Source organism: Henckelia pumila, chromosome 3 (genome assembly GCF_033568475.1).
Source record: "Henckelia pumila isolate YLH828 chromosome 3, ASM3356847v2, whole genome shotgun sequence".
Classification (NCBI taxonomy): Eukaryota; Viridiplantae; Streptophyta; class Magnoliopsida; order Lamiales; family Gesneriaceae; genus Henckelia; species Henckelia pumila.
This window is the reverse complement of record NC_133122.1, coordinates 24,417,083-24,542,847: the sequence shown is the minus strand read 5'-3', so window position 1 is coordinate 24,542,847 and position 125,765 is coordinate 24,417,083. Positions and strand designations below refer to the sequence as shown.

The window sequence follows — 125,765 nt, the reverse complement described above, 5'->3', positions numbered from 1 at the left end:
AATTTACGGACTCGAACAATTCGATCCGAAATCTCGTGAACCAATCAAAAACAATTTTACCGGACCAAAAATAAAATTTTAAATATTAAAATTAATAAAAAATTAAAATTAATTTTTCCCGCGGGCCACCCGGGACACTCCCGGGTTGGCCCGCACCCGGGGCGCGGGCCGGGGCAGCCCGGCTGCCCCCTTAGGGCAGCGCCTGGCGCCGCCCTGGGCGGCGCCGTGCGCTGCCCTGGGCGGCGCCGAGCGCCGCCCTGCGCAGCGCCCAGCGCTGCGCTGGCGCGCCGAGCGCCGCCCCTGGGCAGCGCCGAGCGCCGCCCTGCGCAGCGCCCAGCGCTGCGCTGGGCAGCGCACAGCGCTGCCCTGGGCGGCGACGGTCGCCGCCTTGGGCGGCGCTGTGCGCCCCCTTTGGGCGGCGCCGTGCGCCGCCCGGGGCAGCAACAATTGCTGCCCCACCGGGCAGCGATCCAATCGCTGCCCGGGTTTTGCCCCGAAAAAAAAAATTTTTTTTTTATTAAAAATATTTATTTTGTTTCATAAACCGAGACTCAAAAATTTTTGTACAATTGATTAATTCAATCGATTGATCTGAGCAACCTGGCTCTGATACCACTGTTGGAAAACTGGCGAGTTCCCAGACCAATTACGATTGATACCCGGTGCAGCGGAAGTTTAAAAATTTTTCATGGAACGTTTCCATGGTATGGGTATCAACCGTTCATCGATTGAATTACGTGTGTGTAAAATTTAAATAACAATTAAATAAATTTTACCTCAAATCTCGCAACGAGATTAATGGACACCAACAGAACAATTCTGCTCTTGTTGTCTCTCCCTGGAACCGATGAACGCCTTCAATCAGGTCACGAACAGAGGTTTAATCCCTCGATAGATTGCACTAGAAAATCTATCAGAAGTTTTCTGCGAAGAGAATACACGAATTTGATTCGTTATTCCTTACTGCGATTCAAAATCACAGACCGGAAAATCTCGGGCAGAGGTAGGGAGGGTTCGGCCGAATTGTGAGAGAATAGGGGCTAGGGTTTTTCGAATTTTGTCTCTCAAAATAATGACCTGTTGTCTGTAATTTCTGTACTGAAATAACTTATTTATAATGCAGGCCAATAACACCTTAGGGCCCATTAGTCATAAGCTGGGGCCCGACAAGCAAAGCCCGCTCGTTCAGAAATTAATATAAAATTCATCGTGACTCCGATTGATGAAACGATTTCACCAATGTGCACAGAAACCATTTCTGCACGTTTTAAAGTCAAAATAAATTTTTCCTGAATCCGAATTCAGTGGTTTCCAAAAATGTCCATCCCTATGTCATTTTAGGAAATCCTACTCCCTTACTCTTATTTTAAGAAGTCCAACTCCTTAGTTCATTAAATTTAACTCTTTAAATTTAACTATCTCAACGGGATTAAAACTCCATTACACTGTGTGACCCTCAATGGTTCAGGGATACAGCTAGCCGTGGGCTCACAACTCCTTGTGACTCGGAACAACACTTTCCGACTTGCCCAACGAATCATGGTAAGCGCCTAGCAACATCGCCCCATGATTCCCTAGGTATCACTGATAGTGCCTACAAGAACCAGTAGATTTTGGTTAGCGTACAGTACGGTCCCTTCATCCATATATCCCGATCGAATCAACAACCATTGGTATATCGAGAGTCGCTCAAGATTCGATAACTATACAATACATCTTGAAGATCAATTAGTGACATCGCATGTGCTACTAAGAAACCATTTCTTAAATCACATCAAGTACTCTGGCCAGAGATTTGTCACACTAATATCTCCTCAGATCGCATAGGATATCCACACTCGCAAGTATGTGGTGAATCCTTGACAACAATGCATTGACTCCTATATGTGTCGTAACTGTACCCAATCTCGACACCTGATGACCCCCTCAGAGTCGGTAAACGAGTCAAAGCACAGTACTAGCATATAGAGTCTCCATGATGTTTCAAGTCGTAAGGACTAATGGTGTACAACCAAAACCGCGGACTTTATCCACTCGATAAGTGATAACCACTTGGAAAGTCCGGATAGGGTAGTTCGACTATTCATCCTATGAATATCCATTTGCATGCTTCGAACATCTCCATGTTCCCTACCAATGAAACGTGGTACTCCGCATCGCAAATGCTAGTCTCAAACTCGAGCGATCCTTATCCTTATTATCGGACGGCTCAATCGACTAGGAACGGTTTTAGAATATACAGTGACTATAAGATGTATTTCATGATAGACATCTCCATGTTCTACCACATCTTACATACACTATAGTATATTCAAGGTCTTTATCAAAACAACAATAGTATATCACAATATAACAATATGAAGTAATATAAAGTCATTGCCATAAAAGTGTAAATAATATTAAACAAAAGATTGTTTATACAAAGAGTCAACAAAGCCCATAGCCACACAGTTGGCTCACTGGGCACCCACTCTTACACTTGATCAATCAAAGCTTTGCTTCAGGGGTGGCTCCTAAACTCTTTCAGCTCCATAATTTTTCACTTCACAATTCAAAATCATTAGTAATGTCTAGTTTCCTCATGATAAAAATAAAAACAAAAACAACTAAAAGAAAATTAAAAAAAAACGCATAAAAACTAGCTTGGGTTGCCTCCCAAGAAGCGCTTAGTTTATAGTCCATAGCCCGACTGTATTCCAATTCTAGCCCGGTTCCGCTTTGTTGAGGGTCTTCCCTTTCGCTTTCACCCTCCAAATATATTCAACAACCTTTTTAAACTTTGATTTCTTCCTCGTTTTCTTCTTCTTCTTTGGCACCTTCAGATCATTCTTCATTGAATCTACCTCATGAACAAGTTTGGGATTGCCATCTAGCTTCACAACTCGCTCAATCATGCATAATTTCTCGATGTGTGGATTACTTGATTTATTGAATATGTTAAAAATAACTCTTTTTCCGTCCACACCCATCGACAACTCACCATTCTTCACCTCATTCTTGGCATCAGCAGTGGCCAAGAAAGGTCTCCCCAATATCAGTGACATATTTGCATCCTCTTCCATATCTAGCACAATAAAATCCGTCGGAAAAATAAATTTATCTATTTTTACCAAAACATCTTCAATGATTCCAAGCGGATATGTGATAGATCTATCAGCTAGCTGCAATGCGATCATTGTGGGCTTCACCTCGCCAAGTTCTAAGCTCCTGAAAAGAGACAAAGACATCAGATTAATGCTAGCTCCTAGATCGCAAAATACATTATTAAAATAAGAAGAACCAATAGTGCAAGAAATAGTAAAACTCCCTGGATCCTTCAGCTTTTGTGGCATCTTTTTTTGGAGCACAGCACTACATTCTTCAGTTAAGCTCACCACCTCATTCTCTTGCTGCCTCTTTTTCTTGGACATCACCTCTTTAATAAACTTCGCATAATTTTGAATTTGTGCCAAAGCATCAGCAAAAGGGATGTTGATATGTATCTTCTTGAAAATCTCCAAGAATTTTGAGAACTTCTCGTCCACTGCCTTCTTCTTGAACCTTTGGGGGTATGAAAGAGGAGGTATGTACATCGGTTTCTGCTCAGGTTCGGACTCTTTCTCCTTGACCTTATTCTCGTCAACTGCAAATTTTTCAGACGTCTTGCTCTCAGATTTGCCCTCTTCATTATCCACCTGCTTCCCACTCCTCAACGTGATAGCATTACACTGCTCCTTGGGATTCACCTCAGTATTACTTGGAAATTGGCCTCTGTTATTATCTTTCACTGCGTTCGTCAACTGCCCAATGCTAGTCTCCATGGATTGCAATACAATATCCATGTTGACCACATGCGTCTCTAAGTTGTCAAGGCGAGTCTCAGTCCTCGCCATCCTCTTGCTCGATTCCTGCACAAAAGCATTAACTACATCCTCCAAAGGAGGCTTACTCTCACCCTTATTTGTATTGTATCCCGGAGGAGGATTCAACATATTATTATTATTTGCATATGAAAAATTCTCATGATTACGCAAACTAGGATGATATTGATTGGGTACAGGATTACCTCGATAGTTGTTGTAATTTTTGTTGTTCACATATTGAGCTTGCTCCACACTCTCAAATCCATCAGCAGAATTTACGGCAGTCGCCAGCGATGTTGTCTTAATAGAAACTTGATTGCCTTTGGTCAGTGCAGCCAACTGTGTAGAAATAGTAGTCATCTGAGTAATCAAAGCAATGAATGCATCAACCTCATGAATTCCAGCAGGTTTCCTTATTACAGATCTCTCACTCGTCCACTGATAACTATTAACAGTCATTTTCTCAAGCATCTCATAAGCCTGTTCAGGAAATTTAGAAAATATTGAACCTCCAGCTGCAGCATCCACATAAATCCTCGTTGGGCCATTCAAACCATTGTAGAATAACTCAATCTGTTCCCAATCCGGAAAGTTATGGTTTGGACACTTCCTAAGCAACTCCTTGTACCGCTCCCAAGCTTCATAAAGCTGCTCAAAATCTTGCTGTTTGAAAGTAGTGATCTCAACTTTCAGCTGGGCAGACTTGGCAGGCGGAAAATACTTAGCCAGAAATTTGGAAGCCATATCATCCCATGTAGTGATACTCCCAAGAGGTAGTGACTGCAATCAACTACGAGCATTGTCCCTAAGAGAGAAAGGAAACAATCGTAGTTTGATGGTATCCTCAGTAACACCATGAATCTTTACTGTGTCAGCAATTTCCAGAAAAGTGCGCAAATGAAAATTTGGATCTTCAGTAGCTGCACCCCTGAACTGATTCTGTTGTACCATATTAATCAAAGCTGGCTTCAACTCAAAATTATTTGCTGTGATATTCTGCCGAGCTATCCCATAGTAATGATTATTGATCACCGGTCGAAAGTGATCTCTGATCGGCATCGGAGCATTATTGACAGCTCTTTCCCTTTCTTCAGCCATTTGTTGCAACTCTTCTCTTCTAGATTTTCTCAAAGCTTTAACAGTTTTCTCGATTTCCGGATCAAAGAGCAGTGAGTCGTAACTTTGGCTTTTTCGCATAAACTGCATAGACAGAAAAAAATTTTAAATTAGAACCAACAAAATAAAATAAAATGCTCTAAATCAAAATTAAAACTAATTAGCACAATTTAATATAAATAAAATAAAATTCAGTCCCCGGCAACGGCGCCAAAAACTTGTTGCGTAATTTTGTGCCCGCAAATGCACGGTGTCAAATTTTAATATAGAAAATGAATCCAAGTCGATCCCACAGAGAATGAATAAAATGATATTATATTAAATATTTGCAACTAATCAAATCTTAATCCTATGTAGAGCTACGAGAATGATTTGAGTTATATAAAACTAAAATTTGCAATAAATAAAATTAATTAACGACGAGTTCGCAAGACAAAAATTCAATGAGAGACAAATTCTAGAGGTTCGACATCACTTAACCATCCACCAAGTTAATTCATAAAGAAATCTATATCATAAATTCTTCTAGTTTATTAGCCAATAATTCCTATTATTTTCTACTACCTCTCTCGAGTGTCAAGCATAAATTCGTATTCAATAGCAAACTCAATATCTCTATCAAAGTTCAATTATTAAATCCGGTAAATAGCACAAGAATTCTTCTATGACTTCTATGGAGTTATATGCCTCTCGAACAATATAAACACCAAATATATATTTTTTTATGTCGTATTCAAAATCTCCTCTCTCAAGTGATAAATTCTAAATAAAATATCATTCAATCTATAGACAGTAAATTGAACGCAATCAATTCAGGAAAACACAAATAAACCGAATGAATAATTCTAATATATCAATCAAAATATCAAAAACATGGTTTCAAGTCAAGCTACGTCGTCCCTCTAGACAAAGAAATTAGTTCATAATGAAAATAAAAATCAAACAAAGCATGTTCTTGAACATCATTCAAAAATTAGGAGAAAGAATGAAAAAAAAACGAAGGTAGATGATGCTTCTCCGTCTCCGATAGTCGCTTCGTCCGTCTTCGTTCTAAGAATGCTTCTTCTCCCTTTTCCTTGGTCTCTAGCAGTCTCTAGCCTTCAAAAACTGATGAAAACCCTCGATTCTCCTCTGATATATGCCAAAGAGTCCTTTTAAAGTTTGAGACTAAAAGTTTCCGAAAATAAGATACGTCAGGCGCGGGTGCGCTACCCTCGGGCGCAGGTGCACCGCGTTTTTGGGTTCCAGGGTGCGGGTGCACTGTCATAGGGTTCAGGGGCGCTGATCGCCGATAATTTTCTCAAAATAAAAGCTACAGGGCGCAGGTGTGCCGGTTCCGGGCGCGGGTGCGCTACAGTGCATCCAACTCGCGCAGCATTCTTGCAAAATCATAACTTGAGTTCTAGCAGTCGGATTGAGCTGAAATTTTGACTGCAGCTTTAAAACATCGCAAAATTCATTGTGAACGGTATAGAGCAGATTTGGATGTCTCTAAAAGTCCCAGTAATTTTCTGAAGTTTGCTGTCCCGTAATTCGGCTTTCCGCTTCTTCTCTCTACTTTTGCGTCATTCCTTGCATCTCACAAAAACAACTACTAACACGCATAAAATCCACTCCATACATAACAAAAGCCAAGTCAAATCATATATAAATTAAGTACATAAAATGCACTTATCACTATGATTTCAAACACCCCGAAGTTACTATTTTTGTTCCAGACCACACGGACCCCTGCACGGAGGTTGGCACGGGGTCCGTGCCTTCTTTATTATAGAACATATTCTAAAACAGTAGGGTACACGGACCCTTTCACAGGGCATGCACGGGGTCCGTGCCCGGCTATAAAAATTAAAATTTTGAACATTTCAAATCTAAAACATGATACAACTCATTGTATAAACTTCTCAACATGATTTTACATAATTTACATGCATTTAAACTTCAATCTAAACATCTGAAATACATGAAATCTCAAGTATAAGCCAATACTCGACAACAACATATACAAAGGTTCTTGTTTCTCTAACATGTTTAACAAGTCATATAATACATTTCATCCGCTTAAACCCGAGTCACCACGTCTAATCTTCATCTCGATCTATCCTGGTCGTCTCTGACTCGATCCTGACCCACTTATTGCTATTCACACATACAAAACACAACAATAGCCGAATAACTCCGGTGAGAATATAATTCCCAGTATAAATAACATAACATGCAATATAATAAACATGAATGCAATGTATGTTTGAAAAGTTGGCTATCAAGTCTGATATCGATAGAATCTTGGTTTTTGGGATCCCGGGGAATAAAATCTCAAACCAACTACCGACTCTCCCAATCGAAGTAGCATCAAGGATTTCAATCCCCTGAATTTGGTGCAACTATAGTGAGTCATCTAGGTCTGGGAGTAAATCTAAATTCTGTGCCACTCAACTATAGCCCTTCAAACGTCATTTCACAATCTCGGTCATTCTCCCTCTATGATTTTCAGGTTAGAGTTCAAGATGAATGCTACACAATCTTGATGCATTAAATCATACAAATACTGTAAAACATTTTGAACATGTAATCACATAATCAATCAAAGCAACAATAAACATCTAGTTCAAATAAAAACACATAGCAATCAAGTATGTGATTTCATAAGGGAAAACTAGAGAATCATATCTATCTCGAGCATTCTATCCCATCTGGATTGCTGTCATTTTATACCCTTCAATCTCGATTCTGAAAGTGCTTCAAATCTTGCTTCAAAATTTTCTCGGTTCGAAGGTTAACTTATTGAGCTCGACCAACTTCAATAAAAATCTGAAATGAAGTGTTTATATGCTAAATATATCAGCAATCAACTCATATCTTATTCAACTCAAAAAATCTAAACTCAAACTTGATCAAAATCTTGAACCAACATAACGGTACAAAATCGGTAACCAAAACGATATCGAATTCAACCCAACAATCATATACAACACAAATCCTCATCTTATCAACATGTACACGGTCAAAACCCACAAAATCAGAAATGGAATGTTCTGAAAATAGCTTCAATAATTCATATCAAATTCGAACGTCGTTCTTTTTTCGATCCGTCTTCGAATATATAATCAGTACTAGCTCAAGCACATATATAACCAATAATAATAAAATTCCATATTCAACTTGAAAATCAAGTATGATAGAGCTTAAGAAAATTTATACCAGAACATAGATCTCGGAACGGTGATCGCGAATATATATTCAACTCTGAATTCTGACGGACGGATCGCGAGAAACTCGAGCTTTAAAGAAACAAAAATGGCGTGAGGGTCTTGTTCTGATTTCTTCTGCATTGCGTCATGAATGGTGATGAAAGAATGAGTGAAAGAGATATATATTAGCAAATCGCAATTTAGTCCCTGAACTTTGGCATAATTGCAAATTAGTTTCCGGACATGCGATTTAATTTAATTTCAATCTTAAATAATTTAAGAATATTAGAATTTAAATTTAAACTCTAAATATTCTCAAATTAAATATTTTCGAATTAAAATTAAATAATCACGGGCCTTACATTTCTCCCCCTCTAAGACATGATTTTTCCCTCGAAATCGCATGCAATCTGTACACATAAGATAATGAAACAATAGAAAACAGAATAAGACTCACATCAATGAAACAACTCTATAAATCTCTGTCTCATGTTTTTTTCAGTCTCTCATGTAGCTTTTTCAATGTCATGTCGATTCCACTAAACTTTGACCAACTGAATAGTCTTGTTTCTGAGCTGCTTTTCTTTACGATCAAGAATTTGTATAGGTTGCTCAAAATAGCTAAGAGTCTCATCAAGTTCAGCTTCATCAGATTGAAGAATATAGGAAGGATCAGGCTGATACTTTCGAAGCATAGAAACATGAAACACGTCATGTATACCAGACAAAGATGGAGGAAGAGCGAGTCAATAAGCAAGATCGCCTATGATCTTTTCGATGATATCGTATGGACCAATAAAACGTGGAGATAACTTTCTTCTCTTGCCAAATCTAACTGTACCTCTAAACATTTGTCTACACTTATTCTCAGTTGTGGTTGTATTCCACCGGTGGTTTTAGTTGTATCATTCGAGTTTCCACGAATTTTTATTAATTATTGTGCTGAAGAAATTTATTGCATGTTTAAGTTGATTAGTTGGTGATTTCGAAATGAGTCACTACATATTCAGTAAGCGAGAAAAAATATTTTAATTTTATAATAAATTTCCTTAAAATTATGTTTGGACGAAAAAATAGTTGCTAGAGTGAGAAAAGAAAAAAAGAAGTTATTGATTGGTTAAATAATGCAAATATGATTCAAGGATAAAGATAGTGCTGAAGACGACCTAGTTCATTTGATTGTTTGTTAATTGTTAATTTGCTAAAGTAAATTTTAATTTTTAGATGAGGGTTTAATATTTCAAATTCCATATGCATTTATGAGAAAACTTTTTGCATTAATAAAGTTGTGGTACAATTACAAAACACGAAAGGGGAATGGGGTATTGTAGAGTTGATTACACTTCTTTACTTTGTCCAATATTTGGCTCAGATTCTTTCAACAATTAGTTTCATGCATTATCATCCTATCTAAGTATATTGATTTATTATCTTTGTATTATTCAATAATGATTATCCTATCCATGAACCAAATGTAATTATATATATACGGGATGAATTATCAATAATTAAACACTTTAACAATTGAAGTCGTCGATAGAAACTTACAAGAAATTGGAATTCAAAAATCATTTTGGTTAAAAAGTGATTGTACTTGGAGATCACTTCGTGTAAGTTTTACAGATTTTTCCAAAAGTAACCATTCATAAAATAATTAGTATGAGTTTATTGAAATCATATTTGTACTATTAGATGCATCATTTGATTTTTATATGAAAACATGATATTCAAATATGAATCAAGGTGAATATTAGAACAAACATTTATCAAATTACTTTTGTATTAGAAGATCATTAGCATATAACTGTAATTTTTGTTTGATTTTATCATTAGAAAATTCGCAGTGTAACCTAATTCAATAGCTCGAAACCAAATACAAAAAATAATAGTATACAAAAAGATTATGATAAAAAATTGAATACTTAGTTATATCATGTTAGTAGGTTGTATTCTGAATTCTGAAAACTTCAATGTCGGAAGCAATCAACAGCAACGAAAATGATCAACACAGTCGAGGCGAGAGAAACTCTCTATCCGCAAGACGAAATTGCCCGTTTCAAGTGCTAAACGTTAGCGGCAATCGTCTCCATTTTGGTACCGCGCTCGCGCGGTAATTTTTAACCGCGCGGGCGCACGTCGCTTTGAACTCACTGTCTTGCATGTGCGGTGCTGCGCCCGCGCGGTAATATTTTACCGCTCGGGCCTACTCCATAAAATAATAAAATATTATTTTAAATAAATTTTATTCAAAAAGAATAATCGGATCAGAAGACCACACCACACCGAGCTGGCCGGCCGCGTGCGTGTGTGTTTGTTGCATTGACTAGCGTCTTGCCCCTTTACAAAATATCCGGTGCCCTAAGGGCCCAATCCCATAGTCCAATGTTGGACTAATTAAGGTGGACAACAAATTGGAGTTGTTCCAATGTGGGACTACCATTTCTCAATTTCCCTCCAATTTATTTCACCAAAATTTTGAATTTTGTAATACTTTGGAAAAGGCTTTTACAAACAATTTGGGTTAATCAATTCAAACCCTTTCAAGCCCATTTCAATTGTAATTCATTCAATAATACAATTTCCAACAATCCCCCACATGAATGAATTTCACGTATAGTAACATTCTCACTAGAAAATCATTTTGAGTTATTGTTACATCAGGATAGGTAGCTTGTGGCTTTGAACCTACCGTAGTAAAATACTATCGGATTTACTAGTTGCATAGTAACGCGATGTTTTGAACTAGTCAACCGTTTGTGTAAACCAAGACAATAGTACTTACATAACAATACTCTTACATATTTTGTTCTCACGTTGTGTCCATTTCGGCCCTGGACCATATCTTAGATTCATAAGTGTTGCAATCAAAGCGGCCAATACTTTGCACTTATATAGGTGATCTCCTATCAAGAGTATCCTGCATTACTCCACCTTATAGGTATAGGAATCATTAAAAGAAAAACTTAACCTCACCACATTTTGCAGGTTATGTCAACTTGGATGTTCCAGGAATGAGTAAGTAATTTTTCCAAGTACTCAAACTAATATTTATAACTTAGTTGTCCCATTGAACTAAGGTTTTGGGATCTCCAATTCTCAAGGTTGTGTTACCGCTATAAATATTTTATTTTGTGGATTTTAAACCCATTCCTCCAAGTAGTTTGTACATTTGATCTCTATTTATAATTTTTGTAAGCGAATCCGCAAGGTTTTCCTTTGACTTCACATAGTCAACCGAAATAACCCCATTCGAGATCCATTGTCTTATGCTATTATGTCTCCGACGAATATGTCGAGATTTACCATTGTACATAATACTTTGTGTTCTTCCTATTGCTGACTGACTGTCACAATGAATCGTAATGGAAGACACCGGTTTATTCCAACATGGAATATCTTCGAAAAAGTTTCGAAGCCACTCGGCTTCTTCTCCAGCTTTATCTAGAGCAATAAACTCGGACTCCATAGTCGACCGAGCTATACAAGTTTGTTTAGAGGATCTCCATGACACCGCTCCTCCACCAATAGTGAACACATATCCACTCGCAGACTTGGAGTCTTTTGTGTCAGAAATCCAATTTGCATCACAATATCCTTCTAGGACCGCAGGATATTTTGTATACACGAGTCCATAACTCAAAGTGTATTTCAAATATCCAAGCACTCTCATTAGTACTTTCCAATGATCCTTACTTGGATTACTTGTGAATCGACTTAGCTTATTTACGGTATATGCAAGATCAGGACGGGTACAGTTAGTTAAATACATCAAACTTCCTATCACCCTTGCATATTCCACTTGTGAAACAGGTTCTCCTCTATTTTTGGCTAAATGTGTACCCAATTCCATAGGTGTTCTAGCCGTAGGATGATTTGTGGCATTAAATCGTTCAAGAACCTTTTCTACATAATGAGTTTGGGATAACATAATTTCAGCAGGAAGTCTAGAAACTTTAATCCCTAGAATTATATCACACAATCCCAAATCCTTCATATCAAAATGTTGTCTCAACATTTTCTTGGTTTTCACAATCAATTCATGGTTGCTACCCATGATTAACATGTCATCTACATAAAGAAAAACAATTACATATGCATTTGTAGTACCTTTAATGTAGACACATTTATCACATTCATTTATTGTGAAACCATTTGACAACATTGCAGTGTCAAACTTTTGATGCCACTGTTTAGGTGCTTGTTTAAGTCCATACAATGACTTGACAAGTTTACACACCTTTTGTTCTTTCCCGGGTACAACAAACCCTTCTGGTTGTTTTATATATATTTCTTCATCCAATTCTCCGTTCAAAAACGCAGTTTTAACATCCATTTGATGAATCTCAAGATCATGCAATGATTCCATAGCTATGAGAACACGAATGGATGTTATTCTAGAAACCGGAGAGTAGGTATCGAAGAAATCATATCCCTCTTTTTGTCTAAAACCTTGAACCACGAGTCGAGCTTTATATTTATCTATAGATCCATCTTCTTTGTATTTTCTTTTAAGAATCCACTTGGATCCTAAAGGTTTACATCCCGGAGGGAGATCAACCAACTCCCATGTATGATTATGCATTATGGAATCTATTTCATTTTGTATGGCTTCCTTCCATAAAGGAGCCTCAGGATTTGATAAAGCCTATTGAAGAGTTCTTGGTTCATTATCTAACATGTATGTTAGAAAATCAGGACCAAACAATTTTTCAACTCTTGCACGCTTGCTGCGTCGTGGTTCCACGTTGTTTTGTGGAGTTTCAATTGTGTTTTCATGAGTTCGCTTGTTCGAACTTATTTCTTTCTTGTCTTTACATGGAAAGATATTTTCAAAGAATACAGCATTCCTTGACTCCATAATTGTGCCTTCATATATATCAGGATTCGTTGACTTATGCACTAAGAATCGGTATGCACTACTATTGTATGCATAACCAATAAATATGCAGTCAACCGTTTTAGACCCAATTTTTATTTGTTTTGGCTTAGGTACTTCTACTTTCGCCAAACACCCCCACACTTTGAGGTATTGGTAAGAAGGTTTACGACCTTTCCACTGTTCATATGGTGTTTCGTCTTTTCCTTTGATTGGAATCCGGTTTAGAATGTGTGTTGCTGAGAGAATCGCTTCACCCCACATATTTTGAGGTAAGCCAGAATTTATTAGCAACGCGTTCATCATTTCCTTTAATGTTCAATTTTTGCGTTCTGCAACGCCATTGGATTGAGGTGAGTAAGGGGCCGTCGTTTGATTAATGATGCCCGAAGTTGAGCAAAATTCTTCAAAAGGAGCCATATACTCTCCACCTCGATCACTTCGAATCATTTTAATTTTTGAACTTCGTTGATTTTCAATCTCAGTTTTATATTTCTTGAAAGCGTCGATCGCTTCATCTTTGCTTTTTAATAAATATACATAACAAAATCTGGTGCAATCATCAATGAATATTATTAAGTACTTATTTCCACCTCGTGTTTGTACCATTTTTAAATCACATACATCAGTATGTATTAATTCAAGTGGCGTAGTACTTCTCGTGACATTATGAAATGGAGCTTTAACCATTAACCATTTTCGCTTCAACACATATCTCACACTTGTTTTGTGGATTTCTTTTAAACATAGGTATTACATTTAAATTTACAAGTCTTTGCAACATGTTGAAGTTAACATGTCCTAATCGTTCATGCCATACATCATTACTTTCAGTCAAGTAAGCAGAACCAATAACTTTATTCTTCGCCTCAAGGCGGGAAACATTCATTACATTTAACTTAAAGAGACCACTATCTTGGTACCCTTTCCCAACAAATACACCAGATTTAGTTAACACAAATTTATCAGATTCAAATACCATTCTAAATCCAGCCTTGCTCAAGAGTGAATCAGAAACTAAGTTCTTCCAAATGTCTGGCACATGCAGCACATTTTTTAGCGTCACCTCTTTACCAGAGGTCATCTTCAACACCACATTTCCCACTCCCACAACTTCAGACATTGCGGAGTTTCCCATGAACAACTTTCGATCCCCAACGGTGGCATAGGTGGAATACATGTCTTTCTCGGCACACACGTGACTCGTAGAGCCGGTATCGATCCACCATCCCCTTGGATCATCCACCATATTGGTCTCACATATAACAGCACTAAGATCAATGTCAGAAAGTGCTAAAGGTACATACCTTTCTTGAACCATGTTCACTTGCTTTGGTTTCTGATTTTTGTTATTTTTCTTTGGAAGTCGGCAGTCCCTTGCCATATGATTCGGTTTGCCACAGTTGTAGCAACTTCCTTGGAATTTCTTCGCTTTCCCCTTTTGCTTTTCATCATGGGGGCGCTTTTTCTTTTGACTCGTACTAGACTTCGCTAGATTTGCTTTGGCCTCGGTTTTCATCAGTTTTTTATGTGACTTGGCCTCGGTATTTCTGTTGTCCTCCTCGATGCGAAGCCTCACAATAAGATCTTCAAGTTTCAACTCCTTACATTTGTGCTTAAGGTAGTTTTTGAAGTCTTTCCATAGTGGAGGCAATTTCTCAATGATAGACGCGACTTGGAATGGTTCATTGATTTCCATTCCTTCGGCCAATAAGTCATGAAAGATGATTTGTATCTCTTGCACTTGACTCATTACAGTTTTTGAGTCTACCATCTTGAAGTCCAGAAATTTGCCAACTACAAACTTCTTTATGCCGGCATCTTCAGTTTTGTACTTCTTTTTTAAAGAATCCCATAATTCCTTGGCAGTCTTCACAGAGGAGTAGACGCTATAGAGAGTGTCGTCGAGGCCATTCAGAATATAATTCCTGCAGAGAAAATCGATGTGGTTCCATGCATCTATTGCTGTCCTTCTTTGTGTGTCAGAATTGCCTTCAACGACGACGGGGGGATCCTCCTTGAGAAATCTAGACAGATTAAGGGTGGTCAGATAGAACAGCATCTTCTGCTGCCAACGTTTGAAGTCGACACCAGAAAACTTTGGCGGCTTTTCTCCATGAGCGGGGGCGGAAGCGAGCGGAGTGAATGAAACGGTAGACATCTTCAGAATCCGGGAAATACAAAGAACTTCGTCTTGCGATTGTTAGTAGGTTGTATTCTGAATTCTGAAAACTTCAATGTCGGAAGCAATCAACAGCAACGAAAATGATCAACACAGTCGAGGCGAGAGAAACTCTCTATCCGCAAGACGAAATTGCCCGTTCCAAGTGCTAAACGTTAGCGGCAATCGTCTCTAAGATACAACGACTTTCGATCATGATATATCAGCACAGCAAATATCACGAACTTCAATGAACGAAAATATGCTTTAACTTTTCTTTGAGAAAGTGAGGGAGAGATTTTGAGAAATCAGAAATTTGAAATGTATGTTATCAGATATTTCTATGTCTGTTTTCTGTGTTATAACCACCATATATATAGTCTTATACACGAAACAACACGTCTGAAGGCGTAAGGATGCAACCCATGACAGAAAAATGCCAGAAACAGTCGTGACTGTTCATTCTGCAGAAGGTGCGCTCGGGCGGTAATTTTCTACCTAAAATAATAAAATATTATTTTAAATAAATTTTATTCAAAAAGAATAATCGGATCAGAAGACCACACCACACCACACCGAGCCGAGCCGGCAGGCCGCTCGCATGTGTGTTTGTTGCATCGACTAGCGTCTTGCCCCTTTACAAAACATCTGGTGCCCTAAGGGCCCAATCCCATAGTCCAATATTGGACTAATTAAGGTGGACAACAAATTGGAGTTGTTCCAATGTGGGACTACCATTTCCCCATTTCCCTCCAATTTATTTCACCAAAATTTTGAATTTTGTAATACTTTGGACAAGGCTTTTACAAACAATTTGGGTTAATCAATTCAAACCCTTTCAAGCCCATTTCAATTGTAATTCATTCAATAATACAATTTCCAACATATCAGTACTTAAATTGGTTCAATTTCTTACAATTTTGTTTTAGATGAAAAACAAGACATCGTCATAAGGATTTTTCTTACCATGGCAGTGCTCATTTCTTTTTCTTTTATTTTTTTTAAATTTTAAATTATTAAATAAATAGATAAAATTTAGTCAACATATTAAATTAACAAATCAATGATTTTGAAGTCTGTTAAAATAATTACCATAAAATGAAATTCATACCATTTAATTAATTGTTCTTATGTTTCATAAATTAATTTAAGAACTAAATTTATAAAATAATTAGATTTAGTTTTATTAATTACACAATTAATATAAATATTAAGTAATGTATTATCATTGCTATATGAGTATATAAAGTAAAAAAAAATTACTGTTAGTCTTATTAATATTATTATGGTTTTTATTTGATAATATTTTTGAATTAAAAATATTAAAAATTTTAACTTTAATTTTTCATAAAATATAATAATTAATTTAATTTCCGGATATTTTCTCCAAAAAATAGAGAAATTACTACACAAAGAACTAATGAAAATTTTAAATTTTTTTGTCAGTTTTCGGATAGAATAAGAAAACGAAAGAAAAACTCCTTAATCGAAATAATATGTATATAAAAGGTATTATAATAAAAGAAAATAAATATTTTGTGTATTAATAAAAATAATATTTAAATGTTAATATTAATAGTTATTTTAACAAATCGGTCTCTAAATTAGTGACCGACGTTACAATTGTAGTCTCTAAAACAGAGACCGATATTTTTGATGTGGACTCTAATTTAAAGACCGAATAATAATGGGTCCCTAAATTAGAGACCGATTTTATAAAATCAGTCTCTAATGAAGAGACTGATATCATAAAATCAGTCTCTAAATTAGAGTCGGATAGCACATATTCGGTCTCTTTTTTAGAGACGGATATCACACATACGGTCTCTAATGTAGAGACAGATATCATACATTCGGTCTCTAAAATAGAAACAAAATCACCATCACATGATCTGTTCACACAGCAATCCGTGATCATTTGAGCAACATTCACAACAATCTATAATCATCAAAACAATAAACACCAAAATCACAACAAAATAGTTATAAACGAAAACAACTATTCATAGCAACTATTCAAGTACGTCAAAACATCCCCAAAACACAACTATTCAAGTATCACAACACTTCAAATACAAAATGATCAACCACCTCTAAACATCTCCAAGTCAATCCAGGAGAAACTCAAGGTTGAGTTTCATCAGAATCAAAGGGTGACGAAAAGTCTAGAAAAGCAGAAGGATTTTCTAGAGTTTGAGAAAACATCATACGAGCCATAAATTCACGCATCTTTTCCTCCAATTCAGTCAATCGAGCTTTCAAATCTGCGTTCTCTCCCCTTAACTCTTGTATCTCGATAGATGAGCTATTCGGACGACCCTTACCCGTAGAAGTAGACATCGCATGAGGAAAGACAACTTTTGCTTGGGAGCCAAGTCCATAAATGCAATTTTTCTTCATCCCTCCAACCACCTTATAATATATGTCGTTTACGGTATCATGTGATGAATTGTGTGGCTCCTCCCCCTCTGTAGCAGCTTGAGACACCTCGGCAATTTTGGCAGTCATATTATCCTATGTAAAAAACATGTAAATAAGATTATGATAAATGTAATTCCCTGCGAAACTTAGAATTTATAGTAGCCTTATGAAAAACTTAGATCTAACAAACTAAAAACATACCAAAATGTCACCACATGAATACATGTCACCATACTTGGCTTTTTTTCTAAATACATGATCTAGGTAGCAAATAATGTCCAGCAAGAAAATCAGTGATATAGGGGCATGCAATGCTTAGGACAAATATTGGTCAGCAAGAAAATGAGTCGATCACAAATAGATTAAACTAATTCAGAATCGAAGCCATATTATTTACCAATAACTTTTTATGACTTACATCTATAGCCTAAGATCGAGCATCGACAAAAGTACCATCCTTATGACGATGTGTTTTACGAAACACCTCCCAACAATCAGATTTTCGCTTTAAATCAGCTTCCTGCACAAACAAACTCAAATATGATAGGTTGGTAATATCAAAAAATGAAATATATCATTTTAAACTCACCAATTTCAAAGTATGCTCAATTATAGAGAGTGATCCAGCTGTGTGCTTAGTAACTCCAGTGCCTGGGCCAACAACCTCACTATTTCTATTTTTTTTAGCAATCTTAGATTTTTTTTTTCCCAATATTCCCTGCTCCAAACAATCTGCCATGCAGTCCATACATCAATAGGAACTTGTCCTGGCGGATGAATGAATTTTTTTTCTCCATTTGTGCAACAGTTTTTTGTATAGTTCTTGACAATACAAATTCCATGTTGCCTCAAATTGTTTCTCTTTCCCAGGTTGCCATGTATATATCTTCTACAATGTTTAAACCAACAGAAACGAAAAAATAATTACTGTTTCTATTATTATTATTATTATTATTATTATTATTATTATTATTATTTAAATTCTTACCAAAAACTCTTTGTAGTAAAAATCTTTTCCATCCTTGTCTAAATGTCCCCATGTATGCCCAGATGCATCCTGTCGCAATTTGAACTTAGAAGTGATATATGCAGAAACCCTATGTCCATGTGGAATAAAACTGCAATGCAAAAAATTCATCAACATTTATAAAAGAAAACAATAAAAATGGATTTAATATTACACCATCTAAAGATAATAAAAAACTTACTGGTTAGCTACTACTTCAAGCTCAATAAGATCTCCAACTTGTGCATGTGCAATGTCAGCCATGATACTGTCTACAAAATAAAATTGTAACAAAACAAGTTTGAAATATTACTCAATGTCATAGAAATCTTCTGGACATTTAATGTGAAAGTTGTTGGACATAAAATATATTAAAATTAAAACAATCATAGTTCTCAATCATACAACTCAGTAGTCATCACAATCTGCATCATAATCATCAATAGTTTCCAAGTTATCATGGTCTGACTCTATTGCTACAACAATCTCATCATCTGTAGACATTTCTTGGTCATCTAATTCTTCATAAGTAACGTTTACATCTACAAGTAACTGTGATGTAGTTTGAACTTGTGAATCAACTGAATGTCCCCCCACTTCATCATTCTGAAAGGCATCATGGTACTCGAGCGCGAGGGAGGTTGGGATTTCTATGGTTGATCGAGCCTTCATTCTACAAACTGCTAACCATTCACTAGGTCCTCTTCTAATCGTTGGATATTTAACGTAGAATACTTGACCCGCTTGTACAGCAAAAATGAAAGGTTCAAATTTATTGAATCTTCTATTTGCATTGACTTCAACTAACTTGTAGATCGAATGCACTCTCGTGCCAATCCTTGGCGTTGGATCATACCATGAGCATTTGAATAATACTATCCTCTTTATAGGTAAAGCGGGATATTCCACCTCGATGATTTCATCAAGCCTGCCATAGTAATCAAGTTCAGCACTTATGTTGCTAGATCCTTTCACACAAACACCTGAATTATTAGTCAAGGTGGTTGAATCACGACGTGACACATGGAATTTGAAACCATTAACATAGTAACCCGAGTACACTCTTGTGTTACGAAGAGGTCCGCTCGCAAGATCCTTCATCATTTGATCTTGTACGTTTGATCTTGGTTCCTTCACCTAAAAAGTAAGATCTCACATTATCTAAAAAAGTTTAACATAAACAAAATAAATAGTATTACGTCAAAACTTACATGGCGTTCAAACCATGATGCAAAATGTGTTTCCAAATTTTTGTCCACTTCATCGGGTAGAATTGCTGGATTTTGTTGTTGCAATTCTTGTTCGTACATACTACCGAAGGAAAAATTTAATAAATAGTGATACTTACAATTAAACTTAGGAAACTAAGTATTTTATAGCACCTAACTTACTTTATGAAAGGTTTCACCTCATCATAGTTGAGTAGAATGTATGTCCTTGCTGCATGGTATTCTTTGTCATCTAACCATATAGAAACATATGCACCAATCGGTCTACCAAAGAACTTGAAAATAGAAAACATATTTGAGACTATCGGTCGAGCATCATCAGAATTCCGAGGACACTTACAATGCCTTGTCTTCACACTATCAGCAAAATAATATGCGCAGAAAGAAGATGCTTCTTCAATCAAATAAGCATTACATATCGACCCTTCAACCTTTGCTTTATTACGAACATTATTTTTCAGCCTCCTCAAAAAACGTTCAAATGGGTACATCCATCTGTACTGAACAGGACCAGCTAGTCGTGCCTCGTAAGCTAAATGAATCGGGAGATGCTCCATTGAATCAAAAAAGCTTGGTGAAAATATGCGCTTAAGCTTACAAAGTGTAAGAGGAATGATTTTCTCTAAACGAACCATGTCAGCTGTCGTAATGACCCTCGACGTCAAATCTTTGTAGAACATGCTTAATTCAGTAAGTGCCTGCCAAACATTATTGGGAAGTAGGTCATGGAAAGCTATTGGAATAAGTCTTTGCATGAAGACATGACAATCATGACTCTTCATTCCAAACATTTTCAATTTGTTCATATCCACACATCGAGCCATATTTGAGGCATATCCATCAGGGAATTTGATGTTTTTCAACCAACTACACAATTACTGCTTACTTTCTTTGTCCAATGTGTAACAAGCCTTTGGAAATTTTTTGGTGGTTTCATTCTGGTGCAACTCTGGTATGTAACACAATTCTTTCAATTCCTCACGGGACTTTGAGGTGTCTTTGGTTCTTCCCGAAACATTCATCACGGTATTGAAACTATTATCAAAAAAGTTCTTTTCAACATGCATCACGTCCAAATTATGTTTAATAAGCAGATCTTTCCAATAGGGCAACTCCCAGAATATGCTTCTTTTCCTCAACCACATCTGCACGCCTTGACAATCTCTTTATTTAATTTTTCAGAACCTATTTCAGTTACAGATACCAACCCATAGCTGTCTATTTCCTCAATGATTTCTTCTCCTGACTTAATTTGTGGTGGATGTTTTGTCACCTCCCGATTCTTTGTGAAAGCTTTCTTATTTCTCCTCAAAGGATGGTCATAAGACAAAAACTTACGATGATTATCAAACCAGGACGTCCTCCCACTACGAGGTAAAAATGCATCAGACTCGTCCCTGCAATGTGGACATGCTAACTTACCAGCCGTGCTCCATCCCGACAGCAGGTGTTGGTATCTCATCAACATCTGAATGATGAAACGCATTCATCGCATCATGAACCATTGACTGCATTGCATTGTCGTTGGGTGGATCTTCTCGAGCAATGGGAGCTGAAGATGGGCGAATGGAATGCCCGATCGGATCGGTAATATAAGGCTCTCCATGAACATACCGATTGTAATAATTCGGAACAAAACCATACTTTCCTAAATGTACTTTAACAGTATCCTCATCGCGAAAAGTAGTATTTCTGCATTTATGTTGAGTACAAGGACAACGTAACTTGTCACCGCTCATACATTCAGGATGACTCTTAGCAAAGTTGACAAATTCCTCAACTCCATTCATATATTCTTCCGTTATAAATCCATTATTTAACCTAGCATACATCCAAACTTTATTTATATTCATTCTTGAAACAACCACTGTAACATAACAAAAAAAGTAGAATTCAATTAATAAATTTATTCGAAAATATGAATGAATAACTCCTCACATGCTAAAGAAGAACAAACTTAAAATAAACCCATGGACATTAAAACCAAATTAAATTTTTTTTGTAGAAGTTCAAATATACAAAAATATGTATATTAAGAGTGAAACCCGAGCAAGTGATCATGATTGTCAAGGAAAACCCCAAGAAAGCAGATCCTTCCCACCCCAAAAAACCCAAGAGTTTGAATTGAAACATGACTGTAGGTCTTCAAGTTGATTCTGTGCTTAAAACCAAAACATGGAACTTGAAGGAGTAATACAAAAGTTATTGAAAAAAAATAGCTTAATAATTATAGTACAAAATTTAAGCTTTTGAAAACAGAATAAATTTACCCAACAGATGCTTTAACAGATTTTTGTTTGGGTCTTACCTCATGTTAAGAGGTATAATTTCCCAAAAAAAAATATATAAAATCAATCCAAAGAACACATTATGGTACTTGTACCTCCCTTGTTTTATCCTCGATCGTTTGGCTTGATGGCGAAAACCAATCTATCGCACGACACAAGAAATATTAAAAAAAGTAGAAAAGCACAATCTAAGCAACAAATGACATTCAAAACAAAGCAGCTGATATGAAAATCAAATCATCCACACGACCTAATTAATACAAGCAATAAAAGACCCTGACATAGTGTTTTATGGGGTTGCATTGCATTTGCATATATATTATATATCAAACTAAATACCGGATTGACTCGAAATCAAATTAATCATAATAACATATGATTGTAATCCTTGAAAGAGGTGGTTTCACTATTGTTATTCATAGTATATTTCAAACCCACGGATAAGTTCTACCTACTTATCATTTCGACACATTTATTACAAAAATTTGAAAGTAAGAGATATCAACCCACAAATTTAAAACCCCATACAGTAATATAATTAACATTAAAATCAAAATTTGGATGAGCTTCACCAGCACGATCTTCTCTAAAGTGAATATAATGAAATGTTGTGCAGTATAAATAATTCATTATTAGCATCATATCTCAGAAAGAAAAAAAAAGTAAAAGAGCAGCCAAAAAAAAAACAATTTATCATTATAAGCATCATATCTCGAACTCCATACCTGAATAACAGAGTAGAAAAGCAAGGGAATTGTCAACAAGCTTCACAATGCCAATAAGCTCTGGGCACAAAAAAAAAAAAAAGAGGAAAAATGAGGAAAATAAAAAGATAAAGAAAAAGGGATAGATGAGCAATTATTTAGACGTCCAAGGCCTCTGCTCGAAAGTCGAAATCCCAATATTCTTGCTAATCTACAATTCATATTCATTGTACGATAGTTACGAAAAAGTAAATGTTAGATCAAATCACAATATATTATTTAGAACAACCGGCAGAGTCACGCTATTGTCTAAATAATATATATGACTTTATTATAAATTGATACATATATTTATAGTATATAATTATTGTAGTATTTATTGTATCATATTAGACAACAAATCAAGGTAACCACATTCAAGGTACCAAGTATTTGATGTAAATAAATAACAATAAATCATCCAAATTATACCTACAAATAAAGATCAATTATTAAAACAAAATAAAAAATAGAAAAAGAAAGAATATACAAAATATAAACAATCTTACTTGACCAACAATGAAACCTTTTCACCTTGACATAAAAAGATTTAGCTTGTCATGAACATAAGACTCAAGAGTAAGGATAAAAAAAATTTCATACTTAAACTTGGAGAAATATGCACACTCAAACTCTTATTATTACACACACAATATTTATTTTACAAGTAAGGAATTTCTCTACACTTTTGCACACTACAAAGCTTATACAACACATCTATTTATAGGCCAAATGAGAGTAAGAGTCCAAGGCTCATTAAATGTGGAATAGTAAAGTTGGTGGGTGCTTGTCTCCTTGAATGTCAATACCATGAACCAACTTTTATTGATATGTTTGATGCCTTAGACCACCGATTCAGCCTTTCCATTCAACATAGAACACGTAGGATATTTTGTGTAGATGTGTTTGGACATATAATTGACCTCTTTTGGATAAAAGGTGAAATAGTTATGATATTTTTACTACAAGCTGGTCATAGTAAAATAAATCTGTCTTCATTTTGATGTTTGATTATTTTGATCATCTTAACGAGGTTTTTGGAATTTCTTGTCTTCTATAAAGTTGAAGATGCCTCTTTTGTGATTCTACAGGATTTGAGATTACTCCAATATGACCTTTGTAGCTTGAGTAATTTTATTTTTACCAAACCCGCGCAAAACATAAAATACAACATTTTTAGTAAAATATTTAAATATAAACACATAACACTAAAATAATAAAACTTCATAATTTTAATGAAACTTTAATTTTAAAACACAATTTTTAACATATAAATAATTACAAATTTTAAGTTTCATCAGTATGCTCTGAATCGATATGATTTATTATGTATTTTCTAATAAGTGAGATATGTTAATCAAATGAAATAAAATATTTATTTTGTAATGTTCTAATTTATATATTAATTACTATTTTCTCTATGAAAAAATCAATATTCTTATCATATTTATTATTTGCAATTTCTATGATGGGTCTGGCCAAACACGAAGACCCACGCGGACCTGTTTGTAAACATGTTTGGGCGAGTCTAAACTTGTCTTTCTTTCGCACGTTTAATACAGGGAAAAGTTTAGAACCGGTCCATTATCATCCCTTTGTTGAAGTGTTGTCGTTCTTTAAATAAAATATATTTTATAATAATTGGTAATATATATACTATTTGAAACAAAAACTACATGTTTAGTTATGAAATCAATATAATCTTTAACACTGCAACTAATAAAAAAATTTACAATATTTTTCGAACAATGTAACCCCCGAGTTTCAATATTTTTTTTCATTTATGATCATCATTATTTTATATCTACATTAACAGTTTAGAATAAGACTTTATTAATAACTCATGTAAGATTATAAATATAGTATTTCATGTAGTTTTACCTTATCACAATATTGATATTGAAACCTATGCAATCATTAAAGCTAGTGTTTTCTATTTTTTTTTATTCTTGTGCAATTATGATCTGTTTCTTATCATGAATTCGTCTTATTTTCTCACTCATGTATGTATGTTTTCAAGCAATATTATTTAATATGTATTTGTTAATAAGTGAGATAAGTTAATTAAATTAAATATTTATTTTGTAATTTCTTATCTTATGTGTTGATTATTTATTTTGTGACTATTGATTTATGGAAAACAAATGTAATATAGATAATGCATTCTAAATCTTAATTTAAATTATTGCGCAATTATTTTTTCCTTTTATATTTTGAAATTTTCTCTCTCACTTTTTTTTTCATTTACCATCCGTTTTTTATTTCTTTATGAAAGAATAAATATACACATTATCTTAATAGAATTTTTGTGATGATGTCTTTTTCTATCGATCATTTACATTTTAATATCGTTATTATTTTATTTTTTCGTTGGACATACTTTTTTTATTACTAAAAATTTTTAGTTATAAGAATAACAATAATTTCATCGTTCCCAACTACATTTTTGTATGTATATCAATATCGTTAATGATTGATGTAATTGTTGGACATCCTCTTTTATTTTTAATTTATTGTTTTTCAAAATCTAATTATCTCCTTTTGCTTATAATGTTTTCGTTGCCGAAATTTTTGAATGAATTTTCAATGTCATTAGTTAAAAACGTTTACATTTCATCTTTTATTTCAATTTTTTTTATATTTTGAGAGTAAATGCATATTCTTATTTATTTTGGTGTATTTAATATTCCTTCATTAATTGTAAGACTATCTCATAATGTTTTTAATGGTTTTAGCTTTTATGAGGAGGAAAATTAGTTAACTTTTTTTAATTTCAACTTTTGTATATATGATATGTATGTGTTGGTGTATTTTTTTTTATTTATTATTTTAGATTAAAACTTGACTCTACTTGAATTGATTTATTTCAACAAGAGTGTGTAATTTAATTAATATATGTATATATATATATTAATAAATTTAAATATCTAATATTTTTTATATTTAAATATAAACTCATGAGATAATTATTTATCTCAATAGGTCCTTACACAAATTAAAATATATAAGATTTTTAAAAAAAATACGTTTATCCAGTCTACAAACAAATAAAAATAAAATATCTAGTGTTTCAATCTCTTAGTATTTAATTAAGATTTTTGTTGAATTTTTTTAAAAATATTTGTATAAAAATATATTCACTTTATCTACAAGAAAATAGAAAATAAAGTATTTTTGTATTTCAATTTTTTTGGAAACTGAATCCTTATTATCTAATATATACACACTTTGTCAATTTTAATCTTTTAAATAAAGTATTTTTGTATTTCAATTTTTTTGGAAATTGAATCCTTATTATCTAATATGTACAAACTTTGTCAATTTTGATCTTATCATTTATCTACAAGAAAATAGAAAATAAAGTATTTTGGTGTTTCAATTTTTTTGGAAATTAAATCCTTATCTAATATGCACACACTTTGTCAATTTTAACCTTATCATAATAATCAATCGTACATATAATATAAATATTGGTTTACGTTTATCAATTTTACATATAATATAAATATTGATTTACGTTTATGTCCTAACTAAAATGTTGTTTTTACTTTCATAACCCTATATATTTTTATATGGTTTTGCTTATAGTGTAAATAAAAGGAGAAAGTTGTTATTTCACAATTGTAAAACTTTGACATTTTATTCACACTTTTAAATAGGTATAAATATAAATATAGATATAGATAGATAGATATAGATAAAAATAAAATTAATGTATATACACATAATTTGCAAGACATACGGACCATAATAACTTGAAATTTTCAAGAAATCATAAATAACTTGTAATATCGAGGTCACATATTTGGGACGATGTCATATATTCAAACCTGATCAATCGCAACAAATTATCTCCCCAAACTTAATTAAAAAGAAAAAAATCGTTCTAGATTTCAATACCAAATTTTGGAAAACGCCCACACAAAACAACACACACATATATACTCACATATGTATCTTTATGTATCCATATACGTACATAAAGATATATAGATATATACTCTCATATTATATCTATATATTTTTAATTTGTGTGCATGATGATGCACCAAACATTTGATGTAAATGATAGCCATACGAAAGAAAAAAAGATTTTAATCACGAAAGAAAAATGATATCATAAAAATGGAACTCACCCGAAAAAACATGATGCAACTACTCACATTGACACACAAGATCATGTGGCTGAGTTCCATTTTTATGATAGCAGCGTATATAGCGGCCGTCTGGACGACCACGCCCGAAGGAAAGGGGCCGCAATGGGTATTGGTGGAACTTATTTTATTTGGAGGAGGATCAACGGTTGCGCTGTTTGTTGGGCTTTGTTGCCTGCTGGCACGACATTGGCATAACAAGTACAAATGGAGGAAATTTAAGCAGAAAAAAGTGAAAGACGAAAGCCCGAAGAGTAGTATAAGTCAGGTTGAAGAACTGAGAACGATGAAAAATGGAAGGTATAGCAGTAGTAATTCAGATGTCGACAGCTCTGATCAAGGCTACCATTTATACTAGAGAATAACATTCGAAACAGAATAATTTTAACTCGGAGAATCGGCCTAGAATTACTAGTATTTAAGGTTCTATGAGTCAGGTTGTCCACATGAAGCACCTGAATCTGAGTTGTTTTGAACTTATATCCATGACTCAAACATTCAGATTTCCTCGAGTTTTCAGATAAAAGTTGAAGAGTGATATCACATCCAATTTCCATCAAGTATTTGCATCATCTAGTATCCGGGAGGCGAAATACTATGATTTACAATAGATAGAATTTAACATACAGATATATTCTATCAGATGATTTCGGTCATCATGGTGCGTATAAAGGAACAAAAGCTCCATGAAATCCATAAGGAACTCTTTTTGGAAGAGAAATCTTTGCAACCGGTTCTTCTGAAAATTTCGTTGCATCAACTATATACACCTTAAAAAAATCAATTGAATATGATGTCACATGCCTGACTAAACTTAAAAGTTTAGAAATTTATGGATAACATTCTTACTTGTGACTTATCAGTACTCTCATCGTGCACGAATGTGATTATCCAGCCATCATCCTCTGCATGACCACCAGATTTGGGCACAAAAGCAGCTCCTGAGCAAAAGGTGTTCTCTGGAAACTTATGATATTCAACTTCTATCAATCCGTCATGCTTATTCGAGATTTCAAGTTTCCTACCCTCAAAATAAAGCTTGGCTAGCCCTCCATATTTTGTCATGCCTGAGAACAAACATGACAAACAAATGCATCTTGTCATTACTCGAAAAGGAGAAATTTATAAAGAGAACTATGTTATGGTTACCGGACGTGGAGCTGGCATTCAAGTCGGCCACCTGTGCGTATCCAAACTTATTTTCAATACCAATGAATTTTTCATTTATAATTGGAAGCTCCATAGAGTATTCCATTCCAGTGAGATTCCTTTCTGTCACTTCACCTGTTTTCATATTGAGCCTCCATTCATAAACGCGAGAGAAGAAAGATTCATCTTCTGATTGTTCTATCTTCTTAAACCTTTTGGAAAACCACTCAAATTTGTTCATGCCAAAATCCGGCCCAGGTATGATCGAAGTGGAAGATGTAATGGCCAAAGCAACCACCTATATTCCAAATTCCAAATATATGAAAAATATAGACCATCTTATTTTATCCAAAAAATGAATGAAAATGAAACAAAAGAAAAGTTGGACTGTGTAATTAGCAGCGGCTGCTTACTTCATCTCCATGCTCATAACAATTAATAATGTGAAACATGCAGCTTGGTTCAACTCTGAACCACTTCACAGACTCTGAATCTCCATAGCGCGGCATTACTCCAATCTGTGCATATCCTTCTTTGTTGTATTTCATCAACCTAAATATCCCAAGAAAAAAAGATATAGCCCCCCGGACATGCTGTATTTGAACTGTGAATTATATGAAAAAAAAGTTTTTGGAGATCAAAGTGAAGAAAACACTTACGGTCCCCCAGTCATTAGGCGGTTTACGTCTATGGTCAGAGGAAAATCCATGATCACATTATACCTGAAGAAATTAATTATGGGAAGCAATTCAATTCTTATTGATCATGAAGAATTTCGAGCAACAAATACTACCTTTTCGTTACACCTATTTCATGGCAAAGGAAACACCTTTTTAGCTGCAGATCCACCTTGTGAATTAGTCTATTTCCATCAGCTAAAGTAGAAAATAATTTTCAGTAAATTTCAATAACTAGACAAGAATAGTACTAGGATTCAGACCTCTGATATTTATACCTGACACTACTCCAAGTTCAAAGTAAGGTTTTCTAGGATGGATTCCAATTACAACAAGCTCTCCTGTATCTGGAGCTTTCTGTGTCAATAAAAGTTGATTCAGGCATGCAAAAAAAAGAAGGCGTAAAAGATTTCTTAATGCTCGGTAATTGGTTAGGAAACTACCTTAGGGTGACTAGTGAATGGCCTTTTCCAACATCCATTGATGTCCCAATTTCCTTTAGTTTCCAATGTAAAAGGATTGATCTCTTGAGGTATATGATTCTCAGCAATCGAGTACACCTTCCCCGAATGCTCAAATACATTCGTGTTGCTATGATATTTATCAACCAACCCAAACCTCAACTAGAGAGGATGATCAAACAATAACAGCAAGTTCACTAAGTTGGGGAAAACATAAAAGAAATCTTGCTATAATTTACATGATTTGCTTACCCAATTCAACAGATGAGCTGATAATACTGCTGCAGAATCCCCTTCTATAGCAGGAAGAAATGCTGGTTTTTTCCTTTTCTTTTCCAGCTTGAATGTGTCCGTATCAACATGCCTGTTAATATAAGATATCTTCCATCTGCCACTGATGCTGTCTCTAAAGACGTGCAAGGCGTGGAGCATTCCCTCTCCTTCTAACCACGAGTGGCTCGATTTTCCGAATATAGAAGTAGTCGATTTTAAACCTCCGAATAAAGGGTTTGGTCCTGAAATAAACTTAAAAACATCATTATATCAAAAGGACAAGGATAAAAACCAGAAAAGTGGACCATGTTTTCAAGAACTTGACAGGCTGATGTAAACTAGTCTCCTGCTTTGTGCGCTTCGGCAGCTGATCTTTTAATAAGTTTATTCAATAGAAAACATGAATGTATTCCTATAGTTTTGTCTGATGTTGAAAGGGTCATTGATTTCCCCCAAGATCATCCAAATTTGTGCTGATTGTTACATAACTAGTTCTTGGCATCATCAAAGAAAACAGGTGATGCATACGAAAAACAGCTGCAAGAATCCAATCTAACGTTTTCGTGTCAAACAAAACTTGGTTAAGATTACCGTTTCTGATGTAAACACTCTCCGTAAAATCATCCGGTATGGTCCCTGTAACTGCATCAGTCACCAGTACTGCGGCTCCTATCTCTTCAACAGGAGCAAAATTAGTCTGTAAAGAGAAGAAAATATTTCAAGTCTTTTCCCCTCAACCCAAAAAGGGATATTTTTTATGCTTGATTTCTTGGAATTTGCATGATATACATATGAAGTACCTGACAAGGCAATAATGGCTGATCAACAATCTCAAACGCTAAATCAACAAAGGCATCCAACAACCTCAATGAAGCTTCCTTCCCAGTTCTCTCAACATTATGGAAAACGGGATTTTGATGGAACACTTTCAAGAATATTGTCTATTCAAATTAAAGTCACAAATTTATGTATCATGTCATGCAAAAATCATAAAAAAAATATATAATAGAAGATTTTAAATGTCGTGATTCTATTTCAAGAAAATAAGGAATGTCAACGGGCATGTTTTTTTTTAAAAAACAAACAAAACCTTCAAACGGAGAGAAGATGAGAGTGAAGCTCTGGAGTGGGCATCCTCTTTTGGAGAAACAGAAGGCCTTTGCAGAGAGCAATTCACTTGAAATGCGTGGCTTGAAGCAACCATCTTTTTTTCCAAATTTTGTTTTTGAGAGAATCTTTTTTTTTTTTCCAATTTTGACGCAAAAACAAGGCTGTTTTTCAATGGATTATATATATTATACAGTTTCAGTTTATGATTTTATTTATGCAATAACATATAAGTTGATAAACACGCGAACCTCGCAGTGGACTGGCATAGACTGGCATTGTTTATAAGATTTTATAAAATAATAATAAAAAAACGTCAATTGATGCTTATGTTCTGAATTCAAGTAAAATATGTGAGGTTCACGAGAAATAAAACAAGAGGCTTACCTCATAAATAATATTTTACATCATTTTTCAAAATAACTTATTCAGCTATCAATATTATTTATCTAAAGTGTTGGTTTTTTGTGAGATGACCATGATCTGCCTATATTTATGATAAAAAGAAATATATTTTTATCATAAAAAATAATATTATTTTATTAATATCCAAATAAGATATCTGTCTCACAAAATTGATCTAGTCTTTTTTTTTTCTCTTTTGAGAGAATATTTTTTCCCAATTTTGATCTGAGGTGAAGGCTGTTTTTCATTGGATTATATATTTAATATTATAAAGGGTTAGTTTATGGGGTAATTATTTTAAAATACCTAAACCTAAACATAAATTTCTTCTAACTCCCTACATTCAAATTTTTTAGTTTGCACTCCCTAGTGGTCCCCAATTTTGATTAAACAAGTATTTAACTAATCTTTTGTACTTTGGCGTTGTTTTACCTATCGAACCAGTTCATGTCGTGAAGAACTATTGGTTGCGCAAGGTTTCCAGCCTATATACTTTAGATTATGGTCCAACATGCTTCCGTAAAGTGAATCAAATTTAAATACCTCTTTGACCATAATGTCGTCGGGTCATACCTGCCGAGTTTTACGAAGTGCTCCTCACACTCCAACCACGCAGTCGCAACAGATGGTTTCTACACAAGCTCCTTCAACGACACCCAGCACAGCCTTAATTCGTTTTCTACCTTAAGGCGTATGGTATATAAATTTAATTATAAAATATGAACATGAAAGAACAAGAGACTTTAGAAAAATTATTCAGACATAATATTATTACATAAATCAACTCCTTTGAAGAGGAGAAGACAACTTGTTTAGCTACTCATAGTAGCCTCGTTCTTGAAATACATAAACGAAAACTTATTACAATAGAAAGAGAAATATTACAACAATTTTATTCGTAAGAAAACTGAAGGGAATGATCGATGTCTTCAGCTTCCTCAAATGCTTGTATTTATAGCTGTAGTTTCACTCGTTTCACCGAGAAACTTCAGGAAATCTTACAGCTGTCTTGTATTTCTTTATGTCATTATTGATGGCATCTTTTACTAGTGGAGGAGGCAGCTGTCTTGAATTTTTTATGCCATTATTGATGGCATCTTTTACTAGTGGAGGAATCACATGCCTGCCACTTTCTTTTGGTTTTATTCTCCTCACATGCCTGCTTTATTGTTGTCGGGGCATCTTTTGCTTTTGAAGTAAACCCCTATGAAAACGCATCTTTGGTGGTCCTTGTCCACCTTTGCTTGTCTCGGAAAAATCCTTTCGATCCGTTCGGGGTCTAAAGGTTTTTCCAAATTCTGGCTCCTTCTGATTTGGGCATTCTGGGCAGATATTCTCTGACCATCGTCCAATATGAGCCATGTTACAAAATTTTCGGCGAGTTTCTTTACTCCCCGGCAGCTTGTTATTCCACAAAAGATTTCTCTTCTTTTCGAAGAGTTCTTCCGCAAATGCTGTAGTTTTTCCTGTCATTGTGTTCAACAGGAACGATCCGTTCACAGAATTCTGATAAAATTTGAATGGAAACTTGACTTTGTCCATCTCAGTAAGACAGACCCAAATACCCCATGCCTTTTTGGTTGAGATCTTATTTTTCCCGAAAGTGGACACCAAAGATATTTCTTCAGTTTTAGGATCCTTGATAAATTTATGACTGTTTATATCAGGTCTCCTCAGCTTGATAAAATGAAAGGGTTCGTGTGATCCTTTCACTGTTGGTTCTGGAGCTGCACTGAAAAAATATAACTCAAGCACATCTCCTCTGGACAAATGATCATTATTTGCCCATGTTTCTTGGACTGCTTCCTGAATCCATTTTGGTAACTGTGATATCTCCAGAAAGCTTGGTGACGTTGTATAAACTGAGGCCAAAGCCCCAAATTCATACCAGAGTTTTACATCTTTAGGATTGACATTGTTTTTTAGCCAAACCCTTGGATATATTCCTGCAACATCAACCATGCAAGTGTTCGGGTTGATTTCATTCCTTGTATTCAATTTCTCCCACTTCTGTTGATAAACCTGGAATGGAGAAATAATAGATGGATTAGTATCAATCTTAGATTTGCCCTTGTCAGTGTTGGGCCTAAGATTGATCTCTTCCTATTTTACCCCAGAGGCGGAGGGTTGACTTGATGAGTTATCCTCATCAATTGTTGCTTCATCCAGATCATCAAAGGCTGATGATAGATTTTCTCTTGTTTCTTGAGTTTTAGATTCCTCAACATCTTGTTTCACAACTGGTGGTTGTATTTCTTGTTCTTGTAAAACCAATGGTTTTAGTATATCTTGTTTATGAGAAACCAATGGTTTCTCTATAGCCTTCACAATTGGCCCTTGAATAGCAGCCCATAGTTGTGTTTGAGCTTGCATACATCCTGTAATTCGATTAGATACTTTGATCCGATCAGCTTGTTGTAACCTGCCGGCCATTTCAGCATTAATGGCTAACTGGTTGAACTCGTTTTGAAGCAACCCAAGGTGTTCCCTGAGATGCCTCTGCATTTTTAGGATGGAATCCACGTCACTGCCTTCCATCTCTTGTTAAAAAATCTGCAAGAATATTTTCATGAGATTTAATAATAACAATATCAAAAATATAATTTTGACATAATGCTTGCCATCTTAATAACCTAGCTTTCTCAGGTTTAGATTCAATCTTATTCTTTAGGAAAGCTTTTGCCTGGGTGTTATCAACCTTCAGAGTGAATTTTTTAGCAAGTAAAAATAATGGCCATTTTTCAAAAGCCCTTTTAATCGCATAAAATTCCTTTTCGTTGATATGTCATCTAATGGTCTCAGATTCTGAAAAAAGACCGCTACAGTATCTGCATGGTATTTCCCCATCTGGAGTGATTTTGGTAAGGACTGCCGCCCACCAATCGTCGCTGGCATCCGTAAATAATACCAGATCATCTTCATCTACGGGTATAGCCATTTTTGGGAGGTTCTTACATATCTCCTTTAGTTGGTTTACCCCTTTAGTATGGTCATCGGTCCATATAAACCTACCATCCTTTTTTAACAAAGGACTGAACACCTTTTTGTATATTGCTAGATTGTTAATGAACATCCCTGCAAAATTAACTACTCCAAGAAAACTCTGGAGTTGTTTTACATCTTTGAGTTTATCTGGAAAATTCTTTACCTTTTCCACAATATGGGGTTGTAGAATTATTCCAGTTTCATCAATCTCAATACCGAGGAATTCAATTTTTCTTGTTGCTATGACTGCTTTCTTTTCAGATAACACCAGTCCTTCTTGTTTACAAATTTTAGAGAAAATCTCTAAGTGTTTAACGTGTTCGTCTATATTTTTTGATGCTATAAGAATATCATCAATATAAACAAACATAAAGTTGAAATAATCTTTAAAAAGGTTATCCATCTTTTTTTGAAATATCTGGGGTGCATTAGCCAATCCCATAGGCATAACTTCCCAAATATAGTGTCCTTGTAGAGTAGAGAAGGCTGTGAATTTCTTACTGCCTTCTTCCATTCTTATCTGGTAGAATCCAGACTTACAATCAAATTTTGAGAACACTCTAGCATTTCGTACACAGCTAATTAGATGTTCTCTACTAGGTATGAAGTACCCGTCAAACTCCAGGGTTTTATTAATACCTTGGTAATTAATAACTAACCTGAGTTTCCCTCTTTTTATTTCACCATGATTTCTGACCAAAAAACCTGGGCTACTATATGGTGAAACTCCTTCTTTGATTAGACCAAGGTCCAAATGTTCCTTGATAATCATTCTCATATCCCTTTGATCTGTTATGTTCATCGGGATAGGCTTATATCTGACGAATTCATACTCTTTGCCTTCCTTTAGAGTAAGACTGGCTTTGAGTTGATTTCTATCCCACCATGCCAAGGGATGCTCATTATAACTTTCTTTGAGCCTCTTTTTGACATCTTCAAGGGATACCTTATTTTCTAACTCTATATCTCTATGATTTAGAGTTACCTTGAGAAGCTCCATATCCTCTGTTTGGAGTGCTTGTTCTGTTGTTATTTTCAACATGGTTTCTCCAAACCTTCTTGGATCTTTCATTTTTGGGTGAAAAAGTTGTCCCTTATCACCACGCTGGCTGCGAAATATTATCGGCAATTGTCAATAAAAAGCAACTTTGAGTCTTTGAACGATAATTTTATGATCACAAATTGTAGTGAACATAAGTCTTCTTGACTCATTGTTTAGTGTGTACTTCTTAAATATTTGTAAGAAGTTATTTCCTAACAGGATATCAGCTCATGTATCATGGAAATAGATTGGTGGTGTCTTTACCTTGTACCAAGGTGTCTGACCTGCTCCTCCTATAAAGATCTCTGCTTGTTTTATTCCTTTGCAAAGAATTAAAATTCTTCGAGAGAAATCTCGTCCAGCAATTTTTGGCAAATCTTCTTCACATTTTTCAGGGAAGACTCATCTTTTTGCTGTACAAATTCCTGCTCCCGAATCAATATAAGCTGCAAAGTATTCAGCCTTATATTGTTCATACAACATCCCTATCGGAATGTATATGGAGAAAGGACTTGTTGTCATTTTTAAAAGGGATTACTAAATGGCCCTGCCATTTTTAACAGACTGTGTTGTAACTCAGTAATCCGATTAAGACTATTCACCTTTAGTCTTCCTAAGGCTTCAGAAGGTAGAGTATGGTTACTCCTTTCTATCTCTTCAATGCGATCTAGTAAATCATGTTCATGACTTACTAATTTCAACAGCTGCTTCTTCCTCTGTTTGTAAACAGAGTTCTCGAATCTGATTAAGGGATTGTCCCTTATCCAATTCTCTTGGTTTTCCATCTCGTAGAATTCTTATTGAATCCTCCAAGTCTTTTCTTCTGCCATGAACTCTATTCCTTTTTCAAGGCGTTTTCATGGTTTATGGTCTTCCAGAAACTCTAGGCCAAGAATGAGCTGATCCACTTCTTTTCCTGGAATTCCACATATTTGAACTTCCAATTCTCCAATATTTATCAATCCTTGGTAAGTTCCTTTTTCATGTTGTTCCAAATAGTAAATCGAGTTACAAGGGAACTGGTTCCGATGACTTGTAATATCGAATACTATTTTCACTTCTTTTCATCCTTCTGGAGATCTAAGTTTTCCTATTATAGAAAACTCTTTTTCTTCTGGTGGAATTTCTTGAATAGGAGATTTGTCTCATCTCCTACTTGTCATTCGGTTTCCTTGAAAAGATAACCTTCGAGGTTCTATTTTAAGGTCTCTGTATAGAACCGGTCTGTCTTGAATTTGAATGTCTGTTTTCTGAATTAAAGGAAACTCGATTCTTTCTGGGTATATTGCATGAGCAACTTTTCCAAAGATCTCTGGAATTTCAATGAACTCATTTCTAATAAATAATTCAGAATGATGAGTATTAGAAAGAGCATATGAAATTTGATATGTAATAGAATATGGTATATTACCTTCCTTCATTAGTCTCTTTTCCTTGAAGTTTTGATGCAACGTCAAGGCTCGACTAAAGTCCCTGTCAGCTAAATTGTAGGCTATTCTTGGATAGATAACTCCTACAATTTTTTCTGCACAAAGATTTCCTGAGATAGTACCCAGGACAGCATCTTGAATATTCCCCCTTCTTTTATCGCATACTACGATATCTATGGGTGAATCTATTCCTTCTTTAAAAGTCGCCTTGATCATTATTTGGATTGCTCCAATATGAATCCAAGACATCGTCCTTGCTACCTCACCTTTCAACTTTTGCAATTCCTCTCTTATTTCTTCAAAAGGAATTAACTGCATCTCTATTTGATTACTTGTTAACTCCATGGGGATTGCCATTTCCCTTCTGGATACTTTGTAAATCAAATTATGTCTTCTTTGTCTAAGCCCTAGGTTGCCTAAGACTCTTTCTACTTGTCCTGCCGAAAATCCCTGGTACTTTTGTAACGTTGGATTTTTTCTCATAATCTTTTTGGACCATATTATGAGATATCGTGGTTTGGCTAAAGAATCCAGCCAAACTTTCATATGTTTCATGCCGAAACACTTCTTCTTTATTCTGATTCTGATTCTGATGCATCCTCAGAATCTTCTTGACTAAACAATATCTCTTCTTCGTATATGCTTTCATCTGAGGGGATATCCTCAAATTGATATACTTGGACTATATCTTGAAAGAAGACCGCATCATCCATATCTGGTGTTGCTTCAAAGAGTTTAACTCCTTTTTTCTCGTTTTCTGGACAATTTGTAGATATATGTCCTCTTGCTCCACATGTCCAGCAGTTGCAATCCTTGAAACTTTCACTTGCTCTTGTATGAGTTCTTCTGAAAGTTCTTCTTGATGGTGTTCTTCCCCTGCTTTGTGATGAGCTTGTTACTGGGGATGTTCTTGTAGGTCCACTTCTTCTTCCTGACCTATAAGATCTGGCCTTTTGTTTGGACCAAAATGTTTTTGGTTTCCAAGAACTTCTCATTCTTTTATTGTAGGGATTACTTCTGAATTTCTTTCTTTTAAATCCCTGTGATCTATTTCCAATGATCGTTGGAAGATCATTATCTTTACAACATAAAGGTGTACGTTTATTTATACCCCTTATTTTCTTGTAGTTCTTCTGTAATGCTGCCATATGGCACCATTCTGCCAATTTTCCTTTCAAAAAGGACGTGCGTCTTGCCAAGTGTCAAGATGACCTGAAACGTATTCTTTAATCAGCATTTCTCTCCAGGGACTTGACATTTTTGCGAAAAATAGCTGAATAGCTACATTTTCCTCGACTCCTGAATTCCATCTGTATTTAGTGAATAACATAATGTATTCATCAACTAAACAGATATCATGTAACTCGAGGCTATACAGAGCTTGAGTATATCTTCTCTTTTTCTCTGTATCTTGATTGTTGAAATAGTCTACCCCTATGAATTGTGCTTTAAATAGGGTGGCCATTCTTTCTCCAATTTCGCTGAGGGATTCTCCTGCTAAGATTGATTCCTTCGTATCTGGCATAGTCATCTCCCAAGCAATCTTGACAGATCCCATTAGACTCATTTCTAGAAGTTTAATAAATCATTCTTTATTGAGATCTAATGTCCCGGCTGCAATTCTCATAGCTGACGTCCAATCATCTATAAGATCTTCTCTGTTTTTGAAGTCCAAAACATCAAGGTTTAACATAACCCCGTAAGGATGTATTGGATCTAAAACAGTTTTTCCGTAAGGAGTTTGATGGAGTGGGATTTTACTCCTTCTTGATCTGGTTCCTGCTGGATGTGAATTTTCTCCAACATGAAACTCACTATGTGGTTCTTTTGTTTTAACCGCATATCTTGGGAGATTCCCTATGGGTTGTTCACCCTCAGGAGAGTTCATTTTTAGATCTACTACTTTGAGATTCGCAAAAGAATCCGCGAGATCTTGTAGATCCTCGAGATTTAATCTCTCTAAAGTAGTCATCAGATAGTGTTTTTCTCTGATACTGCTTTTATAAGATTAATCATCCTTTCATCATCAGTTAAGTTTTTGAACCATTTTGGTTTTACCTTTCTGATGTAACAACGGTTCGGTACCAAACGAGAGTGGTAACCTTCCTCCTGTATTTCCTTTTCTAGAACCTGAAGTTTGTTCTATATTTGTGATTTTAGTTTGAAGATCCTTTAGGGTTACAAGAATTTCTTCTTGTTTCTTAAGGATTCCTTCAATCTGCCGAGGTATTTCATACAGCTGATTGCTGTAATATTGTACCGTCTTTTGAATTTCTCTAAGATCTCCGGAGAGTTTAGAGGAATCTGGGGTAATTTCTAAAAATTGAGAGTTAGAAATCATCTTTCTGTCGTAAGTAATCTATTGTGAACAGATTAACTTGTTTATAGGATTTCATATAAATAAAATCCTCTTGATTCAAACCTTCGTTTGAAGTCATCTTTTGTAAAAAATCTTCTCCTCAACAAAGAAAAGTATGAGTTAACGAATAATATTAAGTCTGAATATTTAACCTAAAGCTCTGATACCATTTTTGCACATAATTCTTTGTTTCAAAATAAGCATAAAAACATGAGATATAAGCACATAGATCTTTAGATATAAGTATAAAACCTTCAGATCTAAGCACAAAACAACCCATATTGAGTACAAGAATTAAATATTAAAATAATCAAGTTTTGTAGTCCTTAGGGAGTGCAAAGAAAGAATCTTTAAGGGAGGGAGTTGGGAGAAAGAAAGGTTTGGGTTTGGGGATTTATTCATAATTGACTCTTAGTTTATACAATAACATAAAGTTAATAAACACGTGAACTTCACAGTGCCATAGACTGGCATTGTTTATATGATTTTATTAAAAAAAAAACGAATAGAAGTTTTCATTTTTAATATTCATTTGTAAATTTTATGAATTTACAGTAATACGACAATAAATACGAATTGAAGTTTTCATTTTTTTTTTCCAATTCTTATAATGTAGTTCGATCCAACATCGAATAAATTGATCAAAATTAACAATTAAAATTTTCATTATTAATCAAGAATTCCAATTTTTAATCCCCCAATCATGAAAAAGTTTCACTTTTTAATACATTCCTATATATAACACAACGATTGTAATATTTAAAAATTAATTTGAAACATAAATGATTTTGTGTGTACTCGTACTTAAGAGTTGAGAGGTCGAAGTTATGAAGCTGAATTCTAATGATTTTTTTTTTTTTTGAGAAACAATATATATGCAAAGACCATAATTTTATAACAATAGGAAGATAGGTCCCATCATGACTAAGAAGTCATATTTAAATAATAAAAGAAATTAGGTTGAGCTATATATATAGCCCCAAGGAATAAATGTCCCGCCCTTACTTACAAGATAAGTAATATCACGACTAAGCTAAGAATTGTAGAGATTCTTAGGTTTGGAGAGAAAGCGCGCGATTCTTAGGTTTGGAGAGAACTGGAGCGAAAGTGTAGAGCGAAATTAAAAATATTTGGGCTTTGTTAGAGACGAAATAATATTTCAAAACGACCGAAAAAATAAACTTGTCTCCAATTAGAGACCAAAATAAAAGCGCGGTCTCCCATTTGAGACCAATATAATAATGCGGTCTCTAATTTAGAGACCGAATCATACTCTCCATGTTTAAATAAAAAATGGTATAAATTTTAAGACGGATATTCTTACGATGGTCTCTAAATTGAGACCACAATATAAATTCGGTCTCTATTTAGAGACAGAATTTTTTATTATGGTCGCAAAAAGTAAATAAATAATAAATAATTATTTTAACAACTTGAATGGTTGGAGACCGAAATTTCTAATGTCGGTCGAAAACTAGATACCGAATTAGAGACCGATATTTAATTCGATCTCTAGTTCGGTTAAAAATCAAAGTTCTTTTTGTAGTGATATTTGTTCAGTTTATTTTTCAATGGTTAAAAGGTAATATGTCATAATTAATTATTTCATTAATTGTATATTTCTTAACACTAATACATTTAATTTTTGTACAATTTTATTTGTAATATTCATAATTTTATTTAAAAAACCGTAATTTACTTTCCATTATAGCTCTTGTGTAGTAATTTCTCTATTTTTTGAGAAAATATTTGTAAATTAAATTAATTATTAGATCTTAAATGAATAAATTGTCCATATTTTTTTCTAACATCCTTACATTTGTTTATCTATATATATTTTTTTTTCAAATTTAATCATTTATCAATCCTTAATAAATTATCTACATAATTTTTTTACATATTCTATCTACTTTATATCAAAACTCTCATATTCTTTCACTATGATAATTTTTTAAATTTTTTTAAATATAATTAAATTATTAAACATGTGAAAATCACATACGACAGTTGTTAATTTATATTAATAGTGTAATTAATAAAACTAACTCTAATTATTTATAATCAAAAATTAATTTATGAAACATAATAATAATTAATTAAATGTTATGAATTTCATTTTATGATAATTATTTCAATAGACTTTAAAATCCTTGATTTGCTAATTAAATACATTGATTAGATTTTATATATTTATTACTAATTTGAAATTAAAAAAAATAAAAGAATATTGAATTCCAAGACACTTTGTCCCGGATTTGGCAGGAACTCACTTTTAGAAAGTTTTATAAAATGATATATTTTTATAATTTGTTTTTATTTTTATATTAATTATTTAAAAAAGCCTCATAAGCATACAACCATAGTATGTCACATTTGTGTTGTGTTTTTCTATTTTTATTATATTAAATTAATTTTTTTTTTTGTTGAAAGCAATGTGACGTATTACGGTATTACGTTATTTTTTCATGTATTAAAAATATGTAGTTAGTTTGATAAAAGATTTTATGGGATTTTAAAAAAAAATATTTTATGTAAATCTAAAATTATATTATAGGTAGGACGTCTTGTAATATATATATATATATATATATATATATATAAGTCTTTTATTTTTTTGAAGTCATATGTATGTCATTTTAAAAAATAGAATATTTACAAATTTTGGGCCGTCGAAATCTTTCAATAAATAGCATCTTCATCGGAACCCAGTCACCGGAACAGTCGTAATACAGAGTGTGGCATTAGCTTCCGCGAATCACTTGCAAATTCCGAAATCAACCGGGGCTAGGGTTTTTCCAGTTGTATCGGGCTGCTTTTTTGGGGGAATCATAGTTGTGAATTGGTTAATTTATTGGTTAATTCATGGCGTGTGTATATATACCTGTTCAGAATTCCGAGGAGGAGGTGAGGGTGGCCCTTGATCAACTCCCTCGCGACGCCACAGATATTCTTGACATTCTCAAAGCCGAACAAGCTCCTCTCGATCTCTGGCTTATAATCGCGGTGTGTTTATGTACATTCCCTCCGTGTGCATCTGTGTGTGGTTTTTGTGTTTTGTTTAATTTGATTTGTTTTTATTTTCTTTTTTTTTTTGTGGGTTTTGTGTCGTTTTTTTTTTGGTTGAAACCTGTGTTTGTGTATAAACATGCATGGCAAGAACCGAATGTTTCTTGTTGAATTTCATTCAAATAACCACGTGTGGATGAAAAGCTAGGTGTTTTGCGTTTAATTTTGCGTTTACTGGGTGGGGTTGTGATTTCTGTACGGATTTGTGCTCGTGATTTGGAATGCAAGTTTGAATTTTGGATGAACTTGGAAAGATTTTAATGGGCGGTTGTGCTTATGATGTTTTACACTTCAATATTTTTTTGCCAGTTAACCTACGGCAGCCAACTTTGTAGCTGTGGGCAAAATGAGTTCAGCTCATCATGTGAATGCATAATTGTTTTTTGGGGTTGAATTTTGTGTTAGCACAGTTGGGTTTTTACCTGTGTGTTTATGTTTGAAAATTGCAGTGTGTTTTGTGCATTAAATTTTTTGTTTGTGTAACCTAGAAATTGTGAAATACCCGTGGAATTTTTCATGTCTATGTAGGCATGTTATTTTGTATTTTTGTATGTATCCATGATGCTAGCTCACTGAGAATCTTCCAAACTACTTGAGGGATAAATATCCTCTATGCATGTACTATCGCTATACATCTAGTTTAACATATGGCATTAACCCTTTGTAACTACTTGGATCAAAAGATGATGTCCTTGGATTCGGTTTTAGCGAGTAGGATGTGCCACCATTTTACAGAGGCGAACTGTCTTTTGGGATATCAGCACTTCACCTCATTTGTTATCTGATGCAACATTTTACAGTTGAATTATTCATATCTGATTATATTTATTTCTCCACTAGTGGAATATTTAGTGCAAGTTCACATCTACACGGCATCATATTTGGATTTCACATAAAGGAAAATAAAGTTAGTTTTGAATTGGACTCACAATTTTGATGTTTTTATGTTCTAAAATGAGCATAGCCGATGGATTGACATTTGTGTTTCACTTCGGTTTTGTAGGACCTAGATTTTCATTTTTTGTAAAGAAAGGAAGAAAGAAAGAGTTGCATTCATGTGATTGATTCTAATATCCTTTTTTTGGCTAGTGGTTTGTGCGATGTCCAACTGATGTATTAAAAATTGTTTGCTACGCTCGTTCAGCATCTGTATGAGAGACTTCAACATCTTTGTGCGTGACGGCTGCAAATAACAAAAAACTATATTTTTTTGAGGGTGTAGGTTTATTATTCGCTATGATATGAACACTGTACAGATTCTTTTTGATGCCAGTACATGTTGAATTTGAATTTATTGTTTCCAAAATTTTGAAACATTTTACTTGTTTGAGTGCAGAGAGAGTACTTCAAACAAGGCAAAATCGAACAATTTCGGCAAATATTAGAAGAAGGGTCTAGTCCTGGTATGCATTCTGGATCGATTACTTTGGCATTTGTTTGATTTTGATGACTGTATCTTGTTGCGTAGCTCATAGTTCTTTTAGATATTTCAGTAACGGTAAAGTGCCATTATTTTGCAGAAATTGATGAATATTATGCAGATGTGAGATACGAGAGGATAGCCATTTTAAATGCTTTGGGGGCTTATTATAGCTACCTTGGGAAAATTGAGACTCTGCAAAGAGAAAAGGAGGACCATTTTATACAGGCCACACAATATTATAATAAAGCATCAAGAATTGATATGCATGAGCCTTCAACTTGGATTGGGAAAGGTATTTACCATTTTTCTGTTGCATGTACTGACACACTTGATGCTTTTCTCTGTCTTCGTGATCGTCAACTGTTACTTGGATGGAGAACAAATCATTGTTAATTGTTATTGCTAGTTGTATCTTCTAAATCTCTTGATCAAATTATTTTGTCATTCATATCAAAATGCAAGCATGCAAAAATGATTGGTCCTCGTGGTCTTAGCACACATTGACGAGAAAAGCAATCGTCTTTGGACAAAATTTCTGCAGAATGACCCAGTTCTTGGCATCTTCCCGAGGTTTCAGATTTTACTTTTCTTCCTCAAATAAGTAAACCTACTTTGAGAAAGGGAAGTAGCTTAATATGGAAGTTTCAATATAGTTATACAATTTTCGCCTTAGGAAATTATATTGTTTCAGCAGCAATATAAATTTTCTATTTTATCTTCTAAATTGTGATAAGCTATTGTAATCAATCAATATAATTCAGTCTGCGATGTCCTTCCACATTGGTTGAAAATTAAAGTTTAAAATGGTTCACGAGTGGTTAATAATTTGGGTTAACCTTTTTCGTAATGGGCGCAGAGTGTGACAGAATGATATCAGAGACAATCACTAGTTAGAACACTGGGAGATAAGTGCTAAGTGCTCTGGAGAGCAGAGTGCCACCCTTTGAGTCTTTGGGGGCATCCAAGGGAATCACTTCTTGGACTTGTATGGGGCCACCTCTAGATTCCCAACACTGGTGGACCGAGGGATTAGGCCCTTATGAGGACGTTACATTATGAAAGAGGGGTCATTGTGATGCTTTTTCCCACCTTGGTTGAAAATTAAAGTTTAAAATTGTTTATAAGTGGTTCTAATTGACTCCTATAACAACTTTGGTCATATATTTTCTTAAAACAATGACTAATGCGGGATAGTTGTTTAAAGACACCATTTTGCAATCGCACTTGCACGGACTTGGGCTCAAGGCAGGACATAGCTGATCATGAATATTCCCTTTCTTCAGAAATAAATGGAATTAAAAGTTAACAGATGCCTTTTAAAGTGAAGAAGCTTACATTTTGTCACATATTCTGTTTAAATAGGGACTACACTTCCTCCGCTTAACACCATTATTATGGTTAGGTGGAAAACTTGTCGAGCCATAGCGTGCAATTGCCTGGCAGAAATTGCCCAGGCCCAGCCAATTTCGCATTCCATTTATGCAATAGTAGATGCCTAATAAAAAATAAAAAACCTAATTCAAATTGCGATATTGTGACATAAGCGTAACATAGTTGTTACTGTCGCAATTCGCAAGATCAAATTTTGATTAAGTTTAGGCGTTCCGCAGTCCACTGAAGAAACAAAAAATATATATGTGTAAAGTTTACGAAAATGGATTTTGAGCTTTAGGAGGAGTATCATTGCATCAATATGGTATGATTATTTTGATTATTCTTATGATTTATTGAAGTTTGTTAGTTTGGGTATAACCGTATAAATGAAAATTTTGTGTTTTTCTTTTATATTAAAGTAAAAATTTATTGCTCGAGAAGATTGGTATTTTTTAGTTATGTGATGATTACTATAAGAGGGTTTTTTTTAAAAAAATCTTTTTTAAGGATTAAACTCAATTATAAATTTGTGTATTTAGAGATTTGTGATTTGAAACCACATGTGTGTATTGGCATGAACAAGTGGATATTGTAGATAAGAGTTTATCTACTTAGTTCGCATGGTATAGGCCTTTTGTGAAATTTTCAAATGCACTATTATTCTTGAGTTTTTTTTCAGTTTAAATGTTTTTGGGTGTCAGACCTGTATAGGGATTGGAGTATTATTTTGAATTAGCTTTTTGAGTTGTTAGCTTTTGGTAGTGGGTTGACCGCTGGTCCACAATTGTAATTATCTACCATATTATTATTAATAATATTCGAGTTCCCTATAAAAAAATGCCCGTTTTAGTGTTCATAGATACTTTTTAGAGTTTTGGGATTATGATGCTGGTATGGGTTTTAATTTGTGGTATATTGCCCTTTTCTGTCTGATTTTTGAGCTTGGACATGAATCTTTCAGTGTACTTCACAACATATACCAATGTAAATTTAATTAAGGATAGCCCGAGAATGTTGAGCCCAAACTAACCTGCAATTGGAGAAAGAAACAATGACGTGAGGGAATTTCTGGATGAGATAATAAATACTTGATGCCTTCTTTCTATCTATTATTAGTAAATTTTTGGTAATTTTGCTGCTGCCTCTAGAATTTCTGATCAGTGGTTTATATTTTCCTCTTGCTTATGGTTTGCTCTTCATGACTGTTGGCAGGTCAGCTTTTACTGGCCAAGGGCGATGTTGAACAGGCTTTTAATGCATTCAAGATTGTATTAGATGGAGATCACGATAATGTGCCTGCTCTTCTTGGTCAGGTATTTGAGCTCTTTGCGTGCCATCATATATGCTGATGCTTGTTTGGAAACGTAGCCAGTTGTCTGTTGCATCTTCCATAGATATTAACTTCCTAACTTTTGACTATGAGTTCTGAAAGTAGATTGCTATTTATCAGTTCAAGATGAATATAGCTGAACTCCCTTTTGAATTCAACGATTACTTTTAGTTTTAGTACTCCTTTCTAGCGCAGCAAGTTTTCTTTCTGACAATATTGTTGCCCTTTTTTTCCTTCTGCAATCCACTTTCCATGCTTAGTTTTGTAAATTTTTAACTTGTGTTGGAATTTTAGTTTCGGGTAAATCTATATGCCGCTGAATGTTTTAAAAGATGAATTGTGATGGAATTGTTCCTCCTCCCTGCTAAAATCCACCAATTGTATTCTATGAAACAAGAGTTGGAAATCTTTTTAGCTTTGTTCGGACTAAATGTTCCATGCTTCATTTGCCACACATCCCAGCAGTTGCTAGGAAAAATGTTTGAGTGCTTATGTTACGGATTCCATGGACTCAATATTCGTAGCATAAAATCGGCCCTGCCATCATAACAATTGTCTGATGTTAGATATCCAATTATATGCAGGCATGTGTGCACTTTAGCCGAGGTCGCCATTCAGATTCACTTGAGTTATATAAGGTTTGTTCATTGTTCTTTGTACTTGAAAAATGCTTCAGCATCTCGGTCTGGGGATAAGGGGGTGGTGGAGAACTCCCGCCTGTCCAGTGAACTTTATGCTCTATGACTTATACAGAATTTTCATTTCACTTGCAATTATATGCTTTTTGTTAGAGAGCACTGCAAGTGTATCCTTGGGCTCCTGCTGTAAGACTTGGAATAGCTTTCTGCCATTACAAATTGGGTCATCTCGAAAAGGCAAAGCAAGCATTTCGTCGTGCTTTACAGGCAAGTCAATACTAACTGTGGAGTTTGCATTTGCATCTACTAAGTTGATAGTAACTTTAGATTGGCTTGATGTTTTAAGCTTATGCTTTTGACCTACATTCAGTTAGATCCCGACAATGTTGAAGCTCTTGTGGCACTTGGAATTTCAGACCTCCAAACAAACGAAGGTTGGTTAAGCTTCAGTGTGTGCCGATATTGACCAGGACAAGATCTACAGTTGGATATGATTTTACCATTTCTCATGCCATGCTGACTGTTGATTAATGCACAATTACATCTGGTTCATCCATTGAATCTATGGTCATGTCACCAATGACGAGTCAATCTGATTTATTTAATTTCAGCTTTATATTCTTCCACTTTATGCAATGGATATTGTTCCAAGCATATTGGAGGATCATGTGAAGCATCACTCCAAGAGTTAGATAAATATATATATCTGGTCCTGGCAGTTTAGCCAATTCTTCATTGCTTCTTACATTGTGAAAAACATGTTTGCAGCTGCTGGTATTAGGAATGGAATGTTGAAGATGAAGAGAGCTTTTGACATATATCCATTCTCTGCAATGGCACTGAATTATCTGGCTAATCATTTCTTCTTCACGGGACAACATTTCCTTGTTGAGCAGCTTACTGAAACTGCACTTGCTGTCACTCTTCATGGCCCAACAAAGGCACATTCTTATTATAATTTGGCTCGGTCTTACCACAGCAAGGTTAGAGAAATCACTATTGTGCCTATATCTGATCAGTTCCTGTTTTCCAATTTTGGTTGCTCAAAAATATTTGAGAATGTCCATGCTCCTCTCTCTCGTTCATCTCCTTTAACCTTTTAACTTTTAGCATCGTGGTACCTGATGGACCTAGTCAACGTTTAAAATTTTATCATGTTTATAATTACTTTCTTGGTTACACTCCTATGATTTGATCATATGGTTGATAGCGTACTTTTCCAGGGTGACTATGAGAAAGCAGGGATGTACTACATGGCATCTGTAAAGGAAAGCAATAATCCTCGTGACTTTGTGTTGCCTTACTATGGTATGCTAATTGTCCTTATTTGTATTATACTTTACTCAGGATCAGTTGAGTATTCAGGCTTTCCATTATCGCGGGGAATAAAATGGATTATGATGTTGTGTCGGTTTTAACTTTGAAACATAAAAAACTCATTGGATTACAGATGATGTGCTATTAATTTCCCATGGTGTAAGAATGCTGTTCATTTCAATTAAAACGAGAACGTTTTCAAGACACATCTTGGTTTTTCTAAATCCAGTGAATCATTTAATCGTTGAATAAAGATAACTAAGCTTTGATGCAAATGCAAGTGATGTGTACGATTTTCACTGCATGAATTCTAAATCATCCACTAGAAGAACTGAATGCGGATACTCTTGTGACTCCAGCTTGATATGTACTTTGTTTCTCTTCTGAGAATGATATCCTGCATACTAATTTTTTGAGAACTTTTCCATGTAAGGTGATTGAATAGTTTCAATTGTTGTAAATAGGTTTGGGGCAGGTTCAACTGAAATTAGGAGACCTGCGAAGTGCCTTGACCAATTTTGAAAAGGTTTTGGAGGTTCAGCCAGAAAATTGTGAGACCCTAAAAGTGAGACAATTATTATGTTGACAAATCCATTTTTTAAAGTTTTTAATCTTCCACTCTATGTGGTTTGTTTTTTGAAAAAAAAAACTAAAATCATATGTTTTGATCAGGCTCTTGGACACATTTATGCCCAGCTTGATCAGATTGAGAAGGCCCAAGATCTATTTAGGAAAGCCACGAAAATTGATCCCCGAGATCCTCAGGTGACTATGTTGCCTTCTCTTTTTTCTCAGTAAGTTTTCCAGTTTGATGGTTTTTTACTACTTGCATTGCGGCAAAAAGAATCATGAGTGTCAAGAAAATGTGTCATCTGCCGCTATCTTCTCAATCCTCTTTGAAACATGAATAAGAGTAGGTTTGTAAACAGGAAATAATTCTCTAATATTAGAGCTAGATTCTGAATGTTTACTTTGCAAATTAGATTATAAGTTCATGCAATAAAAGTTTCTGGAATTGATTAAAGAAACTTGGACAATGTAAATATTCTACTGTAAAGACATATAATGCAAGGGAAGAATCACATGGAAATGGGAATTTTGCATGTGTTCACAGTGTTTTTGGTTCTAATTGAGATGAATTATCATACTTCTGATAGCTTCTGAATAGAATTCTAATAGATTCATTTTGATCAGAGGGGCAATTTGTTTTTTATTTCCTGTCCTTGATACAGCATGCGGTAGTTTGAGTTTAATTGATGTCAACTTAAGTATAGCGATTTTGTAAGACGATCTTCACATAATCTCAAACAGTGACTTGAGATCTAATGAGTTCAATTTACATGCTTCTCTCATGGACATTTACAGGCTTTCCTGGATCTTGGTGAACTGTTGATGTCAACAGACATTAGTGCTGCATTGGACGCCTTTAAAACCGTAAGAAACTTCTACTTTAGTGTATCGGCTTATTTGCAGAACTTGATGTCTGCACGGGCAGATCCATAATTCAGGAAAGAGAGGGCGAGAGCTAGTGATGCAGCACAATATGTTTTTTTTTCTTTTTTTTTTCTTTTTCTTTTTTTTTTTGCGGTGGGGAGGTGAAGCTTAAATTATAGGAAGCGTTATGTAGAAAATTTCACAAAAACTTCAAAAATAAAACCTTAACCTAGTTTTCAAGTTACCAAATAAGCATGCATTATTTTTATCTTTTACCACCATCATTGAAGTTCTTTTGTTGTTTTCTGTTTGGTGTACCAATAAACTGTGTGCTGGACATTCTTTTCCAATCTGCGATACAATAGAGCCATTCTTCTTTCTAATGGTTATAAGGCCTGCAAGTCCCTAACCTTTTGTGGTAAAGGTAAATGGTTTTCACGGTCTTCTTTGACCAAACAGGGGAAGCGTTTTGAGAACTGCCTATTCAGGACCGTAACACAACTAGTGCTGAGTATTTCCTGCTAAAGAAATGCAGGGAGTGCACACAACATCACACAACAACATTTTTTAGAAAGGGAAGACAAACATGGAAGTTCTTCGCCTTGAGGCTTTCTTAGGCGTTTGCTGCAATAATATAGTGTATAAAATCATAAAATGCTGATATTGTTGTTTTTCAAGTATTAATATAGTGCATAAAATCATCAAATGCCAATAGTGTTGTTTTTAGAGGCCAACCTAACTGGATATGGTGTGAAACACTTTTGACACTATTCAGATTATATATCTTTTTCTTAATACTTGTTTCTTGGCAATTTCAAATGAGAAATATTTGCACCTTGTCTAACTGAAGTTAAAAAGATATATATTTTCGTATCTCAGCAAGTATATATTGTCTTCTGATTGCCATTTATTGGTGGGATGGATTATAGGATACTGGGTAACATTTCCATAATGCATATTTCAACGTTTCTTCTTCTGCACATCTATGCTATTTTTCGCTGTCAATGTGTGTGTTTTGTATTTTAATGCTCTTGTTCACTTGTTTTTCCATTTTTTGGAGTATTTTGATGTATTGATTCCCATGGATAATAAGGATAAGAGGAAACTTAAAATGGTGAGATCCATTGTTTCCAACATTATCTTCAGCCATCATGTGGCATGTGATTCTCTAAGGCGTCTGAAACACACCACTAGATTGACTTATATATCTTTTTGTATTGCTGAAGTCTGGTTCTCTGCAGGCTCGTAACCTGCTGAAGAGGGGGAATGAGGAAGTACCTCTAGAGCTACTTAACAATATTGGGGCCCTCCAATTTGAAAGGGGAGAGTTTGAGGTTTGCTTGTATTATTTACTCCTTGAGTTTTGTAGACTTAAGATTCTGGTCAGTTAGAATTGAATCATTTCTGAGCTGGCTTGATGTTTTCTTACTCCAGCTTGCTGATGAGACATTTAATGAAGCACTAGGAGAAGGCGTATGGCGCAGCTTTTATGATGATGTGGGGGAATCTATTTTAAATTTGGCGCAATCAGAGGCTAATGGAGATGCTCCACATCATGAAGATAAGCCAAGGCCCAGTCATAGAAGACAATCCAGTTTAATTAATAACATGCAATATCCTGTTGATGCTAGCTCAACTATCCATCATTATAAGGACTTACAATTGTTTCATCGACTTGAGGAACAGGGTATAGTGGTGAATCTCCCTTGGAATAAAGTTTCGACATTATTTAATTTTGCTAGAGTACTGGAACAGATGCATGACACTGAATCGGCCAACATCCTATACCGCCTGATATTATTTAAGGTATTAGTGACTTTCTTGCCCAGCAGTTATTTTTGAAGGAGCTGACTCGATTAGTTTGTAATTTTTTTTAGTGTGTGTACGGTACCATAGAATAATTGACTAATATATGTTGGTTGTGCTTCTTCCTGAATTGTGTATTATACTTCCATTCAAATACTTAATTTAGTTAGTATACTAATAATTATTGCAATTAGGCTATGTAATCCATATCCATCTATATAAAACATGCAGAGTTTGTTTCAAATTCTCATTTAGTTATAACCTATTTGTCAGTTGATTAGCTTTATTCCTTGGATACAATGTGTCAATAGATGAAAAGCTAGTAAATTATGTTAAGCCATTTTTGTCACTTTTTTAGTTAGGAATTTTTTCTTGATTATCAACAGTGACGTCTCCTTTCTGATTCAATGCCCTGTATTTTGGCATTCTTTTATGAGTTTAAATAAACCATAATATGTCCATCTTGGGTGCCTCTCTTTGGATTAATGTGATGTTTGGGCATACTCTATCAACAGACCATACAAATGCTTCTCAATTGATATTTCTCTTAGTATAGGCATCAGTAGTTTTATGATGAGGTTGGGATCATTTTAGCACACACTCCTGATGATTCCTGTGAACTTGTTTGGCTTGCTTCTTGTAAATACAGTTGTTTCTTATCTTGTTTATTATTAATTTCAGTATCCAGATTACACAGATGCGCATTTGAGGCTTGCTGCCATTGCAAAAGCTCGAAACAATGTTCAACTTTGTCTTGAACTGGTAGCTATAGCTCTCTCTGTATATCCTTCATTATTTCTATTTCAGTATGTATTCTTATTCTTTGTTATCAATTTAATCCTCTAAAAAAAATCGATTTTTTGTCTTAGATTGGTGATGCGCTTAAGGTAGATGAGAAGGGCCCAGATGCTTTGTTAATGCTTGGTGACTTGGAGCTTAAGAATGATGACTGGGTGAAGGCCAAAGAAACCTTCCGCACGGCTAAGGATGTAACCGATGCAAAGGATTCCTATGCTGCAGTTTGTTTGGTATAAACTCTACAATGAATGCTTTCACAGTTAGATTCTTTTGATTTATATGATTTTAGACTTTATGTTGTCATCTGCATTTGTTTTATTTGTTTCAGCCTTTTGAATGATAAAGTTTACATGTATAAGAACTTGCAACATCGGTTGAAATATCAATTTTTGTTTATTATGCACTTTCTTTGTTATCTACTAGGGAAATTGGAACTACTATGCAGCAAATCGCAGTGAGAGAAAATCTCCTAAGTTGGAGGCTACTCATCATGAGAAAGCCAAAGAACTCTACACAAAGGTATGCAAGTAATTTCTTTATCTAGAAACTGCCAAACCTTTCCCCCCCCTCATCATTCAATCAAGCTTTTAGTTCTGGAATTACATGTGATGATGGTGGCTTGTAGAAAGTAGAAACATAAGTTCTCTTTATGATTTATTCTCAACGAAGGTGTCATTGTCAGTTTTTGCTTTCTTTCTTCCTTTCTTTTTTTTTTTCGTCACATCTAGACTTTTCGTGGAAAATTTTGTGATATGCGACTATATATTTCATTTTATCAGGTTCTGCTTCAGCATCCTGCTAACCTCTATGCAGCTAATGGTGCTGGTATGGTGTTTGCGGAAAAAGGTCAATTTGATATAGCCAAGGAACTTTTTACACAGGTCAGGTGAACTTGATATTGAATTGTTACAATGTGAAGCAGGGTATTCACTTTTTATGTTTCTTGTCGCAGGTCCAAGAAGCGGCGAGTGGAAGTTTCAATGTCCAAATGCCAGATGTTTGGATTAACCTTGCTCATGTTCACTTCGCTCAAGGCAATTTTGCATTAGCTGTGAAAATGGTTGTTCAGCAATGCCATCATTTTTCTGATTAAGATTATATAAACCTGTTTTAAATGTGTACAACTTTTAAAATTTACTCATTTTTGCAGTATCAAAATTGTTTGCGCAAGTTTTATTATAATACGGACAGTCAAGTGCTTCTCTACTTAGCGCGTACACACTATGAAGCTGAACAGTGGCAAGATTGTAAGAAAACCTTGCTAAGAGCTATTCACATGGCTCCTTCAAATTATACATTAAGATTTGATGTAGGAGTTGCTCTACAAAAGTTCTCAGCGTCGACACTTCAAAAATCAAAAAGAACTGTGGATGAGGTTATCTTCCTTGATCTTATTCTGTTTTGATTTATATTGGTGGGAACTCTGGTATCATTATCTTTGCAAGTTTGCTTTTTGCTGATATGCAACCACCAGATGAGCACTTCTAGTCGTGAGATTGTTTGGTGTTGAGTGACTGAAATTGCAGGAACTATACTGGTTTTCAAGATATTTGATGTCTTAAAATATCATATAGCCTAGTTATCAGGGCCAGGACTTGAAGTAATATGGATCAAACAAAAAAAATAGGAATTGTTCCTTCTTGTTTATCCATGGTGGTTCTTTTAATGAGCAACTTAATAGTTTACTGCACTAGGATCAGATAAACTGTTGATTTCTGATTTTTATTAGTTGGGAAAACTTGATCCACCCAAAACGTTTCTGTGATCTGATTATGGAGGGAGTGTCTCTGTTGCTCTTAGTCGTCATCCACTGAATAGATTATTTTGCATGTCAATGCTGAATGTTTTCTTGGTTTTGTATTTCAGTAGAAACATTTTGACTTTTTCAGAATGGAAATTCCCTCCTTGGAATATCTTTCATGTTCTAAAATTCAGAGTATTTCCATCTTGTTGCTTTTGTTTCTCTGTGCCATTTTTTCTCTTGTAACTTAAACTGTCGGGTGGTTTTTATTCTGCTGTTGAAATCTCTCTATCCGTTTCTCTCCCTAATGTATGTTATATATATGACATAGATACGAGCTACAGTAGCAGAGCTCAGGAATGTTGTGCGTTTGTTCAGCTTGCTGTCTGCATCTTCAAACCTTCAATTTCACGGGTTCGATGAAAAGAAAATTGAAACTCATGTGGCATATTGCAAGCACTTGCTTGAAGTAGCTAATGTTCATTGTGATGCTGCTGAGCGGGAAGAGAAACAGAATATGCAAAGACTGGAAGTTATGCGCCAGATGGAGCTGGCTGAAGAATCCCGCAGAAAGGCGGAAGAACAAAGAAAAATTCAGGTAACTAACTGTTTATTTGTTGAGGTCGTCTTACAGACTGTAATTTCTCCCGCTAGTTTATTTAATGACAATGTTTTAACAGCTAGATAAAAGAAAACAGGAGGATGAACTGAAGCAAGTTATGCAGCAGGAGAAGCATCTGGAGCGTATCAAGGTAAGGGTTGTTCATCATCATCTCCTTTGCATATATCTGCATTTTTCATAAACTTTCTTCACTGCCATTTTTTGTTTTTTTCGTTTCTGCTTATCACACTTTGTATATCACAAGTCCTCGAAAAGTTGATGCAAGGTGAAATGAAAAGGTGCAATATTCATAGAATCATCTTTGACTGATGATTTTTTCCCTCAAAATTGTGCTTGCGTTTGGTCTGTTATTTGGCAATGTACTTCTTGAAACTTCCACTAAAGGCCCTGAAGTGGAAATGCTATCTGCAAAGTTGTCCTCGAGGTTATTGCTTTTATTAAAAGACTATTATCTGGATTATGGGATATAAAAATCAATTTCCACTCACTCTTTAGGAATCACCGGGTCTCAAAAGTATTTGCTGCCTTTTGTTTAATGCTCATTGTTCCAGTGGGAGCTATCTTGTTGGAGAAAATGTTTGGGACTAGTTACTGCTTTTGACATGGTTACAATTGGTTTAAGTTCTTGTTACTTCATAAACAAACTCTGTAATGGTCCTCTTTAATGTGGAAAATCTGCTGGGAGAATTATTTTTCTCCTATAATTGATTTTACCACACATGTTTCCCGTTAAATGGATAATCACTACGAGTTTCCAAACCTGCAACAATCTCTGTATTGCAATAATTTTTTTTATATACTGCAGGAACAATGGAAGAGTACTAATCCTGCTCCAAAACGAAAAGATAGATCCCAGGCTGACGATGAGGAGGGTGCCCAAGGTGAAAAAAAGAGGAGGAAAGGTGGAAAGCGGAAGAAAAAAGATAAGAAATCACGCTACGAATCAGAAGAAATGGAAGCTGGGGTGGAAGATAGAGAAGACATGGGTTATGAAGATGCATACGCAGACACCAATACGAGCTATGGAGAGCAGTATAATGAAACGAATGATATGGAAGATGAACAAGAAGACATTCCTCAGGATCTCCTTGCTGCAGCTGGGCTCGAAGATTCAGATGCTGAGGATGTTGATGTAACTCTCTCCTCGTCCTCCCCCCACCCCCTCTTCTACACACACACGCATGTTAGTAGTACATGCATATACTTTATCATATATATGCTGGACCAAACTCATGCTGATGGAAACAATATAACTCTAATCTTTAAAGTTCAAACCTTAAAAGTATTTTAGTCATTTCGATTATTCTGTTATATACACTATCACACAGGATAACGTGCACGCATATAAATCCCAACCACATGTTCGTACATGTGTGTGTTATGGATGCATTCATAGATACTCATGCATGTGCATGTTCGCTTTAGGCTTTTCCTTGTGTTCTTTGCTTTTGTTTCATCTTACACCTGAATTGGTCCAGGCTGCATCTTTGAACATGAGTCGACGAAGAAGGGCTTTGTCAGAATCCGATGACGACGAACCAGTGCAGGGACAACCAGAGGCAGACGAGATGGAGAGCGACGGAGAAGTTGGAGTTGATCCAGGCGGTACGATTGATGATGATTAAGTAGAAGCCTTTAGAATGAGCCCATCTGGCATTGTTGTTGTAATTGCATGTTGTTTGACGTTTCTCAGTCTTTCAAACTCCAAGATACTTTGAAACCGAGTAGGGAGAAATATGGTTATTTATTTATTTATTTTTCGAAAAAAAGAAAGTGTATAAATTGTTTGAATAACTTAATTGAAACTTGTAGCTAATTATAAACTTCAATTTATGAGTAGTTGATTTCTGAGTATTGCTATTTTTCATGTTTGCCTGTGGAAGCTCAATCTAGCATTTATGAATATATGCACAATCTATTTTGCATCAAGATGATTTACCTAATTACCTTTATCTTTGTTAGAACAGTACATTTTAGATTGTCTCGAGTTTTTAACTAAGAGTCTATATACTATATTTAGTGAGAGGCTTATAGTAACATTTTTGGTGGTGGTGTGATTTTTCAAAAATAACAAATTTATCTCTCAAATAATGAAATTGTTACATTTTTATTCAATAAAAAATATCATTAAATTTATTTTCGTAATTTGAAGTTCTCTTATAATCAGTTTCATCCATCATATGATTAATACAAGACACGCAGTTCTGTGTTTTCATTCGATATTATTACATGTAGTGTTTTCAAAAGTTTGATTAAGCATTGTTTAATTTCGTTTAAGTTTGAAATTTTTCAAAAATGTTTCGCTTCGATAAAAAAGGTCAATCATAGGTTGATTATATTAGGTGTCATTAAATACATTTAAATGTAACATTTCTAAAAACCAAAATTAATTAATAAGACGAAGAAGATACAAATTAGCGATTTTATTAGTCAGTGATGCTAGCAATGTTGAAAATATACAATCTTGGATAGTTAAGTGTAGCCCGTGTAAGGATGAGTATGTAGTACATATTGAAAGATATTAATGCTAATGTTTTAACACCAGTTAATTGAGTTTGCATTTAATGACACGGTGGATAAAATGAATGATAAAATAGATTTAATTAGAATTTTACAAAAAATTAATGCATCCACTTAAATTTATTAAATTTATGTATTATTTACACCACTAATTTGTTTGAGATAATTAAAATTATAGTTTAAATTAAAAACGTTTTTTTTTTCTTACGATTAAGCTCGTATTTTTCCTGTAAGTGTAAAAAACTTGAAGCTTGCCTCCCAAACTTCGACGCATTTGACGTTTTTTTAAAACTTGATTACATGTTCATATCCATTGGATTAGCCGAAGTAAATGGATATTTGACTATTTGAGCACATTACATGTGAAGGCTGGAGAGCGTTATCTGATAAAATGGAAACGAAATGGTATGTATGATCTTTGACATAATAAAGTCGTGCGTTTTTGGAATAAATTTTTAAATATTTTAGTATATACTCCCACCGTAGATTATATAGGTTTTTTTTTTTTTGGGGTTATCTCATATATATAATCCAATTTTAAAATTTAGTAGAATGTTTTCTTGTTTGTTTGTTTTTTTATTATTGATGATATATCCATATTAATTCAGTTTTGGAAATATATGATCTTTTCAGATGATATAAACAAAATTAAGATATGAAGTTTGTTTTAAAAGGTAATAGGGCTAAAATCCTTCTACCCTTTATTTTATTAAGTTTCAGTACACATGAGAATTTTGTTGTTACGCACTCTCCCTTAAAAACCCTTTATATTTGTTTGAACTTAGCATGGTTAAACTTAAAGTCACTCTAATACCCTTTAATACTTTTTAAAAATCTCTAAATTACCTACACCTCGTTTTATTATTGTTTTCTTCCTCCATTCAACTAAATATAAATCGATGCAGAAGAATTGTTAAAAATATATATATATTTTTTAAAAATAATTGACCGAGGTTAGACGATAATAAAATATTTTAAGAAAAAAAATTTGTCAACGACAAGTAAAATATTCGATAAATATTTTGCAAAATCGCGTATTTATGATGTAATTGTAACTTGATATCAATTATCCGTAAATAATTAGAAGTTATGATGTTCTTTATTCCAATTAAATTTTAAGGACTATGATTGCATAATTACTCGATCCAAATACAATGTAGGTAATATTATTAGACAATAACTGTTCGAAATTTATGCTGGCGAATATGATACTATGTTTAGTACGGACGAAATATTTATTTACATAACATAAAACATTGGAGGAACCTATTGGAGAAAGTAATCTTAAATGCTTGGCCAGTAGTGTTAATTGTTTGAATGAACATGGTTAAATATAGGGTAGGTCATTAAGTGCAAGTAATACGGTAAATTGGAGCATCTTTTCTTTTATTTGATAGTATCATTTGACAGGGTTCATTTTAACCTACCTTTACATGCACTAACCCATGATAAATTTAAGGGTCTTCATTTAACAATACATGTGGGATCCCACAACAATAAATTTTCATCAAGGAATCCGGGATTTTAATACAATTACAATAAAATTTCTTCTATTTTATAATTTGGAACTTAATTTTTTTTGTAAAAAATATATTTCATAGTCTAGCTAGTATCGACTTTTGGGATCCTGTTTTTCGATTAGCATATATAATTTGTGTTATGGGCGATCGATGAAGCTGCATTCGATGGCCGGCAAAGCACGAGACATAAATTTCTTATCTTTTACCTAAAACATCCACGTAGCCTGCACTCGATGATCAAGAGTTAAGAAAAGTTGTAATTTTTAGTCCCGTGAGTTGGTATAATTTTTCAAAGTTTAGTCTTAGGTTACTGGATTTTTTTTTTTTTGGGTTTTGGTTTTTTTTTTTCCTCTTTTTTTTCTTAATCCGAAGTCACTAAATCAATCAAATAATATTTATTTAACGTCGATGTTCTACTATAAAACTCGTGTGATTAAAATTAAGCTTATATTATACATATTAAAATATACCTAATCAAACTAAAACAAAACAAGTTTTTCCCCTGATTTGTGACTATTGAGTATCATATTTTTTTCTCTTTATTTTTCCGTAATTGTATTTTAATTTGTGTAACATATGATTAATTCTTATCAAATGAGTCTTATAGGAGAATATCGACACCAAATAATTAATTTTCGATTGATTTAATGACTTTCGATTAAAAAAAACTAAAACCCCCCAAAAAAATCAAGTTATTAGACTAAGATATCAAATGTCATAGAGTCGACTAGAACAAAAAACCAAGCTAACTTATATGACTAAATATGCGATTTCGCCTCAAGTTTTTTGAACGAATCTTTACCATAAGACTTGCTCAATGCAATTTAATGAACTAACCTGATTTACAGGTAATAACATTAGTCAAAGAGTTATCGAGTGAGGAAGACAAAAAACAAAAAAAGTATTAATGATATTTTCTTCTCTCATTTATTTATTTATTATTATTTCTTTTCTTTTTTTTTTTTCCTACGAAAATTTGATACCCTATTTCTTATACCCAAGCATTAAAAATTAGCCGAGAATCAAAAGGACAGAAAAAAAATACAATTCTGAAATTGATATTCAGCTCGGGCCAAGAACAAGAAAATTACAGTAGAGGCCCACAAAACTTACTGTTAAGAAAAGTTAGTGTTTTGAAAGTGAAGACACAGAAGACAGTCAAGGCTGTATCTATCTACCGATATTATATCTGTGCATGTATCTATTCCCCTCTGATGCAAAAATGAAAGAAAAAAGTACACAGCATGTTAGCAAAAATGGCAGATACCTTTCAAACAAAAATAAATACCACTACCAGTGATAGCAAACAAATACAAATATCGTCTGAAAAAGCAAAATCCCGAAGTGATTTCCCAGTTACCTTACATGGATTCCTCTGACCCCTTCCTCTACTTACAGACACACCACATTTTTTTTTTAAAAAAAATAAAATTATATATAGAAGTTAAGAAACTGTGTTCCCACATGTCTACTGATGGCTTAAGCAGAAAGAAGATCTGTCCTATCAGAATTTAAATTACTCTGCTGCCCCTTTTGATGCCAAGAACCATACTCCGTGGATCTCTGCAAGAACAGTGAAAGTTTTAGTTGAATTTGCGGTTTAATTGTCTGTGTTATGGTTTGAGAAATTTCTCTCATACTTACTATTTTTGTGTCATGAAGAAGTCATGCATAGACTTCGGTACAGAATTTGAAAGGTGAGTCTTGTTGTGGATTGACATTTTATCATCAGAATTCAGCCAAGAATCTTTGTTGTCCTTGTTTGGGCTTTCGTCAAGAAAATGATGCATGATTTTCTTGGGGTGATGGGAATCAGGAATGTCCAAGTTGTAATCTTTCAGGCTCTGTAAATGTTGGCCAGTCTGGAAATCACAAGCATAAGGCTTGTGTTTCATGTGGGACAGAGAAGAACCTATGGTGAGTGGCGCCAGTTGCCAAGTGGAATCATCGTTAGAGATTGGATTCGCCTCTGCGAAAAACGTGTGTTCGTTGATTTCCCTTTTCAGACCATGTCCATTGCTGCTTCTGCAAAACCAAGAATCATCTCAATAATATAGCCAAGAATATGCAATGGTCGATAAATGATGTTTTAATTTACCATCAACTACACACGAACCTGTAATCTTTGCCATGTAGAGGGGAACAAGCGGCGGAATCCATGAAAAAGCTGGTGGGATTTTCTTGCAAGCCGCCGATGGATGAACGTCTTGAAGACAGATTCGGTGAAGTGAAAGAGTGTGCTTTTCGGGGTGTTGGTGAGTTGATGATTGGAATAGCATTTGGGGGTGTTATTGCTGATTTTGGTGGCGTCGACAGTATTTCCACAGGCTTTCTTGAACGGTTTCTGCCTCTGTGCATGTGTCTTTCACAGTACTTGGAATCAGGATATGCTTCTTTGGAACACCTCCATTTCTTCCCATCTGTTCTTCGGCATCTCCCCGGTTCTGGATCTATTTTCCTCCCAAACCCCACTTGGAATCCATTCCATCCAACTGCGGAAAAATTAAAGCAAATCATCAGTTCTGAATGAAAAGCAAACACAAGATAAAATCCAACATACAAGAAATGAAAACATAGAGTACTACTAGTGTGTTGGGGTTGTTGCAGGAGAAAACTCGAGGAAAACGAGGAATCCAAGCTTCTTCTGATGGAGAAGAGGAGATCCGGCGGAACAGGGATTCCAGAAGCCATGTACTTGAAAACAAGAGCTTGGTGTTCAAGCTCTTGCCACTGGATTGCAGTGAAAGGGTACCTACAGCTTCCACCACCACTCATCATCAAGAAACCAGAGATATCACGCTTTTCAAGCCCCAGATCAAGAATCGGAGTACAGATACTGAGAAAACAGTGAGAAGGGTTCTTGCAAAAAAATAATAATAATTCTTTTTGTGGATTTTATTTTTGTATGTGTGTTGGTGTTGAATATAAATGATGCTAAAGAGTTAGAGCCGGTGGAGTGAATGCATTTTGCAGACTGGAAGATGTATTTATTTGAGGGACCATTTTCAATATTTTTTGTTGCAGAATCTTCTTCTGTACATGGATAAAAACTAATGGTTCTGGATCACATTTCCCCTCTGCCAAATTTCCCCTCTTTTTTTTTCTCTCGATCCTCTCACACACACTAGAGCACGCACGAAAACACACACTCATGACAGTGTTCTGAGCACAAATTATGACTAGTGCTGCAGCGACAGGTTTGCAGGCATCTGCTGCAACTATGCTGTCTTTATGGCAGCTCCTGTCTCTGACAATTATACGGAAATCCATAAACTATACCCTTTATTTTTAAATAAAAAAAACTCAGTAAACTACTCTTATTCTGATCTTAATTTATTGATCTTGTCGTTAATATTTTTTATATATATGGGATAAATTTTTGAACTAACACAATAACAGAAAAATCACGTTAGAAGCTAAATTGCATTCAGAAATTTTTGTGGTTGAATCGTTTAAAAATGTATTGATAGAAAAAATCGAACTGGTTTATCAAAAATTTGAGTTTGAATTTTTTTTGAGCAGCGGTGGATCATGAAAAGATAGTACGGTTTAAATAGCTTTTACTGACAAATGGGGGAGTGGCTGTATCCACTAAAACTTTAACTTTTAATCTAGGCTCTGTTACTTTTACCAGTGGAAGCTGTTACCCTCCACTTACTTACTTGCATTGTTTGTTTTAACTTTCTTGATTTGGGGATACTCTCACTTTATTTGTAATCTTGAAAGTTTCGATTTCTTTCTCTCCTTTTTTCTGTTTTGAAATTGAAATATAAAATTGGTAAGTCTGATTTTCTGTTTTGGAAAATTTTGAATATTTATTTTCAAAAATCGAATCATTTTTTTTAAAAAAAAATTTAAGTTTTTCGAAAAATAAAATTTATTATGGTGATACAATAGTTACAATTTTTTATCATATAATAATCGATATTTTGATAATGTTAAAATAATAAATAAAAATTTGGATTAAATAATACATTATTAATCACCACCACTGAATACCTGATACGATGGTGAAAAATGCATAATATAAAAATAATAAATCAATGTATTTAGACGAAAAAATGGTGCATGACACAAATACTTTATAAAATTTGAGTCAAACATTAGATAAAACAAGAATGCATAATCAATTTGTTTGTATATGTATTTATAAAATATATTTTTTAAAAAATTTTATAAAATGTTTAAAAGTTGCTTTAAAAATAAATATATGTTTGAAAAACTATTCTTCAAAAACATCATTCATTTTTTAGAAATTATATTTGAAAAACATTTTTTAATAATATTTTACAAAAATCTTGTCCAAGCATATATTTAGTTATTTTCACTTATAACGCTAAAAATATTTTTAAAGTATGTGTTCAAACGAAACCTCAATGTTTTATCTTGTGCACCAAGCGAAAATGTAGGAAAATAATTAATTTTTTTTAAAAGAGGGAAACAATCACATTTAATTGATGCTTGCTGCTTGGGGTCAAAATTTACTCGGGTCTTTGTTATAATTTGACTAATAATAGCATCAAACTTTCGATAGGATTCACACAGTCAAGTTATTGATACTATATTTTATTATTAATTTCACAATTTCATGCTGCAACATTTTAAAATCATAATATTGAATAATATTATTCCAATGAACTCAATTGTTCAACTTTATATTTAAAAATATGTATTGGCAAGTAGATAAAAAAGAAAGAAACCAGATGGATGAAGTAGCACAAGACGACTCTTCAGCTTGAAAATAAAATTAAACAAGTCTTATTATTGTGTTTTGGGTACCATCAAATCAGAAAAATGTCCAAAAAGATACTGTACAACATGACATTGAAGAAAAAGAATGACCAAGTGTAGAATGACAACGGATTTCTGCATTCAATGTCTCCTATATTCAATATACTCACGAATACGTGGGTGGGTCAAGATAAAAACCAGATAAATGAGCTAAACTCGAGTTCGAGTTCATGAACCATATAAACGAAATTTGCACGAATGGTAAGAAAGTTGAGCTCGAGATCGAGCTCATGCTCGTGACTTTGTAAACGAATATGTTCGCGAGCTTACTAACATCCTTAAGCTTAAGTTCGGCACAAGTTGAATCCGAGATCGAGATCAAGCTCATAACTCAGTAAACAAACATGTTCACGAACTTACGAATGTCCTTAAGCTCAAGATCAACTCGATCAAATTGTGGAACTCAAAATCGAGCTCGACTCGATAAAATTAACGAACAATCTCAAACGAACTTTTTATCGACCCAAGCTCCAATAGCTAGCGAACGGCCTAATTCGTTTACATCCCTACTTCTTTAAATTTTATCATTTTCACATTTGTTAAAACAGAGAATGTCAAATGCATTAAATACAATGTGATGATGCACAAATCCCATGCGGAAACTATTGTTTGGCTATCATATTTGCATTGGTACCACTTATATGTTAAAGGCAGTATTTGGGAGAGTTTGTTTGGAAACATTTATCAATTTTTCAATTTTTTCTTAACAAGTGCTTCCTAGAAGCACTCTCAAACACTACCTATATGGTGTGGCTTATTGTACAAACTCAAATGCAGTCAAACTTTTACTCAAATGAAAGGAATAATATGCAAATATGTGAATTTAAACAGAGTAGGATTGCTTTGGTCAAGAATCTAGACTTTGTGGTGACTGATATGATGACCTGCAGATTTTGGAGCTAGGACAGCTTACTTTTGAAGTGATAAAGAAGATTTCTTGGTGTCCAAAAACACCAGCAAGAGGCAGAATACATTCACATCTACATGATATATATTTACCTCCCTATATATCAAAATATATAATCATTGCATCAAATTCTTGTCCCATACAAGCATAAAAGTGGCATGCCAATATTCTTCCACAAGCCAAGAGCAAAAAGGAACCATTCAGCCTTATCAAATAAATCATAGTAACATTGGCATGAATAAAAGATACAACACACCATGTGATACAAGATTTGGATAAAAATAGTTCATTGAATAAAACCACAAGCCACAATCCAAGAGATGATTAGTTCACAATAAACTACAATCGAAGTTCATATGCATGTTTCCACTATGATAAATAGTATGTTCATCCGTGAATTCATCAATGGCTGTGGGTAAATATATCTATGTAGTATATGTGGTCTGTAAACGGCTTCAATATCACTTCCAAGAACTTAACCAATGGAGTGTGTCTAAATCCATTGAAGCTATATACTGATCCACGAATAATGAGTATATTTTTACCTATTTGCAGCTACACAATCTGTGCAATCAAAGATATTTACCCAAAAATGTGAGTTACACCTTTCTTGGTATGCTAGCCTGATTTGTGGCCGGCGAACTTCTCTGGAGAAACGATTCCGGTGTTCTGGCAAAATCAGTAGGGTATTCTTGATTGTCGATGGATGATTTGGCAGCACATTCTTGTCTTCTCTCTGATTTGAAGCCTTGATCTTGAAACAATGGGGTAAAGCATGACTAGTTCGAGCTCATATATTCAGGGGTTCTCTCACAAATACAACCAGGAAGGGGGTTTGCATAAAAACTCTCTTCCAACTTCGGAAACTCGCCAACCTCCCTCATATATGGGCCTCCCAGACGATCCTTGTGAAACTTTTTTACTTTAGACCGAAATTTCTTCCAAGAAATCTTTCCCTCGTCAAACTCATCAACAAGTTTTACAAAATTCATCCTGCATGAAGGAAAACAGAAACAAATGACTTAAATAATGCCACACTGGGTTTAGCTGTTATATCCCGAAAAATATTTTCTTGAACTGAAAGCAGGTGCTCCACACAAAAACAATTAACATTTATTCGTAAGAGCTTTAAAATTGCAAGTTTCGCTTATCAAATTCCACTAAAATCTCCAGAATTTGACTCCATCTTAATCATCTCGGTGCCGCCGATTGATAGCATGAAAAATTAATGGAAGTTTGTAGGCTAACCTATCTGGGTTAATGGTTTTCTTGAAACCTTCAAAACGTCTATGACCTTGTACTGCCTTGGCCATGTTACCATCATATGTGTAAACAAATACGTCACTTTGAAGGGCAACAACGTAGTCCAAACCAGCAAGCATGTTTTGATGATTTACGAATGGACTTAGCTCTTCCACTGTTGTTAGAGATGAGTGGGAAAATAGATATGGATAACTATCCGTAAGATACTGCATGCTGCCGTTTCCATACGCTTCACCAGCCACCAAGTAAATTTTAGTCTTGGATGGGAAATCAAGGGCTTTAAGCAAGAGTGCAGTTTCCCTAGGGGTCATAGGGCAGCCACCAAGCTTTCTTTTTTCTACCCCATCGATTTCTTTCTCCTTCCAATGACTGACCTCATAACGCATTTGCCGAAGTTCATTATCTTCTTCAGCAGTCAAACTATGGCTGCATCCCGTAAACGCAAGCATGTCCTTCTCGTATCTGCAAGGAAATTTATCAATGAATGAGCCAACCAATAGATGTCCCAATATACACTCGAATGTGAAACGGTTACTTCGGAAAAGACAGGAAGTCATGCTTAAGAATTGCTGTATTAAGACAAATGCTAAATTCTTGTTTATCCAAGATGCAACCTTATAAAACCTAGGGAAAATTGATGATTGGACCAAAAGATAATTGATAATTTCATGTGAACGAGGCTATTCTACTGTCCAAAAGTCCTGTCAAATACAATAGAAAAAACCACAAGATGGTACTCCACAAGGTTAAGTTTCATAATGGAGATCTTAATGCTATTAGCATGAACTGGATAAGGTTAAAGCAAGAAAAGATCAAAGAACACCACACAGCAAAAGAATTAATCCTAGTGCTACAACATGGAAAGGACATGACCACACCAAAAGGAGAAAAATAATAAAATTAAGAACTCCATAGCAGGGTTCTGAATCTCAGTCGCTAGCAAAACTGTCTGAATTTTGACCAATCCGAACTTGAAACAAAGCAACTAGACCGCTCATTTTATCCCTCAAAAGGTTAAAAATCCACCATATATGATGGAACCAGTACAGAGATGGTCATTCAGCGAGAGGACTGCAGAAAGGTAATTGGATGAACCCAGGCTGCACCATGGTTCAGTTTGACTCTTGTTTTGAACCAAATAAAAATATAGAAAAGACTGTTCCTTTTCAAACTGGAATTCTGTCAGGACCAGATTGACCAGTCATTTTTATCAAAGAAATGTTACCTTTATGAAGTAAAAAATGACAGGAAGTAGATAGATAACAAAAATAAATTGAACACGGATGGATTCTGTCTAAAAACTCTCTGCTGAATCTTCCCAAGCTGACTTATTTTTTTCAATGCAACAACGATAAAATTGAGACCTAGTGTAAAATTAAAGAGATCTTTTACAAGATCAATTTGTCCCCTTTAGTTTGTTTATTGATATTTTAGAGTAAGATTTACATATTTTGAAAAGGGGTGAGCATCAGTTAAATTCTTTTTCAAGTACTGATTTACACCATGAATGTCACACTTCTCAGTGGTAACTACCCAGTCACAAGATGAATCAAGGAGTTATGTTTCAACAACATTCTTAGAGATGAATGAAATAGCAAGAGATATTATTGATCATATTTTTTCATATCCTTTTTGCAATATTTTCATTACGTAAACAGGTGCACAGAGTCATAGGTCCATGCCACAATGGCAGAATGGAGATATGTTTCAAATTCGTAAACAAAATTTTTGAGAAACTCTCATATCATCCCACAGGGTTTATTTTAAGGAACTCCAAGTTAAAAGAAAACAAGGACAACTATTTCAAAATTAAGTAGGAACCAGAGCAAACCTCAAATGCAGAGCAAGGTAAGGTCCATCTGATTGTCGCATTCTTGACACCAGAAGTCTCCCTAGATCTTCGACTGGGGCAGAATATTTCAATGCTCTATAGTTTACACGGCATCTTAGCTTTTGTATAGTATCGGGAAGGCCATTGTTGGCAATTCGAGAATCGGTATGAGTAAAGTACATCACTTTATGCTGCTTCAATAGGGGAAGCACCTCGGATTTATAGTAACTAACCTGAATCAGAGAATTCACATAATTAAGCTATGCAGGAGCTACGAGCACACCCAATTAACAAGGAGGATCACAAATAGTACAATACTATTTGCAAGCGCAGATAAGATATATCTTATATTTACCTATCATCTAATATATACGTACAACACTATTTGAAAACGCAGAAAAGCTGATCCAGGAATAATTGGATAACAGGCAAATCTAATATATGTTTTCCCTAATTGAGTGGTATCTGCATAGTTCTAGTCTAGGATTCACAGAACTTTCTAAATTTTTACTGGCTTCAATATTCTAATATTTCAAGCAGAATCCACCACAATTATGGCCACCAAGTAGTTATGACTTATGACTTGTATATGTATACAGTAAATAAATTCCACATTTGCAAAGCCCAGCTGGAGACATAATTTGGTTCAAACGTGAAAGTAAGTTTGTAGAGAGTAAAACAATTTCTTTCAATCTTGCTTAACCAAAAATTCGATTGATCTGATTATGCATGTAATTAACCAAAAAGCCAACACTTCATCCAATGAATTTACTTCCAAGTATTTATTTAAAGCGAATGGCTAAACTATGACTGTTGCTCATAATGAATGTGATGTGATTCTCACCATGATCCATGAAAAATTTCATAGAGGAAAATTCAAGGTATTTCATGCTCAACAATATGACATACTTGAGGTCAATGAAGATCACTTCCAGGCAATTCCAAGTATTGCAAATATGGAAAGACCGTGGTTGAAAATTCCAAACAGATGACCAAAAAAAGTCCAACATTGATATAATTAGCTATTGTCTTGATCCACTTAATTTTAATCAATTAGAGAGGCTTATCTATGTAAGGATATGATTTTAAATTCTGAATTGATCATGATTTGTTCTTATCTTGTTCAACCCAAACTTCTCATATTTGGATCTATCAAAAAGTGGCATCCAATAAATTAAAAACCTTCATGAAACTCTGTTCACAATTGTCACATAATCATTCGGTCAATTTTCCACGGGAATTTAATTATTCTAACCATTTCAAAACAAACTGTATGTTTAACATTTCAACTTAATATCATTTGGTCCACTTTCCAAGAGAATTTAATTATTCTTACCCATTTCAAAACTGTATTTTTAACATTAATAATTTCAAATAATAAATATCAATTACCACCTTTGATCTTAGATTAACAATTCACTAATTTTAGATGCTCAAAACATAAGTTTGAGTATTACCAGATATCATAGTTATAGTATAAAATTTTATCAATTAATACAAATTATAATTTTTCTAATTATGTTTGTGTTTCAACTTTCATGCATAATAATCTTTTTAAAAATAAGTAAGGCAAAAGGTTAATAAACATATTTGGAATATAACATAATTAAAAGGTTAATTTGATAAGTTCACTTAATTTAAGACCAAATTCATTATAATATTTTATAGGAAGCCTTTTAAGAGAATCCCTCATTTTCCAAATCATCCCAATATCTATAGCTTTCCGAATCTAGGTTGTTATCATGGAGTTAGGATTCGACTGAAGTCGTCATAAGAAAATCGGTATATTGGTAAAAGATCCCTTTAGCATATTCTCGGAGGCTCGGGGCCCCATCACAGCTCATGAGTATTCTTTTCTTTTTAGTATTGGGGGAAGTATTGGGGGAGAGAAAGTCTCGAACTTGGGACGCTCTCAAATTGGAGAATAACATGCCACTGAGCCAAATGGCTGGTGGCAACTCCATGAGTCATAACTATTCTTACTGGTCATATACATGTTTTTAATGTGTAACAAATGTTCAAAATTGCAAGACAGTAAGTGCCTACACCTCTTTTTGGCTGTAAAGGTGAAACAGAAGCATATATACTTGCTTAAATTTGACCTTACATGCTCGCAGAAGTGATATTATCATTAAGTTAATCTAACAAATTTTCATATGAATCATTTATCAAGCCAACGGTAGATGAAAGTCTCAATCTTGTTTCGCAAAAACAACAGCTGATTATTCACATAATGCCACGGGAAACATACGTCAAGATAACCATAACAAAACACAGTCGCTAGATGATAAAAGTAGTTGGCATATTCCAATCGTCATGCTGCTGAAGTTAAAAATCAGTATACTTCAATATAACTTGAAAAAAAAATTACTGGAATGATAATTAACGAGGTTTCTTACCTTAGACCAAGATATTGGAGTCTTTGCAAAGGGTTCAATTCCAGCATATTCGGGTGGTAATCCGTCAATTATGTGAACATCATCTTTTAGCGATTCGATGAAGTGTTGCCAGTCAAACAGATCTTTAAAACCACTGGATATGTCATAAATGAAAGATGTTCAGAGTTAGACATTAGCGGAATCATAAAGATGCAATAAAGCATTTAAAAATGAGCATTTTGCAGTTGGTAGCAGTAACCATTTAAATAATAAGAATAGCATGAAAAGAACTTAAAGTAACTATGTGCTAGCAAATCTTTCAAATGGGTTAATATCTCATAAGCAAGATAACATTGCACAAAGAGAAGCGGAAAAACATAGGTGGCATTTGGCTGGGCTGAAAATTGACATGACACGTAGAAAGAGATGTACAGTGGTGATTATGTGAAAATGGTAAAGTTGTCAATTTGATTTTAAAAAGTAGACAGAAAAATGAAAGACGGTTGAAGATGTCACGATTTCTTATCCACATGAAGGTTGGGATCTAGAGTTGAACTCCAGAGACCAACCAAACAAAGACAAAAATTGCAAACTTCAAATCAACAAAGAAAGTTAAAGAGCACCTCTCATCGGCCCAATATGAAGTGTGATCAAGGGATGGAAGGACAAGTGTGGCCTTCATAATTTTAGCAACAGCAACCATATCACAGATCTGCACTCTAAAACTATCCATTCATCAGACTAAATTGTTCGAAACTATACAGACATTGTAACTCATCAAACTGAAGACAAACATACCCCAAATCTCATTTGGTTTAATCCACCATTTGCATTTGTTAGAAGAAAACCATTTGTTTTCAAGTCCAGCTCTGATAAGAAGATGAGCAAAACAAGTAAGAAAAGATACATATAATCGCGTAAAATCCACGAAATTCACTCAAACACCCTTACTTTTATGATTTTTTGGATGATCAATGCACTGAGTAAAGTTCTCGCTGTCAGGCTTGGACCAAATTCCTGAATACTGAAAAAAACTCATTCAGAAAAAACAGAAAAGTGCATTCTTGAACTTCAAACTCTGAAGTATTAGATAAAATAAAAATTTACAACTCACATCAGCCATGGTAGTATGGGCATCAACGACGCCTGAGGCTACCATTGTTAAAGTTTGTTCCACCTCACTTCCCATGCTCAGAGCATCACTCCCTTCCCTATATCCATAGTCGTGAGAGATTTGATCCTGTAAAATGAACAAGGAACCAAGCCAATATTAAAAGACTGAGGAGAGCTTATTTTAATGAAGTGCGTCAGAAAACGGAAGGTAGTAAACCGTAACACAATGCACGGCCTGAAATATAGCTCTAAATATCAATATTTTTGCTTGGTAAAATGCCAAAATTATGCATCCAAGGTTGATTTCTATGCCAAAGCTTTTACTCATCAAAATCTGAAACCCGAAGCCTCCTACGTTAAGCTAAACACGAACCTATAAACATGACTTTGTTATATGTAGAAACTAGAAATGTTATGCATTCACACAATAACACGAAAACTCAATGCTGTAAGAGCCAAGAGGGCATTTTTTACTATTTATTTCTATTTGGCAATACAGACAGTACTATTAGCAACCATGTATCTAAGTCAAATTTCTTGTTGCAAGACATATTTTATATTAAAAAATTTAAAACCTCTTCATTGTAGCACGTTAATGTTTACCTGGATATCATATTGGTTAAACGAGCGTCTTGAAATCAAATGATGACTTGTTTGCAATTTAACAGTGCATAAAGAAAATGATTAGTTCCAGCCACATAATTGAACCTTCACAGTGAAAAAAAGGTGCCATTTTAGCCACTACATAAGCTCTGTTTCAAGCCACGTTTCAGTTTCCAGACATTTTTGAAAATGACTGTGATGTTCATAATTTCCTCAATTTTCTATATTTTTCTAAAACTTAACATTTTTGAAAACATGGATTTGTAGAATGGCTTTATACCCACTAAAGTCTAAACATTTCCTTTTGCAACCATATACATTCGAAAAAATTACTACTTCGGTTAGCCGGGGCAATCATTATTCTGTCTTCCTTTTTTCCATGCGAATTTTAATTAATTAACCTTTTTTCTATATCCTTGCATATCATATTTGGTAAAATTTGACAATTTAAATTAAGTGCTATACACATGTGCATTCTTTGATGCGTCCTTACTAAGTAATATAAGATAACTATATGAATTGGACAGTCGTGGACTCATGTAATAAAAATTATGTACTATGTTATATAAAGAATTATTTTTTCAATCATTTTGACCATCTAAAAATTATTTCAGTTAGGGTTTCTATTTTTGTATGCTTATAGTCTAAAACCTTTTTGGCATCCAAACATAAATCCTTTTATTTACTTCTCCATGAAAAAACAATAACCCAAAAAATTTTGTTCACTAATTGATTTAGCACTTATGGTTGTATGTTGATATGTATAATTAATATAATAATATCATTGTACAAGGTATCATCTGTTTTTTAAGAGTATCGATCATATTATCGAGATATATATTTGCGGAATTGCAACGTTTTACTTAAATTCATGTGGACATGACTTATTGAAAATCCATACTGATGGTGTATTTTGTGTTTGTTTTACACTACATTGTACCATATGCCAGTTCTCTTCATTCAAGGAGAAAAATCTTCACAAACAAAATTACAACTTTTGATTATTAATTATTAATTAAAGTTTAAATTTGTAAGTCTTTGGCCAACTTCATTTGATGAATCTAAATCGTTGATGGCGGACCTGAGATAGATCTCACACTGCTTCAACCACAAACTAAGATTTTATGGTGAAAATTGATTGGATCTGCAGCCTCGATTCTGTTCAATTTAGATTGAGTGACGATATAAAAATTCATCTACTATTAAGGAAGTATGATAATTAATGGAATTAATCGAGAGATAAGTGATAAGGAAGTCCTAATCAATGTGAAGGTAGAAAGGAGAATTTCTAATCTTTCATCACCGTTTGTTTGAGAATTCATTCCATTGACTGTTAAACAACAAGAGCCCCCGACTATAAAAAGTTATCTCCATTATTTTGTACTGCTCTAATGGGTATTTTGCTATTGATCATTTTTTCAGTCACATTCAGACGGTAGAATATGAATGTCAAGGAAATATAACCACATTAGTCGATAGGAATTACCTCTGAAAGTATATCCATTTCAAGAAAATGATAAAGCAAGTAACTACCAGCATTATTTTAACTAACTTATCGCTGTATTCCAGTCAGCAACTAAAAAAGAACACTTCCCAGTTCACATAAACATCAATAATTCCTTATAAAAAAGGATAGCTATTAAAAAAGTAATTAAAGAAAGACAACAAATAGCTATATAATAGGTAGATTCTGAGCCTAAGAACGTGAATTACCTGATTGTTTGAAAGCCTATCGACGGTAGATCCAAACCAGCCAGTAGCACAAATCTTGAAAACACCCATAAACAAGCACGCCCCACAGAACATCAAAAACATCCACTGCCCCAGCTTCTTCTTCCCTTTCAACTCCAGCCCCAATTCCCCAAAATCCACACTCAAAGATTGAATCTTTCTCCTCAGATGAACCCTCTGCGCCACGCTGCTGGCATGGGCCGCCCTAAAAGACTCGGTCCCGTCACCGGATACCGGGCTTTCAGATCTAGGAGAACTGAGCTGCTGAAGATCAATGACGTTCTCATGATGATGGTGACCACTGCTGTTTTGAGTGTTCTGCGAAGAATTATTGTTACTACTGTTGCGCTTGAATGAGTGCGCTCTTCGGGTCATTGGACCAGAGAATCTGGGGCTGTTGACGCGCTGTGAAACGCCGCCGTCATCGGTGGCGGTCGCGTGGTGGTGGTGGTGGTGGCTGTTATGCTGGTGGCCCATTTCTTGGAACGCACATCACAATGTACGCAGCAGCCAAAACTTGTGTGTGTCAGTGTGTGTTTCTGCTAACAATTATTTATATCAGTAAAATGGAATTAGAGCGGTGATACTCAAGAATACATAATAATAATATAATAATAATGCTCCCAATGGCTGATCTAGTTAATTGAGCAGGTGAGTATTTGACACAAATAAGGAGTTCAATTTTTTTTTTCCGACATCTTTTTGGATTAGTTTGTTATCTGATTAGCCTAGTTTGCAGAATATTACGTTAATTCAAAAGTTTACTTACATTGTGTTTGGAATCACGGATTTACATGGAATTTGGTGAAATTTGGAATTGAAAATACCGTTTTAGTGTTTGGCAAAACGAGATTGATATTTGATAGGATTTCATGAGATTTCATTTAACTAAGTAAAATCTTTATAAAACTGGTCGAATTTCATGGGATTTGAGTTTATAAAAATAATTAAATTATTTTTAATAATAAATGTTTATACATTAGTTATAAATTTTAAGTTTTCCTCAAATTTTTTTTACGAAATATCATTTATATAAAATTTATACTATCAAATTCTAAAATATATTTTAAATTTCTGCCAAACATCAAAATGGAATTCCAATTCCATGTATTTAAAATCTAATTTCAAATCAAATTCCAAATTTTAGGCATCCAAACACACTGTTAGTGCACATCGAAAAAATAACGATTGCGAATTATCATGTTATAAAAATATATATAATAATATTATTATTATTATATGAGTAGATCTTTTATTTACGGATCTACGAAGCTCACGGATCACTTAACATAAATCACTATAATTTTTTCATAATCGAATTAGATTAGAGATTCGTTTTATTTTGAACGATAAAACAGTTTGATACGAACTTTTGTATTATTCTAATCGATTCATCAAGTATCCAAGATGAAGGGTGATTAACCGAAATTTTTAAAAAGTTCTAAATTTAAAATATAATTTTAATTATTTTAACTAAAAATAGATAAAATGATACTTAAGACAAAAAAATTTTAAATTCTAGAAAACGTTAAGTGATTAACTGTTTTCTGTGAATTTACCGAATTCTAATGTGATAAAACGGAGTCCCTAACACTAAAAATTATTTCAAATTTTTTTTAAAAAACACACTAAAAATGGTATTGGTAGGTAACAATATTTGCAGTAAATAGTAAGTTGCCAAGGCTCAAATTATTTTCTTTTCTTTTTCTTTTGTTTTTGGAAAATGGTTAAAAGTCATTTTTAACGTATTTACTAAGCGCTTTCTCTTTGAAATTTAGCCTAAATTGCACAAGGTCAGGACACCGCATTTGATCCAATGCTTTTAGCCTTATTGGACCTTAAAAAAAAAAATTGTAAATTTAATGTTTTTTAAATACCAATTTTTCCTATATAATCGAACTTTCACATCAAATTTTGAGCGTGGAAGTAGTAGCACCCGTCCACCACAAACAAATTATGTTTCTCGAGGTATTCTACTACATCTTTATATATAATTGATGCAGTATATACACGTAATATTTTTTTGCATTATTCATGATCTGGTCCAGTTTAACCGATTTATTCCCAAATTATAAATTTTATTTCAAAACATACTTTCTTTGCAAGTACGTAAAATACAAAATATAATTTTAAATTATTTGTATTACCTTTCAAAACAACCCGGTCACCAATCGTTGTCTTCATTCAATAAACTGATTTAATACCACTTCAACAGTTCAACAGTTTGTCTTCAAAAAATAATATTATTTTATCTTATTTTTATTTATTTTTGGTATATAAATATAAACATATTAATAAAAAATTTTATATTTAAAAAAATATATGTCTTTATATTAGGTTTTAAATTTAAAATTTGTTAAATATATTTTTTAAATAAACAAATTTGCTGAACCATTTTAAATTTTTCACCGTTACGCTTATAAAAACATAAGTTAAAAATTTAAACAAAATTATAGTACTGTTGATATACGTTTCATACCTGTCATATTTAAAGAACAAAAAACAACAGTTTTATTTTTAATTAAAATTCTAATCACAATCTTATTGTATCACACTGAAAAGATATTCACTACTTTTGCAATATACACTTTTTCTGCCACCTGCCATAATATCCACTCTATATCATAACTCATTAGTTTAATAATTACAATACAAAGTATGTCTTCACAATCCAAGTCTTATCAAGTGCATTGAATTAAGCTCTTGAATAATGTTTTTATTAATGGATCTGCCATCAATATTCTCTCTCAAATTCTTTATTCACTATTTTATAATTTCATAAAAATCAACTTTAATATCTCAAATTCTATTGAATAATATTTTTATTAATGGATCTGCAATCAATTTAATATCTCAAATTCTCTTTTTTACTTTTTAGTAATTTCATAAAAGTCTATCTGCCAGGTGAATAGATTTTTCTTCATCTTCTCTAAATTTTATGCTCAATTATAATATATTTGTATTACTTCAAAACATTTGAAATAGTTTAACTTTTATATGTAAAATACAAAACATGGTTGTAAATAGTTCATATTAACCTTCAAAACAACTAATATAGAACTTTTCTGTTGAAAAAAAACAACCTATTGCTAAAATATAGGATAAAAATATATATATTTAGAAAATACATAATGTAAAATATAAATTATAAAAATTATGCAAATATGCTACCTTAAATGTACATATGGTTTTTAAAAAATATGTAATAATAATTTGTCTCCATATTTTTATCGGTTCACTGTTCTATATGTATATTTCAATTAATTTTTATTTTTTCAAATTCAATCTTGCAGAAATCAACTTCAATGAAAATAATGTAACTACTAACGTACAACGAGGCCCACGTACACGTCCACTTCTACGTCCACGTAGATATCATAACCTAGCAAGAAATTTCAGCGAATTTGAGAATAATTATCAGTGGCAGTTGCCTCACCCATCACTTTGTGTACACTGTCAAGCTCTATTATTTCATGGTGAAACATCACAATTTTGTTGTCGAAATGGAAATACAAAGTTAGATCCTATTCCATCTCCAGTTGAATTTCAAGAGCTTTATTCTATGAACAATGAAGAGGGCAAACATTTTCGGCAATACATAAGGGCATACAACCATGTTTTCTCTTTTACATCTATGGGAGTCAACGTGGATGAGTCTTTAGCAACACGTACAAATGGAGTTTACTCATTTCGTGTGCATGGATCAATATATCACTCCATTGGAAGTCTTCTACCAAATGAGAACTGTAGGCCACGGTACATGCAGATGTGGATTGTAGACACAGATCATGATATAAACAATAGATTTCAAGAAAATCCAGAACTAAGGCGAGAACTCTTGATCAAGATACAAAAAATTCTTGATGAACACAATCCATTTGTACACGTGTTTCGACAAATTGGCCAGCGTGAAGACATACCTAACTGTAGGCTCATCATTAGGCAACAACAACCTAATGAACATCAATACAATCTACCAACAGCATCTCAAGTTGCAGCCGTTATTGTCGACAATGAATGTGAAGAAAATTTGAATGCTCGAGATATTATTATACAAGGAATAGGTGAAAATCTAATCAGCATTCAAGATATAGTTGGCTACTATGATCCTCTGCAGTATCCACTCCTTCTGCCACATGGAACATATGGTTGGGACATAAATAGTCGAAATATCGATGGTACTCGGCTAACATGCTTAAATTACTATGCGTATATTCTACAGGTTAGCAAAAAAAACCTATCATACTCTATCATTATCCTTTTTAATTAATTTTTTTTTAACATATACATCTAAACTCATATATTCTAATTCTCAATTCACCCAGATAAGAGAACATTCACCATCACTGTTGCTGCGAGGAGGGCGTCTATTTCAACAATATGTAGTTGACAATTATGTAAAGATTGAATCTCAAAGGCTACGATGGATACGTTCAAATCAAAGTGAAATACGTTCAGAACTTTATCAAGGACTACAAGATTGCTTACATGGAGGTGAAAATAATGCAGGTACAATAACATAATAATTATAATATTATTATGCTTTAAACCATATATTACAACACACACACATCTCATGCAATGTTCTAAAAATAAATTCACCAGGAAATGTTGGTACCAGAATCGTACTACCATCATCGTTTGGTGGAAGTCCACGTGATATGTACCAGCGATATCAAGATGCCATGACTTTGGTACAAACATATGAAAAACCCGATATAATGCTTACAATGACTTGCAATCCAAATTGGAGTGAGATAAAGTATCAACTACTCCCTGGGCAATCACCTCAAGACCGTCCTGACTTGATTACAAGGATATTTAGGTCAAAATTTGAAGACTTTAAGAAAGATATTGTAGATCGAGGAGTTTTAGGAAAGGTTCTCTCTTATTCGTATGTCATTGAGTATCAGAAAAGAGGTCTTCCTCATGTCCGTATGTTGATCATATTTCAAAATAATGACAAATTGTGCAGTCCAGATCAATTTGACTCAATTGTGTGTGCTGAAATACCTTCAAAGACAGAAGAACCCAATTTACACAGATCTGTTCTCGCCCATATGGTACATGGCCCATGTGGATTAGTCAATCCTAATTCTCCATGCATGATAAATGAAAAATGTAAGAAGAACTTTCCAAAGCCATTTGCCGAGTATACATCTCGAGGAAATGATTCATATCCTTTGTATCAAAGACATGAAGGTGCACAAGTATCAGTTCCAAACAATCATGAATTTTTCATTGATAATGGTTGGGTTGTCCCATATAATCCGTACCTATTATTGAAATATGATTGTCATATTAATGTTGAAGTGTGTGGAGGAATCAAATGTGTCAAGTACATATACAAGTACATCCATAAAGGTCCTGATCGGGTTGCATTAGAGATACGAAATGGACAAAACTGTGATGAAATCCAACAATACGTGGATGGAAGGTGGATTTGTGCACCTGAAGCATTGTGGAGAATTTTCTATTTTGACTTCAGTAGGATGTATCCTTCAAGTAATTAGGCTTCAATTACATACACCTAACCAACATTTGATTTATTTTCATCCCGAACAACACGTAAGTGACCTAATTGCAGATGATGGTAACTCTAAGACAATGCTTACTGAGTTTTTCAAAATGAATTGTGATTCTCAGTTGACTGGAAAATATTTATATCAAGAATTTCCACAATATTACACATGGATAAAAGCGGGAAAAAAGTGGATTCGTCGAAGAAGCAACAATAAAGTGGTCGGAAGAGTATATGTCGTGTCTCCATCTGAAGGTGAGAGGTTTTATCTTCGTGTCCTTCTAAATCATGTGAGAGGACCAAGATCCTTTGAGGAACTGATGACTGTAAATGAGGTTCGATATTCAACATTTAAAGAGGCTGCTAAAAATAGAGGACTTTTGCAACAAGATGATTATGTCCACCAATGTATGCGAGAAGCATGCTCTGTTAGAATGCCATCTTCCCTAAGAAGATTATTTGTATCCATATTGGTGTTCTGTGAACCAGGCAGAGTTCGAGAACTATGGGATGAGTACCATCCTTATATGTGTGAAGATTATGGTAGAGCAATTTCATCAAGTAACTTCATTATAAACATATTATTGCTTGAGCTACGAAGGTTGTTGCATCAGTACAACAAAAAACTTGATGATTTTGATTTGCCATTATTAAGTGCTGAGTTTCTTGAAGACACACCACTACCTAGAATAATTGAAGATGAACTTTCTATCCATATTTATGATGATGATTTGAGATCAATTGAACGTTTAAATCCTAAACAAAGAATTGCATTTGACACCATCATGGAAAGTATTATTCAAAACCAATCAAAACTTTTTTTCATTGATGTTCCTGGAGGTACTGGTAAGACGTTTTTGTACTGCTCAATGTTGGCACAATTAAGAAAAACCGGTAAAATAATCATTGCGGTAGCAACATCTGGAATTGCTGATACATTGTTGCCAGGTGGAAGAACTGCACATTCACGTTTTCAAATTCCACTTACACCAACCGCATCAACACTTTGCAGAATAAAAAAACAGACAGATCTTGCAGAACTCATAAGGCGTGCATCAGCTGTGGTTTGGGACGAGGCTCCAATGGCAAATCGCTATGCTTTTGAGAGTGTTAATAAGAGTTTCCAAGATATTATGGAAAACTAATTTCCATTTGGAGGGAAGACAATTATTTTTGGTGGTGATTTTCGGCAAGTACTACCGGTTGTTAAACGAGGATCAAAAGCAGCACAGATTGCTGCAAGCATTTCAAGGTCAACATTCTGGCATTGCGTTCAGATAATACGCCTTCAAGAAAATATGAGATCTGCTCAAGATATGGAGTTTTTACAATTCCTCTTGCGTGTAGGTGATGGATTGCAACATACTGTGAATGAGGATTTTATAAAATTACAAGATTCGATTATCATACCATGGGAAGGTGAACAATCTATTCATCAATTGATTGACTCTGTTTTCCTTAATATGATAGATCATGTGAATGATGCAAACTATATGGTTGGAAGATCCATCATCACTCCAAAAAATGTTGATGTTGACATTATTAATGAATTGCTCATTCACACGTTTCCGAGAGAGGAAAGAGAGTATATATCTTGGGATAGTGTAGCAGACGACAATCACAACCTTTTTCAAGAAGAATTCTTGAATTCCCTTAGTCCCAGTGGTTTGCCTCCACATAGAATCATATTGAAAGTAGGAAGCCCTATCATTCTCTTGAGAAATGTTGCACCAGAACTAGGTCTATGCAATGGAATAAGATTAATTTGTCGCAATCTTGGTAGAAATTTTATAGATGCTGAGATCATAACAGGTCCTTATAAGGGTACGAGATATTTTCTACATCGAATGCCTTTGAAAAGTGAAGAAACATCTGGATTACCATTTGAGTTGACACGTCGACAGTTTCCTATTAGACTTAGTTTTGCTTTGACAATAAACAAAGCACAAGGTCAAACGATCCCAAATATTGGCATATTTTTGCGCAACCATGTGTTCAGCCACGGTCAGCTCTATGTTGCACTTTCAAGAGGAGTCTCACAAAATTCTACAAAAATCTTGGTCAAAGATGGAAAATTAGAGCGTCGATCCGGTGTTTACACAAGAAACGTGATTTTCAGAGACGTATTGCTACCTAATGGAGGATGATCAAATTGTAAGTAAGCCAACTTGCTTAGTTAAAAATAACATTCTACACAAATATTAAAATAACTCTATCTTTTTCATTTGTTGTACAGGTGTGCACTAAATTACAAATTTTTTCCAAGACGTTGCCATATACAAATGGACAATACAAATAGTGTGTTACACAAATTTTCCTCTGACAACATCGTCAACCATAATTGATTTGCTTCAGTTAGTTCAAGTAAGAAACTCCATAACAATGATTTTTTTCCCCAAATTTAACCCCATACTAAAATTGTTGTTTACTAATCATAAAATCCGATGCACACATGTTATTGAGCCACAGGCTTATACGTAAACAAAAAACACAAACCAAAGCAAAACACATGATCCTAGGACCCAATTCACGTAAGTAACTCTTTAACCTTGCTATCTTTTGTTCTTCAATGTAGGTTGTTCACAAGTATTATTATTTGTTATTTCTCATAAAATAAATCATAAAATAAGGCTGATTATTTGGTGTTTTTTTTGATAATATATTCGAATTATAAGTTTATAAAAATTTTCATACGAACATTGCATATTATATGATTATAATATTGTTTGTTACATTTTCAAAATATACTTTACTTTACATTGTCAAATTTTTTTTACAATTCCAACAATGACAAGTGTTTTAATGTATGTTATATGTTTTTTTTGTTTATTTGTGTATTTGAATTCCTGTTATTTTTTTCAATATTGTCCAGTTTGTGATTTTAATATTATATTTATGGATACAATTATGTGCCATTTTAATTTTTATTAGTATTTTGCATTGTATGTCTCAGCATTTCCTTTTATCTCAAGATTTTTTAACTTCTTTTCCAATATTTCTTATTAACATTAGCATGACATTAAATTTATCATATTAATTTCCTCATATTTTTTAATTCTATTTCATGGTTTAGTAAATAAATTCTATATTTCTCATTGTCAATTTATGTTTGAGTGTTATTTATGTCGGATTTGATAGTTTATTAGATAGATTTTAATTGAAATAATTCTTTTATTTCCAATCGTTTTTTTCTTCATCTATTTCTTACACTAAAGTTGGATGCAGGTAAAAACCTTAGGATATCAAAGGTCATTTCACTACATTTCAGCAGTTTATTTTCTACTCTATGTCTGGGTAGATATTGTCGGATACATTTTTCCATCAAACTTCAAGATATTGAAGGTGATTTTGCTCCATCTATGGATAATAAATTTTTTTCAGTATTCACTAATACTCAATTCAAAATTTCAGAGCAGTCATGCAAAGAAATGGTCGCGGCTATCAAAACCTAATGCTTGGAGTATAAGTATCACTCTTAAAAGGAAATCTATGTTGTGTGAAATTGTGATGTAGTTACTTTGTACAACTATATATTCGATGATGGTGAATTGATCTACTTGGATCAAGTGGATGTAGGATCACATTGATCCGAACCACTATACGTCTTTTTGTAGTCTTTATATTTGCACATCACATGCTCCAGAAAACACCAAAACTCAATCAAAAATTAAATATTTAATACACTAATTATATTGCACTACAACTAAAATATTCAAAATTTTAAAACACACACAACTCAATAAACTACTTTTATAATAAAAAGTTCATATACAAATATGTACACCCAAAGTTTATATATTTCGTTATACACATGCAACGCATGTGCCTCGGTTGCTAGTAATAATAATGCTCCCAATGGCTGATCTAGTTAATTGAGCAGGTGAGTATTTGACAGAAATAAGGAGTTCAATTTTTTTTTCCGACATCTTTTTGGATTAGTCTGTTACCTGGTTAGCCTAGTTTGCAGAATATTACGTTAATTCGAAAGTTTACTTACATTGTGTTTGGAATCACGGATTTACATGGAATTTGGTGAAATTTGGAATTGAAAATACCGTTTTAGTGTTTGGCAAAACGAGACTTCAAAACGGGATTGATATTTGATAGGATTTCATGAGATTTCATTTAACTAAGTGAAATCTTTATAAAACTGGTCGAATTTCATGGGATTTGGGTTTATAAAAATAATTAAATTATTTTTAATAATAAATGTTTATACGTTAGTTATAAATTTTAAGTTTTCCTCAAATTTTTTTTACGAAATATCATTTATATAAAATTTATACTATCAAATTCTAAAATATATTTTAAATTTCTGCCAAACATCAAAATGGAATTCCAATTCCATGTATTTAAAATCCAATTTCAAATCCAATTTCAAATTTTAATTTTTTTAGGCATCCAAACACACTGTTAGTGCACATCGAAAAAATAACGATTGCGAATTATCATGTTATAAAAATATATATAATAATATTATTATTATTATATGAGTAGATCTTTTATTTACGGATCTACGAAGCTCACGGATCACTTAACATAAATCACTATAATTTTTTCATAATCGAATTAGATTAGAGATTCGTTTTATTTTGAACGATAAAACAGTCTGATACGAACTTTTGTATTATTCTATCGATTCATCAAGTATCCAAGATGAAGAGTGATTAACCGAAATTTTTAAAAAGTTCTAAATTTAAAATATAATTTTGATTATTTTAACTAAAAATAGATAAAATGATAATTAAGACAAAAAAATTTTAAATTCTAGAAAACGTTAAGTGATTAACTGTTTTCTTTGAATTTACCGAATTCTAATGTGATAAAACGGAGTCCCTAACACTAAAAATTATTTCAAAAGTTTTTTAAAAAACACACTAAAAATGGTATAGGTAGGTAACAATATTTGCAGTAAATAGTAAGTTGCCAAGGCTCAAATTATTTTCTTTTCTTTTTCTTTTGTTTTTTGGAAAATGGTTAAAAGTCATTTTTAACGTATTTACTAAGCGCTTTCTCTTTGAAATTTAGCCTAAATTGCACAAGGTCAGGCCACCGCATTTGATCCAATGCTTTTAGCCTTATTGGACCTTCAAAAAAAAAAATTGTAAATTTAATGTTTTTTAAATACCAATCTTCCCTATATAATTGAAGGAAAAAACATGTGATGCCGTAAGTTTGTTTTATTGTAATTTTAGATTTTTTTTTTTGGTCGAGTCTTAATTTACTAGTTTTATTTGTTTGTAATTTCAGTGTATTTTTTTTTTGAAGTATGATGTCACATTATCACTTTGACGAAATAACGACTAAAATTAGGATAAAAATGCAAATCAATGAATTAAAACTAGAAATTGATAGTTAAAAATTTTAAATCACAGTAAGGGAGGACAATTTCACAATTTTTCCTGTAACGACGTCCAGGTTGGGAAAGAAAGTTGCTCACACTTAAATTACAAAATTAGAGATTTTATATTAAAATTTCCAAATATCAATTATTAAAAATTAATTTTAAAAAAAAATACAAAAAACTATGCAAGTATTTGTATTAAAATTTTAAATTTTTTCTCTCTTTTTGATGCGGCCAATAAATTGACTACTTGAATCAAGTGGAATTCGGGTAGTCCACTAAAACAAGAGGTTTAAACTCGATCGATCTACTGCTCCAATGGATAACTTAAAATTTTTGAAATCTACTACTTTATCTCATAAGAATTGTCAACTGCTTCACGAACATACGTTAAAATCTCTTGAAATAATCAAGAGTAGAAAGCTTTTTGAATCAAAAATTACCCCTCAAATTGAGAGAATGTCATATATTTATACGAGATTTTAATGGTCACAAAAGGCACATTAAACCCTTTTAGGGCTAGATATTACCAATTGAGTCTATTAGGTTAAGAGTGTACAGGTCAAAGTAGTATAAGATGGGTGATCTCCTGAGAAGCTCTAGTACATCAAGATGTTGATGTTGTTGCACTGTTTGATCTGATTGGTTAGGTGAGCTGAAAAAAAAAACCAGATCTAACGAGTAATACTATCTCTGTCCCTCTGCTGGAGACAGGGCCGACAGTAGGAGAATGAAAAAATGGATCTCGAGAGGATATGAGACATCACCAGCAATAAGAAACACCCCTCTCTAGACTGTCGGGTTGTTAGGAAAATTAAATGATAAGACTGATCTCAAAGAGAAATAAGACAACACCAACAGTAAGACACACCCTTCCTAGACTCATGAGATTAACAACTCGATCCATCTCTGCTGTCACAAGTATAATGAAATAAAGTTGCGCCTTGATTAACATCTATAACTTTTGACCTAACAGTAAGCGTTTGATCCCCTAACAGAGTCCTTCAAAGACCAAACACTCCTAATTAGGTCCTTGATTTATCAAATCACTTTAATGAAAAAAACAACCATGTTATCAATTAACAATTAATTATTTTAATTAAATATGATACCCATCACTTTTGTTATTTATCTAGCGTAAAAATCAGTTAGGGGAGGGGGAGGTGGTGGGGGTGGATAAAGAAAAGATGACTCAATATATTATTTTTAGGGTAAATTGCTTATAAATCCCTAAACATATAATCAACTTATTTATAAATTCCTACCTAATTAAAACTTAGTTTTCATTTCCTGAAGAGAAAAACTTTTTTCACAAATCCTCAATATACTCTTATTTTTTTTAAATATATATATATATATATATAATAAAAAAAATGGATAATAAAAACAAAACTAATCCAAATAGTATATATATAAAAATTCAAATTAAAATCAAAGAACATAAACCATATCATATACATGCTTATGTTGATACATGAGCAAGTATGTGTTTAGGAAGCAAACATATACTTCCAAATCATTATTGGAAGAAATATGATAAAAGATTAAAAGTTCGAATAGGAGATGGATCAATAATCATGCTTGATACAGTAGCAGAACAATTAAAAATAGAAATTGAGAAAACAAAATTTGTAATACCCATTATATACCAAATAGAATCAGAAATGAACATTATAATAGAAAATAACTTTTTAAGAGAATATCTTCCTTTTACACAATTTGAAAATCACATAACTTTAAACAAAGGATCATCAATGATTTACATTCCTAAAATACGAACATCATTTTGTGTAGAAAATGAAAGATTTACAAAGAATTTTCATAAACGAAATACAAATCCAATAGAACTAAAAATAGAAAATATTTTAACGATTAATCCTGAAAAAGAAATAATGAAGAAATTTCATGATATTTGTTCTGAAAATCCTCAGGACAAAATTAAGAAAAAAAAACAATTCATTGCTTCAATAAAACTCAAAGACCCTAATATTACAATTCGTGAAGCACCAAGAAGATGTAACATGGATGATGTAAAAATATTTGAAAAGGAGGTTCAAGAATTATTAAAACTTAAGATAATTATCCCTATTAAGAGTCCACACTCTTCACCAGCCTTTTATGTCAGTAAAAAAGATACTAATAAGAAAAGAATGGTAATTGATTATCGAAAAATGAATAAAGCAACAATTATGGACGAATATTATATCCCAAATAAGAATGATTTACTATCTTATATAGGAGAAATGAAATATTTTTCCAGTCTAGATTGTAAATCAGGATTCTGAAAAATTCAGCTAGAACCACAAACACAATTACTTACAATATTCAATTGTCCAAAAGGACAGTATCAATGGACTGTATTACCTTTCGGACTCAAACAAGTACCAGGTATCTTTCAAAGATATATGGATTAATCTTTTAAATCATATGTAGATTTTTGTTGTGTTTACATAGATGACATATTAATTTACTCAAAAACACTAGATCAACATTATAAAGACCTCATGATTGTATTAGATATTTGTCATAAAGATGGAATTATACTTTCTGAAAAGAAAGCACAATTGTTTAAAACAAAAATAAATTATATATTTAGGACTACAAATAGAAGACGGAAAACATTGTTTACAACAACATATACTTAAGAAAATTCACGATTTTCCTAGTAAAATCAAGGATAAAGATCAATTAAGAAGATTCTTAGGATCCAACCTAAAGATTTGGATTGACATTTAATTCAAACTCGCACACTTTTTTTTTTTCATTTCTATTAAAATAGTCTCTATACTAACACTAGTCTCATACATAGTAGTTATATTAAAAATAATGTATATACAAACATATTTTTTTATTTAAAAAATAAATTTAAATTTTTTTTATCATTTATAATTTTTTGAATTTTAATTACAAAACCTCACGAGATTTAAAATCATATTTATTAAAAAATTTAAATAAATATTATAATACATGACAAAAAAATATATTATTTTATTGATCATAAATTGAAAATAACAATAATTATTTTTTATGATTAATTCATTATTTATTTTATAAAATTTGATGTTTTAATAATTTTTATATATTTTTTAATCTGTAGCTTAATTTTTATTATAACTCAAAATTTTCGATAGTGATTTTATTCACTTTAATATACATATTTATATACAATAATAATAATAATAATAATAATAATAATAATAATAATAATAATAATATATTATTATTATTATGATTGATATATATTGACTTGATATATTGACGTAGTTTTAAAAATTTATTATCACGAATGTGTGTGTGTATATATATATATATTATAAATAAGGATACTATATAAAATTAAATATATTCAAATTTTATAGAGTTATATTAATTTTTTAATTACAATAAATTTAATACTACTTTTCGATTTTTGTAAACCAAATTGATAAATAAAAATTACTTACATTGATAGAATTTTTTTTTTTAAAAATAGAATTATTTTATAGAAATATAAATAGAAGTTATTGACACTCGATTAATAATTCTAAAAAATAAATAAAAATCAAAATCATGAATTACAAAATTCATAAGGTTCTAGAAAAAGTTTACAAATGTCAATAAAAGTCATAAAAAACAAATCTGCAAGATCTGTGAAAATCTTTAAAAGTCTGGGAGATTCTATAAAAGTCTGTAGAAATCCATCAACTCCACAAAAGTTTATCATTTAAAAAAATTCAGTAAATCTCTGCAACGAATACACAATGTATTATTGATAATTGATATAATTCAACACAACCTGTGAAAATTTTTAAAAGCCTGTGAGATTCTATAAAAGTCTGTAGAAATCCATCAACTCCATAAAAGTCTATCATTTAAAAAAATTCAGTAAATCTCTGCAACGAATACACAATTTATTATTGATAATTGATATAATTCAACACAACATCTAACACATTGTCAAAATCTTTATTGCAAGTCGTTATATCCCTGTTAAAATGTTTGGATGAACTTATAAAATATATAGGAATAATATGGAGAAGTAAAATATAAAAATAATATTTTTTTTTAAAAAAAATAGAGGTGACCTTACTTTTTTAAAAATAACTTATAAGCTGTTTGACAAAAAAATTGCCAAACAAATTCAAAGAGCTTATAAGCTCTGAAACAACTTATAAGCTGTTTTCAAGAGCTTATAAGCTGTCCCAAACACCCTCTTAATTCAAACTGCAAAAACAAATTCCATTGAAAAATACATGCACAAACACAGAACTTCTACTATTAAACTGAAGTAGAAAGGCATATTGCTCCCATTGTTAGTTGTTTCGTCTTACTTTTAATACAACACTCCAATAGTACTCTTCTTGCCGAACATACTTGCTCCATATGTGGAATACATCACAGTTGTAAGTAAAGGGAATTTGAACAACACGAATGATGTCACTGGCAAGCAAGACAATGCACCAACTGGTACAAGAAACAAATTAGATCTGTCCCTTATTGTAATATATATAGTTGCGCCAAAGGAGACATCATGAATGTAATGGAAGCAAGTAGGCCGAGGCATAATCTCTTGGGCAAAACGCACATAAAATCTTCTTCTGCATAACCGGAATTCAGGATCGAAATGAATATGATCAGGGAAGCAGTGGATGTGAACATGGAAATAGAGTTTGAGATTATTCCAAAAAAGTCATCATGAACACCTCCTGGTACTGTGAAGGCAGCAATGAACATGAGTATAGCAATAAATATAGCAGCAAGCCAGCAATGGCACACGAGGTGGCAGTCTTTTTCATCCATTTTTTCCTTGATATTTCAAATCTTGGTGCTTCTCGGTAAACAATATCTGAGGAGATTTTCCTGCATGCTTTGTTTCGCTGACTCCTATGGGAAGGACTAACAAATGTTTCCATTTCCTGTATGATAGTGTGCATGCTCAAGGAAACAACTATATACTACAGAAAAAGATCCACCAAATGACCAAATGGTGGATATGCATATATATATATAACTCACCTACAAGCACTTGAACTCGTCAAATGCTTGTGTAAGGCACTGGAATTTTTGCTCCCGATGATGCTGCAACAATCTACCGACATGCCATAATTATGGGGACGAACGGAGGCATACATGAAGTCATAGAGCTGATAATAGAGATGTTTCCCAATGCATTATATGCAGTAGAATAAAAAAGTACTGGATGTACCATTTTTCATTTGGCAACAAAACTACGTTTTGAAAATGTATTTAATCTCCTTTATCGCATGAATGACCAAAAAGAAAAATTGAGGAACTTAAATGACAATTTCGGAAACAATGTTATGCACATGTACGTGCGGAACTAGCCCCTCTTCATAAACTCAATCTTGTTCCTGGTGCAGCTTTACAAATGCAACGTGAATTACAATGGTTTAAGGTACGTACTAGATCTTATTTTATATATACACTATAAGAAAAAAGCTCATACACAATACTTAAAAGACAACGATTTTTTGTAAAAAGCGTTGTTTTTTTTAAACAATGCTTTCTGTGAAAAGCGTTGTCTATATATTTTTTTTATTTATAAAAGACAGTGCTTTCTCGAGAAAGCATTGTTTATAAGTGTTTTTTTGGGTTAAAGATGTATGAGCGTTTTTTTTTACTATCTACAACAACGGTTTTTAAAAAACGTTGTGAATGAACTTTGTATACACTTACACGCGAAGCCCAATTAACCCATAACCCCTACCCATCGCGCCTTTCTTCCTTTCCTTACCCAGCTGGTGTGTCGTCTCTCCAGATCGGAAGAAAACCCCAACCCGCCGCCCCTCTCTTCCTCTCCTTACCCAGTCGCTGTGTCGCTGCTCCAGCTACCAGGAACATAACAGCGAATCTAGTAACCTTGTTCCCTAACCTTGCGCCTTCTTCCCTGCTCCAGATCGAAAGAAAACAACAGAGTTTTCTTTTTGCTTGAATATGTGTTCTTATACCGCGGACCTTCTGGTCGGGGTGGTTGTTAATGTTGCTCTAGTTGGTATGGTGGCACCGTATGCTCGAATTGGACAACCATCTGTATCTCAAGGATATCTCGGCCGTATGAAGAGAGCTTATGGGGCTCTTCCTAGCAGGTTTCCACCCTTCTTATTAAATAGAGAATATTAATTTATGAAATTGGAGCATTTGTCTTTAGATTACTCAGGGGGATGCTATCGGGCAAATTATTCAAAGTTTATTTGTGTTTAGCTTACTTCCTCGCAGATGAATGTGAAAAGAAACTGAAAGTGGGGTTTTTGTTTTGCCAAGAAACTGGGTACTCATATATTTCCGAGAATATGCAATATTATCAGATAGATTCGATCCAAGAAGCAAGATAGGTTGGAACTAATATGCATGTCTAGTATGTAGAAATTTTGTTTTTATATACACTTAACATGAATCCAAAGTTTGTGGATTATTCATAGGTGTTATTTATAAGGGTTTAATTAAGCAATTCATGGTGTAAAAATAAATACAACAGGTTTAATTAAGCAATTCGTGCTAAAAAGTTGTATTTTAAAAAAGAGAACACTTTTTTATCCATTAAAAAAACGTTGTCTTTGCTAACAAATACAACGCTTTTAAAGCGTTGCTTTTATGTGTTGTAAAAGCGTTGTCTTTGCAAAAACAACAACATTTTTAAGGCGCTGCAAAGGCGTTGTCTATACTATAAAAAACAAAGCTTTCTAAGCGTTGCAAAGCGTTGTATTTGCTAAAAAAGACAACGTTTTTTTTGCGTTGTCTTTGAGCGAACTTTTTACAACAGCACTATTAACAACGCTTTTTCAGCCACATAGACAACACATAAAAAACGTTGTCTATGACCTTTTTCTTGTAGTGTTGCTTGATATTTTTTGAATGACTGTTGTCTAAATTCCAACCCGATATTTTGATAAGCATGTTTCTCAATCTCTTTTCTTGAAGGATCGTTTATGAATTGCAGCTTGATATTTTGGAGAACCTGGATCTCTGTTCAGGGAAGGACTATATATTTTTTTTCATAACATATCTTTTTTAATATGAAATATGTCTTGGCTTGCAAGACATAATTTATCTCTTAAATTATTTTCCTTCTTGATAGGATTTTATATAATAGTTTTTCCTTTCTAGATTATCAACTCTATTAAACTCAAGATATAATCTCTTATATTCAAAAGATTTTATTTCCTTATGAAAATATTCTTTCCTTGTTTTGCAGGTATCTATTCAAGAAATACTATCTATGTCAAAACAAGCCTATATATATTGAAGAATAGATGTTGCATACACACACACACACAAAGAGAGAGAGAGAGAGAGCTTGAATATTATTATGAAAAATTCATGTAGTCGAGTATAAGCATTTTGCGGTGCAACCTTGAAGTGTTGAAGACGCTCGTAGAACACTTGTGTAAAGTGTTGTCTGAAGAGTTGCTCGTAGATATTAATTTCGGCTTTAACATAATTTGCATCTTTGGTTTTAATTTGTTATTTTTTATTCAAAATGTAGGATGTAATTTGTCCCCTTAACGTGTTAAGGGAGTTGGGTTTTGAGTATTCACTATTATTATTTTTATGTGTAAATTGACATATTTGGCTAGTTAATCTTTTTCCCCGAGGCATCACATGCACAAGTATGTATACTTCTGCATAATTTTTTTTGTCTTAATTTATTCCTTAAAATATATGTTATATTATTTATTATGTTGCATGTTATCTTAGGTGTGTACACTTGACGTTACTCTCTAAGATTTTGGTTATTTGTGTTTAACATGATAAGTACTATGGACGTGCCACTTGTCAATACTAGATTGCGACCACCAGATCAAGATGGAACCATCTACGTTCTTAGGAAAGTTAAAATGAGAGTTTACATCAAATTCTTAGATGAAAGAGCATGGAAAAGTGTTGTCGATGGTTGTAATCCACCAAAAAATGGTTGATAAAGATGGTGACAGTTTGATTAAACCAGAAAGTGAATGGAAGACCGATGAAGTCCAGATTTTGAACTACAACTCAAAGGCATGGAATGCTATTTTTACCTCGGTTGATATAAACATGTTCAATCTGATCTCAAATTGTGTCTATGCTAAGGATGCATGAGAAATCCTTCAAAAATACCGTGAAGGATCTGAGAGTGTGCGTAGAATCAAGTTAAGAATGGTAACCACCAAATTTGAAAACATGAGAATGAAAGAAACTGAAACAATTACTTCATATGATCGTCGTTTGCGTATGAAACTTACAACCTTGGTAATCTGATCTCAAATAAGAAATTGTTGAGAAAAAAGTTTTAAAATCACTCCCTACGCATTCGACATCTAGATATGTGTAATTTATGAAGCACGAGACGATGACAAGCTTGGATTAGATGAATTGATGAGCTCCCTTCGAACGTTTGAGATAAACTTGGATATAAAAAATGACAAAGGTAAGACTATTGCTTTTCAAGTATCTAATGACTCTTACAATGATTGAAACAACCCTAACCTCTAATTTAATTAAATAAATGAGAAGGAGGAATTTTGAAGTATTATTATTATTATTATTATTATTATTATTATTATTATTATTATTATTATTATTATTATTATTATTATATATATTATTATTATTATTATTATTATTATTATTATTATTATTATTATTATATATATATATATATATATATATATATTTAAAAAAAATTCGACATGACCTATCTGTTTATAATCAAACCTACCTGTCTCAACTCAACATTTCAAAATAAAATAAAGACTCTCAAAAGATAAGAAACATAACATGGTAAGCATAAGAAACTGTTTGGTTACAGTCCCAACTACAAAGAAGTGAGAAAAGAATAACACGTTTACATGTCTAGAACCAAATGCAGTGAATCACATCCTGCTAACAAACTGGAAGATAAACAAATGTAAATCATTCTTTATTACAGGCAACTCAATACAGAAAAGTAACGGGAAGCCACGGTCATGGATGTGCTCTGCCAGATGCTATTAAACCTGGAGGTCCTGCCCCTCAGTCCCCTGGGAAATCATCCTCACCTGCACCAAGCAGATGTAGTGAGCCTAAATACTCAACAAGAATATGTGATGAAATAACGAGTAATAAATATTCATGCACACACAATTAAAAATAACATATACTGAAAATACATTATTTTTCCCTAACTGAATCTCTAACAAAAGGGAGTACTTGAAAATATCGCATGCAAGACTGAATCTAACTGAAACTGAACTTAAACTGCAAGTGCATAGCAAGGCTGAACATGTGGACTGAAAAGACTGAACTGAGAATTAATAAACTGGACTGTAAACTGATAAACTAAACTGTAAACTGATAAACTGAACTGTGAACTGATAAACTGAACTGTAAACTGAAAAACTGTAAACTGATAAACTGAACTGACTGTGAACTTAGATCATTGATTGTGGCCCTTTTCTTTAGTTTTGATCAATCAATTGCTGCAGTATACTATGCCGACAAGGAAATCAGGATTTCTCCCAACCCGTCTTGCCCCGTGTTGATATGGGAAGCCAAGATTTCTCCCAGCCCACCCAAACCCATGAGGTGGTAAGGAAAGCTAGGATTTCTCCCAACCCGTCCATAACATGAGTTGGTAAGGAAAGCCAGGATTTCTCCCAACCCGTCCATACCCTGATAAGCACAATCAACTCTCCTTAATCAAAAATACTTTCTTCCTTGACTTGACTCGAAGATTTGGACTGAACTCAAGAAATGACCTTCTTTGCAAACTTTTACTCGATACTCAGATAAATGAATTAAGATGGTTGACATGGATGTTGATTTAGATGGCAAACCATAGCTTAGAATCTAGCCTGTACTCTTTGGCACTTAGGACGTATCCCAAGCAATCCACTTGGAATACTTATAACTTATAAAATTCTTAGTCAAAACGAATTTCGCTTGAAAGCATGGTTCCCAAGCACTCTATGCTCAACTAGAAAGTCATCCTCGAGGTACAAATCCTATCCAATAATCTCTGAAAATAATGTTTCCGGGCAGCAACACTTAACATTTAAAATCCCGCACCTTAACATAAATAGCTTAGAACATCACCAAAACTTAACCGAACTAGTTCCCGCTTGAAACGACATTTCTCTAGCATCCTAGACTATTTCTAAGCCCTAGCCCTCAACCAAAACATGAGTGTAACCCTGCCTTAAATGATCATTTCCGGACAGCCCTATGCTTGATCAATTTCCGCTCACCCATGTCTTAGTTCATCTCCCTTTCTAGGCTCCTAAACATTGAATTCACAGGTTCCAAACCTATAGCCTAAGACCAAGGCCAATTCTCAGCCCCATTCAAACCCCTAACACCGACCCCTTACAAGCTAACACCCAAGCTCGGATGTCAACCCTGCCTAAGAACTGACCCCAGTCCTAGAGTAAATTCCCATCTCGAGGCAGCCCCTACCTTAGACAAATCCCTGCTCAAGACAACCCTGTCCTAAGTCAATACCTAGCTCGAATCATCCCTTCCCCAGCCTCAGAATCACCCGATTTCCTTGACATCAAATCCACAGCCCCTCACCTCAACGTTTGCCAGCCAACTCTCACACCCTAGGTGCTACCATGTGAGCTACATCTCAATCATGGTAGCCCCTAAAACACCATCCAACCATCAAACAAGCTCACGAAAAACATGCCCCAGCATACGGAAAAATAGAGAATCTCGGAACAAGGGAATTGCAACAAATAACCAAACTTCTACTCACACTTAGCCAACACAGGATTAATAACATGAAATGACACAAGCAAGTGCGGGATGTCAAAAGAGGAATCAAAATTTCGAATCGGCAGAAACCCAAAAAGAACCGAGCTTGAACGAGAGCCATCAAGAAATCTGTGAAGAGTCGTGCAACTACCTAAATCCAGACAAAGAACGAGTTGCAAGCAAGAAAACAAACATTCAATGTAATAATCTACTTGGTGGCCAAAAAGCCCATATTCTTGCCTCGGCTCAAAAATCAGAAATGGAGGGCAGGGAACTCGGTTGAGCTGTGATCGCTGGAAAAAGGGAAGATGGAGCTCAATTAGTCTGCCTGGAGAGGTGCTTCGCCAGGAAGGATGACTGCTAGCGGCAGCCGGAAGCTGGAATGGAAGAGGGAACCTGAGAATGACCGCGTGAGGGAATGGAGAGGAGAAAATGAGAGGCCCTCGTCTGATGTTTGGAGAAGAGAAAAAAAAACATACAGGGCCGGTTGTTTTGGGCTAAGGGGATTTCTTTAATGGGCCGTTATCATTTGGGTGAGTGCAAGTACCTATTGGGCCGGGTCAACACATATGATTAAGCGGGTAGGAAGCATAATACATAGAATATAATATGTAGTATTGTAGTAGCCCGTAACCAAAATCAGTAATTAAGGAATTAATCATAATTACTTGAATAGAGTTCGGAAGCTCCGAAGGTAGGTTCAGAAGTTCCAAACAGGATCGGAAGCTCCGATCATATTACGTCAGGCATGACGATTGGCTAAATCGGAAGCTCCGATCAGGATCGGAAGCTCCGATCACCCCTATCCGAAGTCAAAAAGTGATATTTTGACACATGGCAGATCAGGATCTTTGGAAGCTCCGATGGCAGGATCGAACGTTCCGATCGAGGTTCGGACGTTCCGATCGAGGATCGGAAGTTCCGATCATTGTCTATAAATAGAGGGCCGGGGCTTTATTTCCAATTTCCAATTCCAAGTATTTACCTCTCCTTTCTAGTCTATTCGAGTTGTTCTAGCCTTCCTAGGCTTGACCCGGCGGTCGGCGAGGCGTTCGAAAGTCGTAGCAGAGTTGTGCCCAAGTTCTGGAGGCATCGGCATCAAAGGGCTAACGACGGACGAAGGTATAGCTTTTGCTTCCTATAAATATTTAGGAGTATGCAATAGCTTAGTTAAGGCTTTTAGAGCACTTTAATGATAGCAGTATCATTTGGCAGTGTAGAGCAGACTATAGGCGTAGAACTAGAGTTGGTAGAGCTTGCACTGTTTTGAGGTACGGAAGTACTGTTCGAGATATCCTGACTGAGTATGCATGTATTATGTGACTGCATGATTTATATGTCATTGATTTATGCTGCATTCATTTGCATACTGAGCTATCTCCTTCAAGATGTTTGTTAGTAGGGTTTTTCCCTATCCTGTTAGTGGTTGGACTTCCATCGATTTGGGTCTGGCATATCCACTGGTATTATGGTATGGGAGCTACCTCCTGAAGCGAAGACACAACGTGCTACATACCAGGGCCCGGTCTGTCTCTGTTATCTGATCCTTGACCTCGAGTTTATAGGGAGTTCACTTTGCATGCATGTATACTCATACTCTCGTACTTAGCGTTTTATGCTCACGTCTCGTACTCTGTATTTCTGGACACCTTATTCCATGGGGCAGGTTTGCAATTGGACGAGGCGGGTGGATCCAAGAGGGGCTAGTCAGTGGTTGACCAGCTGGAGCTTCGTCTAGGTTTTATTTCTGTTGTTTTGAGGTTGATACAACTATTCGATTTGGTTGTATATTATTTGGATAAATTACAGATTCCTTTCTTTGGGATTGTATTATGTTTATGGTTTCCGCAGTTGAATTCTAATTACTGTTTTGATTAAGTTAATTGCATGCCTAAGTTTTGTTTAGTAGGTGATCCGGTTAAGGGTCACTACATTTATGGTATCAAAGCATGCATAGTATTCTTGGGATTTAGACTCTGCGTAAGGTAACTGTGAGGTACTTTTGTAGATGTCAGATCGTGACGACCGGAGTTCTCATGGCAGTATTGGTGGGCGTTGGGGTGATGCCGACCGGGAGCCTCGTCGAGAACGGCGTCATCGTCATCATGACGACGAGCGTTTCACTGTGCGTCGATTCTTAGCTATGGGTCCTAAGCCCTTAGTTGGAGGTGAGTCTCCGGAGGATGCGGAGAACTGGTTAGACCGCATGGAGACGACTTTTCAGACTTTTCAATGCACCGAGGAGCAGAAGATGGAGACCCTGGGTTATCTTCTGGATGGACGTGCGCGCAGGTGGTGGAGGTTTACTTCTGCACCTTTTGTTGCGGCAAGAGGAGTGGCCACCTGGGCCGAGTTCCGCACAGCTTTTCAGAAGCTTTATTTTCCTCCTGCACTTCGACAGTCGAAGGCAGGCGAGCTACTGAGTCTGCGACAGGGAGCCATGTCTATCGATGAGTATCAGCAGAGGTTCTTTGATCTGCTATCCTATTGCCCCGAGATTGCTGACAGCTCTGGGATGAAGTATAATCTGTTCCTTCAGAGCCTTAACCCTGAGATCCATGATCGTGTGGCGGTTGGCGACGACATGTCCTACGAGGGTTTGGTGAGCTGTTGTCACCAGGCAGAGGACAACATTCGGTAGAATAGGTCTTTCCCTCAGTCGACGCCTGCTAGTTCTTTGGGTCCCCGTGCCCAAACTTTCAAGAAGTCTGGATCTACTTCTTCCTCTGGTTCTGGAGGTGTTGTCCGTTTCGGTAAGAAGGACAAGTGTGATCACTGTGGGAAGAACCATCCATCCGACAAGTGCCGTAGAGCTACTGGAGCTTGTTTCCATTGTGGAGAGACTGGTCATATCCGAAGAGATTGTCCACTATCTGGGGGAGGCGGTTCTGGATCTAGTTCAGGATCTGGTTCTCAGGCCACCGTACAGCAGAGGTCGCAGGGACAGCCTGCTGGGAGTTCTCATTTGAGGCCACGAGCTTTTGGCCAGGTGTTTGCCCTGAGACATGATCAGGCAGTGGAGGAGAATGAGAAAGTCATCGCAGGTACATTTCTGCTTTATGGTATATCTGCTCTTGTACTTATTGACACTGGTGCATCTCATTCCTTCATTTCTGCACGTTTTGTTAAGAGGCATAAGTTACCATGCATTGCACTAGACGTAGTGATGTCTGTTTCTACTCCGACGGGCCAATCTGCTTTGGCTAATCGTCTAGTGATGGGTTGCCCTTTAGAGTTTGAAGGAAACATTCTGTTAGCGAATCTCATGGTCCTGGCGATGGACGACTTTGATTGCATTCTGGGAATAGATATGTTGACTACCTATCGAGCTTCAGTGGACTGCTATTAGAGATTAGTACGCTTTCATCCGGAGGGGAGTGAGAGCTGGTTTTTCTATGGTAAGGGAGCGCGACCTCCGATGCCTTTGGTATCAGCTTTGAGAGCCTGTCGAGCTCTAGAGTCTGGCGGGGAAGGCTACCTTATCTATGCAGTTGATTTGTCCGCTGAGAGTTTTGGGATAGAGAGCATTCCTGTTGTGGATGAATTTCCAGATGTATTTCCTGATGAGATTCCGGGTTTTCCTCCTGCTAGGGAAGTCGAGTTTGGCATAGAGTTGATGCCGGGTATTTCACCTATTTCTCAAGCACCGTATCGTCTGGCTCCGTCAGAGATGCGTGAATTGAAGAATCAGCTACAGGATCTTTTGGACAAGGGTACATTCGTCCTAGTGTATCTCCTTGGGGAGCTCCTGTTCTTTTTGTAAAGAAAAAGGATGGGTCGATGCGGCTGTGCATTGACTATCGGCAGCTGAATCGAGTCACTGTGAAGAACAAGTATCCGTTGCCTCGTATTGATGACTTGTTTGATCAGCTGCAGGGCACGTCAGTTTACTCCAAGATTGACTTGAGATCTGGGTATCATCAGTTGAGAGTCCGTGATCAGAACGTAGCCAAGACTGCATTCCGTACTCGCTATGGGCATTACGAGTTTCTAGTAATGCCATTTGGTTTGACTAATGCGTCGGCTATATTCATGGATCTGATGAACCGTGCCTTCAGGGAGTATTTGGACAAGTTTGTCATGGTCTTCATTGACGACATCTTGGTGTATTCGCGTAATACGGAAGAGCATGTTTCTCACTCGCGGTTGGTACTGCAGAATCTTCGAGATGAGCAGTTGTACGCCAAGCTGAGCAAGTGTGAGTTCTGGAAGGATAGAGTGGTCTTTCTTGGCCATATCATATCCCGGGAGGGGATTTCTGTTGATCCAAGCAAGATTGAAGCGGTACTTAATTGGTCGCGTCCGACGACAGTTGCTGAGATCCGTAGTTTTCTGGGTCTAGCAGGGTATTATCGTCGCTTCATTCTGAACTTCTCTCAATTAGCTCGACCGTTGACGCAGCTTATCCGCAAGGGTGTGGATTTTGAGTGGTCCTCCGAGTGCGAGGAGAATTTCTGTGAGCTTCGATGGCGGTTGACTTCTACGCCAGTGTTGGCATTACCGTCAGGATTTGGAGGGTATGTGGTATACACTGATGCTTCTCTTCAGGGGTTAGGTTGTGTTCTGACTCAGAATGGACATGTGATCACATACGCTTCTAGACAGCTGAAGCTTCACGAGGAAAACTATCCAGTCCATGATTTGAAGTTAGCAGCCATTGTGTTCGCTTTGAAGATCTGGTGTCATTATCTGTATGGCGAGAAATTTGAGATCTTCACCGACCATAAGAGTCTCAAATATTTTTTCACTCAGGCGGAGTTGAACATGAGGCAGAGACGTTGGATGGATTTGCTTAAGGACTATGATTGCGAAATTAAGTACCATCCAGGAGCTGCTAATCTCACCGCTGATGCTTTGAGTCGCAAGGTGCGACTATCCGCACTTCAGACTTGTTCGATGTCTAGTGCGATCAGTGACTATTGTACTTCAGGTTATACCTTCAAGCATAAGAAAGGTATGCAGAGTATCCAGATGTTTGCGATACTATCTGAGCCAGCTTTGTATTCGCGGATTTGAGATGCTCAGATGTCTGATTCGAAGACCCAGCATTTAGCTCGTCTAGCTAACGAGGGTAGCTCGTCTGGATTTCATTATCAGTCAGATGGCTTTCTGTGTTTGTCTGGTAGGCTTGTGATTCCGCAGAATGAAGAGTTGCGAGAGGAGATTTTGTCTCAGGCACATCGCACTAATTTGAGTATTCATCCTGGGAGCAACAAGATGTACAAGGATCTACGTACTCGTTTCTGGTGGAAGGGTATGAAACGCAGTATTTATCAGTTTGTTTCGAGATGTTTGGTGTGTCAACAGGTCAAAGCAGAGCACCGACGACCTGGAGGATTGCTTCACAGTCTGCCTATTCCTGAATGGAAATGGGAGTTTATCACAATGGACTTTGTGACCCATTTTCCAGTATCCCCGAGGAACTGTGATGCTATCTGGGTTGTAGTGGATCGACTCACCAAGTCAGCGCATTTCATTGCCTATAGCCGAGAGTACTCTGTGGATCGCATGGCACGGATGTACATTCAGGAGATCGTTCGACTTCATGGAGTGCCTGTGAGCATTGTCAGCGATCGGGACCCCAGGTTCACTTCTAGATTCTGGGGGAGTGTTCAGCGTGCGATGGGTACTACTCTCAGTTTGAGTACTACCTATCATCCGGAGACTGATGGTCAGTCAGAGCGCACTATCCGTACTTTGGAGGATATGCTTAGAGCGTGCGTCATGGATTTTGGTTCAGCCTGGCAGGATCATTTGCCGTTGATCGAGTTCGCATACAACAACAGCTATCATACTAGTATTGGGATGACACCTTTTGAGGCGTTGTACGGGCGACGTTGTCGTACTCCACTCTTCTGGGAAGAAGTGGGGGAGAGACAGGCTGAGGGACCGGAGTTTATCCAGCAGACGATAGACATTGTTGATCAGATCAAGAAACGGATTAAGACTGCACAGGATCGTCAGGCCAGCTAAGCTAATATCAAGCGTAGGCCTTTGCAGTTCGATGTCGGGGAGAAAGTGTTTCTGAGAGTGTCACCTTTCCAAAAGATTCTCAGATTTGGCCTTAAGGGCAAGTTGTCTCCCAGGTTTATTGGTCCGTTTGAGATCTTGGAGAGCATTGACGATTTGGCTTATCGACTAGCTTTGCCACCGCATCTATCCAGTATTCACGACGTGTTCCACGTATCTCTGTTGCGACGGTATGTGGCGGATGAATCTCATATTCTGCAGCGGTCTGAGGTTCAGGTGGACAAGGATTTGACTTATGTTGAGAAACCTATTCGTATCCTGGATTATAAGGATAAGGTTTTGCGGAACAAAGTCATCCCTCTGGTTTAAGTTCAGTGGCAGCGCCGAGGCACTGAGGAAGCTACTTGGGAGCTTGAGGACAGGATACGTGAAGACCATCCTGAGTTGTTTTGATTTCATTCTTAAGTTGTATTCAGTTGCAAACTCTGTAAATGTTTGATGTGAATAAAGAATGTTTCTGATTTTTGTATTGCATTCAGTACTTAAGATCTGATTTCGAGGACGAAATATCTTAAGTGGGGGAGAATGTAGTAGCCCGTAACCAAAATCAGTAATTAAGGAATTAATCATAATTACTTGAATAGAGTTCGGAAGCTCCGAAGGTAGGTTCGAAAGTTCCAAACAGGATCGGAAGCTCCGATGCAGGATCGGAAGCTCCGATCATATTACTGTTAGAATTGGTGCCCGTCGAGCCAATGTGTTGGCCGATGGTCCTTGAGAGAACTCTTGTATGACAATTTTTGTTTTAATAATATTTGACATTATTTTATTTGGCACATCTTTATCTTTATACCCATGCAAGCTGCATAGATAAAGCCCTTGAATATACAAATAGTAGAAAGAATATGAGATGGTCATGTGATGACTATCATGAAACTCATATTTGGAATACTGTATATTCTAAACTGTTCCTAGTCGATTCAGCCGCCATAAAGAAGGATAAAGGCCGCTCGAGCTTGAGACTAGTATTTGCGATGTGAGTACCATGTTTCATTGGTAGGGGACATGGAGATGTCCAAGCATGCAAATAGGTGCTCCTTGTAGAGTGCACTGAACAACCCTCCCTAAAGGATTTTCCAAGTGGTTCTCACTTATCGAGTGGATAAGTCCTAGTTTATGGTTGTACACCATTAGTCCTATAACCCGGGACAACATGGAGACTCTATATGCTAGTGCTTCACTTTGACTTGTTTACCGACTCATCTGGGGTCATCAGGTGGCAATGTTGGGTGTTGTGACGAAACATATAGGAGTCAATGCATTGTAGTCGGGGATTCACCGCTTACCTACGGGTATGGATATCCTATGTTATATCATGCATACGTAGCTTGAAATCTCTGATCAGAGTAAGTGGTAATTAAGAAAGGAGTTTCTTGAATTACACTTTCGATGCAACTACGGCATGACACATAGTTATCGATTCAATGACAACTCTCGATAAACCAATGGTTGTCGAATCGGTCGGGATATATGAGTTGAAGGGACCGTACTGTACGCTAACCATAATTGATTGGTTCTTGCAGGCACTATCATTTGATACCTAGGGAGTCATGTAAGCAATGCTGCTAGATGTTTACATGACTGGTTGGGTACTATCAGACTTGAGTTTTCTGACGTTCTTATTATCAATGTGTTGATTAATAAAAATGGAGCTATCTAGGGTATGCTCATATAAGGGACTTGTTGATCCTGAATCACATGGAGATGTGAACCCACTGCTAGTTGTATCAGTGAACCATTGAGGGTCACACAAGTACTAGCTTTCTAGATCCCGTTGAGATTAAAATTAGTTCATTGTGTTGAACAACTTATAAAGGATTTTATAAGTAAAATAAATTGGAAGTTTGACTTCTTAATTGGAGAATGAATGGAATAAGTAACTTTTAATTTGTGAATGTGTTCCAAGATTAAAAGTTGACTTAAAATAATTAGTTTATGAAAATGGTGATTTTCTAAACTATTATTTTGAACTTAGTTAATTAATTCAAGTGTTGAATTAATTTAACACTAGTAGGAATTTTAATGTATAAATAATTAAATTAATTCAAGTGTTGAATTAATTAAACACTATTGAGTCTAGTAGAGCTCAAATTTAATATAGTGTTGTATAATTATTGATACTAGTGGACTTGAATGGGTTCAAGTTAAATTTAATTAATTGATTAAACTTAAATGGGTTTAGGTTTAATAATTAATTAAAATTAAGTTCAAATTACAATTAAATATATATATATTTATATATGTATATATATAGGCGTGTATATATATATATATATATATATATATATATGATATATATATGTGTGTGTATGGAATTTGAAGGGTTGTAAGATGGTTTGCAATTTTCCATGCATGCCTTGTAATTTTCCATGCATGTTTAATTGTACCCATTAAATCCTTAACCATAATATATTATTATGAATAATATATACATATAACACACAATATTCCATTCCAATTCAAGGTAGTGGCCGAAACATTCTTTAAAATTCTCTCCAATTTTTCTTTCATTTTGAGGAAGAATTAAAATGATATCTCAATGAAAAATCCTCTAAATATTCTAGTGCATATTTAGAGAGGATTTAAATCGTCTAGTCGTGGACCTAATTCGGAGGCTCGAAGAGTTGAATCCATTTTGAGCAAGGAGTGCTCTTGGAAGCTTGTAGATTGAGTCTACCATTTTTTCAAGAGCCTAGTTGTTTATCAACTTGGTTGGAGCCATAAATCAATCTTTGAGATTGATAGGTAAAATTCTAAACACCCTATGGTTGTTTAACTTTTGAATACTACACAAGTGCTCGGTTTTATTTTATTAAAAATTTTATATTTCCGCTGCGTTTCCGGGCACGAGTTAACCGATCCCCTTCAGTGGTATCAGAGCCTAGGTTACTCCTTTGTGTAGTATTTGTTGGATATTATGTTGAGGTCAATTTCTAACCGCATGAGAAAATCAATATTTTAACATTTAGGGAAAATTTTATAAAAAATATTTTTTTTATTTTCGGGCAGCCCTTGGGCTGCCCGAAGGTGTACTAGTGGCAGCCGTGGGCTGCCCCATATTTTTAAATAAAAAAAAAAAAATTTTGGCCGGAATCCGGCGACGGAGTTTCGGTGACGACTATGACGACTTGAGTTTTTTCAAAAGGCGTTTTGGAATATCATGTGTCATAGGCCCTAAATTGTTAAATATATTATAGTTGATTTTTATGAAAAAATTTAAACTTTATAATATGTGATTTTTCTCATAAAATAAATAGTTAAAGTGTGACTTTGATTATTTATAGTAAATTGTGATTTACAAGAAATTCAATTATAAATAAATTAATTTGAAAGTAAACAAAGGTGTTTGTTTATTTTGTTAATTTATTTTATAATTGTGGTGGTTAGTGATTGGACCAAGATATATAATATTTGATCAATTAATTATTGAGATAATTAATTGATGGTGTATGATATGTGATATTATGCATGAAGGATGATTAAAAGCCCAATACCAATTTGCTAGGTGTATGCTAGGATATTTTGTGTTGAATGGTTGTAATAATTATCAAATTACAAAGTGGGCTTGGTTTATGGCCCGTTCCCACCCCATGAGATGTATCCCTATTTGCCATGGATATTTTCATGTAAAATATTTAATAGCGGAAGTTCAAAATTGGAAGATGGTGGGCCATGATGAATTATGAAGATTCAAGACATGTAAATATTGGAAGCTTATGTAATTGTTGCATTTGCATCCCATGCATTCCCTAGGAATTGGACCTAGGCCTGTGTTTGGCTCACATGGGCCAAATAGTTATTGGGGCGATTAATCATCCTTATTAATTAGTATGTGCGTTATTATTTTATAATAACAAAGTTGCATGAATCCGGCAAACATACGATCAAACATGGCGATCTTTAAAATTAATGATGAGACCTTTTCAAAATTAAAAACCCTCATTTTGAATAAGATTCAAAATTTATATCAAGCCCGAAAAGGGGAATTATAAATTTGTTTATAATTTCCATGTCTTCCATCGACAATGGATGCATGACGAACGCTACCCGTATTCAATGCTCGGCTCATATTATTGGGGGCTTGAATGCCGGAAAGCTGTGACATCCATTGACATGGTGATGTGAACTACGTGGAACTCCCATGACTTCGGCTCATATTATTGGGGAACTCATGGCGACCGTCCATTAAGGTTCGATATCGATGGGTAAGGCTTGACACGTAAAGATGAACGACGTCATATTATTGGGTCCTAATCAAGCGTGAGACAAAAGTTTACGTAAGGGTTGCATGGAGATGCAATTGGAAACTACCTTTTAGAAATTATGATTGGCTGATATTATTCGGAATCGTAATTGGCTAATTGGACCTTATGTACCTACTGAGGAAAGGAGTTTTCCGTTTTTACTAGAGGGTAGTAAAAATGTCAAAACAGTGGGAGTAAATATTTATAAAGTTAAAGTCCATACTTTATATCTTATTAAATATTTTAAAATAGTCATTGACATTTATCTGTTATTATTTTTCAGTACAAGTTTTGACAATGTCATCAATTCGCAATCCGTTGTCTGCAATACTCGACAAACATTTACTGACCGGTCCAAATTACCTCGATTGGCTAAGAAATTTGAAAATTGTCTTGAACTCGGAAAAGATTGCATACACACTTGATGAGTCGCCCCCTGATACGGCTCCGACTGATTGTAGCCCTGAGGAGCTACAGACTTACAAGGATTGGTGTGACCATGACTTGAAAGCCAAGTGTTATATGCAGGCTTCTATGAATGATGAGCTTCAGCGACGTTTTGAGAGTGCAAATCATGCTGCTGACATTCATTTGCATCTCAAAGAACTTTTTGGTGAACAAACACGCCCTCTTCGACATGCGATTGTCAAGGAGCTAATCACTTTGCGCATGCGAGATGGGGCTTCGGTCCATGAGCATGGCCTGAAGTTGATTGGGCTCGTGGAGAAACTCGTTAGCATGGATCTTGTGCTACCAACTGAGTTGACCACAGACGTGTTGCTCTTGTCACTGCCTAGCTCATTTGATCCTTTTGTGGTGAATTTCAACATGAACAGGTTAGATCCAACCCTTGAGGAGTTGGTTAACATGCTTGTTACGTTTGAATCCACAATCAAGAAAGAGAAGCCGGTTCTTTATGTGGGATCTTCATCTGGTTCAAAGAATAGACCACATGGAAGGGAAAGAAGCGTTCCTTCCATGCTCCCAAAAAGAACGTGCCCTTGAAGAGGCAAACTCCGAGTCCCGTTGTGGTAGCCACACCAGTTAAGGCTAACAAGACTAATGACGTCTGTCATCACTGTAAGAAACCTGGACATTGGAAGCGAAATTGCAAGGAATATCTTGACCAGAATGGTTCTGGAAAAGGTATGTTCTACATTGAAGTAAACATTTCACTTAACTCTTCTTCTTGGGTATTGGATACCGGCTGTGGCTCACATCTCTGTAATGATTTGCAGGTGATGGCAAGAAGTAGGAGACTCAGAGATGGTGAGACCTTCTTGAGGATGGGCAATGGGGCAAGAGTTGCAGCCAAAGCTATTGGAGATGTTTACTTATTGTTGAACAATGATTTTAAATTATGTTTGAGAGATGTTTTGTTTGTACCAGAATTGGTGAAAAACATTGTTTCCATTTCTATGCTTGATAAAGATGGATATTCTTGTTTATTTGGCAAAGGTGTTTGAAATATTTACAAGAATGAATGTTTAATTGGTACAGGACAATTGGAAAATGATCTCTATAATTTAAAATTAAAAGATATTCCTATGTATAATGTCCAAGAGATATCAACAACATCCAAAAGAAAACAAGATACTCTAAATCCAGCACACTTATGGCATGCTCGATTAGGTCATATATCTTTTAAAAGGATGAACAAGCTAGTGGGAGAAGGCATGTTTGATATGTCTGATATTAATTCTCTTACTACTTGTGAACCCTGTCTAAAAGGAAAGATGACCAAAATTCCCTTTAAGGGCCATGTGGAGCGAGCCAAGGGACTGTTGGATTTGATCCATACAGATGTGTGTGGTCCACTTAGCATCACCACTAAGCACGGACATTCTTACTTCATTACCTTTACCGATGACTTCTCTAGGTATGGGTATGTGTATTTGATGAAATACAAATCTGAAGCTTTTGAAAAGTTCAAAGAATTCAGAAATGAAGTAGAAAAACAATTGGGACAAAGCATCAAGGCACTTCGATCGGATCGAGGTGGTGAATACTTGAGTACTGAATTCCAAGAGTATCTTAGGGAGAATGGGATTCTCTCACAGTGGACTCCTCCTGGTACACCTCAGTTGAATGGTGTTTCAGAACGTCGTAATCAAACTTTGATGGACATGGTTCGGTCTATGATGGGGTTCACGGAGTTGCCGCCATCCTTTTGGGGATATGCACTTGAGACAGCGGCACTGTTGTTGAACAATGTCCATTCAAAGGCAGTTGATAAGACACCATATGAGATATGGATGGGAAAATCTCCAAAGTATTCTTATCTAAGAATATGGGGATGCCCTGCTTATGTGAAGCAGATAGTGGGAGATAAATTGGATGCTCGATCCATTTTATGCTACTTCGTGGGATATCCAAGGAATTCGGTTGGATATTATTTCTATCATCCCAAAGAAACAAGGTGTTTGTTTCTAGGAATGCAACCTTCTTGGAGAAGGAATTTCTGTTGGATAGAAAATGGGAGATGATAGAACTCGAAGAAGTTCGAGAAACACCCACGATTATGGAACCCACACCCGAACAGCCAAGAGAGGAGACACTAGCTCCTAGAAGATCCGAGAGGATCTCAAGACCACCTATGAGGTATGGTCTGCTTCTTGAAGAGGTCCAAGATGAGCCTGACCATGGATGTGATCCAAGGACCTTCAAGGAAGCATTGTCTGATGCCGATTCATCCAAGTGGCTTGAAGCTATGGAATCTGAGATGAATTCCATGTATTCGAACCAAGTGTGGAATCTTGTGGATCCACCTGAAGGAATTGTTCCTATAGGGTGTAAATGGATTTACAAGAGGAAGCTTGGGACGGATGGGAAGGTTCTGACCTTCAAGGCTCGATTGGTGGCAAAAGGTTATACTCAAAGGCAAGGAGTTGACTTTGAAGAAACTTTTCTCCAGTCGCAATGTTCAAGTCCATAAGGATATTGCTTGCCATTGCCGCATGGTATGACTATGAAATATGGCAAATGGATGTGAAGACAGCTTTTCTTAATGGGGATATTAAGGAAGAAATTTACATGTCTCAACCTGAAGGGTTCACATCTATTGGAAGTGAGCATAAAGTATGCAAACTTCAGAGATCTATCTACGGTCTCAAACAGGCATCTAGGAGCTGGAACCTCAGATTTGATGGTACAATCAAAGAGTTTGGGTTTACTAAGAATCCTGAGGAACCATGTGTGTATAAGAAGGTCAGTGGGAGTGCTGTGACATTCCTAATACTTTATGTTGATGACATTCTACTCATTGGGAATGATGTAGGAATGTTGCAATCAACTAAAGTATGGTTATCGAGTAAGTTCTCGATGAAGGACTTGGGTGAAGCATCTTTTGTATTGGAAATACAAATCTATCGGAATAGATCGAAAAGATTGCTTGGTCTCACCCAGTCCACATACATTGATACCATCGTTAAGAGGTTCTCGATGGATGAGTCCAAGAGAGGACATCTACCAATGTGTCATGGCGTGTCTCTATCCAAGTCCATGTCTCCCAAAAATGATGCAGAGATAGAGACGATGACACGCATTCCATATGCATCTGCAATTGGTAGTATCATGTATGCGATGATATCTACACGTCCTGACGTGGCCTTTGCACTTAGTGTTACAAGTAGATATCAATCGAACCCTGGTCTTCCACACTGGAAAGCTGTGAAAGACATTCTCAAGTATTTGAGAAAGACTAAGAATATGTTCTTGGTTTATGGGGGTGGAGAACTAAAATTGGAAGGCTATACCGACTCTAGCTTCCAAAGCGATGTTGATGATTCGAAGTCAACTTCCGGTTTTATATTCATGCTCAATGGTGCTGCTGTTTGTTGGAAGAGTTCCAAGCAAAATAGCACTGCGGATTCAACCACTGAGGCAGAATATATTGCTGCATCCGATGCTGCAAAGGAAGCTGTTTGGATTAGGAATTTCGTCCAAGAGTTGGGTGTTATTCCTAATGGAGTTGATCCAGTCCCGTGTACTGCGACAACACTGGTGCAGTTGCTCAGGCAAAAGAACCAAGGTCTCATCAGAAATCCAAACATGTACTGAGAAAATATCACATCATCCGGGAAATTGTGGAACGAGGAGATGTCTTGTTAGACAGAGTCGCCTCCGCAGATAATGTTGCTGATCCACTAACTAAGCCTTTACCAGGACCATTGTTCGAAAAGCATCGCGAATCAATGGGTTTGAAGAATATGGGTAGTTGGCTCTAGTGCAAGTGGGAGATTGTTAGAATTGGTGCCCGTCGAGCCAATGTGTTGGCCGATGGTCCTTGAGAGAACTCTTGTATGACAATTTTTGTTTTAATAATATTTGACATTATTTTATTTGGCACATCTTTATCTTTATACCCATGCAAGCTGCATAGATAAAGCCCTTGAATATACAAATAGTAGAAAGAATATGAGATGGTCATGTGATGACTATCATGAAACTCATATTTGGAATACTGTATATTCTAAACTGTTCCTAGTCGATTCAGCCGCCATAAAGAAGGATAAAGGCCGCTCGAGCTTGAGACTAGTATTTGCGATGTGAGTACCATGTTTCATTGGTAGGGGACATGGAGATGTCCAAGCATGCAAATAGGTGCTCCTTGTAGAGTGCACTGAACAACCCTCCCTAAAGGATTTTCCAAGTGGTTCTCACTTATCGAGTGGATAAGTCCTAGTTTATGGTTGTACACCATTAGTCCTATAACCCGGGACAACATGGAGACTCTATATGCTAGTGCTTCACTTTGACTTGTTTACCGACTCATCTGGGGTCATCAGGTGGCAATGTTGGGTGTTGTGACGAAACATATAGGAGTCAATGCATTGTAGTCGGGGATTCACCGCTTACCTACGGGTATGGATATCCTATGTTATATCATGCATACGTAGCTTGAAATCTCTGATCAGAGTAAGTGGTAATTAAGAAAGGAGTTTCTTGAATTACACTTTCGATGCAACTACGGCATGACACATAGTTATCGATTCAATGACAACTCTCGATAAACCAATGGTTGTCGAATCGGTCGGGATATATGAGTTGAAGGGACCGTACTGTACGCTAACCATAATTGATTGGTTCTTGCAGGCACTATCATTTGATACCTAGGGAGTCATGTAAGCAATGCTGCTAGATGTTTACATGACTGGTTGGGTACTATCAGACTTGAGTTTTCTGACGTTCTTATTATCAATGTGTTGATTAATAAAAATGGAGCTATCTAGGGTATGCTCATATAAGGGACTTGTTGATCCTGAATCACATGGAGATGTGAACCCACTGCTAGTTGTATCAGTGAACCATTGAGGGTCACACAAGTACTAGCTTTCTAGATCCCGTTGAGATTAAAATTAGTTCATTGTGTTGAACAACTTATAAAGGATTTTATAAGTAAAATAAATTGGAAGTTTGACTTCTTAATTGGAGAATGAATGGAATAAGTAACTTTTAATTTGTGAATGTGTTCCAAGATTAAAAGTTGACTTAAAATAATTAGTTTATGAAAATGGTGATTTTCTAAACTATTATTTTGAACTTAGTTAATTAATTCAAGTGTTGAATTAATTTAACACTAGTAGGAATTTTAATGTATAAATAATTAAATTAATTCAAGTGTTGAATTAATTAAACACTATTGAGTCTAGTAGAGCTCAAATTTAATATAGTGTTGTATAATTATTGATACTAGTGGACTTGAATGGGTTCAAGTTAAATTTAATTAATTGATTAAACTTAAATGGGTTTAGGTTTAATAATTAATTAAAATTAAGTTCAAATTACAATTAAATATATATATATTTATATATGTATATATATAGGCGTGTATATATATATATATATATATATATATATATATATATATATATATATATATTATATATATGTGTGTGTATGGAATTTGAAGGGTTGTAAGATGGTTTGCAATTTTCCATGCATGCCTTGTAATTTTCCATGCATGTTTAATTGTACCCATTAAATCCTTAACCATTAATATATTATTATGAATAATATATACATATAACACACAATATTCCATTCCAATTCAAGGTAGTGGCCGAAACATTCTTTAAAATTCTCTCCAATTTTTCTTTCATTTTGAGGAAGAATTAAAATGATATCTCAATGAAAAATCCTCTAAATATTCTAGTGCATATTTAGAGAGGATTTAAATCGTCTAGTCGTGGACCTAATTCGGAGACTCGAAGAGTTGAATCCATTTTGAGCAAGGAGTGCTCTTGGAAGCTTGTAGATTGAGTCTACCATTTTTTCAAGAGCCTAGTTGTTTATCAACTTGGTTGGAGCCATAAATCAATCTTTGAGATTGATAGGTAAAATTCTAAACACCCTATGGTTGTTTAACTTTTGAATACTACACAAGTGCTCGGTTTTATTTTATTAAAAATTTTATATTTCCGCTGCGTTTCCGGGCACGAGTTAACCGATCCCCTTCAATTACATCAGGCATGACGATTGGCTAAATCGGAAGCTTCGATCAGGATCGGAAGCTCCGATCACCCCTATCCGAATTCAACAAGTGATATTTTGACACGTGGTAGATCAGGATCTTCGGAAGCTCCGATGGCAGGATCGGACGTTCCGATCGAGGTTCGGACGTTTCGATCGAGGATCGGAAGTTCCGATCGTTGTCTATAAATAGAGGGCCGGGGCTTCATTTCCAATTGCCAATTCCGAGTATTTCCCTCTCCTTTATAGTCTATTCGAGTTGTTCTAGCCTTCCTAGGCTTGACTCGGCGGTCGGCGAGGCGTTCGAAAGTCGTAGCAGAGTTGTGCCCAAGTTCTGGAGGCATCGGCATCAAAGGGCTAACGACGGACGAAGGTATAGCTTTTGCTTCCTATAAATATTTAGGAGTATGCAATAGCTTAGTTAAGGCTTTTAGAGCACTTTAATGATAGTAGTATCATTTGGCAGTGTAGAACAGACTATAGGCGTGGAACTAGAGTTGGTAGAGCTTGCACTGTTTTGAGGTACGGAAGTACTGTTCGAGATATCCTGACTGAGTATGCATGTATTATGTGACTGCATGATTTATATGTCATTGATTTATGCTGCATTCATTTGCATACTGAGCTATCTCCTTCGAGATGTCTGTTAGTAGGGTTTTTCCCTATCCTGTTAGTGGTTGGACTTCCATCGATTTGAGTCTGGCATATCCACTGGTATTATGGTTTGGGAGCCACCTCCTGAAGCGACGACACAGCATGCTACATACCAGGGCCCGGTCTGTCTCTGTTATCTGATCCTTGACCTCGAGTTTATAGGGAGTTCACTTTGCATGCATGTATACTCATACTCTCGTACTGAGAGTTTTATGCTCACGTCTCATACTCTATATTTCTGGACACCCTATTCCATGGGGCAGGTTTGCAATTGGACGAGGCGGGTGGATCCAAGAGGGGCTAGTCAGTGGTTGACCAGCTGGAGCTTCGTCTAGGTTTTATTTCTGTTGTTTTGAGGTTGATACAGCTATTCGATTTGGTTGTATATTATTTGGATAAATTACAGATTCCTTTACTTGAGATTGTATAATGTTTATGGTTTCCGCAGTTGAATTCTAATTACTGTTTTGATTAAGTTAATTGCATGCCTAAGTTCTGTTTAGTAGGTGATCCAGTTAAGGGTCACTACAAGTATTTTATAAGCGTTAGACCCAAATTTCACAAATACTCAATTTTGACAATTTAAAAGTTAAACACTTAAATTCTATTTACTGATGCTAATCTTTAATACTTAAATATTTTTAGGTCACAACGATAAATAAAATATTTAAATAATAAACAGTGCGATTAAAATAATTTAAACAAACTAGACTAATGTTTAAATGTAGTTTAAGTAAATACATAAGCGAAAATAAAAAACTTTTAAAATGATTTGGACAATTAAAAAAGATTTAAATAAATAAACTAGACATTTAAAATAATTTAAAGTAGTTAACCGCTAAACTTATGTTATTTAAAATAAATAAGTTGGACAATCAAAATATTTAAATAAATAAGTTTAATAGTTAAAATCATTTAAATAACTATCTCTTAAGCTCGAGTAATTTATTTTAATAAGTAAACGAAATGGTTAATATAATTTAAATGAATAAACTAAATAATTAATATCATTTAAATAAGCAGACTTAAACCTTTAAAATCTTTAAAACTAATAAGTAGTAAAATAAAATAATGTAAATGAGTAAACTTACACAATTAAAAGAATTAATTTAGTAGTTAGTAAAATGAAGTCTTTTAAATAAATAATTAATATTTTATTAACACGTAATTGAAATAAAAAATTTAAATCAATTAAACTTTGAAATAATAAATCCTAATATTTATCAAGTGTAATGCATGTGATTTAGTAAATTAGATTTTTAGGTACTACAATTCCTCCGCCACTTAAATGGAATTATGTCCTCGAAATTCAAGACTTACTTACCAGGTTCGAATACCTTAGATCATAACAATACTAAATTTTTCTTACCTTGCACCCACATGAGTTGACATAAATCAGCTTTCGTTGCGCACTCCGATGCTTACGGATACCTATATAATCAAACATCAGACTAACTCTTATTGCAACATATAACCACGATTCTAATTTATTTCCAAGTGAAGGTATCATAGGAGAAATTTCTAATGACTGTTCCCATGTGATAACAAAAATTTTAATTCGCTACTTAAACTCCTAAAATATTGGATACTTTCCCTTATTTCAATATCTTTAAGTCTTGGTCACAACTTCAGGCGATGAGGGTCTGCGTAACCGATAAAGAATTTATGTCGATTTTACTCATAACTTAAAAACTTCCTAACCTCGAAACTATGATTAATGTCTATTTATCAATTAAGCTTAACACATAAAATATAGAATTGAGCTCTTAGGAATTAACAAGTTCTCAAAATACTTAGCGTCTAAACACTAAACCTTTCTAAATAGGATAGCTAATGGACTATACAATTCTACCTCGTTAGACCTCAAGATCTAAGATGGATATGACTCATACTTTCACAACATCGACACATGAAACCCGTCATGTATCACTTAACAACTCTGCGCCATACCCAAATGATAAAAAAAATTACCCATCTCCTCAACAATCGCATATGGACCATCAAAACGAGTTAATTCTCTATATACCCAAATCAAGAGTATTACGCAACAACGAAACCTTCAAGAATGACTTAATAAACAATTTGAAATTCTAAAGGCCTACGCCACTTATTAGCTTAGCTTTTCTTAATGATTCTAGACTACGCTCAATCCCTTATTAATTACTATAACTCACAATGCTTCTAAGGATGTTAAAAATTCTCTTAAGCAATGACTCTAGTTCAACAAACTTTCAATTTGGACAAATGACTCTCCTCAACTTAGGATTGATTGACCTATTTCTTTAAATAAATCTAATCCAATTCTTGATGAGAAAATATAACCATAAAATTTGTTGTTGTTCAGTCCCAAGGTATTAACCGATAATATATAAATTCCAAATAGATGACCAATCAGATTCCTAATAATCATTCACCAATTAAACCGTCCATCTCTATCATCTTTGATTCTACCGAAATTTCAATTCTTAATTAAAATTTCCCAATCGGTTTATCCACATTTCTCTATCTAAGACGCAATGACTAAGTAATCCATATTTATCATTGAAGCCAAAGCATACCATGAACTATTAACCGTTTATGGAATTAGATTGTCCCTAAGTACAAATAATTATTACATATTGCCTGAGGACATATCTCCAACCTCTAGCTCAACTCGACAGCAGTATGAAAATCCAAAAATTCTCAAATTATTTTATGATACAACTTGAATCCATATTTTAAGAACTTGGTATACAATGGGACACCTTGAAGAGTTTGTAACCCGAGCGTAAATGCTTCCTCTTTGTTCTTCTAGTACCTTAGTATTTCACTGATAGTTAAATCTACAGCTTATCCAGGAAACCACCTGAGTCTTCTATTCGTCATTCTGTACCCATAGTTGGTCCATTAATCCTACCGGTTGACATTCAAAAAATCTTGGGATGCAGGTGTAAAGTACCCAAAAGTCTCTACGGACAACTCTATTTTCCTATCTCGAGGTTGATCACTCATTCAGCTTATCAAGGTCGTCTGTTTACTCTTAACGATCCTTTTTAAAGTTGAAACAACTTATTCAAGGTAGAACTAGATATAATTAGTAGTCGCCACTCCTAGGATTGCAACAATAACTTAGGATTTAATCTAGTACTAATACTACATTCCAAAACTCTAAACACTTACTACGCGGTTACGAGCCGAATCTCTACACAAGAAATTGAAATGACAGTTGAAACTATAATCCACTCGAGTCTTCATCATGATGGATTATATACGGAAGCAAACATACAAGTAATGCTGCTCAATATGAAATAAAATAGTGCAACATTACAAGCAAACGATCAAGAGATGAAAATCTGGATTAGTGAAAACAACTCACTCATAATTCAATTCTAGGGGAGAACGAATAATAATGTAGATTCTAAGAATAGTGAATATAAATCAACAAGTTATCAAATCTTGTGATCACTCATCCATGGGTAATGACATTATGCCCAAACAATCAAAGCATAATTAAGGCAATCAGCGTGACCTTAGTCGAGAGAAGTCTACACAAGTAAAAAATCAGGGAAAACAACAGTCCTAAGACATATTCAGATGCCAACCACAACATAAGTAGATCACCAAAAAGAAAGATAAGATGAATCTTACTCATATCAACATGTGGCTCTAGAACCGAAGAAAAATTTCAAGATAACAAGATTTTATTAAGAAGTTTATCCAAGGTCAAAATAGCAGAATAAATCTTTGACCGATGTCTACGATTCAATAAATACACACTAAACTACACATTTAAATAAATTAAACATCTAGTTTTGAAAATATTTTTTTTAAAGAAGGTGTCATCAAAACATTTAAAGTAATAGCTCAAATGCGCCTATCATGTAAAATTTTTAAAATTTACAGACTTTGAAGCGAGATCCCCTAGGTTTCAGCAATCGGCAGTAGGCACAACCCAAAGTAGGACCATCTCTCTGATACCAACTGAAACGGCCCTAACCTCTAATTTAATTAAAAAAATGAGAAGGAGGAATTTCAAAGTATTATTATTATTATTATTATTATTATTATTATTATTATTATTATTATTATTATTATATATATATATATATATATTTTAAAAAAAATCGATTGACCTATCTGTTTATAATCAAACCTACCTATCTTAACTCAGCATTTCAAAATAAAAGAAAGACTCTCAAAAGATAAGAAACATAACATGGTAAGCATAAGAAACTGTTTGGATACAGTCCCAACTACAAAGAAGCGAGAAGAGAATAACACGTTTACATGTCTAGACCCAAATGCAGGGAATCACATCCTGCTAACAAACTGGAAGATAAACAAATGTAAATCATTCTTTATTACATGCAACTCAATAATGAAAAGTAACGGGAAGCGACGGTCATGGGTGTGCTCCGCCAGATGCTATTAAACCTGGAGGTCCTGCCCCTCAATCCCCTGGGAAATCATCCTCACCTACACCAAGCAGATATAGTGAGCCTAAAGATTCAACAAAAATATGAGATGAAATAACGAGTAATAAATATACATGCACACACAATTAAAAATAACATATACTGAAAATACATTGTTTTTTCCTAACTGAATCTCTAACAAAAGGGAGTACTTGAAAATATCGCATGCAAGACTGAATCTAACTGAAACTGAACTTAAACTGCAAGTGCATAGCAAGGCTGAACATGTGGACTGAAAAGAATGAACTGAGAATTAATAAACTGGACTGTAAACTGATAAACTAAACTGTAAACTCATAAACTGAAATGTGTACTGATAAACTGAACTGTGAATTGATAAACTGTAAACTAATAAACTACACTGACTGTGAACTTAGGTCATTGATTGTGGCATTTTTCTTTAGTTTTGATCGATCAATGGCTGCAGTATACTATGCCGGCAAGAAAATCAAGATTTCTCCCAACCCGTTTTGCCTCGTGTTGGTATAAGAAGCCAAGATTTCTTCCAGCCCATCCATATTTTGAAATGGTAACGGAAGCCAAGATTTATCTCAGCTCGTCCAAACCCATGAGGGGGTAAGGAAAGCCAGAATTTCTCCCAACCCGTCCATACCATGAGTTGGTAAGGGAAGCCATGATTTCTCTCAACCCGTCCATACCCTGATAAGCACAATCAACTCTCCTTAATCAAAAATACTTTCTTCCTTGACTTGACTCGATGATTTGGACTGAACTCAATAAATGACCTTATTTGCAAACTTTTACTCGATACTCAGATAAATGAAGTAAGATGGTTGACATGGATGGTGATTTAGGTGGCAAACCATAGCTTAGAATCTAGCCTTTACTTTTTGGCACTTAGGACGTATCTCGAGCAATCCACTTGGAAAACTTATAACTTAAAAAATTCTTAGTCAAAACGAATTTCTCTTGAAAGCATGGTTCCCAAGCACTCTATACTCAACTTGGAAGTCATCCTGGAGGTACAAATCCTATCCAATAATCTCTGGCAATAATGTTTCCGGGCAGCAACACTTAACATTTAAACTCCCGCATCTTAACATTCAATAGCCTAGAACATCACCAAAACTTAACCGAACTAATTCCCACTTGAAATGAAATTTCTCTAGCATCCTAGACTATTTCTGAGCCCGAGCCCTCAACCAAAACATGAGTGTAACCCCGCCTTAAATGATCATTTCCGGACAGCCATATGCTTGACAAATTTCCGCTCACCCATGTCTTAATTCATCTCCCTTTCTAGGCTCCTAAACATTGAATTCCCAGGTTCCAAACCTATAGCCTAAGACCAAGGCCAATTCTCAGCCCCATTCAAACCCTTAACACCGACCCCTTACAAGCTAACACCCAAGCTCGGATGTCAACCCTGCCTAAGAACTGACCCCTGTCCTAGAGTAAATTCCCACCTCGAGGCAGCCCCTGCCTTAGCCAAATCCCAGCTCAAGACAACCCTGTCCTAAGTCAATACCTAGCTCGAATCATCCCTGCCCCAGCCTCAGAATCACCCGATTCTCTTGACATCAAATCCACAGCCCCTCACCTCAACGTTTTCCAGCCAACTCTCACACCCTAGGTGCTACCATGTGAGCTACGTCTCAACCATGGTAGCCCCTAAAACACCATCCAACCAACAAACAAGCTCAAGCAAAACATACCCCAGCATACGAAAAAATAGAGAATCTCTGAACAAGGGAATTGCAACAAATAACCGAACTTTTACTCACACTTAGCCAACATAGGATTAATATCATGAAATGACACAAGCAAGTGCAGGATGTCAAAAGAGGAATCAAAATTTCTACTCGGCAGAAACCCAAAAAGAACCGAGCTCGAACGAGAGCCATCAAGAAATCTATGAAGAGTCGTGCAACTACCTAAATCCAGACAAATAACGAGTTGCAAGCAAGAAAACAAACATTCAATGTAATAATGTGTTGGTCCCAGGTGCGGCATCATGAGATAGAAACTATGGAAATTGAAGAATAAAATAGACACCAAGATTTACGTGAAAAATCCCCAAAAATAATTAGGGTAAAAGCCACTGGCAAGACCAAATGATTCCACTATAATATTTGGAGAATTACATCCTCTCTCTGTTTTCCAAAGAGACACTCACTCTCTTAATACAGGAAAAAACCTATCTCACAAATATATATAGAAATAAATAAGGGAGATGAAGAACTCAAGCTCAGAAGGAATTTCTTGAGAATGGGATGCTCTGAAAATATCACGGAATGCATCTATTTATAGGCCTTTATCTTCGGTGTGGACATGCAAAACAAATTCACAATTGAATTTGCTTTGCATGCATTTAATGCATGTCTCCTTGCTGTCCTCGGTTGAATATGACACTTACTGCCATTTGCCTTCAAGCTCATTTGACTATTCAAACTGACATTTCTCCCACTTGGAGATTTGATTGAGAATCAAACACATCTCCACACATCCTTTCAATCTTGTCATTCCTGCTGCTTACGTTCCTGCTAGGCCACTTGAGGATCTACACCATTCGAACTTGTCCGTGCTCACTGGCTTGGTCAGAATATCAGCTATGTTATCCTTTGTATGGATCTTCAGCATATCCACATTTTTTTCCTCTACTAATTCCCGTACAAAGTGAAATTGAACTCCAATGTGTTTAGTCCTGGAATGAAAGACTGGATTCCTTGCAATGTTCAAGGCACTCTGACTGTCACCAAACAAAGGAATATTTTCTTGTTTGTGCCCAAGCTCCTCCAATAACCTTTTAATCCATATTGCTTCCTTGCAAGCTTGAGTAGCTTCCATGTATTCTGCCTCCATTGTAGATAATGCCACAACTGTTTGCAGTTTTGAAACCTAGCTGACTACACCTCCTACAACTGTAAACACATAACCAGTAGTAGATTTTTTTTTATCTGGATCACCTGCATAATCTGAATCCACATAGCCCCTGAGTGTAAAATCTGATCCTCCAAAACATAATGCAGCATTCGAGGTACCCTTAATGTATCTAAGGATCCTCTTAACCGTGCTCCAATTCTCTTGTCCAAGATTTGCCATATACCGACTGACTGCTTCAACTGCTTGTGCAATGTCTGGTCTTGTACAAATCATGGTGAACATCAAACTTCCCACTACTGATGCATACGGTACTCGAGACATCTCCATATTCTCTGCTTCACTGCTAGGACACATCTCAGAAGATAACTTGAAGTTAATAGGAAGAGGGATAGAAATTGGCTTACTATCTTGCATGTTGAAGCACTGCAAGACTTTCTTCAAATAATTTTTCTGGAAAAGCCAAATCTTTCTATTACTTCTGTCTCGGTGAACTTGCATCCCTAAAATCTTGTTTGTTGGTCCCAAGTCCTTTATATCAAATTCCTTAGCCAACTGTGCCTTCAATTCTTGGACCCAAACTTTGTTGGGGCCTGCAACCAACATGTCGTCCACATACAACAGCAAAATGATATAATCATTATCACCAGACCTCTTGAAATATGCACAAGGGTCTTCACTGAGTCTGTTGTACCCAAGACTCATGATATAGGAATCAAATCTCTTGTACCAACACCTCGGCGCCTGTTTGAGACCATAGAGAGATTTGTTCAACCTGCATACCAAGTTCTCTTTGCCCTTTTCTGCAAAACCTTCTGGCTGGAGCATATAGATTTCTCTTCAAGATCGCCATGAAGAAATGCCATTTTCACATCTAGTTGTTCTAGATGTAGGTCAAACACCGCATACAATGCCAATACTACCCTGACTGTTGAAAGTCGAACCACAGGAGAAAATATCTCATTGAAGTCAATACCTTCTTTCTGAGCATACCCTTTGACAACCAATCTCGCACGATACCGCTCCACTTGGTTATTGCCATCACGCTTGATCTTATAGATCCATCTGTTACCAATAGCTTTCCTCCCTCGTTGTAGTGTAACAAGATCCCAAGTTTTGTTCCTGTCCAATGCTTCCAATTCTTCTTGTATTGCTATCATCCACAGGGATACATACGAGCTTTGAGTAGCCTCATGGAAACTCGATGGCTCACCATCCTCTGTTAATAGACAATATGCAATGTTGCTTTCAGTGACATAATCTGAAAGCCAACCTGGTGGTATTCTCTCTCGAGTTGACTTCCTCACTTTGGAAACCTCTGACTCAACTGGTTCTCGTTCCTCGTGCTCTGGTACTGCTTCACAAGAAACTTGATCTTCGTCTATCTTATTTTCCACCTGAATGATAGTAGGTTCTGAATTCAGTGTGCCTTTGTCTCCCTTCACTTTATCTTCCTCGAAGATATCATCTCTGCTGATGATAAGCTTGTGAACAATAGGATCCCACAAGCGAAACCCCTTTACTCCATCAGAATAGCCCAAGAAGATGCACTTTCTGGATTTGGAATCCAACTTTGATCTTTCTTGTTCATTGTACATAATGTACACCGGATTTCCTAATGTATGTAATCGAGAATAATCAGCTGGCTTGCCAGTCCACACCTCCATTGGAGTCTTCAAATCAATCGCCATTGAAGGAGAACGATTGATGATATAAGAAGAGGTTTTGACTGCTTCTGCCCAAAATGACTTGTCTAGACCCGCAGTACTCAACATGGCCCTTGTTCTGTCCAACAAAGTTCTGTTCATCCACTCCGCCACTCCATTCTGCTGAGGCGTGTAAGCCGTCGTGAATTGTCTTTTGATGCCCTCATGCTGACAGAATGCATCAAATTCATCACTGGTATATTCTCCTTCATTGTCAGTCCTCAAACACTTGATTTTCTTGTCAGAATCAAGTTCAACCCGCGCTTTGAACACTTTGAAGACTTCAAAAACATCTGACTTCTTCTTGATTGGATACGCCCAACATCTTTTAGATAAATCATCAATAAATGAGACAAAATATCTCGCTCCTCCTAGGAATACCACTGGTGCTTGCCAAACATCAGAATGAATCAGCTCCAATATTCCTTTGCTCTTGGCAGTAGACGTGCCAAACTTCAATCTGTTTTGTTTAATGGTAACACAATGCTCACAAAAGGGTAGGGTCACTTTTGTAGTGACCCTTACCTGGATCACCTACTAAACAGAAATTAGGCATGCAATTAACTTAATTAAACAGATATCAGAATAATATTGCGGAAACCATAAACATATACAATCCCAAGGAAAAAAATCTGTAATTTATCCAAATATTATACAACCAAATCGAATAGCTGTATCAACCCAAAACAACAGAAATAAAACCTAGACGAAGCTCCAGCTGGCCAACCACTGCCTAGCCCCTCTTGGATCCACCCGCCTCGTCCAATCGCAAACCTGCCCCATGGAATAGGGTGTCCAGAAACACAGAGTATGAGACGTGAGCATAAAACGCTCAGTACGAGAGTATGAGTATACATGCATGCAAAGTAAACTCCCTATAAACTCGAGGTCAAGGATCAGATAACAGAGACAGACTGGGCCCTGGTATGTAGCACGTTGTGCCGTCGCTTCAGGAGGTGGCTCCCATACCATAATACCAGTGGATATGCCGGATCCAAATCGATGGAAGTCCAACCACTAATAGGATAGGGAAAAACCCTACTAACAGACATCTCGAAGGAGATAGCTCAGTATGCAAATGAATGCAGCATAAATCAATGACATATAAACCATGCAATCACATAATACATGCATACTCAGTCAGGATATCTCGAACAGTACTTCCGTACCTCAAATACTAGACAAGTGCTATCAGCCCTAGGTCCATGCCTATAATCCGCGCTACACTGCCAAATGATACTACTATCATTATAGCGCTCTAAAAGCCTTAACTAAGCTAAAGCATACTCCTAAATATTTTTAGGAAGCAAAAGCTATACCTTCGTCCATCGTTAGCCCTTTGATGTCGATGCCTCCAGAACTTGGGCACAACTCCGCTATGACTATCGAACGCCTCGACGACTCCCGGGTCGAGCCTAGGAAGGATGGAACAACTCGAATACAACTAGAGTAGAGAGAAAATCCGGAATTGGCAAATGAAAATGAATTCTCGGCCTTCTATTTATAGACAACGATCGGAGCCTCCGATCCTCGATCGGAACGTCCAAACCTCGATCGGAACGTCCGATCCTGCCATCGGAGCTTCCGAAGATCCTGATCTGCCACGTGTCAAAATATCACTTGTTGACTTCGGATAGGGGTGATCGGAGCTTCCGATCCAACCACACGTCATGCCTGACGTAAAACCATCGGAGCTTCCGATCCTGTTCGGAGCTTCCGAACTCACCTTCGGAGCTTCCGAACTCTTCCCAAGTAATTATGATTAATTTCTTAATTACTGATTTTGGTTACGGGCTACTACAACTTTTGTAAGCCCCGACAACAGCTTCTGTTCAGAGAGAATCTTCATTCCTCGTTCTAACATATGCCCAAGCTTTCTATGCCACAACACTGTTGATTCTTCTTCCGAACCAATTGATGCAACAGCTATTTCCGCCTCTTTGTGTGTTTCTCCATCAGTACATACAAATTTGCAGCAACCGTTTCCACCTTCATAACCACAAATGCGCCTTTCACAATCTTCATGATCCCTTTCTCGATATGAGTTTAGCAACCAATATCATCCAGTTGCCCCAAAGACAAAAGATTCTTTGTCAGGCCCTTTACATGTCGTACCTCCTGTATGGTGCGAATAGTGTTATCAAACATTTTGATTTTAATGGTACCGACCCCAGCGATTTCCAAGGCATGATCATTTCCCATGAATACAGATCCTCCCGAGACTGGTTCATACTGGTCGAACCATTCTCTCCTTGATGTCATATGCCACGTCGCTCCTGAATCCATAATCCATGCATCACAAAATTTGTTTCTGGCTTCTGCAACCGTTGCTGCTTCACTGAATAATATTTCACCACTGCCTGAAGTACTGGCCACATTTCCTTGAGATCCCTTCTTGATGCTCTTCGTACACTCTCTCTTGAAGTGCCCTTTACCGCCACATTTAAAGCAGTAAATATTCTTCTTCTTACTTCTTGACTTGGATCTACCATATCTGTGGCTCCCATTGGAGTCACGCTCCGTCAATCTTCCTTTCGTCATCGGTAAAGCCTTTGCTTGCTTCGACGTTGCCAACCTATCTTCCTTGTTCCTTCGACGACTCTCTTCTCCAAGAACCGCAGTTAAGACGTCGTCAAAATTTAAATTATCCAAAAGAACATTGTTGGTAACGTTGATGATGAGCTGATCGTATGAATCCGGTAGACTTTGAAGTATAAGCTCCGCACGTTCTTTTTCCTCTATTTTATGCCCCATAGACGTGAGCCAAGAAAATAAAGTATTCAATGTGTTGATATGGTCGGTCATCGATGAGGATTCCGCCATCCGAAGAGTATAAAGCTTTCTCTTTAGGAAAATCTTGTTATGTAGTGACTTGACCTCGTACAATTTTGTCAAAGTATCCCAAATAACTTTTGCGCTTTTTATTTCAGAGATACTTGACACAACTTCATCCGCTATAGCCAAGTGAAAATTGGCAACATCATTGTGATTCGTCTCATTCCACTTTTGATCATCCGTGATCTCTGCGGGTCTATCTCCAATAGCTTCCAAGCAATGCTCCTTTGTTAGAATTGCTTGCACCTTCAATTTCCACAGCAAAAAATTGCTCCCATTGAACTTTTCTATCTCGTATTTTGCCGTCATCTTGACTACAAGAATCCTGCCTTATAAAATCTTCAAAAAATCTTTTCTAATGTGGAAGATCAGTCAAAGCTGCAACCACAGAGCATACTCAGAATTTTAAGAAATTTTATGCCAAGGCTCTGATACCACTTGTTGATCCCAGGTGCAGCATCACGAGATAGAAACTATGAAAATTGAAGAATAAAATAGACGCCAAGATTTACGTGGAAAACCCCCAAAAATAATTAAGGTAAAAACCACTGGCAAGATCAAAAGATTCCACTATAATATTTGGAGAATTACAACCTCTCTCTGTTTTTCCAAAGAGACACTCACTCTCTTAATATAGGAGAAAACTTATCTCACAAATATATATAGAAATAAATAAGTGAGATGAAGAACTCAAGCTCAGAAGGAATTGCTTGAGAATGGGATGCTCTGAAAGTATCGCGGAATGCATCTATTTATAGGCCTTCATCTTCGGTGTGGACATGCAAAACAAATTCACAATTGAATTTGCTTTGCATACATTTAATGCATGTCTCCTTGCTGCCCTTGGTTGAATATGCCACTTGCTGCCATTTGCCTTCCAACTCATTTGACTATTCAAACTGACATAATCTACTTGGTGGCCAAAAAGCCCATATTCTTGCCTCGACTCAAAAATCAGAAATGGAGGGCAAGAAACTCGGTTGAGCTGTGATCGCTGGAAAAAGGAAAGATGGAGTTCGATTAGTCGCCTAGAGAGGTGCTTCATCGGGAAGGATGACTTCTAGCGGCGGCCGGAAGCTGGAATGTAAGGGGGAACATGAAAATGCGATCGCGTGAGGGAATGGAGAGGAGAAAATGAGAGGCCCTCGTCTGATGCTTGGAGAAGAGAAAAAAAACATACAGGGCCGGTTGTTTTGGGCTAAGGGGATTTCTTTAATGGGCCGATATAATTTGGGTGAGTGCAAGTACCTATTGGGCCGGGTCAACACATATGATTAAGCGGGTAGGAAGCATAATACATAGAACATAATATGTAGTATTTTATAAGCGTTAGGCCCAAATTTCGCAAATACTAAATTTTGACAATTTAAGAGTTAAACACTTAAATTCTATTTACTGAGTTTAAAAATGATAATCTTCAATACTTAAATATTTTGATGTAACAGCGATAAATAAAATATTTAAATAATAAACAATGCGATTAAAATAATTTAAACAAACTAGACTAACGTTTAAATGTAGTTTAAATAAATACACAAGCGAAAATAAAAAACTTTTAAAATGATTTGGATAATTAAAAAAGATTTAAATAAATAAACTAAAAATTTAAAATAATTTAAAGTAGTTAACCGCTAAACTTATGTTATTTAAAATAAATAAGTTGGACATTCAAAATATTTAAATAAATAAGTTTAATAGTTAAAATCATTTAAATAACTACCCCGTAAGCTCAAGCATTTTTTTAATAAGTAAACAAAATGGTTAATATAATTTAAATGAATACACTAAATAATTAACATCATTTAAATAAGCAGGCTTAAACCTTTAAAATCTT

At 35.1% G+C, this 125,765-nt stretch overlaps 7 protein-coding genes, 1 long non-coding RNA gene and 1 other non-coding gene across 14 annotated transcripts; 4 read left to right on the top strand and 5 right to left on the bottom strand.

The window, feature by feature from the left end:
• The first annotated feature begins 4,431 nt into the window (after window positions 1–4,431).
• Window positions 4,432–4,538, top strand: LOC140894008 (small nucleolar RNA R71). Its single transcript, XR_012153564.1, has one exon. It is a non-coding gene; the product is annotated as a small nucleolar RNA R71 (small nucleolar RNA).
• Window positions 4,539–19,021: 14,483 nt separating this feature from the next.
• LOC140888287 (uncharacterized) lies at window positions 19,022–22,361 on the bottom strand. Its single transcript, XM_073295971.1, has 4 exons — window positions 22,226–22,361; window positions 20,005–21,709; window positions 19,825–19,924; window positions 19,022–19,750 (listed from the first exon to the last, which is right to left on the bottom strand). Exons 2-4 carry the CDS (start codon window positions 20,664–20,666, stop codon window positions 19,022–19,024), a joined length of 1,491 nt encoding a protein of 496 aa, XP_073152072.1. The 5' UTR covers window positions 20,667–21,709; window positions 22,226–22,361.
• Window positions 22,362–27,018: 4,657 nt separating this feature from the next.
• LOC140891978 (carotenoid 9,10(9',10')-cleavage dioxygenase-like) lies at window positions 27,019–30,837 on the bottom strand. Of its 3 annotated transcripts, XM_073300697.1 has the most exons (13): window positions 30,678–30,837; window positions 30,388–30,528; window positions 30,179–30,284; window positions 29,567–29,829; window positions 29,297–29,476; window positions 29,132–29,210; window positions 28,970–29,051; window positions 28,836–28,898; window positions 28,590–28,728; window positions 28,177–28,474; window positions 28,053–28,094; window positions 27,877–27,968; window positions 27,019–27,797 (listed from the first exon to the last, which is right to left on the bottom strand). In XM_073300697.1, the coding sequence occupies exons 1-13, from the start codon at window positions 30,789–30,791 to the stop codon at window positions 27,684–27,686; spliced, it is 1,713 nt and encodes a 570-aa protein (XP_073156798.1). In that variant the 5' UTR covers window positions 30,792–30,837; the 3' UTR covers window positions 27,019–27,683. The 3 variants fall into 3 exon arrangements, with proteins under 3 accessions (XP_073156798.1, XP_073156796.1, XP_073156797.1); XM_073300695.1 differs by having other exon boundaries at window positions 27,877–28,094; XM_073300696.1 differs by having other exon boundaries at window positions 27,877–28,094; window positions 29,006–29,051.
• A 10,714-nt stretch (window positions 30,838–41,551) lies between these two features.
• LOC140891359 (protein CTR9 homolog) lies at window positions 41,552–56,303 on the top strand. Of its 2 annotated transcripts, none has more exons than XM_073299814.1 (24): window positions 41,552–41,918; window positions 43,318–43,384; window positions 43,502–43,696; window positions 45,991–46,091; window positions 46,693–46,746; window positions 46,900–47,013; window positions 47,117–47,180; window positions 47,515–47,729; window positions 47,970–48,054; window positions 48,528–48,628; window positions 48,736–48,828; window positions 49,429–49,497; window positions 50,739–50,831; window positions 50,932–51,303; window positions 51,985–52,065; window positions 52,173–52,331; window positions 52,525–52,620; window positions 52,881–52,982; window positions 53,054–53,161; window positions 53,252–53,476; window positions 54,174–54,440; window positions 54,523–54,594; window positions 55,270–55,596; window positions 55,943–56,303. In XM_073299814.1, the coding sequence occupies exons 1-24, from the start codon at window positions 41,778–41,780 to the stop codon at window positions 56,087–56,089; spliced, it is 3,348 nt and encodes a 1,115-aa protein (XP_073155915.1). In that variant the 5' UTR covers window positions 41,552–41,777; the 3' UTR covers window positions 56,090–56,303. The 2 variants fall into 2 exon arrangements, with proteins under 2 accessions (XP_073155915.1, XP_073155916.1); XM_073299815.1 differs by having other exon boundaries at window positions 46,900–47,017; window positions 47,121–47,180.
• A 3,507-nt stretch (window positions 56,304–59,810) lies between these two features.
• On the bottom strand, window positions 59,811–61,681 carry LOC140891361 (growth-regulating factor 1-like). Of its 3 annotated transcripts, none has more exons than XM_073299819.1 (4): window positions 61,087–61,681; window positions 60,621–60,996; window positions 60,149–60,529; window positions 59,811–60,067 (listed from the first exon to the last, which is right to left on the bottom strand). In XM_073299819.1, coding segments are annotated over exons 1-4 (954 nt in total). In that variant the 5' UTR covers window positions 61,283–61,681; the 3' UTR covers window positions 59,811–60,066. The 3 variants fall into 3 exon arrangements, with proteins under 3 accessions (XP_073155920.1, XP_073155921.1, XP_073155919.1); XM_073299820.1 differs by having other exon boundaries at window positions 61,090–61,681; XM_073299818.1 differs by having other exon boundaries at window positions 60,621–61,681.
• A 2,733-nt stretch (window positions 61,682–64,414) lies between these two features.
• On the bottom strand, window positions 64,415–73,679 carry LOC140891360 (O-fucosyltransferase 35). The gene is made up of 9 exons (XM_073299816.1): window positions 73,104–73,679; window positions 70,789–70,914; window positions 70,626–70,698; window positions 70,473–70,543; window positions 70,298–70,386; window positions 69,696–69,828; window positions 67,297–67,529; window positions 65,451–65,927; window positions 64,415–65,195 (listed from the first exon to the last, which is right to left on the bottom strand). The coding sequence occupies exons 1-9, from the start codon at window positions 73,596–73,598 to the stop codon at window positions 64,982–64,984; spliced, it is 1,911 nt and encodes a 636-aa protein (XP_073155917.1). The 5' UTR covers window positions 73,599–73,679; the 3' UTR covers window positions 64,415–64,981.
• Window positions 73,680–77,782: 4,103 nt separating this feature from the next.
• On the top strand, window positions 77,783–78,634 carry LOC140888285 (uncharacterized). Its single transcript, XM_073295970.1, has one exon. It carries the CDS (start codon window positions 77,783–77,785, stop codon window positions 78,632–78,634), a length of 852 nt encoding a protein of 283 aa, XP_073152071.1.
• A 94-nt stretch (window positions 78,635–78,728) lies between these two features.
• LOC140888284 (uncharacterized) lies at window positions 78,729–79,787 on the top strand. Its single transcript, XM_073295969.1, has one exon. The coding sequence runs from the start codon at window positions 78,729–78,731 to the stop codon at window positions 79,785–79,787; it is 1,059 nt and encodes a 352-aa protein (XP_073152070.1).
• A 12,940-nt stretch (window positions 79,788–92,727) lies between these two features.
• On the bottom strand, window positions 92,728–95,133 carry LOC140886078 (uncharacterized). Its single transcript, XR_012151413.1, has 2 exons — window positions 94,937–95,133; window positions 92,728–93,000 (listed from the first exon to the last, which is right to left on the bottom strand). It is a non-coding gene; the product is annotated as an uncharacterized lncRNA (long non-coding RNA).
• Between the last annotated feature and the right edge of the window lie 30,632 nt (window positions 95,134–125,765).

Excerpts from the sequence above, each read along its gene's own strand:
- LOC140888287 (XM_073295971.1), bottom strand. The coding sequence starts at position 20,666 with ATGGCTCGATGTGTGGATATGAACAAATTGAAAATGTTTGGAATGAAG. Across the intron at positions 19,925-20,004 it reads GAGGTGAAACCTTTCATAAA|TATGTACGAACAAGAATTGC; the intron begins GTAAGTTAGGTG and ends TTCCTTCGGTAG. Across the intron at positions 19,751-19,824 it reads CATCATGGTTTGAACGCCAT|GTGAAGGAACCAAGATCAAA; the intron begins GTAAGTTTTGAC and ends CTTACTTTTTAG.
- LOC140891978 (XM_073300695.1), bottom strand. The coding sequence starts at position 30,791 with ATGGTTGCTTCAAGCCACGCATTTCAAGTGAATTGCTCTCTGCAAAGG. Across the intron at positions 29,830-30,178 it reads GAGTGTTTACATCAGAAACG|GACCAAACCCTTTATTCGGA; the intron begins GTAATCTTAACC and ends AGTTTATTTCAG. Across the intron at positions 29,052-29,131 it reads TGAACTTGGAGTAGTGTCAG|CTGATGGAAATAGACTAATT; the intron begins GTATAAATATCA and ends TTTCTACTTTAG.
- LOC140891359 (XM_073299814.1), top strand. The coding sequence starts at position 41,778 with ATGGCGTGTGTATATATACCTGTTCAGAATTCCGAGGAGGAGGTGAGG. Across the intron at positions 43,697-45,990 it reads TTCAACTTGGATTGGGAAAG|GTCAGCTTTTACTGGCCAAG; the intron begins GTATTTACCATT and ends GACTGTTGGCAG. Across the intron at positions 53,162-53,251 it reads TTGCATTAGCTGTGAAAATG|TATCAAAATTGTTTGCGCAA; the intron begins GTTGTTCAGCAA and ends TCATTTTTGCAG.
- LOC140891361 (XM_073299818.1), bottom strand. The coding sequence starts at position 61,282 with ATGATGAGTGGTGGTGGAAGCTGTAGGTACCCTTTCACTGCAATCCAG. Across the intron at positions 60,530-60,620 it reads CTACATGGCAAAGATTACAG|AAGCAGCAATGGACATGGTC; the intron begins GTTCGTGTGTAG and ends TTGGTTTTGCAG.
- LOC140891360 (XM_073299816.1), bottom strand. The coding sequence starts at position 73,598 with ATGGGCCACCAGCATAACAGCCACCACCACCACCACCACGCGACCGCC. Across the intron at positions 70,915-73,103 it reads ATAGGCTTTCAAACAATCAG|GATCAAATCTCTCACGACTA; the intron begins GTAATTCACGTT and ends TTCATTTTACAG. Across the intron at positions 70,387-70,472 it reads TAAACCAAATGAGATTTGGG|ATCTGTGATATGGTTGCTGT; the intron begins GTATGTTTGTCT and ends TTTAGAGTGCAG.
- LOC140888285 (XM_073295970.1), top strand. The coding sequence starts at position 77,783 with ATGTACCAGCGATATCAAGATGCCATGACTTTGGTACAAACATATGAA.
- LOC140888284 (XM_073295969.1), top strand. The coding sequence starts at position 78,729 with ATGCTTACTGAGTTTTTCAAAATGAATTGTGATTCTCAGTTGACTGGA.